General features: G+C 35.9%; 2 protein-coding genes across 3 annotated transcripts; both read right to left on the reverse strand.

Annotated features, from left to right (window-relative positions):
• Nucleotides 1-16,942: 16,942 nt before the first annotated feature.
• LOC131076684 (pentatricopeptide repeat-containing protein At1g12300, mitochondrial) lies at nucleotides 16,943-19,352 on the reverse strand. The gene has a single exon (XM_058013984.2). It carries the CDS (start codon nucleotides 19,200-19,202, stop codon nucleotides 17,373-17,375), a length of 1,830 nt encoding a protein of 609 aa, XP_057869967.2. The 5' UTR covers nucleotides 19,203-19,352; the 3' UTR covers nucleotides 16,943-17,372.
• Nucleotides 19,353-54,697: 35,345 nt separating this feature from the next.
• LOC131076685 (squalene monooxygenase SE1) lies at nucleotides 54,698-112,933 on the reverse strand. Of its 2 annotated transcripts, XM_058013985.2 has the most exons (9): nucleotides 112,482-112,933; nucleotides 110,954-111,065; nucleotides 110,423-110,597; nucleotides 109,349-109,517; nucleotides 108,992-109,036; nucleotides 101,017-101,235; nucleotides 100,555-100,830; nucleotides 100,031-100,309; nucleotides 54,698-55,149 (listed from the first exon to the last, which is right to left on the reverse strand). In XM_058013985.2, exons 1-9 carry the CDS (start codon nucleotides 112,704-112,706, stop codon nucleotides 55,021-55,023), a joined length of 1,629 nt encoding a protein of 542 aa, XP_057869968.2. In that variant the 5' UTR covers nucleotides 112,707-112,933; the 3' UTR covers nucleotides 54,698-55,020. The 2 variants fall into 2 exon arrangements, with proteins under 2 accessions (XP_057869968.2, XP_057869969.2); XM_058013986.2 differs by lacking the exon at nucleotides 108,992-109,036 and having other exon boundaries at nucleotides 112,482-112,930.
• Nucleotides 112,934-123,501: the final 10,568 nt, after the last annotated feature.

Consider the following 123,501-nt stretch of genomic DNA (forward strand, 5'->3'; position numbering starts at 1 on the left):
AAGAAGATGTTTAGAACATGTTCCCAAAAGTTTGGCCTAATTTTTTACGACCAGGTAGTACAGATTTGTCCTAGTCCTCCAAATTTCGCTCAATGGAAAGCTAAACTTGTTCGTCATTGTCAACTCCGTCGGAATCGTTGAGTACAACTCCTAAACTTGTTCTTGCACACAAAAAGAGAGGGAAAGATGTTGTGGATAGGGGTTTTCCTTAAGTCAAACATTGGTTTAGGAATTAACCTTGAAATTGAAATAGGAATTGAAATGGAAATTACTACAAAATACTTTCCTTTTGAGGAAAAGGCCAGCTTTAAGTAAAATGCTTGTAATTGAAATGTATACCTTGATGAAGTTTTATTTGATCCTCGACAAGGATTTTAGGATTTCTTGAAGAATATATTCAAATAAGGTTGATCATGGATGCCATCTTGAATGCATAAAGTTGACTTCACCTCTACTCCAATGCTTGATGAATGACTGATTGCTTGCTCACTTGAATTTTCTATAGTGTAATTGAGATCTTGATTGAGGTTAGGTTTCAAATGAGAGGGGTAGACCTCCTTTTATACTTGACTACATAAATATTAATTGAATTTTCAGAGTAGGCTGACACTTAGTCAAATTTCCTACTCATTTGAGATGATCGTTATGGGGACCAAAAATGGGCCCTAATTGAGAGGACTAGAGTGCTAGGCACCTTGGCCCTGTCAATCAAGACTCGGGCTTGGAGGAAAGGCAAAGAAAAATATGAAAATGTAGGTATGTAGATGGTATGAGCAAAATCAAAATATGCATTAGGCATCGAAAGTTGAAGCACCAAGGTGAGGTCTAGGCGAGGATCATGAAATTGTTTGTAGATACAATTTACGACCCTACATTTAGCCCCCGCTTTAGCGGGAGTATGAGACTAAGCATACTCATGGTAAAGTACAAAGTCAAATTGAAAAAATTTCACCAAGATATCAAAGAGACAAGATGCACCAAGCCCCCACAGACTTTATGATCTTACTACTCTAATATCAAAATAAAAAGGGCAACACGTGAAATGGAGAGAGTGAGAGAGAGCATTACTGCACTGGCCTAGTAATATTTTCTTACTATGAGTCATTAAAAAAACAAATTACAAAGAAAAAGGCTCAGTTTACAAAGTAACTTGAGTATCAAAAATATGTCATGGGGTGTGCATAAAGTGTAACATTGAGCGGAGTGTATGCAAATCAGGTTTATAAACCCGAAATGCACCTTGACAAGTGCAAATCGAGTTTGTAAACCTGATTTGCACTTATTTATGACACTAAGTGTTATTTATTTTCTCAATCTTTTAATTTGATTAGGGATCTTTTTATTTTAAATTCTTCTTCCTTGTGTTTTATTTTTATTCTTCTTGTGGAGCCGAGTTTGTGGGAGAGCAAGGATATTCTTCCAAATTTTCACGGATTTCATATCGGGTATGATTTATTTTCTTTGTTTTTCCCTTCTTGTTAGCAAGGTTTTCGAAACCCTTTCTTTTATTCCTTTGTTTCTTTAGATGAGTGTTCGGGTTTGTAGGCCCAAACCCCCATCAATTTTTTTGATAATTTAGGTTCTATAAACCCGAATACTAACCTCTATTTTATCAAAGTTCTTCCCCTTTGAAGGTGTGGTGAAGTTCGGTTTTGTGAACCCGAACTACACCAAGGCGTGGTGGAGTTCAGGTTTCACAAACTTGAGCTTTCTTTCCTTTATTTTCATTATTGTGTTTCCTTGGTGCGTGGTGGGATCGTAGGCCCTTCATGCACCTTAGGTCCCCATGATGCATGGCGACTCTACGACCCCGCCTTGCACCTCGCTTTGCACTATTCAATTGCTTTGACTTAGTTTCGTGAAGTGCGGTTTGCGAACCCAAACTACACAGAATTTTGGTGGAGTTCGGGTTCCCCAGCCCACACTCCACCATCCCTTCACATCATTTCATTTTTAGCAGGCGGTGCTCAATGGGGCTATAGGTTTGCAATGCACCAAAGCCTTTGCTTGGTGCATGGCAGGTCCATGACCCCGCCAAGAACCATGTTTTTAATTTGTCATCCCAAGGTGTAAGGTGGTTTTGTAAACCTACCCTACACCTTGTTTTGAGACTTTGCTTCCTCAAGTGTATAGCGGGGATATGAACCCGCCTTGCACTTCGTCCTTCCTTTTTAGATGTAAATTAGACTTATAAGTCCTAATTACACCTATTTTTTTAATTTTTGACCAATAAGTGTAATTCGGGTTTATAAACCTGACTTACACCTATTTTAGTACTTCCCAAACTGTAATTCGGGGTTATGAACCCAAATTACACGTGTGATCCACACTTTGTCATGAGTGTATTTCGAGCTTATAAACCCAAATTACACCTATTACACACACGTAAATAGTGTTTATAAGCCCAATTTAACTTTGAACTACCCAAATACAATGAGGGTATTTGGAAACCTTAATGGCGTCAAATGCATCATTTTCAAAAGATTGTTTGTCTCAAAATGGACAAAATGGTTGGTCAATTGCAGTTCTCGAGTACTGATGATTTTTCCTATCACAGTGTTGCCATTATACAAATGACAGAAGCTTCTCTGACCAAGAAGGCAGTGAAGTTCAAAAAGCAAGACCCCCATCTGGTCTTCCTGCCTTCTTTAATCACATCAAATATAAATCACGTAAGAGATACATAAATAGGTCATGTTGACCTATTTGAGTTTCTAAAAAGGGTCGAGCAGCTTTCTTCCTACAACAAAATGGAATCTATCATTAACTGTGGAATCCATCTAGTGGCGGCCTTCCCTATGTTTGCTCAAGACCCTGAGTTCATCATGATAGTTGCGAGTCACTTTGATCCAGTTAGCAAAAGTGTAAAACGTGAAACTGGAAAGAAGTTGATTAGGATAGATGAGGACTTCTTTGACACTATCTTTAAGTGTCCCAACATTGAAAAATACTCAGACATCACTATTCAATCAGCTCTATCCTACTATGATAGAAATTATGACAAATGTAGGAGGAACATGAATGATAATTGGTTGAAGACCTTGAGGCCTGCTAGATGGTCGAAAACTCTTCCTAGATGTGACTTCATTGAAGAAGTTAATTATTTGATAATTCTCCTAAGTAGGGTGAAGGGTCTTCCCACTTCCAACACCTACTATAAATGGATGTATCACTATATTCATGTTATCAGACAAAATAAGGAGAAGATATTTCGTAGAAAACAAACCAGTGATGCAATTTGCGAGCAACTTATCAAGGTGCCTACCACTCTTAAGTTCTACATAACCTCCTACTTGGTGTATGCAACAGCTTCAATGAAACATTTTCCAGGTCATTTCGCAATAAGTGATAGAAGGCAAGTTGTTGCGCATGAATATTACTCCCAGTTGATACTGAAGAATAGTCTCACTCATTTTCGAAGGGTGAATGATGCTTTCTTTGGATATCATGTGCATGTTAAATAAGAGTTTGTACAATAAAAGGGTATTTGATCATGCTTGGGAGGTGGTAAATCAATATTGATGCATGTTCCTACAATTCCCAACTTTCACATATCTTAGGGTTGGATGCTTCAATGGTGAGCCTTTCATGCTTCCTAGATATCCCTCAAACAAAATTGTGTTGATGGACTTGGCTTGTCAAATAATAGCGGTTCATGAGGCCCAATCAAGTTCTCACAAAATAGGTTTGAAGTCTGCTTTGACCAGTGGTATATATTCTATCAGGTCGATCTTCAAAGCCAGAGCAATGGAGGAAGAGATGAGAAGAGTAACCATGAGGTTATTCAAGGCAAAGAAAAACTTCAACTATAGGGGAATGAGGAATAAGTTGAAAAAAAATTATATTCATGTTCACCGTATTGAGGATGTGTGGGTTGATTACAGACACATTACAGAACCAAGCATGACATCAGAAAAATTGATTATTGACGATTGATAGTTGATCAAATCCAGGAGTTCGACCTTGCTGACATCCTAGATGATCTAGAAGAGGATGGTAATGTCTTGGACCTTACCTATGCTGAAAATAAGGTCTCCTCTACTCCTTTGCCTTTTATTCAATGGTTGCAAAAAGAATCAACTTCAATCAAAGGCAGGTTTCAAATTATTCTCATGAATACAAACATGTGACTTTCAAGCAAGGGCATTCCATTGAAACACTTTGCCTCTGTCTCAGATGATGACATTATTGTTCCAAATGGAAAGAGATCAAAAATCAGAACCAAGAACAAACATGATCCTTTCACTCCAGCAATGGCCCCCAAATTGAAGTTCACAATTGGAACCAAGAAAGGGAAAACTCAAGGGGAGCCATCGGCCTCTAATTTTCATGAGACATAAGAGTCTGAAGTACCAAATGAACAATTGGAAGGTGAGCACCCTAATGAGGAACCTATTGATGTTGATCAGTTGGGAGATGATCAAGAACAAGAAGAATATGATGAAGAACTACCACAAGTAGACTAGTCCTTACCCCAGGTATCCCTTCATCCATGATGCAAGTTATTGTTTCTACTTCTGAGTCAGAGCCTTCTATAGTCACTTGTATTTCTCCAAGCAATGTTATTCACGTTTTTTTTTCCATCAGTGCTAGTTAGTCTGCCCTAAATACTCCCCATGACAACATTGAGAATGTTGTCTCTTCTTTTTCCACGTTGTCTGAGGTGTCTGCCACCATGTTGGATGGTTTTGACAAGTTTATGACAAAGACTATTCCTAGGTCTAATGAGTCATACCTGGAAAATCCAACCAATGTTGTCACTATGATGTCTCCTATTGTAACTAACACTATTCAAGATTCAATCAATCCCTCCCAAGATGTAGTGGTAAGTGATGATGATGACTCAGCTTCACCACCATTGTTATTTTCCAATGCACCTAAGAGAAAGAAGCAAGCAGACTCACCTAAAGATTTTGATTTCGGTCAACTTGTTCCCGTCAAAACTAAGACTACCAAGAAAGCTAAAAATTTGTCAAGGGTAAAGGTTGACAAAGAAAGGAACAAGTATGTCAAGGTTTCTATTCCTCCTCCAAACACATATATTAATAAGATCCAGGAGTCAAACTATGTAATCCACAAGATTGAACTAGGTAAAAGACTCATCATTTTGTTGCACAAGATGCTCTGTTAGCTCTAGAGGCTCTTGTATTTAGGTATGATGAGGATAAAGCTAAAAAGGATCAAATCAAGGCACGGTTTGAGTAGCTCACCACAATACTCATCAAAGTAACTAAGTCCTCAGAAGCTATTGAACTAGTGGCTTCATCATTGGATGAACAAGTTGTGAAAAGAGTGGAGCAAGCAACATCATGGAGTAGAGTCGTAGGATAATGGATGGATAAGATGCAAAGTCAAGGTACACGGCTCCTAAGCTCAGTATTCACCATTGTAAATAATCTTGATGTTGTAAGAACGAGGTGGACAGCACCATATAATCCTTCTCCTAGGAACTTGAAACACAAGAGAAAGACATTGAAGCTTAGCTGAAATTTGAGGATTTTGATCCAGATGACCTCATCCAAAATGGTGTTATTCCTTCACAGCATATGTATATTGAGAAACGAGAAGCATTAGAGTATCAGATGAATATCCTAGAGCACCTTGTCAAAGCTATGAGGAAATCCCAAAAAGAATGTGTTAATAAGAAGAAAGAATTTGTTGATAAAATCTCTAAATTTTAATGTGCTTTCCTTGAAGAAAATGAAAAAGTTCTTGATGTTGATTCGGTCATCAAAGAATTTAGCTTGCTCATGACTGCTGAAATTGATAGAGACAACTTCTCTTTGTCCTCGACTGATAGGTTGCTTGATCTTCAATTCATCTTCAATTTTATGGATTCACTTCTGAAGAAACACAAGAAGTGTTGTATTGACTTAGAAGATTCCATCACCAAGGTCAAAATTATCACTAGTCATACCCAAGGATCCGATGGAGTTCAAATGAAGAATGTCTTGTAAAAGTTTGAAGAATTCTAGAAGCAAGAGTCAACTTGAGAAAAATGACACTTAGTCATTTTCATGTTTACCCAGTGGCATTTTGTTATGTCAATCAACACCTCATGTGTCATTTTGTATATGCTCATGTGCACATATTGAGTGCACAAGTCCTAAGGCAAATCAAACTCTTCTTTTGACTTAGTCTTAGAATTAGTTATAGTTTCCTATTTTCATGATGCACCCCTCTATATATGAGGGTTGTTATTGCAATGAGGATCTTTTTGTTTCCATCATTGTTTATGCAACAAAACTCTGCCAAAGTGAAAAGAAAATTGAGACTTGGTGTTCATTTTGTAAATTTGTAATTTAATCCAAGATAAGTTTGGCTTTGAAACTTTGTTTTGAGATCAATCTTGTGGATGGTATGAATGTTTTTATTATGCCATATTTTCTTGAAAGGTTAAAATCGAGTATAGTTCTTGATGCTAAATATTGAAAAGGTGTTTGAATTTCTTCAAGTGATCTTGAGTTACTTAGGAAATACAAAAATTGAAAATAGGTTGAGAAGATTATTTAAAGTCTTTGAGCTTTTGCAAGTTTTCTCTGAAGTTTGTATTGGAAAGATAAAAAGTAAAGTATTTGTGTTGTATAGATTATTTGGTTAGAGTAGAAAATCCTTCAATATATCTGTGTCTTTGAGCTTGCACTATATTTGGGTTACAATGGTTGATAGGAATTGGGTATTGAGAAAAATATTTGAGTTCTTGGTGTACACAAGCCCCATCCCGAGGACATTTTTTCAAGAAAAGGGAAGTAACATGAGACTTTGTTCTTTCATATACACTTTACTTCCTAGTTAGCTTAGTTTTCAATACTACTACAAGATTAGAGTTGTTTTGATTAAGGAAATATGTTCTTAAACGAGAATTAGATATATCTGGTTCAGAAAAAAGAGAACTGAGTTGTTTCATCCTGGAATAGTGGAAAGTTAGTAGGTAGATAGAATAGAAAGTAATTGTTGTAAAGAGGGGGAGCCTTCCCTTACAATTAGGACATATGATATCTTTCCTTCTGAGAGATATAATGTAATTTGTTGTCGTAAAACTCACATTTTGTAAACCTTCACCAATTTACAAATTTCTACCCAACATATTGTTATCAATGCATTCTTGGATCTTATTTCTCAACTTATATCACTTCTCAATATCATGGCCAGGTTGACGATGACATTGGCAAAAAGCTTTAGGATCATGGTAAGGTGGCAATGGTTTATAAGTGTCAAATGGCTTGATGGGAGGAAGTTGCAACACATTAACATTCATTAGCCTCAACATTATACTATGCAAAGACTCGGAAAGAGGAGTTAATTCTTTTCTAAAGTATTTGGATATAGGGGCCACACCTGATGTCGTGGCTGCCATTTGAGTGTTGACATTGTCATTTATCTTGATGAAGCCTTTGTTGGGTTTGAACTTCATAAACGATTGTTGAGCTCTCTTATTCTTATCAAAGCTATTGAAGAGGATTATTCAAATTAACTCACTTGAAGCTGATAATTATGAAGCACTGCACACAATTGTGTAAAAGAAGTAAACTCGAAAAATAGAATTTTATCTCTAATTTATTTTTTGTAAATTAGCAATGAAAATTCTTTGAACGTCATGATTAAGGACTTGATAAGCAACTTGAGAATGCAAATGTTTATATCTACCAATAAAATCAATCTTTTTTTTTTGAATTCCTTGCTTACAATGAATCAAATAAGTCAAAGTAATCTTAGGACCAATGTTACTTTGAAATATTTGAATGAAAGAATTAGCCAACTGTTGAAATGAAGTAATAGAATAAAGAGATAAAGAACAATTACATTGCAAAGCTTTATCTCTAAAGGTTTGAGTAAACAATTTAGCCATGAGCAAAATCACTACACAAAGTTCGAATTGTCTTCACATGAGTTTAGGGGTCACCTTTTTCATTATACAACACCAATTGAGGAACTTCCATATGTTCAGGGGAAACCACGGAGGAAATGTCATTGGATAGTGGACTCACTACATCAAATGTGTGAACATTGAACTTAGATTGAGTTATGGAAGCCAATTGATGTTGTAAGGATGTAATAGTTTGGGATAGGTTATTGATGGTTGCTTCGGTGGATGGATTGAAATTGGATATATTGGATTGTGATGGAGGAGTAACATTGTTGTATGTAGGTGGAGGTTGAGAATAAGGAGGTGGAACGTTGTGGTATGTTGGTATGGGAGATGATTGTGAAGCAAATGGAAGACTCATAGAAGGAGGTATGTATTGATTATGAGGATTTCCCCCATGACTAACATGTGTAAGATTAACATTTTGTGTGGAAGTAGTCATGATAGAAGATGTAAATGTAGCCACACTAGGCAAGGATGTAGGCATAGGAATGAAATGGTTAACTTGACTAATGGGTTGAGAGTAACCAAGGACTTCAACACAACTTTTGATTGGCATAATATTAGTATCAACAATATGGGCAAGGCCACACAAAAAATACACACCTATCGTGTCACTTTGCATCATTCTTTTTAATCCTTCAATCAAGGGGATTGCCTCACTTTCATGGTATTATGGACTCATCTATTGTTGAAGATTTTCAAATTCATTGTCAATCTTCTCCCATTGGTCAATAGTAACCCTAGTTAGTGATTCATCCACATCATGAGAATGTGAGGAGAATGGGGATAAGTGATGTCATGTGTTGGGTTAGAGGAAACACCAACATTCACATGGAATAAGTTATCCATATGTGATGTCATTTGTTGGGTTAGAGGAAACACCAACATTCACATGGAATAAGTTATCCTTGAACTAAGGCTCCATATCCTTAGTGTTTAAACCTTAGGAAGCCTTAAGTCTACAACTTCTTCTCACTAGAATATTGCATGTAGGACTAATGATAATAAAAATCGTGCATGCAAAAGAAAGAAAATTAGATGCAAAAATTAAAAACTATGATTAAACAATGTAATTTGTTTAAAAATGATTGATTAACAAATTAATTAAGCAATTTGAAGTACGATATTTGCATCTAAATCAAAACATAACATGTCATAATAATCAAATCTGCAAACACAATTGAAAAATTATGCAACCCACAAGTCAATTTTAGAGTAATAAATTAAGGTTTTTGTGAATTCAACTTCTAAATTTATGTAGTTCAATTGCAAATAAGATTTATGAGTGCGAATTTGAATGTTAAAGTGCATACAAATCATACTTGAAACAATAAATTACAAACAGGCATGAAAGAAGTCGGATTCACCAAAAATGTTCTAGTGGAAATTCGGAATCGGGGTTTCATTTAATAAAACCACTAACTAACCAAATCGGCCAAAACATTGAAAGAGGGGTGAACCCAATAGATCTAGCCACAATCAAAATAAGGAAAGGGTTGAAATTATGAATAGATTCATTGTTTATTTCTTTTTTACCCTCTTTCTTAGTTGAAATTGGAAGGTAATTAAGGAATTAGGGTAAAACAATGAATAATTGAAGTAGATTATCAAAAACAGATTGTTACATATATCCCACAGAGCCACAAACTAAGATTTGGTCAAAAGAAGAGGTTTAGAACCTGTTCCTAGAAATTTTGCCTAATTTTCAGGAACAAGTGGTATAGATTTTCCCCAATCCTCCAAATTTCACTCCATCGAAAAGTGAACCTATTCCTCGTTGTCGACTTTGTCGGAATCCGTAAGTGTAGCTCCTGAACCCTTTCCTACACACAAAAAGAGAGGGAAAGATGTTGTAGATAGGGGTTTGTCTTAGGCCAAACTTGAGTTTAGGAATTAACCTAGAAATTTAAATGAAAATTACTGCAAAATGCTTTCCTTTTAAGGAAAAGGTCAAATTTAAAGTAAAATACTTGTAATTGAAATGTATACTTTGATAATTTTTTGTTTGATCCTCATGCAAGGTTTTTAGGATATCTTGTAAAATGTCTTCAAAGAAGGTTGATCATGGATGCCATCTTGAATGCATAAACTTGATTTCACCTCTGCTCCAATGCTTGCTCACTTGAATTTGCTAGAATGTAATTTAGATCTTGAATGATGTTAGGTTTCAAATGAGAGGGGTAGACCTCTTTTTATACTTGACTGATCGGAAATTAATTGAATTTTCGAAGCAAGCTAACATGGGATCAGATTTCCCACTCATATGAGATGATTGTTATGTGGACCAAAAATGGGCCTAATTGAAAGGACCAAGTTTGGAGGAAAGGCAAAGAAAGAGATGAAAATGCAAGTTTGTGGATGGTGTGAGCAAAATCAGAACATGCATTAGGCATCAAAAGATGAAGCACCTATTGGAAGTTTGTGATTGCATGTTTTGTCATTGATGTCAAACTTGTTTTGGTTTTGTTTCAAAATGTTCGTGGTGTAGAGTTATCTTGTTGTGTTGATGATGTAGTTGTTTTATTGGTTGCTCTAAAAGTGTTCAAGTTCGAAAAGTGTTATTGATGTTGAGTATTATTGTAATCTTTATTGGTTATGGTTTTGGTTCCATGGATATGTTTGTTCTAAGGTCCGGAAACATCTTTGTGTTCTATGAGTATTGTGGTATTATTCTTTGTTGGTTGTGATATTTTATGGTTGACCTATTGTCAAGTCTGGATATGATCTATGGGAGCTTGTGTGATATATTATGGGTCTCATTGTAGCGTGTGGAGATCCATATTTGAGTAATTTGCATTGGAGAGTATGTTTTCATCGATGCATAGTATGTGGATATGTTGTCGGTTTGGTTACAGTGATTGTGGATTAGTGTATTGATCACTGGAAGATGTGTTCTGGTTCTCTCTTTCTCCTAGAGTGGATCAATGTGTGTATTTTTGGCTCGGAAGATATTTTGGTTCAAGCCAACTTGATTCAAGTTTTGATGTTCTATCTTGTATATAAGACATTTGTATGTTTGAGTTAATGTATGGAATGTGAGAGAGTGTAGATGATGAGGTAAAGAGTGAAGCAAAGAAGAGTTGTGTTTGAATGATATGCAAGTTGTGTTAAGACTGTAGCAAAGTTATGAGACAAAGTGTGGACAGTTGAAGATTGAGTTGTGTGTTGATGTTGGTCGCTTGATGCAGAGTTCAAGGACATCTTCATGATCAAGAGATTCTTTTTTTTTTCATATCATTTTTTGTATCTTGCCCTAAGTGCAATTCACTTCAAGTTTTGCAAGTCCTCTTTTGTATCTTGCTCCATGAGCAATTAGCCTTAGATAGAAAGTTCGAAGCAGTTAGCTCTTCCCTTTGCAATTTGATATTCATACTGGATATATTTTTGTGGGCAAGTACTCACCATGGTTTTTCCCTATTTGGGTTTTCCACATAGAAAATATTGTTGTTGATGTGTTGTTCATTAATTGTTTATGTGTTGCACTCCTCTAGACACTAGATTGTCCATGTTACCTCTCCTAATGGCATTAGAAAAAAATCCTCTTTGGGACATCTCTTCTTTCACAACTCCTTGTTAAAATATGTTGCTCTCACTATTAATTTCTAAATCTTTTCTCTCTACCTACCTTCTATAAGTGAACACCTTCGAAATTCATTCTTCTCCTCTAGTACTTGTAGAATAAAAACCCACTCTAATACCAACTATTAATCAAGGTTAGGGGATTGATTAATTATGGTATACCTATCATGGTAGTTATTGAAAACTCAAAACCACACACTCGTATCTAGAACAAGGTTGCTTGGTGTAAGCAATGATCATAAAATATTTTAGGAAAATATTTTTTAGTTGTGAGTAATCCTACTATTGATCAATACATTCTTTTAGACCCACACCTCACACTATAGGTATTGCAAGTGACCTTCTACACTTTATGTCATCTTTTTTCAATTGTTATGGGTTACTCAACTTGGACTTTGTGCTCAGCCATATTGTTGCAAGTAACAAATGCACACACATACATATACCTCCCAAAAGCACAAGTAGACAAGTATTAGAAAAATGGACAATGGAACCTTAAATTAAGCATCAACAATGACTCACAAACTTCACTTTAAGAGACAAATAAAATAACCATACAATCATTTACATGGTTCAAAATCCAACTTGCAAGAATTTGCATGTAACTACTATATTACAAAATAAAAGTGATTAAATCTTCACTGCCTCATCATAGCATATATGTACTCTTATTCACATGGAATGCCTCTCTCTCAACATGAAGCTCTTTTTGACAACCAATACATGGAGCTCCTTTGTTTATCAAGGGCTTACACCTTCCAAGACCAAAACTCTCAAATATCATCCATTGAAAATTTTGTCCCACTCTTTTATATGCTCACAAAAAGTCCAAGTGATGATCTAAAATTTTATCAAAACATTCATGAGTGTTCTATTGCATTCCTCCCTTGCTCATGCCCTACTTTGAGCTAATTTTTCTTCTCGTGTGTCTCTTTCCATCCAAATTTTCCCTTTGTATGTTTTCTTTGTTTCATGACCTCACTATGAATAAAGAATCAAACTATTGGAAATGTGGCCTCTTTTTCCAATCTTGTGCATTCTACTCTTTCCTTGGAATACTTTTGTACCAAGGATGTACCCCTTTCCATTGTTAACTTATCTCCTCACACTTCCTTTTCATCAATTCTTGTAGCATAAAGATAAACCACATCCTTTTGGATCGAAGGCCTACCTTGTTGAGATAAATTCTACCTTATTTCTTCGCATACATGACCTCTCATTTTCTCATCCTTTGTCTTTATATTTCATTTCATGCACCTTCCCTTATTTTTCTCTCACATGTGTTTCTCTCCTTTAATCTCATCTATTCGTCCACACTAATCTTTATTGTTTCTCCTTGTTTTTAAAACAAAAACTCAATATTTCTACAATGGTGATTATCTCTTCCCTCTCTCTTTTCTTGTGTCACTTCCTCTTCTCAAAAACTCTTTTCAAACATACAATCTTGCTAAGTGAGGAATTCCATATCCTTCCCCTAATGTGTACGAGTGCCAAAATCATGCCCAATCCTTGTCTGAGCACCAAAATGGATGCATTTATTGATAGGAGTGGCCTAGGTAGAATTTGAAAACACTTACTCTCATGCTCATTCTAGCTAGGTTTTAATGCAACAAATAGTTAGTTGAATGATTCCTAAAACATGTAAATATAATTTCAAATTATGACAGAAAATAGGGTTGCTCATAGTCCACGGGTAATGCCCCTATATCAATTAAACAACCTTTATATCGTAGACTTACGATCCGACTTAAATAATGAATTATAGCTACTATCTTATGATGATAAAAAAGACTATCGATGAAGCATTGACCTTCCATTAAACAACTTAATCTCCTTCAAATTTATTTTGGAATAAATAGTTTGCATAATCTCATATCTAGTAGAGAAGGCCATTTTTTTGGCAATAAGATGTACCTATAAACCTCTATCGAAGTTATTTTCTATCATTTGAAGGTTGAAAATTCATTAAAAAAATAGACTTCCAATATGTCTTCACTTTCTATTAAAATTGCTCGGAGTGTGTGTGTGTCTGTCTGTATATATGAATATGATTTCCCCAAAATGTGATGTGAAGATGATAGATTTGTTATAATTGATTAATAATATCAAGTGAAGAAATGTGATTATATGAGAGTTCGAGTGACTCCAACAAATGATTACAAGATCGTACTCTTCAATCAAGAAATTGATAAAGAAATAAATTGCTAGTACTTCCAAGTTTATTCAACTACGGAATTTTTTACTAATGGGCACTATTTTTGATGATGCAATATTACCTTCTACCAAAGATGCTTACACATCATGATGATAGTTAAAAAAAATTCATATATTGAAATTACATAAAGTTACCTTTGATGACTCCAACTTGACAGTTTAATAGAAATCTTGAGAGAAGAGTTTAATAGACAGCTAACAGTTCTGGATTGCTGCAACACATATTTTAGCTAAGTTACAAAATCTGGGTTGATTATGCGGGCGCCCTTTAGATGCCTCATTTTGAGATATCAGAAAAATAATTACCTAAACGTGACAGAAACCCTTACAGTTATATCTCTACAAGTTAACATTTGCTATGCTAACTTTAAAATATGTCATAATATCTATACAACTATAAAAGTGTTTAAGGTTGTTGATACAACACATTGGTTTATGCTAAGCGGAACCCTATATTGATTGAAACCTTAGGCGAAAAGCAGGTATCCGAGTGCTGTAGGAGATGCAGTGGGGTGGTCAAATTGTTCTTGTATAGTTCCAAGCTAAAATTTTGTATATTTTGGCAATGTTTAATAAAATGCAGACTGGCAGATATGTAATGTTTTAGGTGTATTGTTCGTTGTTGTATGTTAATGTATGTATTGGACAAAGATGACCATCGAACAAATGAGATAGAGCTGATATATATACCCATTACATGATAGAATCACGACATAATTTCATTAAACACAATGTACTCAGATTTACTAACATATATTGCATTAATACCACTGCTGGAATTGAATACCATGCATTCACAAATTAATATGGAGCAATTATAACCCCAAGATGCTGGAAAATAGAATGAAGTGCTGTTGAATGTCACTACAGACTAGATAGGCTTTAACTGCCCCCTTCTCAAACGTGCACACCCTCCATGATAATCCTGTAGATGCTCACAGAAATGATAGTGATTGCTACAGTCTTAAAATACATCAAATTTGAAACAGCTTGCAGCAGCCCACTTTGAATAGTTCGAATAAGGTGAGTTCATGACTCGGCTGAGTAATAGGGTCACTAAAACCCTAGTTGCAGGCAGAAATTCATCCTTAAACCCCTCATGCCCTGCTCCAGACTAGGTATATCAGGCTTCCCTTCATGTGTTGGCCAAGCAGGTGACAGAAGAGTATATGGTCGACCAAGGATAGATTTGTCAAAAAGCATAGGATGCAACCCTTTCACAGTCCTTTCACAAGTGCACATAATCACTTTAAAATTTCAGACACCACCACCCTCAGCAGTATAGCCCGATTATATACTCCTTCATAAGTATACGTTTGAAAGGTCAACAATATAAATTTAGCAAAGTTACCCTGAGTCCCCGGGACGGCAGGGGAGGGCGGGACACGTTTCCGGGACGGCAAATTTTTTTGCCAAATTTGGGGATGGCGGGGGACGGCAAAGGGGGACGGCTATATAAAATATAGGAAAATTTCAAAATTCTAAATGTTCATATGAAAACATGGATAAAGCATGCATACATACAATATATTCATATGAAAACAATAAAACATGGATATAGCATGTGTATGATACTATGAAAAGTTGAAAACATTTTAGAATGTAAATTCTGAACATACAACATTGTTAATACTCAATAGACAATATGCAATTATCCATTCATAAATCAGAATTTCAATTCATTCGCATTGTCAATATGCATATCAATAGACTCGGAGGTTAAATTTTCCCTACTTCTATCGACTTGCCAAGTTTGGAGATTTTTTAATCTGTGTCAAAATGCCCAAAGTCTACACTGCTGCCATATAGTTTCATTGTCAAAATTATGAATTAAATTAATAGATTTTAAATTTAATTAATCTTGTCTTTTAATTTTTTTTATTTTTAATAACAATTTGAATTAATAAGGGGCCTCTATTAGAAAATTTAAATAAAAAATTAAAAATAAAACTTTTTAAATTTTTTTAATATTTTTTAAGGGTCTTAGAATGGGGGACATCTGGCTGTCCCGGGGGCGGATTGGGGACGTCCCAGCTGTCCCCAGCTGTCCCCGGGACGTACGGACGTCCCCTAGAGCTAGGGCAGGCATCCCCCCATTTCGGGGACGTCCCCTCAAAAAACAGGGCAATTTGGGGACGGGGGGAAACGTCCCCTGACCGTCCCCAAGTCCCCGAAACGTCCCCGGGACAGAGACGGGGGTTTTCAGGTCGGGGATGCATCCCGGGGTAACTCTGAAATTTAGTATAGTATGGCCAGTTATGGCTCAACATACAAATTCCTCTCACAAATATTTTGATAATATTTGCACGCAAATGATTGATTTTGAAATAAAAAATGCAATAGATTAGCAAATAGCACTATATACAAATTAAGGAGGTTGAAGATTTCATTAACTCTCCAATTCTGCCTAGTGAGTGACCATGTACATGAATTTGTGAGAGCTCTTAGATTTTATCACTGGATTTCGTGGGGTAATAGATAAAACAATTGAAACATGCCATAGATTCTAGCAACACAGCACACACATTTCACAAGCATAACCTCACACAAATATACAGAGAAATTTCATCGAATCTTAGTTTATTCTAGATACGAAAATAAGAAATTCCACTTACCTGTATTGAGGCACTAAATTAAAAAAGATAAAGAGTTTGATAAATCAGAACAAAGAAACAAATATCTATTGGCATCACATAAAAGTTAAAACATACTGGCTATACCTAATTTCTGCACCCTTGACGTATCCTCATCTGAATAAAAAAGCATTACAAACTGTAAGAAGGGAGGGCATTAGATTTAAAGCAAACCTGTGTGAATTCTAAGAGTATACAAAACAACGAAGAACTTTATAATCTGAAGGATCTCATTGAAACCCTCACGTTTAACCGGCTTCTAAGCCACTCGTCAATGAATGCCCAGTTGGACACAAGAAAAGATATTTATTTGAAAAGAGTAAAAGGGCTTTGTTGTCTGCGGTGTTCTTTGTTCAGTCTCCCTCATTCATTATTCCCATTACTGTTGACAGATTTAAATGGACAGTGAGAGAAGGGAATGTGATGTTAGTGCTGAATTTATGTTTGGTTGTCAGACATTCTGTGCTTCTAGCCTAATAAAGTAAAGGGCTACAAGTAAAGAGTAAAGAGGAAGTGATGACCCAAATATAATGGAGTAAGGCTAATGTATTGATGATTCTGGAGATTGACTACCTTTCAAAATTTCCTTTTCAACTTTTCGGGTTAGAGTGCAGCAGGTACCTGTAGGGAGAGAAACAAGTTACAAAATTCAGCACAGCCAGATGAAAAGTAAAAGGAAGCTGTGAAAGAGACCACATCTACCAAGAAAATGCGATGATCAAACAACTTGTTACAGCTGTTAAACCACAGAGGAAAAGAAGAAATAGTGAATGAGGGCAAAAGAGTGTGAATTAGCAGGAGATTGGAAGCGAAAGGCATGAAAATGTAAACGTTTCAAGACAACAAACATTAGAGGTGCCAAGAGCACAAACATTCGATCCAATAAATCTTCTGATGCAGATAAAAACAGAGAAATTAAATCAGAAAAATAGATGAGAATCAATATAGAAATTACACAAATGGTGTAGCAACAAAGGCCTACCTACGCTGAAACGGGAGCTTTGTAATAATGTTAAAACAACTCTAATAGGGATGTATGAAAAACATGGAAGAGTAGAAAAGGCACGTAAACTATTTTACAAAATGCCACGTTGCACAGATTCTGTTGAACTAATAAAAGAATCATCATTTACAAAGTCTCTCAATGTTTTCTTTTGACCAACATCAAGCAGCCAGTCAAGTATTCTGACAATTGCATCACATGGGGCACAGCCTACTTTCTTCATTCGATCCATCAACAAAAGAGTTTTTTCAAGGTCCTGTCTTCTCCGGAAGGCGCGTAATAAAATATGGTATGTGATAACATCTGGAACCAAATCCTTTGATCTCATCTCATTAAGCATTGAGAAAGCCATATCAATTTCGTTTTCCTTGCAAAAATAATCAATCAATATGTTGTAGATTACGACAGTTGGAGTAATACCAATCACTTTCATGTTTGAAAAAAAATACTTCAAGGCCTTATCTATTTCACCAATTTTACAATGGGCATCAATCAGACAAGCGTAAGTGGTTGCATTAGGAGTCAAGCCTTCATCTGGCATCTTCTTCATGAGTGAAAGTGCTCTAGAAAGATCCCCTGCCTTGCACAGACCATCAATGACAATGTTGTATGTCACTTCATCAGGTTTCACATCCCTTGTTTCCATCTCCTCTAACATCTTTCCTACCATGTTCATGTCTCTTGTTCTACAGAATGCACGTATTAGCGTAGTATATGCTATTACATCAGGAACAAGTCCCCTGTTTTCCATCTCAGAAATAAGCGTAAATGCTTTTCTTTCTCTGTTACCCTGACATAAACCACCAATTAGAATGCTGTAGGTAACAACATCTGGGGAGCAACCTTCCCTTAGCATCTCATTGAACAACTTTTGAGCCTCTTCGACCTCATTTAATTCACATAGACCACGTATCAAAGAATTATAAGTAATTACATTTGGCTGTAAACCCTTTTTGGACATGTCATGGAAACAATCCCAAGCCTTGTCCATCCTACCATCTTTGCACAGTCCATTAATAACTGTACTAAATGTCACTTCATTGGGCAAAGGACCGAACTCCATCATTTGTACAAACAGATTGTAGGCTTTGTCCACTTTTCCAGCCTTGGAAAAGCCATTTATCATGATATTATAAATGTAGCTGCTAAAAAAATGACCATCTTCTACCATTTTAGCTATTAATCCTAGGGCTTCATCTACTCTTTCTACTTTGCAAAGACCATCAATCAGGGTGGCATATGTAACTATATTTGGAGAACAATAACTATATTTCATTCCAGCTACTAACCTCACAGCTTCATCTTCTCTCCCCGCATTGCAGAGACCATTAATTAGTGTATTGCGCACAATAATATTAGGGGAAATGCCAGCTTGTATCATCTCAGCAAATAAAACAAGTGCTTCATCTACTTTACCTCTTTTGCAGATCCTATCAATCAGAGTGCTGTATGTAACAATGTTAGGAAAACAACAAGCATGCCTCATTTTGTGCAAAATCCCAAGTGCTTCCTCAATTTGATCCCATTTACACAAAGCCTTTATGAGGGTGCTATAAGTGATAACATTTGGATTTATTTCCATCTCTTTCATTTCAACAAGAAGGTAGTTGATTCTAAAGAAATCACCAGAGTTTCCAAGCCCATCTAAAAGCGCGTTGAAGGTAACAACATTGAGAGGAAGGCGTTTAGTTATGGCTGAATGTAAAAGTTCCCATGCATTGTTTGTGTTTCCCAATTTACAGAGGGCAGTAATGGACTGAGCGAACGGCACAACATTAAATTTGTGAGGCAATTTCTCCTGTTTGAGTGTGTGTTGAGATGAGGTTTTATATTGTTTTGAAGAATGGGGAGGAGAAGCTACCTGTTTAAAGAGAGGGCGGATCCATTCCCAGTTGTGCATCATCTCATCTTCATGCTCGTTAACGAGCAGTGGGCAGAGCAGAATGAAACCCTAAAAAATTACTCGTCAGTTAACCTTGTTCCGTCAACAAATAAATAAACATAAAAGCAAATATAATCCCACCTCTCAGGATATAAAACTACCCCATCTTTTATAAAATTGGCAAAAGCGCCTAAGATTTAATTGCATCTTGGTGGGCAATGAGTACGTCGAAGAGTGTGGAAGGTTAATAATAATAATAACCTTTGTATCGTGAAGATAAATCCATGTGTCACATTATGTAGGGCGTCCATGAGGTGTACTTGATCCCATTTAGAGTCTACATATTTAAAGCATTCTTAATGACCAATGACTCTATCACTTAATGTATAAATTTTGTGTTACTAGTCTTTTATGTATTTAAACAAAAACTTCAAACTCTCATTTATCCATTTATTAGATTATTAATTGCATAGTAGTCCAATTAACTTAGGTATTTAATCATATTCTCATCATCCATTTGATTTTTTTCAAATAAATATATGAACACTACATTCAAGTATTTATTCTATCAAAATCAATTATCAATTAAATACAATTGTATGTTATTAAATTAATTCCACAATCCAAATTCATATAATAAACTTATTTTGAAATTCACATTGTAATTGATATATTTATTATTTTGAATTCTTTTTATAGTCTCAAATCTCTTTATTTCCTTTTTTTCAATTTTATTCCTTATAAATCCAACATATCGATTACATATTTTCTTATAATATATTAAACTTGATCAAAGATACCTCGATTTTGTAATTATCTCAATTATGACAAAATTTTAGAGATAATTATTCCCTTCTCTTCATATTTGATCACATAATTTAATACCATAGTTCTATATAGACCATGTTTTTATTACTTTCAAAACCTTAAAGTTCCTTTCTTGCTGGCTTAAAGAAAAAATCTCTTTTTAACACTAAATACTTTAATGAAATATATAATAACTACTATTTGCCTATGCAATTGTAGTTCACAACTTTTTAAAGTAAATAAATTATCTCATAATTTTCTTACCTTTTTCTTGAAGGCCACCTTATTATGTGAAAGGAAAGATTAGGGAAAAATTTGGTGGATTATATGTCTAATAGAGGCTAGCAATGAATATATAATGGAGAACATAGTATGTGTGAAATCTATGCAATCTTTAATTGATCAATAAAAAATTTAATAGATAAGATATTTCATTTCTTTTATGTACTAATGCAATTAGCCAATCTTTTCACCATCAATAATGCAGTAAGTTGGACACCAAGATGTTTAATGTGTCTTTTTGATATGAAATAAAATACAAAATACGTTTCCAACAATATTACAACATTCTTCTTGAAGTTCTTCACACTTTGCATGCACAACCAGCGAGGAGGAGTACGAACCAACAAATCAAACAGTTCTAATTGTGTGGCTTCAGTTTTGTGAACTTTGCACCATTGATCTAAAATAATAACTCATCCTTCTCAAATAATAAACACCTTCAAATAGAAAGGAGAAAGTATATACATATGTACATCAATTGAATAACATGGAATTTCATAACTCAATAAACTACCAAACCACGACAAATAGCTATAATATTAATTAATTTAAACAAAGAAACATTTTGTTGGTCATTCGATGAATGTGGTTCGATTTGGTGGTGATGATGTAATTATGGTTGTAAAAATTAGGTGATTGATCGAAATGCATTTAATAAGTTATATTAGATTTAATCAGTAATTTAACTTTAAACATATAAAAAACTTAGCGAATTAGATAGAATTATTTTATTCAAATACAATTGAATTGAATTTCAAGTCTTTGTCACTATCAATTGTAGAATGTGATAAAGTAATTATAAATGATAGCATTTTTTCTTTTTATGCATTAGTTTTTTCCCAAAACCAAAACCAAGTGAATAGTGATGCCCTCCTAAATGGCACAAGGTTAGTCTAAGATCAAACAACACAACACACACAAAGCATTAGTGTTAGTCAATCTAAAACTAAAACATATGAAGGCATTCCAAAAGAGACACTAAAAACATGCTAATGTATCTAACTAAAGAAGTAAAGATAATGAGACATCTCCAACTATCTCTTAGCATGATATTAGCTCCTTCTCCCTTGTTCCTCTCCTCTCCAAGTTCCAAAATAGTGTAGCTCTCAGCAGCTTTTTGCACTATGGATGCTTATGGAGGATTGAGATTTGTAGTATAGCTCCACATATGAAATGAAAAGCTATTTTTATGCTAAAATGATGTATTTTACCAAAAAGACAAGATTTTAATTATTCTATGCTAAATGCTCTCTAAAATGTCTATAGCTTAGATGCATACAAGTTTTCAGGATCTGGATTATGAAGGAATGGGCTCTATTTATAGGAAAAATGGAGCAATGGATGGCCAGGATTGAATGGTTTAATCAAGGGTCAAGCTTGAAAGTTGGGAATCCATGTGCACAAATGGCACCAATGAAATGGTGACAAATGTCAACATAGGGTTGGGTTGAAAGAAGAGGTTGGAGGCATTAAAGGCCTGAGAAGACCTCATGGTTATCTAAAGGCTAAGGGTCAAGCCTAAATTAGGATTACCCACTGGATTAGGAGTTAATCCAAGGATAAACCTTTGTGCAAATGATTAAGAGATAATCATGGTCAAAGCATTGAAGGCTTGATGAGACCCTTGGGTTTGGTAGAGGTTGAGTCAAAACAAATGTTTTAACCATGTGGGAGGGTTGAATTAACCATTAATGGTTATTGGAGACTTTGGGGATTAAGTAGTTGAAAGTTGGAAGCCTTTAATGGTTATCAAAGACTTTGAGGAATTAAGTGGTTGAAGGTTGAAAGCCTTTAATGGTTATCAAAGACTTTGGGGTCTTTGAGAAGTGACTCCATTTTACTTAGGAATGTGACAATATTTAGGGGATGGATTAGGCTAATTAGAAAAGGGGTTAGAAGAATCTAGAAGGGGATTAGATTTTTGCAAGTGGATTTGGTGGGTGAGGGAAAATAGGATTTTATTTAAAATAAAAATTCATTTATTTCAATAAATGTGTGCAAGTTGCATTTGTAGGAAAATGCAAGTGGGGAGGGTTTTTAAAATGATTTAAATAAATGTTAATTTATTTAAAAGAGGAAAAAGGGATTTTAATTAAATAAATTGATTTTATTTATTTAATTGATTGGATTTTGATTTTAATGAATTAATTAAAATAAATTGAATAATTTATTTAATTAATAGAAGAATGTTTGGGGATGAATTAATTAAATATTAATTTAATTAACTGATGGCTAGTGGATTTTTAATCAAATAAATACGAAATATTCATTTAATTAAAATGGACAGATTTGTGTGACTACAAATAGTATGGGTGATGGCTAAAGATAATTTCAAGTAAAATATGTAGTCAAGATGAATATATATTTTGAGATATGAATTCAAGATGAAAATAGGTAAGTATTCATAAGTTACATATAAATGTCATTTCTCAATAATTGGAAAACCACAATTAACTAAAGTATTTTTAATAGTCTATATGAAATATGGTATTATGGGTGTTGTAAATGTAGTTAATTCTTTGATATTGTTTTGACTATTTTTAAAAATGTTGATTGTTGTTTTCAATTGTGTATTTAAGTGTGTTACATGTTAATTGTTATAAATTTATGGAGTAGTATTTGAATCAAATAGATAGGTTGTCTTAAGATAACTTAAAAAATATTTGACATTTACAATATGGATTCATAAACAAACTTCTTAAATTATTGCAATATGTAGATATATTTAAAAAAAATCAAATATATAAAATTATTTGAAACAATAGCACAAATATCAAATGTGTCAAGTTGAATTTTGCAACACCTAATATGACATTGCATCATTATTGACAATGCGGTTATGTCCTAAACAAAAATCTCCATCAAAAGTTATACATTAAACTCCATTTGTATATTTGTACCATTTGTATATGTGTACATTCATCAAACACTTTACTAAAGAAATTTGCGAATTTAAATAATTTATTAAAATATTTATATTTTTCCTTCTCATATCCCTTTGATTTCAAAAGTGAATACTGAAGGCCAAAAAAATTACTTAAAATTTTTTAAATTGTCAAGAAAAAAAAATTAAAAATCTTCAAAATATGGAGGGCGTAGCTTGGCGCAGGAGACAGTGCTATGGTTGGAAAGTATGTACCAAATGGACTTGTTAAATTCTGGGAATTAGCATGTAGGTATGGAGGAGACTGTAGGAAAAGATGCAGAGGCTACATGTAAGAGACACAAATGTAACGTGTCAAAAAAATATACTTCTCAAGCCCACATGTTTGTTCATTGCTTTGCCATTTTGGCTAATTTCATTTTGTCCTTGGCTAAGTTTCAGATCATTGCCCATCTTTCCTTTATCATGTTTGAAAATAGATTTTGTTCTATGACTATCTAGGGTTTCACCCACGATGAGCTCAAATATCAGCCATGGGTTTATCTCAATGTTTCATAGGTCCGCACAGAGGGCTAATAACAGGTTGCAGCGGCCATGGCACTGAGGCAGAGGGGGATTTCAACTCTTTCTTGACTTGGGCGGATGCAAAACAATCTTTACTTTTTTCTTATTCCCTTTTTTTTGGGTCCATATTTATTTAGTTATTTATTTTATTTGATATGTCTGAGACTCACATTAGGCCAAACAGAGGACTGCAACTTTCTTCAAGACAATGCTACTATTTCCCAAAACTTCCTAACCGCTGTAGATTTTTAAATCTAGTGTCACAACCCTCCTTTATCACTTTTTGATTTGATGCAATTCTATTATGTTTTTTTTGGTTAAGCTATTAAAAATGATTGAATAAATGTTATAAAAGAATAAAAATAATTATAAACACACACGCACACACACACACTTGGAGAGTATAATTCAAAGGCATTATTTTTATTTTATTTATTTTCTCACTCCCAATTATGGCACATGTTGTAGGAAGAATTAGAAGCTTCTAGAGGAATCTCCACCACCTTGCATGTAACTCCCCCACTAAGTTTTTAATCAATTTGCATGAGTCCAATATTGGAAAAGAACCTATTTTTTAATTAATTTCTCTAGATAGTGGAATTGAGGGATTTTTTCTATATAATGTATTCGAGTTTTCAAAAATGGGAGATGGTTATTCTTTGAAGAAATTCTTTTCTCAAATAATTGTTTTGGTAGTCACATTTCATTTTGGAGGATAGTTAAGGTTGTTTTGGAGAAATTTTTCCAAGCTTGAAAGGATCAAGGGAGGCTCATTGAAGAATTCATAGGGGATTCTACATCAAGTTGCAAATATCCAGGTTCTTTTAATTTAGTTTATTTTATTTTATTGAATCATGCATCTTATTCTTGCTGAGAATTAGATTAGTAAAAATCTTGTTTCAATTCCTTGCTGAGAATTAGATTAGTAAAAATCTTGTTTCAATTCCTTGCTGAGAATTAGATTAGATCAATCTTGTTTTAATTCCTTGCTGTGAATTAGATTAATTTAATAAAATCTTGTTTAGATACATGTTGTGAATTAGATTTGATGAATAAAATCTTGTATCAATTCCTTGTTGTGAATTAGATTAGTTTAATAAAATCTTGTTTTAGATACAGACTGTGAATGAGATTTGATGAATAAAATCTTGTTCATATTCTTGCTGTGAAGGAATCAATTTCTCCTGTATGAGTAAGTTAACTTCTTTGTGAACAGGAAACGTCTGATAACAAAATATAAATCTCAGTGTATTCGTTATTCTCTGTGGAAGCGAAATATAAGTCTGACTCTGTGAATATTAGTTCTTGAAAATCTTTCTTTGGGAGCTTTGTTTATCAAGTATAATCATCTACTGTTCTTTTTTCATTGTTGTTATCTGTACCTTGCTAAAACAATCTATTCCATTAAATTCTTATTCTCACTCTTTTTTTATATACTCATCTCTCTTATGCTAGAAAGAACAAAAAAAAATATACATAAACCATATATATATATATATGATGCCCTCCTAAATGACACAAGGTTAGTCAATGATAAAATAACACAAAAGACATGAATCCGTTAGTGTTAGTCAATCAAAAACTAATCTAAAAAGGCAGACCAAGAGAGACACTAAAAACATGCTAATATATCTAACTAAAGAAACAAAGATAATGAGACATCTCCAACTGCCTCTTAGCATGGCCTTAGCTCCTTCTCCCTTGTTCCTCTCCTCTCCAAGTTCCAAAATAATGTAGCTCTCAGCAGCTTTTTGCACTATGGATGCTTATGGAGAATTGAGATTTAGTATTGTGCTCCAAATGAAACATAAAAAACTAAAATACTAGATGATATTAAGATGATTGATTTTAGCCCAAATGACAAGATTTTAGTTATGCTATGCTAAATGCTCTCTTAAAATGCCTATAGGTTAAATGCATACAAGTTTTCAGGATCTAGATTATGAAGGGATGAGCTCTATTTATAGGAAAAATGGAGCAATGGATGGTTGAGATTGAGCAATCTCAACAAGGGTCAGGATTGAATGATTTCAAATCCATGTGAAGGCTTTCAACCCAATCTCAGGATGACAAGTGTCAATGTGAGATAGGTTGAGAGGGGAGGGAATAAGCATTAAATGTTTGGCATGACTTTGGGAGTTAAAGTCAAAGTTGGTTGAATGAATAAACTCTTTATTCAAAGAATAAAGCTTTTATCCAATGGATAAACTCTTGTGCAAATGTGAAATGGATGAATATGGTCAAAACAATAAATGTTTAGGGGGACAAGTTTGAAATAACCATAAATGGTTATGTAAGAGCCATAAATGGTCATGTAAGAGCCATTAGTGGTCTTGGAAGACTTTGGGGATTAATTTATTGAACACACAAAGCATTAAATGCTTTTCAAAGACTTTGGAATCTTTGAGAAGTGACTACATTTTGCTTAGGAATGTGACAATAATTAGGGGATGGATTAGGCTAATTAGGAAGGGGTTAGAAGAATCTAGAAGGGGATTAGATTTTGCAAGTGGATTTGGTGGGTGAGAGAAAATAGGATTTTATTAAAATAAAAATTCATTTATTTCAATAAATGTGTGCAAGTTGCATTTGTAGGAAAATGCAAGTGGGGGGGGATAAATGATTTAAATAAATGTTTTATTTAATTTATTTAAAAGAGGAAAAGGGGGATTTAATTAAATAAATTGATTTTATTTATTTAATTGAATGGAATTTGATTTAATGAATTAATTAAAATAAATCAAGAATAATTTATTTAATTAATAGAAGAATGTTTGGGGATGAATTAATTAAATATTAATTTAATTAACTGATGGCTAGTGGATTTTTAATCAAATAAATAGCAAATATTTATTTAATTAAGCTGGACAGATTTGTGTGACTACAATATATATATATATATATATATATATATATATATATATATATATATATATATATATATATATATATATATATATATATATATATATATATAATAAAAAAATGTTTAATGTCCCTGCATTTACATCGGTCAATGTAGGGGGGGCGGTTTAATAAACCGTCGGGAGTACCCGCAAAGGGAGTGGAGGGGACCACGGCAGTCCCCTCACCCCTACGAACCTGTACCCGCAGGTCTGCAGTGGTGATGGGACCCGTGGGTCCCACTCCCACTTGGCTTTAAAAGCCACTACCAAAAGCATTCAAAAAACATGGGAACTCAAACTTTTGTAGTTTTTTTGTGTGTTTAATAAAAATTTAATTTAGGAAAAATTTCAATTTAGTAAATTTATAATTATAAATTAAATTATATTAAATTTAATATTTAGAATTTTATTTTTCAAACTATTAAGATTTATTGAATCACTTAGTTGACAATTTAGATTCATTAAAGCAATTAATTCACATTAATATGAATTGAATCAAATGTCTAAGCGAGCTGCTATTTTTGGGACTAGCGACTTTATAAGTGATTATTCTCATGGTAGAAACCAACACATTGCTCAACCTTGCATGTAACTTACACTATCCTTGCTTCATTAAATTGCAATTATTGATGTCAAGTTACATCTTCTTCATCTTCATATAAGTTACATGTTTAATTATTAATATGCAAGTTTCATAATTGTCATCATTACGCAAGTTATATTCCAATTTTGAATATTAATAATCTAGTTATGATTTGCATGATGTTTTTCATAGCTTCTTAGTTAAGAAAACTAAATAAAGGAAGTCGAAAAACCAAAACCTAGTAGCGTTCGGTATATACGATGCCTCTGGGTCACACTTACGGGTAATGTCATCGTGGTGAACTACTGCACTTAATGCCTAATAAAGCTGCATCAACGACGTCTATGTCATCGTCCCTATAAATCGTCGGGGAGTAATAAGGGACACTTGGAAGTTAAAATCCAAGGGGCGGGTAATCCCCCTTGGATCGATAATTTAATAAGATAATTCTAAAATGATCTTTCATCCATTGAGTTAAACCATAGTAAACTCCTATAGGGATGATGAGTGAAATGCTCTTATGAAATTGTTTTAATCTCGAAGAATTGTTGTCGATTGACAATTGGTCAAGGGTGATGCTTATGATAAGAATTAGGATCTAGTTGTTTTAGGCCACAAGCAATAGGCCATCTTGAGCCTTTGCTTAAGCGCTACCACCGTGGGTAGCAACTGCAGAGAAACTGTCTGGGACATTGACCTTAGAAAGGGTTGCGTACCCACTAATCAGTTTACATCAAACCATAGAGTAGAAAATAGAACTACATACTTTACACCTTGATCCCGTGCCGAAACAGGTATGTAGGCAGTCTTGGGACGGAGTTGTCCCTAGTACTCAGGAGTTCGTGGGTGGGGTCTAGACTTGGTATAGAAGGATTGAATAGAATCCTAATTTGAAAGATAAGTATAATAAAAAGGAAAAAGTAATTCAATGCATACTCGGAAGGAATCCCATATCGATTCGCTTGACTTCTCGAGGCTTTAAGCCAAATTCCGAGGCGGAATTCAAGCTTGTATAATGTTATTTATTTACTCCTAAGGATGGCGACCTCGGTGTACTTCTATTAGAAGAGTGTAGTACTTAGTGAGTGGCTTAGAACCCGAATGGTCCCAATGAGTCTAAGTCTCTGGCCAGAGCACCTCCTATCCCGATTGGATAGATGCCTACCTTGTATGGGTAGATGCCTAACCCGTATTGGATAGATGAAATCTTATGTCCCGTATGGACCGATGCCTGACCCGTATGGTTAGATGCTCATCCTGGATGGATGAATGCCTAATCCAAATGGATGGATGCCCAGAGTATGCAATTGAATCAAACACAATGATTAAATTAAGCAAAAAAAAAAAAAAAAAAAGAATGATCAATTTTGTTGGGTTAATAATGGTGGGTCTTTACATCTAGAGACTTATAGAAAATGGGTATTACTGGCATTCTCTTCTTTCGTAAATATTTCTCGTTTTGGATGTATATGCCCTGTTCCAAAGCTTTCATTTTGGCACATATCCTAACAAATAATTCGGCTTTACACCTGCCAATTTGATTCTCTTGAAAGTTTGTAAAGCCTTCTCAACAAATTCTTTGTTCACATATCCTACAATCTCTTGAAAGTTTCTAAAGCCTTCTCAACAAATTCATTGTTTACTTATCCTGCAGTCATTACATTGCATGAGATGACATCTCTTTGAGGCATTTTGTCAAACAGTCCACATGCCTTGTTGGTGCTTCCACATTTTGCTTACATGTCTACCAGAGCATTTCGAAGCAGACAAAAATCCACCTTCCATATTGCTTTGATGGATATAGATACCCTATTCCAAAGTTCCCATTTTATCGGGAGTAGGGAGGATGCTAGCAAATGTCGTGGAATCTGACTTCACACCTACTAATTGCATTTGCTTGGTTCAACAAGTCCATTTTGTGCAATTCCTATGATCATTGCAAGCCTTGAGGCCACATTTCGGGGATACCGGTGTGCCCTGTCTGCTTCCACATATTGCATACATGTGTACCAGAGCAATTGCAAATGCCACATTTGACAAAATCCCTCTATCATTCATGCTTTGATGGATGTCCATACCTTGTTTCAAAGCTACCATTTTGGCACGAACAAGGAGGATGCTAGCAAAGGTTGTGGAAATGTATGTACATATATACCTGCATACATAGGTTTGATCAAATTTTGCAAATGTTTAAGCTTTCTTGTGTCTGAAAATTATGGCATATGTAATGTTTGTTGCCTGATTCATTCATCTATGGCATGTTTTGCACTTCATATTAATGTGGGTTGGTTGGTTTAATGGAGTACCAGAATCCGTAGTTCAGGGCAAATACTACAGCCCTTCAAGGCCACATTCTAATCGTCGATGCTAAATGCAGTGTGTCGTTGGGCGCATGAAAGGAATGCGCTCAGCCATATTACCCATCAAATCGCAATGTGTGGAGCTAGAAAGTCATCCAATGGTCCAAACAGCTGCAATCGTCTTACATCCGTACTCAGGCGATATTGACCATCGATTACAAAAGTCAACCTGTTCACTTCAAATAAGGATCGCCTTCAACGAAATGAACTACTTGCCGGGAGATGACATAGGCAATGACATAGGTAATAATGGCACATTCAATGCATGTGATCCTGCAAAAGCATTTGGACGAATTAAAATTATAAAAAATGAATAGCGACGATTGATGCAATGGTCTTGCAACACCTCTAAGTAACTCTTCACCGTTGATTTGAAACTAGAGGTTGTTCACCTCAAATAAGGGAATGTCTTCGACGTATTAAATAATGATCAGTAATGTTTTTAATGTCTTAAGAATTTGATATTAATATAAATTTTTGGATAAGTTAATATAAAAATAGTATTAAGAAGACAAAAATTTAAAATATTCATAAGTATTAATTTAGAATTATTTTGTTTAATTTTGAGTAATTTTTATATAAAAGATGTTCTATAATAATAAGGGGTGGTGTGTAACATCTTGAATGTGTTAACCAAAATATTATATTCTATATTAAAAGTCATCTTTATTTATACATTAAAGTATTAATATTTAATAATAAAAATAATTATATTAAATATACAAATTAAAAAATAATAAAAATAAAAATAAAAATAATATATATTATATTAAAAGTAAAAGAAAAAATTAAGGTTTGTCATGAATTGAATGATAATAATTAAATGTATGAATTAAAGAATTTATGTACATAAGTTTTTGGAAAAAATTGTGTATATTTTTATGAATCAACATCATGTCATATTATTGTATGTCCCACACAATCTAGGACGCAGTAGGCATGAGCTTTCCATAGTTAATGTAGTTATGTGCTTGAGTTTCAGAATATATATATATATATATATATATATATATATATATATATATATATATATATATATATATATATATATATATATATATATATATATATATATATATATATATATATATATATGAATCAACATCATGCCATATTATTGCATGTTCCACACAACCTAGGACATAGTAGGCATGAGTTCTCCATAGTCCATGTAGTTATGTGCATGAGTTTTTGAAAAAATTGTGTATATTTTTGCAAATCAGCATTTCAAATTGCACTAGCAATCCATCATCAAGAAGAGGACCAATAAAGATATGGATTGCAAACAAAGACTAAAAAAAGGGCAGGTGAGGGTGAATTTGGAACATGAGGAACATGCATGAGGTTGAAGGCAAAGGATAAAAGAGAAAATAAAAAGAACACATACTATTTCTTCTTCTTTTTTCTCTTTTATCATTTCCCTTCCACCTCATGCATGTTCCTTGTGTTTCGTATCCATCTTCACCTGCCTTCTGAATGAACCTCCCTCTCATACAATGATCTATAATATAGTGCCTCCTACACTGACCTAGTGATCTCCACCATGGTTGCCTCAATAGATCCATGTGTTATATACCCCTTGCCTACTTATGGTTGTCTTCACCCTTCATTTCCCAACTACCTCTGTGTCTTTCTATCTCTAGATCGTATCTCTTAGTTGTCCTTTATAATACTTAAGTTTGTAGCTCATCTATATCCACATATAGCTCATCTCTTTCGGTGGTCCACTAAGTCAGTTATACCTATAGACTATCTTACTCATCTTGAGCATGGTCTTTGTCTCCAATAGCCTCATCTATCTCTCTTCGAGCCTTCTTTCGCTCTGGTAGTAGTATATCTAGCTATATCTACATGTCATCATCCCTACCATCTCCAACACTGCCCTTCTCACCAACATCCATAGCAACAACCTAGCCTACATCTATGGCTACAACCTCCTCGTAGCCTACACCCTCATTTAATCCTATTATCTTCTCTCCTTATGCATCCCCATCATCTCCTCCACCATCATCCTCAGGAACTACCTCCTACTCCACCCTCTACTATTATCTCTAGCATGTACCTATTGCTCCACATGGTTGTTAATTCCCAACACCTCCTAGACCAACTAGTCTAGTACCTACATATTTTCATCACATCATGCATCATAATTTGTTGTGCTCCCTACATGTTTCATATTTTCATGTAGGTCACATGGTACTATTGTCAATGAATTGAAAAATTTTTATTGGATGTGTTTGGAGATGTCATAGATCCCTATCTATAATCTCTTTGAGTTTAGGAAACATACCTCTCAAATAATTTATCCCTAGGCTTGTCCAAATTATCAACGTACATTCTCCAACATGTACCTCTCTATGATGTGAACATTTTTTTCAATCAAGTACCTAAAATATCATTAGTAGGATAGTTGATCATCACCATTTTCTCATACCTCACCTTCCCTAGATGACTTCCATATCATGGTGCTTAGGTCATCCAGTTGTCGTCTCCAATATATCATGTCTCCTACTTGTCTCTATGTGACTACCCCAAGATACATGTAGACATAGGGGAAGCCCACACCTTGAACCTTGTCAATAACAAGTTAATTAACTATTATGTGCTCCCAAGCCCATATGTGTAGCAATGTCAACCCATAAGGTAGGCTTTCTCCATACCTGTCCTCCACCTAAAACTTGTTATGAGATAAATGAGCTAATATGCATGGTCCCCATGCATAAGTCACTCCCTCCTTGGAGACATGAGTAGCATCCATATACTCTACTTTGATAGGGGATAAAACAATTACAAACTACCTCTTACTCATCCAACTCATTGCACCACCAAACAAAGTGACTACCTCTTACTCATTCAACTCATTGCACCACCAAACAAAGTAAGCACATAGTAATTAGTGGACCTCTAACTATCTAAATCATCAACCCAATATACGTCAACAAAATCTTATATGTATAATATATTATTCATAATTTTAGTATTAAGATAAATAAAAAAATAATCAAAAGTATAACAAAAATATCTTAACACACTATTCACATAATTTAAATACTCTTTATGAGGGTTAGACATAAATCCACTCAATATTCTCAATGCTTGGGCAATATCTAATCTAATGCAAACCATTTCATATATGAAACTTCATATTGTATTAGCATACGACATGTTAAACAATCCTTTAAATCATCTTCATAATTGGGACAAATATATAATGTAATCTTAGTGCCAACTAGTGAATAAATTTTAATTAGCTTATAGTCCTACATATTAAATATATACAAAATGATATTTATGTTTTTACTTTGTGACAACTAAAGATTTATTCTCAAGATCTCTCATAATTTATATTCCCAATATGTATCTAGTGGGCCCCCAAATCCTTCATCTCAAATGCACCTAAAGTTGAGCTCTCAACTCACTAATCATACCTTTGGTATTACCAAAAACCAACATTTCATCCACATACAAGGCAACAATTAGCATATATTTATCAAGACATCTAATATAAACATAGTAATCCAAACCCAATTTCAACATAAAAGAATCAAATTTTTGATACCATATATAGGGTGATTGTTTGAAACCATAAAGTGATATTTTTAATTTGCATACCTTTATATCCCTTTTACCTCAAATGTGGTTTGGTTGTTGCATATAAATCTCCTCTTCTAGATCTCCATGTGAAAATTGTTGGAGTTATTTGTTCAACCGCACAAGCCCATGAATCACCTACAAGCATAAAACCTATATCACAAATAGAGATCAAGCAAGATAAATTTTCTCAACAATCTAAGAATTATATTGATGCATAAAAGTTTATGATTAAAATGAATGAAGAATGAATTTGTATAGAAAGGATAAATGAAACCTTAGACTAAACCCTAGAGGAATATTAAATTAGTTGTTTTCACATTGCACGATCATAATGAATGAGACGACATAAGCTATTATTAGCCTAATCTAATAAAGTAATATAAAGGACTTAATCATAGAATTAATTAGATATTGTCCTAATTACTCCAAGACCCCCCTTAAGATTTATTCATGGATAATCCATACAACTAATTATAAATTCAAAATGAAAGTATGAATGGATGGGTCTCTATATCAAGACCTAATTAGGTACCCATGTAAAAACCAATTCAATCTCACACAACCTAAGTAAAGGAGGAAATCCCTATGGGAGAAACCCCTACCCAAAAGAGATAAATAAATGAAAAGGTTCAGTGTCCTAAATTGTAACCCCTTATAATTTTACACTTCTTTTTGTGTCATTTCCTTAGTGTGTCTCCTCTTGGCTCTTTTCCAATCCTATTTCTAGCTTCGTACTACAAAATTTATGTCATATGAAATATGGTGATCTGGGTCTTTGTCCTAAACTTGAGTGCAATTAAGCCTAAGTGCACCCAAGCCACCCTTGTTTCACCCCTATTTGGGTGCACAAGGGCACCTGGTGTCCTTGTCCTCCCAAACGGGGCCCATTTTTAAATATGTCGATGTACGAATTCTTGCCAATCGATTCTCAATCCTAATATTTTAATATGAGAATTGGAGGTTGGCCTAATTTTTTAAATACCTTGGGAACCCTATGTAAGAGCATCTTTCCTGATTCATGATCATCAATCCACATCGTGATCATACCACATCAAGCATACATTTCATCCCACCATATCCTTCAAATATTCTTTAGACTTGAGCATTATGGGGCAACAAGTTGCAACAATCTTCATGCAAGTGTGTTTTCATGATTGATTATCTTTATGTCTTGTCATGCCACATTGTTTCATCAACATTTGTGGGTCATATTCAAACAAAATTGCATCGTCATCAACATTAGAAAGCTAAAGGGATAATATGGTTGATCCCACATTTTACTTAGACTCTTTTCTTTCATTTATTTCACTAAGGGTTAATTCCAAACTAGGGGTTTGACCTAGCAAAACCCCTATCAACCCAACACCTTTTTTTCCCTCTTGCATGTGTTGGTGGCAGATAGAGAGAAAATATAGATCTAAAAGAGAAAAGTGAGATGCATAGAACCAGATTTGTAAGAAGCAAAAAGTATGGGTCAAGATCACCTAGCATCAGTGACTGACATTTTTTTGATGAAACTTTAGGGAGATACTCAGAGTGACATCCTAGTTCCAATTTTTTTTCTAATATCCACATTTGACACTTTTAGGTCAAGGTTGACTAGGATTGTTGAGCTACATTTTCAAGCCTAGATTTCAATAAGAAGTTCCTCTTTGCTTCCCATTTCTAGATCTGCACTTGATGTATGCATATTTGTTCTAAAACTCTTTGTTCATGTTGACCATTGCTCCTTTTTACACCATTAATCACAATTCATCTCCTTTCCATTATCAATTCAATTTCAACTCAAATAAGGAGAGTGAAGACAATCACCAATTTGTGCTCAAGCCTTTCCCATAGGTTCGAGGTTGAGCCTATTGAATCTCATTCTCCTTAATATAATATGGTAGAGAATGGGTTATGTTCCTAGTTCATATAGTTAGAATACTGAATTCCATTTTCACACCATCACATTTTGATGAACTCGGTGCTTCTATCGTTTTGCATATTTTTTATCATGTGTTTTCAAATTTAATTTCACTATGGAGTTTACAAAACTTGATTGGTTTGTTATTTCACATGTGATTGCATTAATTATCAGTTACATTTACCAAAATCATATGTCGGATAATAGCCTTTTTCAGTTCATGTTGATTGCATTCATTCATACCACTTTAATGTCTTGTGTTATAAGGGTTTCAAAGATTTTCCTACATATAATTCATTTCTTAAAGATTTTATACATGTTTCATGTTGTTATATGATGACACTTTAAAAGAAACTCATGGAATATTTCGATTTAATTAAAGATTTATTGGATGTTTCAAGTGGAACATTTGATAATCTTCCTAGAGATGATGTTGAAATGAATCATACTCGTACCTCTCCCAGAGTATCTTTTCTTCATGAGGAAAGAGTTAATACTCCTATTAATGATATGTCTAATGGAAATATAATAGTGAAGAGTAATAATGAAATATCTTCTCACAAAGGTTCTTTGGTGCAAGAGGGACAAGATAAGCATCTTAATCTTAGTACATTTATCACTCAAGATCCTCCTCATTCTCTAAGAGTTCATCTTAGCCATCAATATATTTTGAGACAAGATGATGTTATGCAATCTATTCATGGTACATCTCCTAACATAACATTGAATAAGATGAAGCTTTGGATGATGACATTACTTTCTACCAACTTAACAAAGTGGACATGAGTGATGATAGAAATAAGAATCTCCCTACAAAGATCCTTCCTCTTCATCTATTCATCATGTTAAGCCTTTAAAGTACACTTATACAACAAAGTTCAGTGAGATCAATAATGAAAGGCCTTCCCCTTCACAATTGCAAACACATTATGAGGTGGTTTCTAACATGATTTCTAAACAAGGTTATAGTGGGCAAGGTCTTGGAAAGATGGAACAAGGAATCAAAATCTCTATAGAATCTCCTTCACAATGCACTAGAGAAGGTGTGCTGATTTCCCAACTTTCTCATCACTGCAAAAGAATATTTTCTTCAACCTTCTTTAGAGAAAACTTGATTACATTTTCTTTAGAAAATCAAAGAAAGAAATTTAAATAAAATCAAGATAATCCTTCTTTTTGCACATATCATCAAATCCGTTGTCATTCAACTGATGAATGTCATGAGTTAGAATGTAAAATTCAGCAACTTATTGATATTGTTAATTTTCAAGTAACAGAATAATTCCCAAGGCCCTATTATGTTGCTCCTCACTATGTGACATTAGCAGCTTACCTTTTGGGGGCTCTTTCTCATTCATGATGATACAATTTCATGTGAAATCATACTTGGCTAGCAACTTAATAGCCTTGGTATTCTTGTCTCCATGCTTGGGGGCAAGAATAGTTTTCAAACTTCTCTCTTTCTTTTCTAAGAATTAATTTTTCTTTTGTGGACTTGTGTGTTTTAAAAGGACATACTTCTTTCATAGAATTGGTTGTCCTCAATGGGATTTTAACCTTGTTTGGAGGTGTGAATCCTTGATTAGGACCTCTTCCTTTCTTGAAAGTGTTTTTTATTATAAATGATTTCTCCTTGGTGTTGAAATTTTGCAACCCTTCATTAAGAATCCTCTTTCCTAGCAATAGGGAAGGTGTGTATTCTTTCTCTCCTTCCCCTCCCCCTTGGTTCAAGATGTTAATTTTATCAAAGATATCCTCTTGGAGGTAGATATCTTTGGACAAATATCTCTTCCTCCTTTCATCATGCACCCCTCAAAAGAGTCCATTTACACTTGCTGCAAGATATCTTTTTTTGCAACTATTTCTTCCTTGCCTAGAAGAATTGTGTTCTCTTTCTAGCTCAAAATGTATCTACTTTATTGTTTAAATGATATCTCCTTGGTGGTGAAGGTATATATCCTTGTTGTTGTTTTTTCCTTTCTAACTTAGGATATCAACATAGGGCTATGTTGGCATCTTCAAGGGGGAATATGTGTGGCCTCCCTAATCCTTGTTCAACTTTTGGATTTCCTTACATACATCAAACTTTGTTTGGATTATCCTTGTTCCACTTTGTGGATTTCCTCCAAACAATGGGCTCACTTGGTTATCCTTGTTCAATTTGTGAACTCTTCTCTTGGTGTCACTGCAACACCCATTTTGCAGTACAAACAACATGTTTTGTTTGGTTATCCTTATTCAATGTGTGGCCCCTTGTCTTAGTGTCACTACAACACCCATTTTGCAGTAGATTTCCTTGTGAACAAAAAGTTTTGTTTGGTAATATTTTTTTTAGGATGAGTCAACTAGCATAACACACCATGCTATATCTTTTCACGCTCCTTGTATTTTTCACACGGATCACACAACATAACACAACTTGTTATCCATTGGAATCCATTCTTTCATAGATCACCTAGCATAACATAACTTGCTATCCTATGGAATTCATGTTCTGTTCTTCAATAGATCACCCAACATAACACAACTTGCTAGCCTATTGAATCCATGTTCCTTTCTTGCATGGATCACCTATAGTAACACAACTTGCTAGCCTAGAGAATTCATGTTTCCTTTGTCTCTCTCTCCCATGAACCCATAACATAACACACCTTGTTAGTTGTTGGATCATGGATTCTTGTCTCATTAGGTGATGTATGCTCTTGCTATTTCCATAAGACCACTTGTGCACTTGCAATAGCATTCCAAGAATGATATTAGTGGTTGAGACATTTTGACTATTGAAGTCTTTTCAACTAGTTGACTTGGAGCCTTTATTTTTAGTAGTAACTCCTTTTGTGTGTCTTTTTGTTTGCCATTTTCCCCTTTTGTTTGGATCCTTTTGCTTAGTTTGATATACTTGTATGTGATTGTGTGAGTTAAGATCTTAATCTTGAGGGACTTGTTCCCTTGAATTTACATACATCTTATCTCTTTGTAATTTTGCTCTCTCTCTCTCTCTCTCTCTCTCTCTCTCTCTCTCTCTCTCTCTCTCTCTCTCTCTCTCTCTCTCTCTCTCTCTCTCTCTCTCTCTCTCTCTCTCTCTCTCTCTCTCTCTCTCTCTCTCTCTCTCTCTCTCTCTCTCTCTCCCTTGAGTATAAGAATAAGTTCATACTCTTGCTAAAGTGGGGGCTAAATGTAGTGTCATAAATTGTAACCCTTACAATTTCACACTCTTTTCATTCCCTTTCCCTAGTGTGTCTCCTCTTAGCTCTTTTCCAAACCTATTTATAGCTTTTCACTCCAAAACTAATGTTAGATGAATATATGGTGATCTGTGTATCTGTCTCGGGCCTAAGTTCACCTAAACCACTCTTGTCTCACCCCTTTTTGGGTGGACAAAGGTCATAGGTGCCCTTATCCACCCAAATTGGGCATATTTTTTAATATGTTGGTGTACAAGTTCCCACTAGTTGATTCTCAATCCTAATATTTTAATGACTTTTGGAGGTTGTCCTAGATTGTGAAATACCTTGGGACCCCTATATAAGAACATATTTCCTATTTCATAATCATCAATCCACATCATGGTAATACCACATCAAATCCCACCATATCCTTCAAATATGAGCATTATGGAGAAGCAAGTTGCAAAAATCTTCATGCAAGTGTGTTTTCATGATTGATCCTCTTTATGTCTTGTCATGTCATGTTGATGCATCAATACATTCATGCAAAAATCTTCATGCTAGTTTAATTTCATGATCGATGCTCTTTATCTCTTGTCATGTCATAATTGTGGGTTATATTCAAAGAGTATTGTATCATCATCAATATCAGGAACCTTGAGGTATAATATTGCAAATCCAATTACTTTAGAAGCTTTCCTTTCATTTATTTTACTAAGGATTAATTCTAAAATTGGGGCTTGACCTAGAAGAACCCCTATCAACCCAACACCTTTTTCTCCTCTTGTGTGTAGGTGACATTCTAGAGAAAGCGAATATATATCCAAAAAGAGCAGACTAAGATGCACATAACCAAATTTTGAAGAATCAAAACTTCTTGGTGGTCAAGATCGTCTAGCATTAGTGACTAACATTTTTCTTATGAAACTTTAGGAAGATACTCAAAGAGACATCCCAAATCTAGAACTATTTTTAATATTAGTATCTGACACTTTTGGGTCAAGGTTGCCTAGCATCATTAACCTGCATTTTTTAGCTCATATTTCAGCCACAACTTCCTTTCTACTTCCTATTTCTAAATTTGTACTTGATGTCTACAAATCTATTCTAACACTCTCTGTTCTTTCTGGTCATTGCTCATTTTTGTACCATTAATCCTAATTCATAACCATTCAATTATCAATTCAATTTCAACTCAAACAAGGAGAGTAAAGAAAATCACCAATTTGTGCTCAACCCTTTGGCATAACTTTGAGGTTGAGCCTATTGAATCTTATTCTCCTTGAAGTAATATTGTTGAGAATGAGTTTTGTTCATATAACTTGACTAGTGAACCCCATTTTCACACGTTCACAAAAGGTACATGTGACTAAGCATGAAGGAGTCCATATGTCTCCTAAGTACTGAATCAATCACATAAGTATGATCAATATCCTCCCCGTCATAGGAGAAAGGAAGAGACAATGTATTCCCCCATAATGAAGAAGCTCTAATGCCAAAGTTGAATGCTCGAAGATGAATTATAATGACAATCCAAGATCAACAAACTACAATGCTCCTCTTTGAAAGAAATAGATCCAACGATCAAGGTACAAGCAACTCTATGGAAGGAGATGGAAGGAATAGTCTCATGGTGTGTAAAATGGACATCTAATCAACTATCCACATGTCTAAATCAAGATGTGCCAAATGAAATGAAGCTAGATCAAATAGTTGTGAAGATCCCTGATGAAAAACCTAAGAAGGCAATAGTGAAGATGAGATGATAGGAATGATATATTTACCATCAACTGGGAATAAATTATCCTGTCACGTCTCCATTGTCTAGAGTGTGTGATGTAACAAATAACCCTGCAATATCTAACAAGTACTCATCCCATAATCTTGAAACTAGAAGGGAATAATGATTGTGTTGAACTAAACTATTCTCTAAATAAGGAAAAGATGCTCAAGGAGGTGACTCAACACAAGTTTTAGGAACCAAAGTGGATGATTGAAGCACACAAGCTCAAGTGACGAAACCTCTCCTCAAATATTTGATCCTCTTGATGCGTGAGAGTGAGGACAAGTTAATAGGACTGCAAAATGTGAGAACTCATATAATCAAGAGATGTTATCAACACTACCAACTACAACAAACTCTTTACTATGTAAATCCCTGATGAGCATTGAATCAGGGGCAAACGCTATTGTCTTGCTTGTCTCACTGTGAGTAATCCATATATGGATTGTAGGCTGGAGGATAATGAAGGGACATAAAGAATATCATTGAATGTGTCATCAACAATATCAATAGACCCACTCCCAATAACACTCATGTAAGTGTTATTGGCCATCAAAATGTGTGGAAAAGTATGATTCTTGAAAGAAGAGAATATACCGATGGATGATGCCATATGATGAGAGGCTCCTGAATCAAGAAGTCACTTGCTGGATTGAAGATGTGTCAATACAAATAGTGTGTGTTCCTTTATCTTGTCTTTGCCACATGCCATAAAAGAGGACCCAGAATGTGCAGACCATGAAGTGGAAAAAGAAGATGAACTAGTTGAAGGTGGCTCAACATTATGCTTCTAAAGAAGTTGTTATAGCCCATCAATATTATATGCATAATACTAATGTTCATCATATCCTAACTTAGTGCAATATGCACACTTCAGTTTATCCTTCTTAGATTAAGACCTCTTAGAAGTGGAAGAAGAATAAAAAGAACCATGTGATTGTGTGTCCTTGGGATGCTCATATGACTTGGAATCTGTATGTTTTGATTTCTTGCCTTTGACATTATGAGCTTATGATCTCTTGTGCCCTAGAATGCAAGAAGGGTCTATGATTTGGTAGACTACAATCTACCCATCTAAACTAACTTTTCTTGCTCTCAAGAAAGGGATGAAGAAAAATAATCAAGTGAAGGCATGGTGAACTATTGACTAAGTGCATCTCTAGCGGCATAAAGGTAGAAATAATATTGAATAATCAAGACAAAGTTTAGCCAGGATGGAAATAATCAACCGAACATCCTACTTCTAATTACCGGGTTGCTACAACTACAAGCTAAGAGACTTGAGTTTGGTGAAAATTTCTTGAAGGCTATCAAAATATTTAGGATTCAATCTAATAAGATAATTATCTAATTGAAATCCCCTCAATGCATCTTGCTTCCTAAACAAGGACTCATATGTAGTCCTAATCTGATTGGGAGTGGTGCAGGAGTCAACATGAAAGAGAAGATCTAGAGAGATAGACATGCATAATGTCCCAAAAGCCTCATCACACCTATTAAACCACTTTGTCTTCTCAACAAAACCTATAGGATCAACATTTGTACCCATGGTCACCCTGTGTAACCCCTATTTCTTCAGACTAATCTCCATTTCATGTTTTCAACTACAATAGCTGAATCAAGTGAGGGGAGTAACATGATATGGATCCATGAAAAATGAATAAGAAAATTATATAAATGGACTAATATAGTACTATAGACCCTCTCAATGCCAAAAAAAATCACTTGGGTCTTAAAACAATCACTTAATTTGTATGTTTTCCAAGAAAGGAGCCCAAAAAATAAAATTTGATATCTGATAGAAGTAATAGATACTTGGTAAAAATTCTAGAAAAATAGGCCTAATGTCTATATAGATAATTGAACTAGCTTTTCAATGCCACAAGAATCACAAAAAATAGAGTCCTAATGTGAAAGTTATGGTCCTCCAAGTGCAAACAACTAGATTTGACTTTAGAGGCCTATAGAAACTACTAGACAAAAAACATGAAAAAATTACCTTCACTAATAGATCAAGCTTCGAATGACCTTTCCAACGATATCTTGTTCGCAAAAAAAGGAATGTGAAAATTATGCCTAATTTAGAAAAACTTGTCTAATTTGTCCTAGAAATGCAACAAGGGGCTGAAACATAAGGGGTCAGGGGACTTTTTAGTACTATTCTACTCTCTTTTCTGAAAACTTTCCTTCGGCTGAGGATGAGGAGAATATGATCCTTTCTTTTACTCCCTCTTTAGTTAACAATATGATGAATGAGTCCCTCATGCAACCAATTTCTTTGTCTGAATTAGAAGAGGTTGTTTTTGGGATGCGAAAGGGTAAAGCCCCAAGTCCGGATGGGTTTCCTATTTAATTTTTTCAGGAATCTTGGGATATTATTAATTTGGATTTTCTAGAAGTGTTCCATGAATCTTATGGTAGTAAACAAATGATTCAGGGCTTGAATTTTACTTTCCTTGTTCTTATTCCTAAAATGGAAGGTGCTAACCAAATGGATTATTTTAGGCCCATTTCTCTGTGTAATGTGGTCTATAGAATTATTACAAAATTGATTGCTAAGAGGCTCAAGGTTTGGATTTCAACTTTGATCTTGGATGAGAAAGGGGGTTTTGTGGCAGGGAGACAAATTTTAGATGGGTTTTTGATTGCTTCTAAAGTCATTTACTCTTTGGCAGTGTCTAAGGAAAAGTCTATGTTTATCAAACTAGATATGGTCAAAGCTTATCATAGAGTTACATGGCACTTCTTGGAAAAACATCTCTTTGCATTTGGTTTCAGTTAGGAGTAGGTCAGGTGGAAGATAAACTATGTTACTTCATCTTCCTTCTTTTTTATTATCAATGGTGAGCTCTCTAAGTTATTTGGAGCTTCCAAAGGTCTTCGTCAAGGGAACCCTCTTTCTCCGTATTTGTTTATTCTTATGGTAGGGAGTCTGGAAAAATTTATTAAGTCTCGGGTTTCTCATGGCTTGATTCATGGTTGGACGTGGGGTCATGGGTTGCCTAGGCTTTCTCATCTTTAGTTTGTGGATGATATTGCTCTTATGGGGGTTGCATGTCTTCGGAAAGCTGAATCTTTTAAATAGACTTTAGATATTTATTTGGTTGCTTCAGGTCAGAAATTCAATGAGCATAAATCTTCTATCTATTTTTTCAGTACTCTCAAGGCTATTCAAAGAAGGATTGCCAATATTTTGAGCTTTCAGATTGGCTCTCTTCTCTCGGTCTACCTAGGTATCCCTCTTTCTTTTGGTAGGCTACCTAGACTATATTGGAAAGAATTGTTGGATAAGATACATCGCAAGGTTAATCACTAGACTCATAGATGGTTGTCCACTACTGCTAGGATGACTCTTCTTTAATCTGTGATTTAGGCTCTTCCTATCTACAAGTGCTTTGTTTTGATGGCCTCTGTGTATTTTCTTACACAATTTGATGCTCTTTCTCGCCAATTCTTGTGGAGTGGTAACTTGATTTTTTGCAAATGGAGCCTTGTTAAGTGGGATTCAGTGTGTAAGCCAAAGATGGAGGGGGGTCTTGGTCTGTGTTTTGCTACTCTGAATGGGCAAGCTCTGGTTGCCAAACTATACTAGCATTGGTGTACTTGTCAAAACCAGTTTTGGGCCTGTATTCTTACACATAAGTATCTTAAAGGAGTTAACTTTTTGGATGTTCCCTAATATGCTTTGGAAGGAAGGGGATCTTTGATTTGGCATACTCTGAAAAATTGGGGCTCATCTAATTAAGAGAGGTTTATTCTGGATATGTAATAAGGGCTTTGAAGCTCTCTTTTGGTTGGATTCTTGGGAAGGTAATCCTCCTATCCTTTCTATGTATCCGCACCTCCAACCTCTTTGTGATATTTTTTCTACTGCGGGTTAGGATAAAGCTAAGCACTACAAGGTTGTTCAAAATTTAGGGGTGGTTGTTGGTTATGTTTGGGAGGACCCCCATGAATGGCCACCAAGGGGATCAGGGGAGGCTCATAAGATGCTTGCTCAGATCCTTGCTTTGCGGGAGTGTAATTTTGTGGCAGGTTGTGTTATTCTTGCCTAGGGCAGTCACTCTTTTGGTAAGTATTCTAATCTTTTGGGAGGGGAGGAGGTTTCTTCGTGGAAACATGTGTGGAGTAAATTCTCTTGGCCTAAATGCAACTTTTTTATGTGGCTGGTTGTTCAAAATCGTTGTCTTACATGGGGTAATCTATGCAAACGTGGTTTCCAAGGTCCCTCTATGTGTACTCTTTGTTGTAATAGTGAGGAATGTGTTTCTCGTCCCTTTTTTCAGTGCTCCTTCTCCAAAGAAATTTAGCACCTCTAGTGGGGACTTTGGAATCAGGTCTGTTGGCATGTTTCTTCCTTGGCTAAATTTTGGGCCCGCTTGGGTTATTAGTTCCTCTTTTATTATTCGGCACATTTGGCTGGAAAGGAATCATAGGATTTTTCATGGTGTTAGGATGGTTGTTCAACATTTGTGGTGGAGAATTATTCATTCTCTTCGGGAGACTGTATTGGCTAAGTGTGACTTTGATGGGGGTATAGATCCTGGGAATGTTGATATTTATAATCAGTTCATTTTTTCTCTTCAGGGGGGTGCTCCTTCTTCTAGGGGCAGTATACTGTGCAAATCATGAGAAATAGACGTCGCCATCCTCTACAAAGAGTTAATAGGATTGGTCATTGGTACCCTCCTCCTCAAAGGGTCTTGAAACTTAACACTGATGGTTCTTCTCCTGGGAACCCTAGCCATGTAGGTATTGGTGGGGTTGGTTGTGATTACACTATAGATATTCAATTTATTTTCTCAATTTATTAGGGTTTCCATACCAATAATCTCATGGAGGCTCTTGCCATTTTGCATGCGGTGGAGCGTAGTTGTGTTATTCGCTGGAGTCGGATTATTTGTGAGTATGATTCTCAGGTGGTGGTAACTTTGTTGAATGAGAGTTGGTTAGATGAGGTTAGTTGTCATTTAGCTGTTGTGATTAGGCAGATTCTTTGCTTGTGCAACTCCTTGGAATCTGTTACTTTTTGTCATATTCCTAGGGAGTGGAATGGAGTTGCTGATTGTTTGGCCAAATGGGATTCTAATCATAAGCAAGGCTGGAATAAAGTGGATAAGGGGAAATTATCTTCAAAATTGTCTCATTTGTTGGATACTTTAGTAGATATTGACAAAGTTGTGTATTTTTTTCTCTATTGGGTGTGTGGCCCTTCTTGCTTTGTATCTATTTCTTTGATTGAATAAATTTTTACCCCTCTTTTAGTTAAAAAATCATAATGAATGAGATAAAATAAGCTATTATTAGCCTAATCTAATAAAAGAAAAAAGCACCGAAGTTTAGATTGAGTGAATAAAGTAATAAACCTGACCTTATTATAAAATTAATTAGATAATGTCCTAATTACTCCAACAACAATGTAGTATTAACATTTATTTGCTCCATTTTAAAATCAATAGTAGTAAATATGGATAAAAGAAATATAAGGTAATTTTGCAACATGAGAAAATTTCACCAAAATCAACTCCCACTCTCTAGAGTAATCATTGGCCACCAATCTACTAGCCTTCTACTTCTCCAATTATTTTTTCACTTCAAATTTATTCTTATAGAACTACTTACATCCTTGAATAGTCTTCCTACCTTTGAAAAAATGAACAAGATCCTAGGTGTCACAAAGGTCTAAAGCTATCATCTCCTCTTATATGGCCTCTTGTCAATATTTATTACTATTTACAAAAATAGCTTTTTTGTGGGATCTAGGTTGATTGTTGTTGAGACATGGACCAGCTAGGACTTGAACCTAGGACCTTCCATACGCTGTTGGAGTGCTCTACCATTGAGCTACTGGCCCCTCTTGGACCGGTCCATCATCGGTCCGGGTGTGGTTTATTTCCAACACCAACACCCCCCCTTAAGCCACACCTCTCGTGTGCTTGGGGCTCCTAGCCTGGACCTAGCTCTGATACCATGTTAAAGCTGATCAGATTTATTTATATAGGTAATTTTAAATTTTATTTGAGCTTTGATCACAATATGATATCAATGGATGATATATGATATTCGATCAGTCTGAATATACCTTTTCTCTATCAAAGAATAAATACGATCTACTACTGAATGAATTCAAACTTGCCACAAATGAATCCCGTCTGCAAAGTATGGTTATCGATCTGAGATAGTTGATCGACCTTGTTGTGTGTTTCTTTTCTCACTGCATATATGTGAATTGATTGAATAAGTTATCAATCTGTATGTTGTCTCTTTAATGGTCGATCTGCTTGATGTATTATCTTCCTATGTGTATCAACTGTGATTCTGACCGATTGCTAGCGATTCCTTCATGTCGTATTCTTTGCCTCTTAAACGACATGTTATATACTTGTCACAGTGACCCACAAAGGATTCACGACTCCTTTTGGGATCGACGTGATCCCACAAGGAGTCGTGACTCCTATGTGGAGTCACGTTAGTTATAAATGATGCTTAACAATCTCGTCAACACTAACCCGATACTAAGGAATCGTTAAATACAAGCAATTAATTTAACGGTAAGATAAACAATCGATATTATAATATTAACCATGAGATTAACCACTCATTAATTAACATAGATTATCTATGCGTGATTGGAATAGAAGGAGTAGATCTACAAAGCAAATATCTAAGGTCAAATAAATATGCAACCGACCGAAGCTATCTACTTTCAACACTCCCTCTTAGCAAGGGAGGATGTTCTTCTATTCTACAACACTCTGTTAGGATCACAATATATTCATCTATTAAAGAAAGATATCACCTCACTGTGATATCAGAAGATATGGCATTTTCACGAATATCATGTCTCATGGTATCCACCATGATCTTGTAATGTAATATCCACCATTATGGCATGTCCATGGATATCACATCTCATGATATCAACCTTAATGGCAAATTTAAGGATATTGATTCATGGCATGTCCACTGATATTACGTCACAGAATATCCACCATGAACATCTCTGTTAGTAACATCATATAGCATGGCATATCCACGAATATCATTTCTTATGACATCCACCATGAACATATATTACTTATAGATGACAACTATCATGACATGTCCATGGATATCACGTCTCATGATATCCATCATGATGGTAAGGTCAATATTGTTAGATCGTCATCTTATAATAAAGATTAGAAATACAAGTGTCCATCATTGAGTGATCATCACCTCCAGATAATGTTCACAAGGGCTCAACAAACACTAAACCAATGTAGTCATGGAGTCACACACATGACACTTAATCATGAACCATATCATATTAATAAAATGTTATTAATAAGAGTTTACACTTTAAACATCTTAAAGGAATACATTAGTATTATGAAACCAAATCAATGTAGCTTAGACTCAATCTCAGCTAAAGCTAAATTTTCTACCATACCAAGCTTACCTCAAAAGTATGCAAACTTTATTCTAGAGAGAGGCTTGGTGAGGGTATTTGTAGTTTGTTCATCTGTACTAATATATCTCAATTGAATAACATACCTTTCCGCTTGATCTCCGCATGCCTTGACCTTTCATGAAATGCAAGGTTCGAGTCTGCATCACTCTTGGTGTATTCCAAGCTCACCAAGTCTCCATCTATTCAGGAACCTCATGACCTAGGAGTCAGTGTAAAGGCTTTCCAACCTATATATATAAGGCTTCATCTCATGAAGCATAGTCTTCTGATTGATCACTAGAGAAATTAACTTGACATAGTCCACTCCCTCTGAATCAATATGATCAAGATCCTCAGATATCAATCAAAGCATATTCTCTTAACTACTCCCTCTGTCACGGAAGCATCCCCTACTCACATGGTCCCAATCATGGAAGATATCTTGCTTCAGGAGACATTCATCATCTAGTATGATCTTCATATAGTTGGAAGTTCTAGATCCACAACCACCATGGATCTACTATCATAAGATTGAGCTCTAGGTAGGAATATGACCATCCTAAGATTTAGAACAAAGTCTCCTTGCAGTATGCTCCCTCTCACTAGGAAAGACTTCTTGTCTCATCTTGCTTCGTAACCATAGATGTTATCATCACCTGCACAAATGCATATATGGCTTTCACAAGTGAATTGCACTTCTCAAGGTAAATATTTGTTTTGGAAATGTAAAATCTCAGAATCTCCACTAAAGTCCTCTGCATATTCTTCTTGTATTTCAATCTCTTCATCACAAATAGAACTTCAAAACTCTATAACCTGAAAAGCAACAGGTTGTGATTCTAAAGATGTCATGTATGTAAGGGACAAGTTTCTCATAGTAAATTGAAGAAATTAAAAAAAAACAAGATATCCAAATGCATCTTGTCGTAAGCGGACATCTACTGACAATGTTGTTTCACAAATAACATGCATAATGTAATTGCATGAATTAATAACTACATATGAAATTCATGAACATTAGTCAACCATAAAACTTATCTCTTTCAAATTAGAATATGAATCCATCTACATCCTTTTGTGGAAGAGTCTCACCAACATCCGCAATGGAAGCTTGAGGCATAGTCCTGGTTGGACATTGCATTGCATAGTGCCCATATTTGTCACATCTAAAACATTGGATTTATGAAATATCCTTCCTTCTTTTGAAAGTAGGAGCACCATTGGATTCCTCATCTTTCTTCCTTTTGAAATATCATTTCTTACCTTTCATCTTTGAAGAGTGTGAGGCAAGAAAATGAATATCTTCATTTGTGGAGCTTTGGCCAATGCCTCTTATCGCCAATCTAGACTCTTCTTGAATGCAATCTGTTTTTAGACGACCAAACTTAGGAAGTTTAGATCGTGAACTTATCCCTTGCATGAATGATTCCCAAGAAGAAGGGAGACCATTGAGGGCTAACATGGTTAACTCTTTACTTTCAATTGTGTGACCAATGGTGGAGAGTTGATCTCTTAGTTCGGTTATCCTCATGAAGTATGCGGTGATCGTTTTGCCCTTGATCATTTTAACATGGTGGAGTTGTTACTTTAATGCGAGAGATCTACTAGTGTTATTTATCTCGTACATACTTTCTAATGATTTGAACATATCATAGGTTGTTTCCAATTTTGAGATAATTGGTACAATGTGGTGTTTTACTGCATCCACTAACTTTTTCATGGCTTTATTATTCTTTTTCATTCATTGAGGCTTCTCACATTCATCATCTGGTTTAGGTACAACTTTCTTTACGAATTCATCTAATTCATTATCTCTTAAGGCAATCATAATCCTAAACTTCCAAGATACAAAGTTGGAAGCTCCTTCAAGGTGATCCTCGAATCTAACACCATTCACCATTGTGACTTACAGAAGAGAATGAGAAATCGAGGCTATATGAAGATTACTAAGTCTTGGGCCATGAGAAATTGAGGGCATATGAAGATTAGTAACACCATTCATCAAATTCAAGCTTGAGGCTTTGTCGATGTCACTTCACCATGTCGATGATGTCAAAGACGTTGTTATCAATATGAGATCATAGCATGAAATGGAGTTGTTGATGTCTGTTATCATATTGTTGGTGTTGGAAATAAGCCACACCCGGACCGACGATGGACTGGTCCAAGAGGGGCCAATAGCTCAGTGGTAGAGCACTCCAACAACGTATGGAAGGTCCTAGGTTCGAGTCCTAGCTGGTCCATGTCTCAACATGGTATCAGAGCCAGGTTCAGGCTAGGAGCCCCAAGCACACGAGAGGTGTGGCTTAAGGGGGGGTGTTGGTGTTGGAAATAAGCCACACCCGGACCAACGATGGACTGGTCCAAGAGGGGCGAGTAGCTCAGTGGTAGAGCACTCCAACATCGTATGGAAGGTTCGAGTCCTAGTTGGTTCATGTCTCAACATGCTATCAGAGCCAGGTTCAGGCTAGGAGCCCCAAGCACACGAGAGGTGTGGCTTAAGGGGGGGTGTTGGTGTTGGAAATAAGCCACACCCAGACCGACAATGGACTGATCTAAGAGGGGCCAATAGCTCAGTGGTAGAGCACTCCAACAGCGTATGGAAGGTCCTAGGTTCAAGTCCTCGCTGGTCCATCTCTCAACAATTGGCAATACTTAAATAAAGTACAAAACAAAAATATGGTAGGCTATACCTATCAACTATAGTGTGGATCTCCTGAAGAATGGAGTAAGGGATTCTATTACAAGTGCGGTTGTCATTGCACCAAAAGATTGACCTATCAATGCACGATACAACCATTAGACTTATAGAATCCACAGGAGGTGGTTAAGCCATGTCACAAACCCGAGCGCTGCACTGCACTGCACAACACAAGGAGACCAAGGGCGCACACCTTGCAATAGTCCCCCCCCCCAGCGCAAGCAAGTGGTTTGAACCTATGACCAAGCTCTAATACCACTTATTACAAGTGTTGTTGTCATTGCACCAAAAGATCGACCTATTAATGCACGATACAACCACTAGACTTATAGAATCCACATGAGGCAGTTAAGCCATGTCACAAACCCAAGCATTGCGCTACACAACACAAGGAGACCAAGGGCACACACCTTGCAACAGATTCTTCATCTTGTTCTTTTCCATGTTCAACCTCTTCAATGACTTTAGATTCATTGCACTCAAAACTCTCATTTGAGTCCTCTCCTTCCTCTTCCTCTGGTCTAGTATTTTGTTTTTTATTTGTGCATCTTCTTTCTTAATTTCAAAATGCATTATCTTTTTCCCTTATTAATGTTTTGGCTATTCAAGATTAGAAATGTCTCTAAGTTCCCTAAGAATCACCTCTCTATAATAGGCAACTTTCTTTGTAAAAGGATTTCAAATCTTATAATCTTTAACATTCTCACCACATGCAACGGACAAACTTAGAACACTTTATTCTTTTTACAAGGAATTTTATATCTACCTTTAGACTTGTCTTTTAACGCCATATTATTCTCGTTTAGATGCACCTCTTTCTTTGATCTTCTCTAATATGAACAACATCCATTGAGTTATTTGTAGCTTTCTTTCTCATTTTGGTGCCAAGAAAGTTGCAACAAGAGCATCGAACTTGGGATCTTCAAGATTAGCATTTATAGCAAAAATTAGATTATACCATTACTCGGATTAGACAAAAAAACATAATCCATTTGTCTTTATCAATATTAACATAAAAAAAAGGCTAATTAACTCAAAATCATATTAAAAGAATTCAAATGCTTGGTAACCAAATCACCTTCCTTCATTTTCAAAGAAAACGATTCTCTTTTTAAATATTTTTTATTTACCAAACTCTTGGCTTGGTAGATATCACCCAAATGTTTCCATAGAGAATATGTAGTAATTTTTTCAACTACATTTAAGATAACTAAATTTGCAAGACAAAGTCGTATTATCCCTATGTTTTCTTATCCGTTGTATTCCACTCATCTTGGTTTGATTTGTTGAATTTATTTTCCTTTGTTGCAACCAACCATTTATCCCTCACTTCAAGGAGATTATCCATTTTCAACTTTCATAGCTCATTAGTGGTTCTATTGAACTTCTTAAGATGTAGATGCACCCATGGCTTGTACAAGAAATAAATTAGCAAGATAAATTCAACCAAAACTCTCACTACAAAACAAAAAATCTTCACACTTGCACTTAAGAAGCAAAGTTTGCTAGGCTCTGATACCAAATGTTAGAAATGGAGGTAAATCATTATAATATGGAAATATGATAATTATCTATAAATCTAATTTTTAACATTAGAAAGTTTAATGAAAACATAATAAAGTAAAATCAACAACAATGAAAAGTCAACGACACATAGGTGACACTATTTATGTGGAGAAACCCTTTTGGGGAAAAACAACTCAACACAAGAAAGAGGACAAGTTCATTATTAATTCTCAAAGAAGACATACGTCAACACACTAACACTCTAAACTTTCACAACACCTATGTATAATGCATAAAAATACTATCATGCCTCCAAATTATAGGAAAATGGGAGAGAAAAACCGCAACAAATGGTTTTCCAAAACAATGTACCATCAAACCATTGGTAAAATGCAAAAAATCCTACCTCCAAAATGAAGAAGCTCCTTTGGAAGAATAGTAAATGAAACTCACAATGAGCCATGAATAGAAAAAATAATCTCTATGCTAATAATCGACAAAATATTTGACTTGTAACTCCTCCATAATAGCTCATATCCAAAGGTGGGCATCCAAAATCATCCCCTAACTCATATGGGATGCATCAATAGCATCCAAGATGCTCCAGTACTCAATTCTCGCATCCAAGCTGACCTATTTGCTTAACATAAATTTGTAACGTTCATGTCAACTCCACCTTCTCCAAGAATGCAATTACAAGTAATATCAAGGTTCTGAGAATCATTATAAAAGTATTACTCCAATTACACCTTATTTGTCTAACACTTTCCAAGAGTGTTGGAGACATATGAACATACATAGGATTGTAAGATAAATGACACTTTAATCTTAACAAGGGATATTGAGAAAGAGAACTCTAAAATCCTAACAAGGAAAGGGATGAGAGTGAAGAACAAAGAAAAGACATATTAGGATGAAAAAGTTTGATATTCTAACAAGTTCATCTTACAACCCTTTGATTATATACTTTTAATGTGTATCTATTTCCTATCACTTCTTATATTTATTTGATTATCACAAAACATTCTCATTGACATTAGTCTAAAATCCTAATAAGGAAAGGGATGAGAGCGAAGAATTAAACAAGACATATTACGATGAAAAAATTTGATATTCTGACAAATTCATCTTACAACCCTTTGATTATATACTTTTAAATGTGTATATATTTCCTATCACTTGTTATACTTATTTGATTATCACAAAACATTATCATTAACCTTGAATTACACATTGATATGCTTTACACGATGTTATCTTTTTCGCTTACCTACTATTACTTGCATCCTTTGCATGCAACCAATTAAAAGGGGTGTTTATAATCATTTAAATTCCTTGATATTTATGATTGCCGAAAGCTTTTTGTAGAGTCGGAATTCTTTTCCACCTAGTTGAAGGCCTTATTGAGCATTCTTCTTATAGGACATAGAACTAAGACAAACATCTTAGATAGTTTGATTACATTTTGATATGCTTTACACAATGTCACCTTTTTCCCTTACCTCCTATTCCTTGCATCCTGTGCACGCAACCAATTAAGAGGGGTGTTTATCATCATTTAAATTCCTTCATGTTTATGACTGCAGAAAACTTTTTGTAGAGTCAGAATTCCTTTCCACATAGTTCAAGCCCTTATTGAGCATTATTCCTATTGTACGTGCAACTAAGACAAACATGTTAGGTAATTTTAAGGAGAGTGTGGTGCTCTCTATAGAACATTCCTTAATATCCAAGCCTGATGAATCTCTGCTCTACGGTCTCCCTAACTCTTGGTCGTGGTTTTTGAGAGCGGGTCTTTTGTGTTAGTGTTTTCGCTTACCATCACAAATAGAACACGCATAAAAACATAATGTTTTATGGATTCTTGCCATAACCCAAAAATGTCACACAGTTGCTCTACTTGTATTGTTTGCCACGTTAAACCACACAATCAGACTTTGCCATGGTATTTTATACTCACGGAGCTTCTATGAATTCAAGAATATTTGAAACCACATAGGGCACAGTGTTCATCCTTGGTTGTCTATATTTTCAATAACTAGAGAACAAAAGAAAATCTATCAGCACAAAGTAACACGTAGGAAAAATTGTAGAACATCTTATGTTACAATTCCAGCAATGCATAGTGAGGTATATTTGGTTATGAAAACTCAGAAAATAAGTATGCTTGCCAGCATGATGTTTACATAACTGGTTAGGGCTGTTTGTCCACCTTTTGATACAAAATTGGAAATATCACTATACAATGTCATTTGCATTTACACAATAATGTGCTAAGGAAAAGTGAAAAAATACACTCTAGACATTGAACTTCCTCTATTTGTTCTTAAGAGTACATATTTTTAGTGTGTATAATTTTGAACTTCCTCTGAACAAAACAGAGTAGAGACGGTGAAATGTACCATCAGTTTATATTGCATCTCACAAATTGATGGGAGAAAAAACTTAGTATTTTTATTTTACAATTTTTTCTGTAACTTCATTTGCTTCTGTAGCACACTATGGTGGCAGGTAAGGTAGATTCAAAGGGCACTGGCAAGCAAGAAGTCGATTTCACATATGAGACCCACTTTATGTAACAACTTCACATGGAGATTGTTCTTCCATCTACCTTAGTATTTCTTTGAACCAAGTCACAGAGTTCACCAAATTTCGGCCATGAAGTTCGAAATCCGGCACACATTTTTTTTTAATAGCTTCAATCTAGAATTTTCCCTTTAGAATAGTAGGGGAAATCGTTGAAATTTGGCTTTAAAAGAAAACATATTTTCATGAGGGCATTTGATAGATTTATTCATAAATAATGCCCATTGTCAATCAAAACACAATAACAGTCGCAGTTGACAGCTAAGCAGTGGTAGCACAAATTCTAGAAGAGGTTGCAGTTCGACCAGAAGACATTTAAATTTAATATTAACAAATAATAAATTAAAATTTAATAATTTAAAACATTTATTTTGAATTTTAAATTATTAACATATAGAATTTAACAAATTTAAATATTTAAGACAAACACATTGCTTTCCCAACCAGAAAAAATAGATCAGCAAAATCTTAAAATCGGAAATACTAAACACCTAGTGCAATAGATGTGTGGCTTTTCCAATTTGGTAATTCATTGAAATCAAGCATCTGTTCTCATTGCAAATCAAATTAATTCAGGTCTATTGTGTTAATACACCTTCATATCACAAGATGAATCAACTTTGATATGTGAATTTAAACATTTCAAATGTTGAATCATCCATGCACATTTCGCATGGTGATCTGAATAGCATAAAAAAGTATGGTATGGATTTTTTCAATATGGATACACGAGGTACAATCAATTAATGATAGACATAGCATTCATTCCATATAATCGCTAGCCGTTGCTCCTCTCTTGGATGCTATGTGCAGGTGGTGCCCTGTAATATGCAGGAACTGTATTCGGAAAGAACATCTGTCTGACCCCTTCTGCCTTAATAATTGGAAAAATTATATTGGAGGCACCCTGTCAAAACCAACCAGGAACAAAAGTGCGATAATTAAACAATTGAAACAAACACGAAACAAAATATCAGAACATGTGTTCTGCAATTTTAAAAGTAATTGTGGTTGAAAATAAATCGGCATACTTCAACAAAGATCAGTTGCAACTGCATTTATTAATAGGTTTTCTTTTCAAATATATTTTCGAGCACAAATTGTATGTGAGAATTTGACCTGCTATCAATGTGACTCCAACAAGAATGCATCCACGAAAAATGTGATTGAAATACCAATTAGCGAATAGATACCATGGCTGAGATATTTGCAATGTCCATTCATTTGAAAAAAATTAGATATCCTCTTTACTGAGACTTTTCAAATGAAGAAAGGAAGCCAAAGTTTCACGTGTAGGAAACTTGCATTGCATAAAAAATATCTGACAGGAAAGCTTTGTATTTCTCTAAGATTGAATTTGATCTAAGAACCCTCCAGCAGTGGCCTTGTTGAAGGATGAATAAATAGGTAAACCACGAACCTCAAAAAGTTTTAAATTTCAAAATTTGTGTATTCAGGTGTGAGGTGGGTGTCTCTGCACGAGCAAACATGCTCAAATTTTAACTTCTGAAATGAAGAGGAACAATTAAAACTTATACTATGCCCTACATATGAGCAGGCAATGACAAGTGCCAGTAATAAAGTTGTACTCCAAAAGAATTATTCAGTACATCTGTGTCTTCTTTCCGTATGCTTCCAAATATTGACTGTTCTCAAGCACTCACCTGTGGCTGCATAGGCATAAAATCACACTACACCAACAATCAAAATCGGTAACCTTTACACGTAGTAACCAAGAGACTCGTACCCTGACTCTTAGTACTCACCTGCTGTACAGGAACCGTCTCAGAGACCTATATGGAGATGTCTCCAAATAGGAGACTTTGCATCTTCTAAAAATCGATAAGCATCACTTGAAAATGAGAAAACTTCCAATAGAGATTTCTCAGATTTATCACATAAATTAGATTGAATTTTCTAAGTGCTGATATGTGGTTGACCAAAGTTAAAAGAACTAAGCAAATGCACTATTGCACTTGTAATTTTCTATATTTTTCATAACAACTTTACGAGTTTTTCTGGGGTAGAAAATTTTCTTATTAAATCCAAGAAGAAAGAATACGAAGGAAAACAATAGTAAGGCTTAAGCTGTGTACATGCATTGAAGTTTTTATCAATTGATTGAAAATATACTCATTTCCAAACTTCCCCATCCTATGTTTTTTAATTAATAGTATTCCCCACTCCTAGTTTCTTTGTCATCTCTAGGTATTATGGTTTTTAATATTTTTTTCTGTAATGATGATGATTATCAGATATCAATATAGTTAATCTATTTCAGTACCTTCAAAATGTTAGTCTTATTTTTAATTGAGAATTTTAGTTTTTAACATGGCCTATATATATACCATCTGCAAGTACCCATTTCCAATCTTTAAAAGTGGCATACTATTACCCACCCTCATCTCCGTACCAGTATCAGCCAGTATCAGTACAGTAGCAGTAGCCGTCTCCTGATAACTATTATGCCTTAAGGCTTAAAGGCATAATTTGTATTGTCAAGAAATGAATTTTCCTTCACATGCATTTCCTTGAATTATTGTGGGAAAAGCAGTGACCACTAAGACCATCAGATGTATTCTCCTTATCCATTCACAAGCTTCTCAAGGCATTATCCATGAATCGGTAACAAGGAACTTCCTTGCATGACTCAAAAGTTGTAAATTCATATCAGATTCTCTACTTTCTTTGACCCAAGTCATTATCTGGTCACCTGTCTGGACATTTCAAATGATATAGTTTTGTCCTCCCAGATCAACAGACATGGGTTCATATATTGAGATCGCTTGAGAATGCACAATTATCTGAGTTGACATAACAATCAGCAGCACTAAGGTCTTTACCAAGAGGTGAAAACAGGGCCAACAGTCATGTTAGATGCCGAAAGAGTAGAGATGCATATAACTCTGCTTTATAGCCTGAAATTAAACGTGATTTAAGTTGGTCTCATATTTAGTAGATTCCTGAAGTTTCAATGTAATTCTGGACCTAAATTTGGTGCGTGTGTGTGTGTGTGTAAGCTAATGCAAAATTCAGCAGTTGAAAAATGACTAAGATCCTGTGCCCAGGCGGGAAGCTCTTAAAAAAGGAAGCCTCGACAAGGGATATTTGGAAGAAAATAGGAAAGGAAACAGGTTGCAAAGCAACAAAAAAGGCCAAGCAACCAATTGATGGAGAAAAAGAAAAGGTAGGTTCCAAAACAATTATCAGACGATGAGGGAAAAAATCGGGAGTTGTGTATTTGTGATACTGCAGCAAATAACAGGGAGTTGCAAATTTTCAAAAACCAAGGAGAAAGAATGGAACAAGCTGAAAAGGGCACATGCTACCATCTGTGAGGGTTCAGAGGGAAGGACAAGAATGTGGAGAGATGCCAGCTTCTCTGCAACATCATTTAGAGGTTAACGATCAGGTGGGAAAAGGTAAAGCAAGTTGCCTTCTTTCCCTTTTTAAAAATTTTCAAGGCTGGAAATGATTCAACTGGCCTTCTGCTGCAATCTGCCCTAAGGGCCTCAGATGCTCTTGTTTTAGAGATCCTGGGTTTCAGTTTTGCTTGGCCTCTAGTGCTAATGCATTCCCACTAGGGCATGATAGGGCTCAGAAAAAGCAAAACTCACGTTTTGAGGATTGGCCTAAGGTTTTCACTGTCAACAAATAAAGAGTTTTTGCTGTTTTGGCAGTGGAGGATGATTCAGAGATTTAGGGTCCAAGTAATATTGCAGTGATTGGCTCTTGCCTAGAGAAATGGCTTACATCTCTACATGCTCAAAACTGGGTCCAATTGTCTTGGTGCTTAGATGTGAAAATCTTTATTTTTCCCAAAGGTTTTTTTGGGTGCTTAAGTTTCACACCAAAAAAGAACAGCTTCAAATTTTGGCCACCTTTTCTTGGAAGATCGTAGATCACCAGGTGACTTTTTATCTCATGGAAATCTTGGTTTATCAGTTTGACTGGTTAATCTGCCTTCAGCTGTTTGAATTAGACCATACAACACCATTAGAGTTTCAGGGAAGCCCTGTTTGGAGAAGAATGAAGAATGTATGGGGAAGGTTGTGGAGATCCCAAACTGTTTTATCTGAAAAAGAACCAGATTCTTCTTCAGGCAGCCATTTTTGGCATATTCTATTTGAGGTGGCTATCTCAATTTATTTATTTTTTTGTTTTTTCTGTTTCTTTTCTTTTCTTTAACATTTTCTTTCTTTTTGCTATAATATTTAAATAAATCTAAATTCGTTTGCAAGATTGTTGGTCCTGAATCCCCTTGGTATCATGACATCTACACCTACTTGTATGACCAAACATTAACCCCAAACCTCTCATGCAACCAACAAAAATCCTTCATCAAATGCACCTCACGTTACACTCTCCTTGGAGATACGCTATGCCAGTGAGCTATGATGATTCCTTATTGTGATGTTTAAACATGGCGGATGCTAATCTCACAAAACAAGAGGTAAATGATGGTATATGTGGAACACATGCTAGTAGAATGATATTGGCAAAGAAGCTTCTCGAGAACAGGTATTATTGGCCTACAATGGAACATGATGCATATCAATATGTTAAACAATGCCTTGCATGTTAACAACATGGAGATCTCATTCACGCACCTTCGCAAGAATTACAACCCATCACCACCCCTTGGCCCTTTTCTCAATGGGATCTTGACTTAGTCGACAACATTCATCCCCCTTCATCCAATGGCCATAAAATCATTATCGTTGCCATTGAGTATCTTACAAAGTGGATTGAAGCTATTCCCCTCACTTTTATCAACGTACCCCAAATATCCAAATTTATCCTCTATCATATCATTTGCCTTTATGGCATTCCATCTGCCATCATTACAAATAATGGAAAACACTTCAAAAACCATAAAGTTTGCATCCTTTGCAAACATTTCCACATCCAACATTGTTGGTCCACTCCTACTGTCCTCAAGGTAACAAACATATCCTTCCCCATAATCCTTCAGAAAGTTGTCAATGATACTAGTCATGACTAGCACCTCCACCTTAATGCCACTTTGAACATATCATACTAACATCCACACACCTACCAACACCAGTCCATATTCCCTAATTCTTTCATACCAAAGATATCTTATCGATTGAAGAAATCCCATCATTGTGCATCTCTTTGAAGCACCTTATTGATGATAAGGAGTATCATTTTGCACAACCACGTTAGTTAGAGCTCCTCGATGAACGTTGCCTCGATGCCTTCAATCACTTACATGCCTATCAAAATCGACTCCACAAAAGCTACAATAAGAAAATCAGACCCACAATATTCCAAATTGGTGACCTTGCACTCAAGAGAGTAAAAAAAAAATTTACAACCAAGAAATGAAAGGAAAATTTGTGCCTAATTGGTTGGGTCCTTATGTCATCACAACTAAGTATGAGTTAGGTGCATATCAATTGGCCACTCTAGAAGAATAACTTTTGGATGAACCGCTTAACACAATCCATCTCAAATAGTTCCATGCCTAAATCCACAAAGTATCTTCTTCCAAAAATACAAAAAATATCAAAAATTTGAAAAATCTGAAAATCGAAAAAATGGTAAAAAGAAAAAATCCATCCTACAATGAAAACCACTCATTTAGGCATCTTGGACAAGTACTATGGTGAAAGCCTAGCAAACAAGTGCTTAGTAAAGTTAATTATTAAGCCCCCGAAACCAATGAAATCACATTGGTACAAATTATTGGAATCATCCATGATTTCTTTTGAATATCATAGTCCTTCGGGGTGAGTAGAGGGTAGAAGTATCACATCAAATCAAATTAACTTATCCTAGCCACCCATCTCCAACTACCCTTAATCCAAATTCAAAAAAAAATTTAGTCCCCACCATCCATCAAATCAAGTTAATACTAAGCCTCCATCCACCAACCATTAGCATTTAATCTTTGCTCCCTCCTAAATTCAAATTCAAATTCTCTCTCAAGCAATCCTAGACATCAATCCTAAACCCATTTCAATTATCTATTTATCCTCATCAAATGTGTAACCCTCAAGAGTCAAAAATTGCATACCCCTTTCCAAGTCCAACTACACTTTTGTAGCCACTTTATTGTCCATTCCCCTCGCATTTGAGGAGGCTCATTTCAGCGTTTGTATCAGCCTTTTCCCTCTCAAGATGCTCTAGGCACCTTTTCAACAGCTACCTTTCATTGACAATTTTGCATTAACTGTGTGATTCTCTAGTCGCTTGTCATGTTCGAGCGTATTTTGTCTAGACAATAAGGTGTTGCGGGGAAGTGTGTGCGCCACACAAATGTCCCGTGACCTCTTAACACTCAAATGTTAAGTCTAGACGTTTTTCCACTTGTCACCTGCCCAGGTCGATGGAAACAACTTGAAATCTTCCAAAATGGCTCAACAACCCTCTTTTTCCCTCCTATTCTCTCATTTTAAATCCATCCTTTCTTCTAGCAATCTCTTTGGCTCTCTCTTGGTTCTTTTAGCAATCTTTCTTGTTCTCTGGGCTCTCACAGCTTTTCGTTGCTCTCTCATTTGCTACAACAATATCATAAATTGCTACAACAGCCTTCACATCTCTCTTGGCTTCTCAAGCCTTGCTGGTAATATATTTCTCAAATCTTTGAGCATCTTGGGGATTTTTCACATCCCTTATCTAATTGATCATTTTATGATTCTGTCTATTTATCTTTTGATCTATCTATCTATCTAGCTAGCTGTCAATGGAGGGGCAAACACCAAAGCGGGCATTTGATTGAGGCAAACCTCTATACAGCCCCAACATTTTTCCTCTTCTTCTTGTTTGCAGGTTTCTTAGAAGCATTCAAACGCACAAGGATTTTCTTACGCTTTATTTATTTCATTTATATTCATTTTCTAGTATTCGCTGTCACATTTCTAACTTTTGTGTTTTGCGGGTTATCTGCAGGATAGAGTTGGGTTTTCGCACTTTCTGAGTTTTTTTGTTTTGGTCTGTACGAGACTACAGCACACCACACAAACGTTTGTGTGCCATACAAGCATCCTTGTGTAATGTCCCCTACTAGGTTTAAGCCTGTTTTAACTAGAATTAATCCATCCCAACATACTTATGACTTGAACTACATTGAATAGGAGACAAAACCATCTTAACCTGAATTCAATCAATGATAACATAATCTTCTTCCTGATATTGAATTGATAATTCAATCAAATTTATAATCTCACATTTATTTGTTCATTCAAATTATTGTTTCTGTATAAATATATATATTTAAGTTCAGATAGTATTACACTATATGTTAACTGTAGAGTAGTTCTTTATAAAATATTATTTGACTAATCAACCCTTGTATATATATAAATAAATCAGATTATATTCCCTATAATATAAATTACTAACACTGCCCATTACTAAGACACTAATCATTATTCCACTTAATAATTGTAGTGGCAGTATGCCACAGTATGTGAACTTAAGTATGAATGCCTTTATATTAGTATGACTATTATACATATTGTAGTTTATGTTAATATTATTAATATTAAATTCTGCATACAAACATTATTGGGCTACATATATTAAGCATTCATATTAGGCACATCACTACCCCCAAGAACAAATATGTTACTGCCTGTAACTTAATAACAGTTCTGAACTGATCTGATTTGTGGTAGTCCCAAATAGAATGATTACTTCAAATCAGAGATTGGTATGAAGTTAATACGGTGAAATAGATATTACCTGCAATTGTTATGATGCTGATTCCTTGTTTAATACTCACAAGAATATGTCCAATGGCTGTCTGGTATAGGCTGATTCAATGGGAATTGTTGATGAGATACTCGATGCTTAAGAATTTGCTTCCTTTTATTCAGATCGCACTTAATGCTCCCCCTGTTGGACAGTGCTTGATTCTCCCATTTATAACTTGCCAAACCATAGGATGACACCTCTTCATATGCGATGGGACACCATCCATACTCAGCTGTTTGTCTTCATAACTAATCAAGTTATTTGCTATCGATCAGCATAATCGCTGTTTTTAATGACTCATCATATCATTGCCATTAATGATGGGTTAGCATTAATCTTAATCATGTCCACTTATTAGATATTATCTACTGATATGTAGCAATACATTTATACGCTGCTATTCATAAGGGCTAACAACTATTATTAATGACTGATAGATATCCTTGGGTAGTAGTAATTATCGCCATTGATCTGCCTATCATATTGTGTCTCCGCTTGATAATGTCTGACCTTATTATGAGATCAGTCTGATAAGCAATGGAGACTTATGGTCATTATATCGATCGTCTTCATGAGCTGTTGATTCTCTTCATTATGTCGACCTCTTTGATAGGAGATAACTATGGTATCACATCCTCTTATCACCCAATTTAATTAGTGACTCTTAATTATGGTTCAGTCAAACATTAATATTTTGATGTCTTATTTATGATGACTCCTACCATTTATCTTTGCCAGCTACGTATTCTCCACGGTTCTTGGATGGCTTCAATCTTTCACTTATGTCCACATCCACAAAGTTTTTTTACTTTACGACAGTGCCTAAGTACGTAAATTTTACACTGTAACGGAAAACATATACATTGTTGGCAATATTATTTCACGGTGACTATGATGAACTGTTGATTGCTTATACCTGTGATAATTGATTTAGAACCTCCAATTGCATTTTGATGCCAAGTAAGAGCTATTATTAATTTATTTTATTTGAATATTTCAATAATATTATTAGTAATAAATATTAATTAAATAATAATATTTAATAAATGAATAAATTTCAAATAATCATTTTTGGTAATTATTATATTAATTAATAATAATAATTGCTTAATTCAGAATATATATAGCGATCAATTAGGGGACATGACAGTTCACCCTTCCCGAAATTGCTTGTCCTCAAGCAATTGACAGTTCACACTGAGTCATCTCTCAATAGAAATCAAGGTATACAATGGCACGAAGCATACATGAAGTATACGCACAATACATTTAATATGCATGAATACATGCAAGGAGTGAAGCATGAGGCATTAAAAGTATGTAAGACATGAGGGTACAAAGTAATACACAAGAAGTCATGTAAATATATGCAAAGGCTTGAAGTATACATGGAGGTCTTGAAGCATAGACATAAGTAATGCATGTAGCAATATTCACAAATACACATAAAATATGAAGCATACACGTCACATGGAGGTGCAAGGCACGTATATAAAAACATATACAGAGTAAACACTCTATGCACAAACCCAATACATCAAGCATACACATGAATACATAAGACATGAGTCATACATATGAATACACATAAGAAGTAAATCCAAAGCATACAAGGCAAGAAGCATCTACATAAAATATGGAGTATACACATGAATATTCAAGGTGTGATGTATATGTGTAATATAAGTGAATACAATTAAAGTGTAATACATATAACGCATGAATCATATAGTGCATAAGCACGAGTTTACTTAAATTATGAATGCACATAAATTCTCTTAAGCCATGAAATATATATGTGAGTGTATGTGGTTATGAGAGAGGCACTTATGTAGAACAAGCATACGCTAGATAGGAAGCCATCGCATGTAAAGCAGCAATCGCATGTAAAGAATACATGATACATACACTTAGAGAATGCACATGGGGTAAGCATTCTAAAAACACAACAGTCCAGAAACATTAGAGAAAGGCATATAAAATGCACATGGAATAACACATTGAAAAAATATCAATCATGATGCGAAGCAAATTCAAGACATACAGCATACGTTAGGAAGGTGTGTGTGACACAGTCATGCTGAAAATGTGACAAACATGGAGCAATCACATAATTATACATACAATACAAGTAAACGTGTACACGTATAAAACATACAATGGAGCACACGTATCGAAGACACAGCAGACACATAAATATCCACAAATTATGAAGTGTATATGCATTTAAGAGAAACATACATCAGTTATGTGAATACCCCTAAAGCATGAAGCAATTCACTTAAATGCATATCAGACAAAGCATAAGTATATACACAAAGTATAGCACACATGTAAACATGAAGTAATATACATAAGGCATGGAGCATAGATGGAGCATTCATGTAAAATACAAAGTAATATACCAACATACTGAGGCACAAAGGCACAGAAGACAAGTAAGGCCCGAAGCCATACATGAATATATGTAGGGTACAAAGCACATATGAGAAAGGCACTCATGGAGTGGACATGCTGAAGACACATTAGTCATGAAGCAACACATAAAGACGCAAGGTATACATGCTGAAAAAACATATTCGACATGAAGCAATCACATAAACACAAGTAGTATATATACAAAGAATACATGAAGCATACATTAGTAAAGTGTATGATGTAATTATGTCGAAAACATGACAGCATTAAGCAATCCCATAAGCATTCATACAAAACATACATATATAATGAAGCAATCAAGTTGAAGATACATCAGACATACAGTAAACACATGATCATAAGTCATTTACATATGCAGCAATTATTATTTACAAGATCATAAAGGTAATTCATTCTATTATAAGAATTTGAAACAAGAATACAATCAGGTTTGCCCAACTGTCCCATATTGAGCCCAAAAACAGTCACATGCCCTTTTGGCTCCCTATGGCATGGGTCTTATCCCCTAGCTCATTCCTTGTTCCTCAATTAATCATTACCTTGGCCAAAGAGCCAGTGGACGGTAGAGGTGGTTTTATCATTTAAGTTAGGGAGTCAAAGTATGACTAGGTTTGCCCAACCGTCCCATATTGAACCAAAAGCAGTCACATGCCCTTCTGGCCCCCCTATGGCATGGGTCTTGTCCCCTATCTCATACTTTGTTCCATAATTACAGTTTCCTTATGCCAGAGGGTCAGTGGATGGTGGTGGTGGCTGAATTCTGCCAAACCCAAGCCCAGAAGCAGTCAAGTGCCCTCCTGGCCTACTGCTTCATTAGCATTCAGTAGGTGACTCACTTGGGTGGGTGGTGTCTCCCCACTACAGATCCCTTTTACTTCCTTGGATAATATTAAGTGCAAACTAATAAGTTTATACATGTTACTGGCTACGATGGCCAATATCAACTATGTATTTTGAAATGTGGTTTCCATATAAGTGCGGGTTAGAACATATACCAGAAGATAATATGGGTGGTCATTTACCTTTCCTTGAGACTCGTGTGTATCCCTTTTCTTCCTTTTCTATGCATTAACTGATTCCTATAGGATGGCAGGAAAGTTGCTCTAATACCACTTGCAATGTCCCCTACTAGGTTTAGGCCTGTTTTAACCAGAATTAATCCATCCCAACATACTTATGACTTAAACTAGATTGACTAGGAGACAAAACCATCTTAACCTGAATTCAATCATTGATTACATAATCTTGTTCCTGATATTGAATTGATAATTCAATCAGATTTATAATCTCACATTTATTTGTTCATTCAAATTATTGTTTCTGTATAAATATGTATATTTAAGTTCAGATAGTATTACACTATAAGTTTTACTGCAGAGTAGTTCTTTATAAAATATTATTTGACTAATCAACCCTTGTATATATATAAATAAATCAGATTATATTCCCTATAATATAAATTACTAACACTGCCCATTTACTAAGACACTCATCATTATTCCACTTAATAATTGTAGTGGCAGTATGCCACACTATGTGAAATTAAGTATGAATGCCTTTATATTAGCATGACTATTATACATATTGTAGTTTAGGTTAATATTATTAATATTAAATTCTGCATACAAACATTATCGGGCTACATATATTAAGCATTCATATTAGGCACATCACTACCCCCAAGAACAAATATGTTACTGCCTGTAACTTAATAACAGTTCTGAACTGATCTGATTTGTGGTAGTCCCAAATAGAATGATTACTCCAAATCAGAGATTGGTATGAAGTTAATACAGTGAAATAGATATTACCTGCAATTGTTATGATGCTGATTCCTTGTTTAATACTCACAAGAATATGTCCAATGGCTATCTGGTATAGACTGATTCAATGGGAATTGTTGATGAGATGCTCGATGCTTAAGAATTTGCTTCCTTTTATTCAGATCGTATTTAATGCTCCCCCTGTTGGACAGTGCTTGATTCTCCCATTTATACCTTGCCAAACCATAGGATGGCACCTCTTCATATGCGATTGGACACCCATCCATACCCAGCGGTTTGTCTTCATAACTAATCAAGTTATTTGCTATCAATTAGCATAATCGCTGTTCTTAATGACTCATCAGATTGTCGATATTAATGATGGGTTAGCATTAATCTTAATCATGTACTCTTATTAGATATTATCTACCGATATGTGGCAATATATTTATTTGCTGTTATTCATAAGGGCTAACAACTATTATTGATGACTGATAGATATCCTTGGGTAATAGTAATTATCGCCATTGATCTGCCTATTATATTGTGTCTCCGCTTGATAATGTCTGACCTTATTATGAGATCGGTCTGATAAGCAATGGAGACTTATGGTCATTATATCGATCATCTTCATGAGCTGCCGATTCTGTTCATTATGTCGACCTCTTTGATAGGAGATAACTATGGTATCACATCCTCTTATCACCCAATTTAATTAGTGACTTTTAATTACGGTTCAGTCAAACATTAATATTCCGATGTCTTATTTATGATGACTCCTACCATTTATCTTTGCCAGCTACGTATTCTCCATGTTTCTTGGATGGCTTCAATCTTTCACTTATATCCACATCCACAAAGTCTTTTTACCACAGTGCCTAAGTACGTACATTTTACAGTGTAACAGAAAATATATACATCGTTGGCAATATTATTTCAAGGTGATTGTGATGGCTGTTGATTCCTTATACCTGTGACAATTGATTTAGAACCTCCAATTGTATTTTGATGCCAAGAGCGAGCTATTATTAATTTATTTTATTTGAATATGTCAATAATATTATTAGTAATAAAAATTAATTAAATAATAATATTTAATAAATGAATAAATTTCAAATAATCATTTTTTGGTAATTATTATATTAATTAATAATAATAATTGCTTAATTCAGAATATATAACGATCAGGGAGGGGACATGACACCTTGGCCGAGACACTCAGATTTGGACCGAAAACTCTCTGTCATCTGCTCTTTCCATTTCTGTACTCGAAACATTTATTTTTTTTATCTATAATAAAATATCTTCACCAGTTCAGCTGGTTGGACAAATCAGAATGTATGTTGTGAAGCTGTCACTCAATGGAACATAGTTTCCTTTCTGTAGGGTCAGATTTACACCATTACAAAACCAAACCATCCCAAGCCATTCTCAAGGGTGAAAATTGGAGGCTAAACAAGGTTAGGCTGTTGGAATCCCTTAGCATCTTCACTCGTCCTCTCCATCAACAAATCAAATACGTATCCATGACATCAAGAGGTTATTGGTAAGAGAGTTTCATTGTTCTCTCATGGTTTTGTTTGCATTCTCTTTCACTCTAATGGAATAGGTACTTGTTTCATGCATCATTCTAGCATTTTATTCTACATTTTTTCTTGCGCAATGAACATAGTTATTGCAATGATAACATTGAATATTAATCTTATCAAATCTACCTCTACCTGCCTTGTCCTTGATTGATTTTGTTGGTAGTGCTAACACTATCATTTTTTGTGATCTACATTTTTTAAACAAAACTTTTACCATTACTTTTTTTCAATTATGTCTATTAGTCAATGTTCATGAGACATAACAGATCCAACAATGCGATAAAACTCAAAAGTAGCCAAATCTATATTTTCCCCAATGATACCTCAACACCTATTTTAATTGTATAGGGTCTAGACAATCTTTCACCAATAGCATGTAGGCAATGAATGCCAAAACCTACCCATCTCGGGAGTTCAGAATTGCCATTAGTTTGTCAAAAGAAATGTGTGTGCCTCCTATGTTGTGTCTACTTGAGGTATGGTTTTCATGATTTTGGTTGTTAAGTCTAGGTGATTGTTAGTATAGGCACTAGTCTTGGGCCTACAGTAAGACCATAAGACATCCTAATTATGTAACTTATACAGTTGTATGATGACATAGATGATTAATGGGCTAAGGAAAACTTATGCATGGCCTTATAATGTGTGTTGTTAGGCTGACACCCTATCCATTGATGATTGCAAGTAATTGGATGCTTGCCCTTCATCACAATTGGTACAAAGAACCAAAGAGAAGGATAGGACCCACAATGTAGTATGGAATGCATTGATATTCCTTTTTTAGCTGAGATGCACAAAAAAGTTAAGAGTTAGTGAACCAAGTAATGGGAAGATACATGTAATAATGTCAGATCCACTTCCAATTCCTAGTTAGTTACTATGTATGTGTGAGTCAATCACTGTCCATCACACCTATTTTCTTCTTATACACACATTTGTAACCAATGGGTTTTCTTCCCTCAACAAATTACTAAGATCTCAAGTATCACAGCTATCTAGGGCCATCATCTCCCCTTAAATAACTAACATCCAAGACTTGCTATCTTTTTGGTGCAGGAGCACCTAATAGGTCTTCACGCCTTAATGAGGCCATGATGCAATATCATAAGGTTTTTGAGTTCATGTGATGTAATAAGGTCAATCATGACCATTCTTGATGTAATAAGTGTCTTTGAGATCATTAGATAGGGTTTTGAGTCACAATGAGCTCATATTGACAAGATTGTCAAAAATTGTCAAAAGTTGTCATTATGTTGAAAATGAGTGTCAATGGGTCAAATATGTTGTTTTATGATATGTATGTTGGTATTATGGATGACTTCGTCATGTGTTGCATTGGTTTTGTCATTGATGTCAACACTTATCTTTCTGGAGGTCTACATTGTTGATTTGGCACTATGGTTATATTGGTTTATTGTTGAACCGACACATTGTGGTCCCGACATGGATATTGGCTTATGCGCAGTCACCGGTATATGTTCACCAGCAGGATATATGGTTCACCGGCAGTGATGATGACTTGTTATCATTTGGAGATCACTTGGTTATGTCGAGGACATGGACTGGATGTTTGGATTTGGTATTTTTGCTTATTGGTCTAATTGGGTTGACATATTTGCCTTTACCGGCAAATAGGTCTAGGTTATGGACCGGTACAATTCCAAATCAGCACAGCACATTTTGGAAATGGTTTATTGATTGGATAATGTGTAAATGTATTGAGCCGACATATTGTATCGCATCAAGACTTATTTGTAATTGATTTAAATTGTAATATCTCTAGGGAGCCAACCTCATGTTAAGGTCTTAAGGCTTTGTATAAATAAATGTAAGATCTCATTTTGAGAGAAGTAACAGGAGTGTGTGCGAATATTGAAGAGCAAAGATAAGCAGATCCTTGTGCGAATCACGCAGACACTATCTAAAGGTTGAAGGAAAGGTTATGAAAGTATTTGGCACTCATGTTCAGAGCTTAAACCGGTACTAAATCCAACATTGCAGATGCTATTCTGAAGCAGTACATTGTCATTGGATTTAACCATCCAACTGTAGTCAGTGTGACTCCTATTTTGTGATTGAGCAGTGAGCTCTAGGCGGTTGGCCTTTCTGCATGTGCAGACCCCATTTGTATACACTTACTATCTACAGTAGTATCATCTGATTGTGGGTAAGGTTTCCCACCATGGTTTTTCCCCTTACAGAGTTTCCACGTCAAAATCTCTGTGTCATGTGTTGTGGATGTTGTTTCTCTTTCTATTTCATGCATTAAGTTATACCAGTGCTGCTATAACTGTTAATTTGTTTTACCGGCATTAAGTTTGTTTTACTGGCACTAAGGTTTAAAATGGAATAATTTGTTTTGGGTTATAATTTATTGTAAACTAGTTCACAACTGATTCACCCCCCCCTCTCAGTTGTCCTTCCCGGTTCCTCACAATTGGTATCAGAGCCAGGTCCTCTTTTTGCAAAAGCCTAACAACTTGAGGAGATCCTATGGCAGCAAATATTTTCAAGAAGGACAGTCCTAAACTTGATGGAACTAACTATGGTATATGGAAGATCAGAATGGAAACACATCTGAACTGCATTGGAAGAGATATATGGGATGTTACTAAGAATGGCTATGTTGGTCCTACTCCGAATATTCCTCATCCACCGACATTGGCTAAGGACTTGGAGAATGATTGCAAAGCAAGAGAAGCACTTCTGAGCGCATTATCAGATCAACAAATCGTGGGATTATCAGACCAATCTACTGCTAAAGCTATTTGGGATAAACTGGAAACATTGAATGAAGGAGATACCACTGTCAAAATTGCAAAACTGGAATGTTATCGGGTCAAGTATGAAAATTTAAAAATGGAAGATGAAAGAATTTCTGCATTTATGGAAAGAGTTAATGAAATCGTTTTAGGAATACAATGTTGTGGAGGATCTTTAAGTGAAGATGAAATTGTTTCTAAAGTTTTAAGAGCTTTGCCACCGGCTTACACGAATGAAAATAACTGCTATTAATGAGTTGAGAAAAATGCCTAATACATCAATATCTAGAGATACCTTGGTTGGAAAACTTTCAGCATTTGAGCTTGAAGAGTTTGGTCCTATTGCTACAATCAAAACTGATATAGCTTTCAAAGCATCATCATCAGCATCAGCATCATCATCATCTGACAAAACTGATTGGAAAGCACTTTATGCAAAAGAACTTGAAGATATGAGAAGAGAAAATGAAGAACTTGAAGAACTTGAAGCACTATTTGCAAGGAAGATGCCTAAAGGTCCAGTAGGAAGTAAGTATGAAGGTAAAGCACTTTTCAAATGTTTTAATTACAATAAAATTGGTCATATAGCGTCTAGGTGTCCTAATAGACATGCAAGACTAAGGGAGAAGAAAAAAGGACATATAAGCCTAACCCTGAATATCAAAGATACAGATTTAAGAAAAACATAGATAAGTCATGTTACTATGCAGATGAAGGTGTTACAGATGATTCAAATGAAGATCCAGCAGATAGTGGATGGGCTTTTGTTGCAATAAAAGATCAACCGGCACCTATTGTCAAACCGATAGAGCAGGCACTAGCAGCAAAAATTGAAGAAAATGATGAATGGATCATTGATAGTGGATGCTCGCATCATATGATGGGTGATAAAAGTAAATTATTATCATTACAGGAAATTCATGGAGGTCTAGTAAGATTTGGAGATGATAAAGCTTGTTTAATCAAAGGAAGAGGCACTATATCTTTGGATGGTAAGCATAATACTGACAATGTTTATTATGTGGAAGGTTTAAAGCATAATCTTTTGAGTGTTGGTCAGTTAGTGGAAAAAGGATTTCAGTTACAATTCAAGAATGGAAAATGCAAAATCATAAACAGAACTGGATTAGAGATTGCAACCGGTAATCAAACTAAAGGTAATATCTTTCATTTGAATACCAGCAATAAGACATGTTTCATTGCTCACATTGATAAAAGTTGGTTATGGCATAAGAGACTTTGTCATGTTAATTTTGATTGCATTGTAAAGATCAGTTCAACTAAGGCAGTAAGGGATTTACCTAAGATTGTGAAACCTCATAATCCGGTATGTAAGGAATGTCAAATGGGAAAGCAAGTTAGAACAACATTTAAGAGCATTTCTGAGAAATCCAATAATATTCTTGATTTAATTCATACTAATTTATGTGGTCCAGTAAGAACAAGAAGTCTTCAGGGAGATAGATTCTTTATGCTAATAATTGATGATTATTCTAGAATGTGTTGGGTTACTTTTCTCAGGGAGAAATCAGAAGCTTTTGGGAATTTCAAGCTATACAAGGCAATGGTAGAGAATGAAACCGGCAAGAAAATCAAATGTTTGAGATCTGATCAAGGAGGAGAATTTACATCTAGAGAATTTAATGCATTCTGTGAAGTGAATGGAATCAAAAGACAACTATCAGCACCTCGAACACCTCAGCAAAATGGAGTTGTGGAAAGGAAGAACAGAACCATGATGATGGAAGCAAATCTACCTCATGTATATTGGAGAGAAGCAGTGAATAGAGTCGTTTACACTTTCAATAGAGTTCACATCAAAAATGAAACCGGTAAGACCCCTTATGAACTATGATTTGGTCACACTCCTACTCTTAAATACTTTAGAATATTTGGAAGCAAATGTTATATTAGGAGAGATGAGTTTATTGGCAAATTTGATCCTAGAAGTGATGAAAGGATATTTTTTGGTTATTCATCTAGAAGCAAGGCATATAGATGTTATAATAAAAGATTGCAGAAAATCATTGACAGTACTAATGTGAAGATAGATGAACATTTTAGAGGAGATTCAAAATCTGTAGAACCGGCAGTTGAAATGATTATAAATGAACCGGCATAGATTGCACCGGTACAGAGTGAAAAACTAGTCACACCAGCATCATCAGAAAACTCAACTGTGACTGAAGAACAGCAGCTTGCAAGTGGAAATCAGAATAAACCCAGGTATGTAAGATTGAATCATTCAGAAAATCAGATAATTAGAAATAAAAATCAAGGTGTTATGACTAGAGGAAGATTGGCAAATGAAGAGGTATGTTTAATTTCTCAAGTTGAACCAGCATCAATTGTTGAAGCATGTCAAGATAAACATTGGATAAAAGCAATGGAAGAAGAATTAGAATAGATTGAAAAGAATAATACTTGGACATTAGTTCCCCGGCCTAAAGACAAAAATGTAATTGGAACTAAATGGGTATATAAAAATAAACTTAATGAGGATGGTGAAGTAATCAGAAACAAAGCAAGATTAGTTTGAAAAGGTTATTCTCAGAAAGAAGGAATTGATTATAATGAAACTTTTGCACCAGTAGCCAGAATTGAAGCAGTTAGACTATTTTTTGCATTTGCAGCTAAAAAGAACTATAAAGTTTATCAGATGGATGTAAAATGTGCATTTTTTAATGGAGATCTTGAAGAGGAAGTTTACATTGAACAACCTGATGGATTTTCTTTGACAGATGATAAGGATATGGTTTGCAGATTAAGGAAATCTTTATATGGATTGAAGCAAGCTCCCAGAGCTTGGTATGCTAGATTGGATAAATATCTTCTAAAGCTTGGATACACTAAAGGTAATGCTGACAGTAATTTGCACTACAAAGTCACCAATGATGACATTTTGGTCATTGAAGTATTTGTGGATGACATCATTTTTGGAGGTGAAGAGGAATTATGTAAAGACTTTGCTAACAAGATGCAGGAAGAATTTGAAATCTCTATGATTGGAGAGATAAAAAAATTTCTAGGTTTGCAGATTTCACAAACAGATAAAGATATATTCATATGTCAAACAAAATACTTGAAGGAACTTTTGAAGAAATTTGGTATGGAAAACTCGAAACTGGTAAGTACTCCTATGACTACAACTGATAAATTGACACTGAAGGATGCTTAAACTCCTATTGATCTGACAAGGTACAAATCTATGATTGGAGGATTGCTGTATTTGACACAAACCAGACCTGATATAATGAATGCAGTATGTATTGTTTCAAGATTTCAAAGCAATCCTAAAGAAAATCATGAATCAGTAGTGTTGTGACCTTTTTCACACATCGCCCCATTGCAAATGGGGACCCTCTCTTTTCCTGCTTTCTAGGGTTTTGTTAGTGTCCTATGACCTTTTGCTGCAGTTTCACCAAGCCTTGTCCAGTTCAGAGCATTTCAAGCCCTGATGATTGAAAGTTAGTTTTTTGCAAGTTATGAGATTCCGAAATGCGAACACCACCAGAGTGCTTAGAAAGGCCAAAGGATGAAGATCGCAATTGATTTGGACGAATTTGGACAACTTTCTATTTTTAGAAAGCTTGCTTTTTCCTATTTTTTAGGAAGTTTCATTTTTGGCATTTTTAGCCCGATCCCCGGTATGGCTATTTTTAGAAAGTTTTCCCTATTTTTCAGGGATGTCTGCTTTTTTGCTTTTTCGGGATGCAAACCTAGGGTTTACACTTGCACCACTGACCAGCTTCGATCGAAACTCGAAAATTCCAAGTTTTGACCTAAAAGGCTAAATCCCTAGATTTTAGGCTTTTTGCTTTTTCAGAATGAGAACCTAGGGTTTGCACTAATACCACTGACCAACTTCGACCAGAACTCAAAAATTCCAAGTTTTGACCTAAAAAGCCAAATCCCTAGATTTTAGGGGGCGTGATGCCTCAGAGGATCCACCTAGGCATGGATTTCAAATTTCAAGTTAATCCAGTTAAATTTGATTAAGCTGTGAAATTTTGAATTTTTTCTAAGAAATTTGACTAAGTTTGGAATGTCATCCTAATCCTGAAATTTGACTAAGTCTGAAAATTGGAGAATCCTCCAAAAACTAGATTTTGCATTATAAGTCCTAGAGACTTGAAACCACTCTCAAACATCCTGACAATATATATGAAATATAACTTAAAGTATAAGAAACTTATACTTAAATGTTATATTTCATATATAGTCCGCCCTCTTGAGAGCCTCCAAAAGTCCGCCTTGAAGAGCAAAGGTCTAGAAGTCCGCCCATGTTGGAGAGGTCTAGAAGTCCGTCTATGAGGAGCAACCTCCAAAGTCCGCCATAGGTTGGGAAGATTTTGAAGAGCAACCTCCAAAGTCCACCCAAGGTCTTCAAAGTGGTGGGAGCCTAGCCTAAAGTCCGCCACACATGTTAGGGAGAGCCATGAGGAGAGGCCTCCAAAGTCCGCCATGTCTTAGGACTCTCTAAACTCCGCCATGTGGGAACCAAGTCCAAAATCCGCCCAAGGTAAGGAGACTCACCAAAACTCCGCCCATGGTGCTGGTCATCCAAAACTCCGCCCAAGGTGCTGCTGAGTGAATGGTCTTGAAACTCCGCCCTATCCTAGCACCTTGGTGGCCAACACTTGAAATTCCACCCTATCCTACCATGTTGGTGGCCAACCCTTCAAAGTCCGCCATGTTTTGGAAGAGGCCATGATGGCCAACACTCTAAAGTTCGCCATGTGTGTGGGGTGCCCAAGGGGTGAAGTCCAAAGTCCGCCCTATGTTGGAGACCCATCAAAACTCCGCCCTACCCTAGCAAAATGATGCAAAGGTCTAGAAGTCCGCCCATGTTAGAGATGTCTTAGAAGTCCGCCTAGGGGGTGTGTTCAAAAGTCCGCCCTATGCCTTAGCCAAAAATTCGCCTTGATTGAGCTTTGCTCAAAGTCCACCCTCCATGTTGAAGGGACCCTTCAAAACTCCGCCCAAGGAAGTAGATGCTAAGTATGATGTTGAAGAGCCTTCTCAAACTCCGCCATGCCTTGGAGAGGTAAGGAAAGTCCGCCCAAGTTTGAGGAAGATGAAGGTAAGCCTCCAAAAGTCCGCCTACACATAAAAGTCAAACAGAATCAACGAAAATACAAAGTGATGTCATGAAAATCCTTCAAGATTTCGAACTTAAATCCAAAATAGAAAGTTTTCAAAAGGAGAATATTGGAAGATTGATAAGGATTTCAAACTTAAATCCAAAATGGAAAGTTTTTTTTAAAGAGAATATTGGAAGATTAATAAATATTTCGAACTTATAGCCAAATTGGAAACTTTTGGAAGATATTTTCTTCGAATTTGGAAACATGACAACACTTTCCAAAAGAATGAAGTTAAAATTGGAAACATGATTTGGAAGATTTTAAGGGTTTCTGATTGAGGATTTAACTTTATTTACAAATACTTAGTTGTAAACTTCATTTCTACACCAAGAAGTTCGAGGTACTAAGGAGAGCTTAGTAAAGTATTTTCAGTTTGAAGATCATCTGGAGAAAGTTTTGAACAGTGCTGGAGGTTGGATAAACTCTTTTGACAAAAGTTTCATAGATTTTTTTTTGAGAAAGACAACCAGCATAAGGAAGAGTTATTGAATCATTCTTAAATTTCCTGAGTGTTCTTGAGAAAAATTCCAGCGTTACTTCCATCCATTCAAAGGTGAAATGGAATTCATGACGCAGATTTATGAATTTTCTGAGTATTTTTCAGAGTTTAAGAAATGATTTTTAGTAAATTTATTCAAATTTCTAGAGAATGAAAATCATTTTTTTGGCTAAGTGTAAGGAATTTTCGGAGTTGTAACACTTGGTGTTGATTTACGATCACAACCACCCTTGAAGACTAAAGGGTTTTGAGGATGAAATTTCAGTTTTTATGGCTAAGTATGAAAATGAAGTGAAATTTTCCAAACACTTAGCCGTTCGCAGCCTCTATTTTCTTTAATCCAAGATAGATTTCTAACTTATTTTCCTTTGGTTTTACAAGTCGCAAGAGGAAATAGAAGTGGGATCATCATAGAGATCGCAGTTGGAGTTCACAGGCAAGGTTCATCCAGGCGTGAAGATAGCCAAAATTTGGCTAAGTATGGGAAATGTTGAAGGCATGTCAGGGTATCGAGAAGAAGGACATGATCACAGCGAATGCCTGAACAGCTTGATCCCATCATTTCATATTTGCAAGGGGTTACCCAGAGCTTTTTAACCCTCCTCCCACGCAACATAAATTGGCAGCTGAAGGCAAGATCGTCACAGAAAACACAAATGGAGTTTCAAGCCAAATTCAGAATTGAAGACAGGGACCATGAGCAAGGTTCGTCCGAGCATAGAGAGGGACAAAATTTGGCTGCCAAATTCAGAATTGAAGACAGGGACCATGAGCAAGGTTCGTCCGAGCATAGAGAGGGACAAAATTTGGCTAAGTATGAGAAATACTTTGCGAAGAGATTTCTTCTCCAAATTCGAGGCACTTGAAAGAATCTCAAGGCATCAAGAAAGAAAAGTTCTCAAACTTGGTGAAAATATGGAAAAGTTAAATAAACTTCCAACTTCTTGAAGGATTTCATCTCCGGAAGGAATTGAAAAAGACAAGCTCCCAAGCAGAATCAAATGGTGACAAGAAGGAATCAAATTTCCATACTGTTGTGACGTATTCACACATCGCCCCATTGCAAATGGGGACCCCTGCTTTTTGCTTCTTAGGGTTTGTTTTCTAAGTGTTTAGGGTTTTGTTTGTTAGCCTTTGCATTTTGAGTGGTGTCGCCAGGGGGATCACCTGGATAGCAGGTTCTGCTTGAGTTAGGTCAAGTTGACAAGTGATGAAGTCTGGAAAGTCCTGATCCTGAAATTTGGCTAAGTCTGGAAAGTCCTGTTGACGTGTATTTTGTACACTATCAAACACAGAATAAAATACCCAAGGGTACCTTATCCTCTCTCGAATAAAATCTCTGAATGCTGAAGATATCGCGAGAAAGGATCAATCAGGGTGACTTCAATGTTCTTCGTTGTAGGATCTCTAAGTGTGGATAAGCACCAGTGGTCGTTGTGAATGTTGTTTCTTCAAAGGGCCTTACGTTTTCGAACTGCAGGAACAGAATTTTCCTAAAACTAACAAGTTCTCAAAAAGATCAAAAGGTAGGGTTTGCAAGAGATGAATTCTAATCTAATCTTAAGAATGATTCAATGTAGGCTAGACTTGGTAAGATTCTACCAATCTCAGAATTGCCAAGCGGTTACAACTCAACTGAAATTGATGCAATCTTCTAAGGTGTTTAATGATTTTCAAATCATCAAGAATTATAGATACTATCATAAAGATACATATCAATAGTTCAATAATGATTGAAGGTTCAAGCAATCCAAATATCTCCAATTGACCACACAAGGCGTCCTTACAATCAGTAAGAAGCTAGTGGTTTGGAACATGAATCTCACCAAAGATCAAGCCCAACACTTAGTCCTTCAAACTTAAATACTACTTCAACCGAAAATGATTCAAGAAAGTAAACAACCATGAAAATAGCCACAAGAATTGCAATAAAACACCATAACTTCAATATTTTATTGATCTCAAAGCCAAAATAGGCAACAATTGCTTGAAATTCTTTCTTCAATGCTCAATCTTGCTACAAAATAACTTTCTTCTCTCCAAAAGCTCTAATCTTCTAACTTCCAACTATCCAATCTCTAATATCTAATGACAAAATGAAAATGAGTGAGGGTATATATAGCATCCTCAATTACAATGAACGGCCCAAATCAAAAGAAGATCAACGACTGAGATTCTGACACCTAAACCCTAATTAGGGTTTGTTACAAAAAGTCCCCTTTTTAGTTGAACATTATTAAATGCATAGCCAAATATTTAATTGGCACAAGAATCTAGGAAACATAGACCAATGATAATTAAGGTGCCACATCATCTACAACAACCTCTCTTCTAGAATCTTATTCCCTTTCCAATGCTCTTTCTTAGCATATGCAATGAATCTGGACACGATTCCTTCAATCTCAGCAATAGGAATCTCAGGAAGATTCCTCATTCGTTCCTCCAAGTGGATAACCTGATCAAAGGCCTTGAGAAGAGCAGTATCCCATCCAAGTTCGAGTTCTTTGGTCTTCTCAATCAGGAGCATAGTAGTAAACATTAGATCTCGTTGCTCATCTGTGATGATATTCTCATTTTTGCAAAAAATGACCTTGACTCTTTCTTCTAACTCTTGAAGATCCACATCTGTCTCAACTTCGATCCTCCTGCCGAGAATGGCACACAACACCTCAAACACCTTGTCCTGAATTGGATGGATGACGCCCTCAACTTGATTGCATTTGGTGCTGATGTCCTCGAAAAGAACTTCTTTCATCTGGAGTAGAGTTGACCACTGAAGTAAATTATGAGCTCCTCCATCCATTATCTTTTCTTGTGCTAGGATCTTCCTTGATGTTTGCCTGATCACTTGCAGGACAGGAATGATAACATCTCTAGTATGAGCGAAAGCGGCTACAGTTATCATTAGGTTGTGGATGATCTCAAGGACCTGGATAACTCGATGGATTGTTTGCATCATTCTTGTTGCAAATTCAACAGCTACTGTGTGGGATTTGTCAATCCAAGAGCTCATAAGCTGAACCAAGCTCTTGACTCTCTCTGCCTCGCCAACTGATTCAAGGGGAAGTGCTTGCACTGGAGACACTGCTGGATCTTGACGTCCCAAAGGCTGATTGAGATGGCTAAAGTAGCCTCTCCAAGCACCAACCTCTCTCTCAAGCTTTCTATTCTTTTCCATTTCTTCCTTAAGCTTGTCTTTAAGTACTTCAAATGAATCGGTTGCCTCATCCAGTGCATGTTCAGCAATGAGTGGACCAAGCTCAAATGTTTCTACATCATATTCTTCTGCAAGGATTTCACCTTCATACTTGTCCACTACTGGTGTAGCTATCTGCAATTTCATGGACCTTGTCTCGTCTCTGATCACCTTGGACATCTTGGTGGCCTTCTTTTTCTCTGTTGTCTCCTGAGAATTTCCTATAAGGCTCTCTAAGTCAATTACATCATCCTCATCATCAATCACAATCACCCTTGTCAGTCTCTCCTTCAACCAATCTGGAATGGCAGATCTTGTCTCTCTAACTTGTATTTCCTTAAGCAATGGTTCATCTTCTCGGAGAGGAGATGTCACTTCATCATCATTCTTTTCTTCATGTAGCTCATTGACTTGTGGAGATTGACTTGATGAATGTTGAGGTGCCTTCCCCTTTTCAGGTTTATCATTTTGTATTATTGACTCCATAGATTCATCAACTTCAGGTACTCTCTTCTCTTGTTCTTCGACTTGACTTGTCCTTTTCTCATGTCGAGAAGATGTGCCTGATGAGCGATCTCGATTGGCCTCTTGGTTCTTCTTGGAGGGTTCCCTTTTCTCAGGTCTTTCTTTCCTCTTCGCACCTCTAGGATGAGAATTGCCTTCACTTACGCTTGCTCCTCCTTCTGCTGGTCTTTCCTCCAAAGTAAAAGTCATCGGTATGTTTTGTTCTCTTAACTTTTGATGTTGTACATCCACCCATCTGCGAGTACATGACAAAACTGGGGCCATCAAAGCTCTCAAGTCTGAAATCTCAGGCTCGTTCCAATCTATCTTTACTGCTTTGTCTTCCCTGTCATAGGATGACTGGATATGTCTGCCACTGTCCTGAGCTTGATCGGCCACTTTGTAAACTTTGCACTTCCTTATGAAATCTAAAGGCAGTCTGGAATGCATCTTTCTTTTCACTTCTAAATCACTTGAGAGATTCATCCAAAAGTCTTCTACCTGAAATTCATGCTTGTATTTCCTACCATATGTCTCTTCTATATACCCATAAGGATCAAAATTCTCCCTTGAGGCAAAGAACGTGAATGAATATGAAGCCAACTCCCTCTCTGCATCATCCAAGGCTAGAGCATTAGGACATACCTCAACTGAATTCCCCAATATGATGGGCATGGGAATTCCATTTCTATGCCTGTGTCTGAATGCCTTTGTATAGTCTGCCAATTGCCTAGTCACTTTGAGTAGCACTATCCTGTCTGTCGGATACCTCGGCAACATGTAGGGAGGTGAAGGGCACCCATGAACTCTGATATATGTAAATTTTGGAAACTGGATGAACCAAGCACCATACCTCTTTACAAGCTCTTGTGCATCCTGAGATAGCCGATTGTGAACCCCACCTTGCAATATCCTGGTGATGTTCATCGTGAAGGTATCATTGACTAACTTTTAGTCACTCGCAGGTGGATGATGCAAATGAACATAAGAGTCACAAACTCTCACTTCTCCGGGTCCTCTTCCGATCACTCCTCTGTGAGGTAGTCTTGCATATTCAAAACTCCTGATCAAGGCATATATGACGTATGAGCTCATGTGGAATGACTTGGTAGGCTTTAGTCTTCTTAACTGCATGTCCAAGCAATGGCTAATAATTCTAGCCCAATGAATTGTTCCTTTTCCTTGAACTATCACTTGGATGAAGTAGAACATCCACTTCTCAAAATAGAAGGCTTGAGGGGCCCCTGTAACTCGATTGAGCAAAGTTATCAAATCTTTGTACTCTTCCTGGAAGTCAATCCTATGTGGTGTGTTGGGAATCTTGCTCAGGCGAGGACGACTTTTGAGTAACCAATTCTTATTGATGATTCTCAAGCAAGTGTCTGGATCATCTTTATACATTGATCTGGCTCCTTCTAAGCTTTTGTAAATCATATCTTTATGCTCTGGAAGATGGAGAGCTTCACTTATAGCCTCCTCTGATAGGTAAGCCAAAGTGTTTCCTTCTTTGGACACGATCGACCTTGATTGTGAGTCGTAATGGTGGGCACACTCGATCATCAGCTCATGGCATTGGACTGCTGGAGGGAAACCGGCCGCTTTGATGATGCCACTTTCAATTATTCTCTTTGCGATAGGTGATGGCTTTCCAATGTAAGGGACCTCTCGAAACTTCTTCACACTGAAGTTTCCCAAGTTGGTATCTCCAATGTTGCTCCATTTGGACACGACCTTAGTCTCCAATTCTTCACTCCTCTGATCTTCCTTCATGAGAGCTGGACGACTGGTGGATGCTCCTACCTTTGGGGTCGCCATCTTGACACCTACACAACATTTCATAATGAGTAATATATTTTGCAACGGAGAAAGGAAGATTGAAGATTTTAATTAGGAAACTTCATGATAAATCTTGAGTTATCATTTCCTAATTAACTACATTAAATTTAGGATTTTCAAAACAAAACGCAAAATTTAAATCTTCAAAAAAGGTGCCAAGGTGCTTACGCCATACCTCCACTTGGGAATTAATTCTAAAAAATGATGCAAAAATAGGAGAATTTTGGCTAGGCAAAATGTAGATCGAAGTCCTCCCTTTAGCAAAATTCGCCTCCTTGGGTCTTCACAAGCATCAACTTCACCACCTCTAGCCTTCAACACTTGAGGTAAATTTGCTCCAACTAGACCAGATTTCGCACTTTCTCCTTGTTCTCTAAATCGCACTTGAAATAATGAGTGAATGATTTGAATAATGAACAAACACACTCCAAATATATAGAGCGCTCACCACTTTACCTCTCCATAGGCCGACTTGGCAAAATAGGCTCCAAAATAAATAAAATTAAAAAAAGGAAGAGGCCGACTTGATAAAATATTAAAAATGATACCTCAAGCACTCTATTTTTTAATTTTAATTTAATAATAATTAATTTTAAATGCCTTAATAAAAAAATCGATTTTCTAAGGCTCAAAATTAATTATTAAATACCAATGCACCTTTATTAAATGCCAATTTAATTAATTTTTCAAATATCCCAAAGTTAGTGAATTTGGCATCTAATGCGATTTGGAAGATGTTAACGCCCAAGCATGGTAAAAAAAATGAATGCCAATAACTTCGCTCTGGTCCCTTGGAGAGGGACAGGAGCACTTTTGCATTTTAAAACTTGCATTCCTCACTTTTTACGTTCAAAACTTCATCTAGGCGTTTTAAAATGGCATTTTCAATAGGAGTCTTCAATTTAATTCACTTGATCTTTAGAAGGAACGTGCCTTAGGACATTTTCGCCCTGGTCCCTTGGAGAGGGAAAGGAGCACCTTTTCACTTTGTCCTCAATCCTTTATCTTTTAATTGCCAATTCACATTGTGGGGTTAGCAATGATCCCTTTCGTCCCTTCAATGCATGTTCAACTTGTTTTTTGCAAGGCAAAATTGATGTTCTAGAGATTTTCGCCCTGGTCCTTCAGTGAGGGACAGGAGCGCTTTTTGCATTTGGCCTAGGATCATCAAGTTTTTGGAGTCGAACCTTTGTTCATCATGATTTAGAAGACCTTTCCAATCTTGCTCAACTTTGCCTTAGCATAATCTCGGAGGGAAATTGTTGATTTTATAAAAATCGCCCTAGTCCTTCAGTGAGGGACAGGAGCACTTTTGAGTCCATTGCGCAAATTCTTGATCATATCAACCTCAAATTACCCTCAAGGCGTAGAACATCATTCCCCACTCCTTCTTGAGTCCTGGAAACAAAAATAGCATTTCAAAAATGTAAGGTAAATGGGCATATTTGGAAATTTCGCCTTGGTCCCTTGGAGAGGGACAGGAGCACTTTTTGAAAATCGCTATGGTCCCTTGGAGAGGGACAGGAGCACTTTTTGCAATTGTCATCAAAATTTGCAACTCTTGTATCTCAATTCCACCTCGAAGCATCTTAAACATCATTTCGAACTTTTGCCTTGGTCTAGATTTGTCCAAAATTGGTGAGAAAGACTAAATAACATGTTTTTCGCTCTGGTCCCTTGGAGAGGGACAGGAGCACTTTTGAAAATCGCTCTGGTCCTTCAGTGAGGGACAGGAGCACTTTTGGAATTCCAAGCCAATTTGTCCTTTGCTAGTCTTCCAAATTATCTTCAATAGATAAATCATGCCTTCTTTAATTCATTTCAATCACGAAACTTGCCTTGCCTTTGCAAGAAATTTGCATTTTTAGAAAATCGCTTTGGTCCCTTGGAGAGGGACAGGAGCGCTTTTTTGCATCTTGGAATATTTCTTTGTCTTTTAAACCTTCAATCACGTCTAAGGCATAAAACATCCTTCGTCCTTCTCATCCAAGCCAAGTTTTGCTTTAAAATCTCAAACAAAGAAGAGAATTTTGAAAAAACGCCATGGTCCTTCAGTGAGGGACAGGAGCACTTTTTGTCATTTGGGTTGATTTCCTCGTTTGTTGACCATTCAAATTATATTCAATGGACAAAACATGCTTCCCTTGATCTCTTCAAATCATAAAATCATCTTGATCTTGCAAAAATAATGCAAATTTGAAATTCGAGCTCCAGTCCTTCAGTGAGGGATGGGAGCACTTTTTGCCCTCTAGACCAAAACGCTTCATCTTTCATCATGAAATTCTTTTGCTAGGGAAGATTTCACCTTGTCACACGCCATGAATAAGAATTCAAGTCCAAAGAAGGTCTAAAAATGTGTATATGAAGAAAATCGCTCTGGTCCCTTGGAGAGGGACAGGGGCACTTTTTGTCTTCCTAGACAAAAACTCCATCATTTCGTCGTCTTCGATCGAGTCTGGACGCATTTTCATGTTCATTTCATCCTTCACCATGTCTTTGATGTTTCAATTTGACCAAACAAGGCCAGGAATGACTCAAATAAGCCTTTTCGCCCTAGTCCCTTGGAGAGGGACAAGAGCGCTTTTCTCTTAATCCTTCAAATTTCATCATTTTCGTGCCTTCAAAACCCTTGAAAGTATCAAATCACGCCCAATTATCTCTCCTGGAGACCCTACACAAAACAAAATTAGAAAAGTCAGTGACAAATATGCACTAAATAACATTTTCGCCCTGGTTCCTTGGAGAGGGACAGGAGTGCTTTTATCCTTTCTGGCTAATCCATCCAAAATTTAGGTCTCCAATCACTTCACCAGGCAGAGTTAGATCATCTTCAAGGCCAGGAACCAGTCGGTTTTAGGCATCATTTTGCCTCCAAAAATTGATCAAAATTTACCTAGGCAAAACACAATTTCATCTTCAAAAAACTAACATTTAGACAAATTTGGATTTTATCCCAAAAAAATCCTGAATCTAGACCTAACCTGAGACCTATCTGACCTTCCTGACAGGCTTACCTTACTGTCTCAATCCCAATCCTCGAGAGGATGCTTAATAACTTTCAAAATTTGACTGGACTCGGCTTAAAAAACATTCAAAAGGAACCCCTAGGGTTTAGCCCTAGCCCAGACAAACAACTCACTCACTCAAAACCCTAAAAGCTAAGAGAAAAACAGGCAAAACAAAAAGCGAAAAGAGGGGGTCCCCATTCTAATGGGGCGATGTGTGAAATGGTCACAACAAGTCCTGATCCTGAAATTTGACTAAGTCTGAAAGTCCTGATCCTGAAATTTGGCTAAGTCTGGAATGTCCTGATCCTGAAATTTGACTAAGTCTAAAAACTAAAAATCCTCCAAAAACTAGATTTTGCAATATAGCTCCTAGAGGTCTGAAACCACTCTCAAACATCCTGAAAGTTATATCACTTATACTTAAATTTTATATTCCATAAAATTATCCTGACGGAGAGTTCAAAAAGTCAAATTTCGCTCTTGACCCTTGCTAAGGGTCCAAAGAGAAATTCATTATAAACTTCGTTTGCCACCTTGATTGAACTTGAAACCTTTTTTCTGGCCTTGAAAACGATCTTACCTTGCCTTGTGAAGTGATTTGAAACTTGAAGATTGAGCAGTTTAGCCTAGATTGTGAAATTCGCTCCTGACCCTTGCTGAGGGTCCAGAGCGAAAATTTTATTTGAGCCTATTGTCACTAATTTTGGCTAAATTTTTATGTGCAGGGTCTCCTGGAAGGAAGGTTGAACATCATTCAAAGGTTTGGACGCTTGCAAATTGATGAATTTTGGGCAATAAAAGCAAAATCGCTCCTGACCCTTGCTAAGGGCCCAGGGCGAGATTTTGATTTCCTTCATTTTGCAATGGAAAGAGACCAAGTTTTGATCATGAATGGAAAATAAATGACTTTCTCCACCCCCCTGAAGAAGTTTTGACTTGAAATGATGAAGGACCTTGTTGAAAACAGAAAAATCACTCCTGACCTTCAAAGAGGGCCCAGGGCGAAAATCTTATGGAGGTCATTGCTAGCCTTATTTGGTCGATTCGAGATGTCAAAGGCATGGTGGAGGATGAAATGAGCATGATAAAGTATCCAAATTCAATTAAAGAAGATGAGATGAAGGAGTTTTGCCCAAGAAAGGTAAAATCGCTCCTAACCCTTAGAGAGGGTCCAGAGCGATTTTCTTTATGTGCACATTTTTTGACCTTTCTTGGACATGAGAACTTATTCATAGCATGAAGCAAGGCGACATCTTCCTTGGCAAAGAAATTTCGAGATGAAAAGTGAGGCATTTTGGTCCAAGTAGCAAAAATCGCTCCTGACCCTCAGAGAGGGTCCAGAGCGAGATTTTCGAAAGTGCACTATTCTTGCAAGATCAAAATGATTTTTATGATTGGAAGGGATGAGGGAAAGCATGTTCTACCCGTTGAATATAATTTGGATGATCAACAAAAGAGGAAATCAACCCAAAATCAAAAAATCGCTCCTGACCCTCAGAGAGGGCCCAAGGCGAAAAACTTAATATAGGAACTTTTCATCCAAATTTGAGGAAAGCCAAGGTTAGGCATGGGTTTGAAATAATGTTTAAATTGCCTTAAAGTGAAAAGAGATTGTTGAGAGTTAGTATTTTGAAGGCAATTACAAAAATCGCTCCTGACCCTCAAAGAGGGCCCATAGCGATTTTCCAGGATTCTCTCCTTTGTTTGAGGAATTGAGACAAAATCTTGTGTGGATAGGAAGAGGAGATGATGTTTTATGCCTTGGAAGCAATTTGGAATCCAAAAGATGAAGGAATATGCCTAGAATCAAAAAATCGCTCCTGACCCTTGCTGAGGGTCCAGGGCGAAAATCACAAAAAATTGCATGTTTTCCTCAAAATTGTGCTAAGGCAAGGATAGGGTAAGGCAAAGAGACCTCCAAAAGCATGATGAATGATGTTTTGCCTTTGAAACTTGATGATTTTTGTCAGAAAATGAAAAATCGCTACTGACCCTCAAAGAGGGCCCAGAGCGAAAAGGATGAAAATTCTCATTTTTCCTAACAACAATGAAGCAAATTTGGGTAGAGTGCTAAAGCAAGGTCATTGCCTAGTGGCGAATAAGGTTTTAGTGAAAAAGGATGGAGAATTAAGCCCAATATGCAAAAATCGCTCTTGACCCTTGCTGAGGGTCCAGGGCGAAAAACATCAAACTTGCACTTTTTCCCCCAAATTGGATAGAGCAAAGTCTGGAGGTCAGTGAGGAAGCCTATTTAAAATGTCTTGAAGAGATTTTTGAACATTGAAAATGCTAATTTTGAGCAAAAAATGGAAAATCGCTCCTGACCCTCAGAGAGGGTCCAGGGCGAAATCATCATGGAGTTTAATCAAGCCTTGTTTTGAAAATTAATATTCTCCAAATTGCATTTGATCGCCAGAATTGCTAATTTTGAGGCATTTGGAAAATTAAAATTAAATTAGCATTAAATTAAAGCATTTTGGCATTTAGTAAATTGATTTTAAGCCTTAGAAAATCGAAATTTATTTTGGAGGCATTTAAAATTAATTTTTAATAAAGCGCTCAAGGCCTTATTTTGTTTTTATTAGCCAAGTCGGCCCCTTTTTTGAGATTTTACTTATTTTTTACCTCCTTTTTGCCAAGTCGGCCTAGAGGGAGCAAAGGGGTGAGCACTCTATATATTGGAGGAGTTTGTTTCACATTTCAAATCATTCAATCATTTCCTTAAGTGCGAAATTGGAGAACTAATTGGAGGAGCGAAATCTGGCTTGCTTGGAGCGAATTTCTTTCAAGTATTGAAAGCTAGAAGGAAGTGGAGTTTATTCTTTTCCAAGCTAGAGGAGGCACAATTCGTTCAAGAGAGGGCTTTGATCTACACTTTGCCTAGCGAAATTCATCTATTTTTACATCATTTCTTAGAGTTTAATACTCAAGAGGAGGTATGGCAAAATCATCTTGACACCCTTGTTTAAGGTTTGATTTTTAGACATTTTTTTTAGGAAAGTCTAAGTATTGCATGGTTAACTAGGAAATGATAACTCAAAGATTTATCATGAAGTTTCCTAATTAAAATCTTAAATCTTCCTTTTAAGTCTAAATTCTACACTTCAAGATATATTACTAATTGTGAAATGTTGTGTAGGTGTCAAGATGGCGACTCCAAAGGCAGGAGCATCTACTAGTCGCCCGGCTCTCACCAAAGAAGATCAAGCAAGGATAAGGGCGACCTCTTCCAATCCAGCATTCCAAGGCGAGGTACATCATCATCCTGCACATCAAAGACGAAAAAAGTTAGAGCAAGGGTTCGTTGAAGAAGCAGATAGTTTCAGAAGAGTTAATTAAAGCTAGCTTCTCAGCAACATCAAATTGGCATCAACCAAGTGTTAGACGAGGTGGCATCCTAGTCATCACTCCTCCAGTCGAATAGGTCCACCTCAGCGTGTCCAGATTCAATGTACCTAACTCATGGGAGGTGGCACAAACTTCGATGTACCTACCCCAGCTATCCATTGGTCGATTTTTCCAGAGAAAACATGTGTCCTAAAGATGTAATTTTATCATGGGTCAAGCATTAAATGTTATGTAATGGTTGTAACAAACCCTAATTAGGGTTTTCATTATTGAATCTTGGCCATTGATCTCAAATTGATCTTAGCCATCGAATTGTATTGTGGGCACTATATAAGCCCCAGCTCTTCATTTGTAAAGGCTAATAGAAAAGAGAGAGAATAATAGAAGATAGATAGAGAGTAGTTAGAAGGTGAATAGTCAGTTGATAGAGTAGCAATTAGAGTAGAATAGGAGGACAAGGCAAGAAATTGTTGCCATTGATTGTAAACAAACTCCATTTTCATTGAAGTAATGGTGAAGTGTGTCGTTTCTTGCAATATGCATAGTTTCTTGTTGAATCTTCAATTCTAGATGGTAGATGATTAGATCGAATGAAGGAAATTGTTGAATGCACCTGTGTGGGATCCGTCTAATCCAAACCACTAGCCTCTTGCTGATGGTAAGTGCACCTTGCGTGGTCAACTGGAACAAATGAGCTTAATCATAAGTCGTTACATGTCTATTGTTTCATGCATTTTCTTGAATGGTGATCGTCAGATGGTGTATGATTTAAACATATTAGAAGCATCCCTTAGAAGATCGCACTGAGTTGGTGTTGAATTGTTTAGCCTGATGGTGAGACCCAGCCCAGTAGGAATCCACCTAGTCATTCATCCATCTTCTCGCATTCTAGGTAGTAGAGTAGACTTCCTAAACCTTGTATCTTTTGCCATTTATTTGTCTTCCAATTAGTTAGTAGGACTTGTGATTCTAGCAAATCAGACGTTCAGGTCATTGAGTGTAAGTCCCCTTGTGATTCCAACAAATCACATCATACCACAGAGAGCTTATCCACACGTAGAGATCCTACAAAAAATAACCTTGAAGTCATCCCGATTGATCCTTTTTGCGACATCTTCAGCATTCGAAGACTTTACTCAAGAGAGGATAAGATACTTCGGTATTTTATTCTGTGTTTGCATGTGCATAAAAAACACATCAACACATACTTAGACAATTTCTTGACACAAATTGGAAAATTCAAGGAAGACATTCAACACGTTGAGGTGGCGCCTCGTCACCTTCCAACCAATCAGATTACTCCAAGTCAGCATGTCCAGGTTCGATGAACCTGACTTACCCAGAGGCTTCTAGAAGGGCACACTTCACAATGCAACAACCTTCTATTTTCATTGATGGTTCACATTTAGCAAGAAGGACAAGTGTCCCAAATGTAATTGGTCGAGGGTAGTTAGTTTTGGAAAACCCTAATTAGGGTTTATAGCTTTCAATCTAGGCCCTTGATCACTATTTGGTCTCGGCCGTTCATTTATTCTTGAAAACTATATAAGCCTACCTCCTCTCATTTGGAGGGGGTGAGGTTTTTGATGTATTGTTGCTTAAGGTCATTTCCAGATAATATATTGCATGTGCGTCGCTTTGTAATCTCTATTATTTGAATGGTTTCAATTGCCTCAACACTTAGTTAGAATTAATCTAGATTTGCTTTCATTGTTGTTAATTTGAATGAAGGATTTGGCAAGTGTCAATTGATGGTGTATCTCCGCTCATACTTTTGGTAAATGGATGATTTCCATCCTACCGTGTAAAGTTAGTCTGAGCCCATCCCCTATGCATGCCAATATCTCTATCATAAGCACAACCCATTGAAGATTGCACCGGCCTTGTGTAGTTGTCCCTAGTGTGGTGAAGCAAGGTTTGGTTTCTCGAGAACACCCAATTGATACCGTCTCCAGAATTCGTAGGATTAGATTAGCCTTCCTAAACCCTATCTCTTTTCCCCTTTCTTTCGAAAGTCTAAATCCCAGAAAATCCCAAAAAAAAAAAAGAAGAGGAGCCTAAAATTGCTAAATCCATCGAAGTCCAACAGTTCAAGATACTTGTCAAACGTATGTCCCCCTTGAAATTTCAGCATACACTACCCAAGAAGCTACTCCACTAAAGTCGCTTGTCCGCACATATAGACCTTGGAATCAGTAATGATTTTTCAGGAGAGGATAGAATACCTTCGGGTATCCTATCCTAATGTTTGGTAGATGATAAAACAAACAGCAACAAGTAGTAAAAAAGATTTTCCGGTACCTTCAAGGCACAACAAATCTTGGTTTATGGTATCTTAAGGATGACAATTTTGAGTTATGTACATATACAGATTCAAATTGGGCAGGAAATGTAGATGACAAAAAGATTACCACTGGCGGTGCATTCTTTTTTGGCAAAAGGTTAATTTCATGGATAAGCAAGAAGCAGACTTGTACATCATTATCTACAGCAAAAGCAAAATATGTTGCAGCAGCAACTAATTGCACTCAGGTATTATGGATCAAGCAAATGTTGAAGGATATCAAGTGATCAGAAATAAGTCAGAGAATTAAATATTTTAATCTTTAATTAATTTTTGTTCTCATATAAATGTAATAACCTTTCAATATTGGATTGTCTTTTCGACTTCCGATGTAAACATAAATGTGGTGACTGTTCAACTTCTTTGAAAGCTTATAAAGAAGCCCAATTCGAATCCAATTGCAAGGAGTTGGAGAGTTATGGAGTTACAGAGTTATAGGCATACGCTCCTTCACGAGATTGCCTAAATTGTACAGGCTCAGGCATACAACTCTCTTTTACAGAGTTTGCCCAAATTGGATACATTCCAGGCATACAACTCTCTTTTACAGAGTTCGCCCAAATGGGATAAATTCAAGGGCACACAACTCTCTTTCACAGAGTTTGCCAAAAAAAATTGTATGGTTCTTACATATTTTCAGTGAAATGAAATTTTATATGATTTGTTATGTGTTTACAATACCACAAATTCTGCTTTGGGTATTGTCCTCTGAATTGACAAAATAATTCAAATCATCAAGGTAAAATGCAAAGAACCGATAATTATTCATTGTGATAATTCAGCAGCAATTGATATATCAAAGAATCCGGTATTTCACTCTTAGACAAAGCATGTTTCTATTAAGTACAATTTTTTGAAAGAGAATGTTGAAGCAAATAAAGTGAGATTGGTTTATGTGAATACTAAAGAGCAAATTGCAGATATCTTTACAAAGCCTTTGCCTAAGGAAACATTTGAATATCTTAGAGAGCAGCTTGGGGTAATTTCCCCACCGGCAGAGACTTGAATGATGAAGTTTGGCATCAAACCGGCAAGAACTAACAGAAAAATATTTTTCCAGTCTTGATGAAGGAGAGCTACTTCTCAGGGGGAGTAGTTAGTTGTATGTTAAGTTCTGATTTTTTATTCTTAACTGCTTTGGCATTTGGTGTCAAAGGGGGAGAGATATCTATGGAAAAACTTTGTACTTTGGGGAGAGATGAACATTCTACTTGGAGAGATGTATTTTGGTTTTGATTTCTGGTATTGATCTATTTTGGGAGATTGTTGGTTTGTTAGTATTTGGCATTCTATTTTTGGCACTTAGATGTTTTTCCATCTAGTGTTGCCATCAATGCCAAAGGGGGAGATTGTTGGTATTATGGATGACTTCGTCATGTGTTGCATTGGTTTTGTCATTGATGTCAACACTTATCTTTCTGGAGGTCTACATTGTTGATTTGGCACTCTGGTTATATTGGTTTATTGTTGAACCGGCACATTGTGGTCCTGGCATGGATATTGGCTTATGCACAGTCATCGGTATATGTTCATCAGCAAGATATATGGTTCACCGGCAGTGATGATGACTTGTTATCATCTAGAGATCACTTGGTTATGTCGAAGACATGGATTGGATGTTTGGATTTGGTGTTTTTGCTTATCGGTCTAATCGGGTTGACATATTTGCCTTTACCGCCAGATAGGTCTAGGTTATGGACCGGTACAATTCCAGATCAGCCAAGCACGTTTTGGAAATGGCTTATTGATTGGATAATGTGTAAATGTATTGAGTCGACATATTGTATCGCATCAAGACTTATTTGTAATTGATTTAAATTGAAATATGTCTAGGGAGCCAACCTCATGTTAAGGTCTTAAGGTTTTTTATAAATAAATGTAAGATCTCATTTTGAAAGATGTAACAGGAGTGTGTGTGAATATTGAAGAGCGAAAATAAGCAGATCCTTGTGCGAATCGCGTAGACATTATCTAAAGGTTGAAGGAAAGGTTATGAAGATATTTGGCACTCATGATCAGAGCTTAAACCGGTACTGAATCCAGCATTGCATATGCTATTCTGAAGCAGTACATTGTCATTGGATATAACCATCCAACTATAGACAGTGTGACTCCTATTTTGTGATTGAGCGCTGAGCTCTAGGCAGTTGGCCTTTCTGCATGTGCAGACCTCATTTGTATACACTTACTATCTGCAGTAGTATCATCTGATTGTGGGTAAGGTTTCCCACCGTGGTTTTTCCCCTTACAGGGTTTCTATGTCAAAATCTTTGTGTCATGTGTTGTGGATGTTGTTTCTCTTTTTGTTTCATGCATTAAGTTATACCGGTACTGCTATAACTATTAATCTATTTTACAGGCATTAAGTTTGTTTTACCAGCACTAAGGTTTAAGTTGGAATAATTTGTTTTGGGTTATAATTTATTGTAAACTGGTTCACAACTGATTCACCCCCTCCCCCCCTCTCAGTTGTCCTTCCCGGTTCCTAACAATGTAAGGGTCTTTGTGACCTATTTGGACCTATTTGGAGCATGGGAGTCATAGATTAGGTTTATGTTCAATTTGGAGCAAAATTGTCAAAGTTGACAAAAGAGTTGTCCAGCAACTTTTAAGTTTGTAAGGGTAATTATGTGTTTGTTGTTAAAATGAGTTATAAAGGTGGTAATAACCATGTGGAGGCTTGGAAGGCATTATAAAAGTCTTCTACACGTTTGGATATGGCTGGTTGATGGATGTAATGAGCAAAATATCAATAAAGTTGTGAATTTTCTGCACTTTCTTGCATTTCTCAGACGTGACAGTCTGAAAACAAGTGTTTTTCTTATCCAAAACTCATCTATCTGCATTCTAAAGAATTTGGCAATGATAGAGGGGTGAATACTGAGTATTCCTGTTTTTGTTTCATTTCTTTTCATCAAGTTTTGAGGGAGTTCCTCTTAATTTTTGTAAAAACAGTCAAAACCCTGCCCTAGGGTTTGTTGAGACATTATAAAATGTAAATAGCCTCCATTCCATGTGATCAAGGGCCAAAACTTTGTGGAATGGAGGGCAAATATATGTATTTTAGTTTCCTTTTTGTTGCAAGGATTCATACATGATTTTGGGATGTGCAAACAAAGAGAAAGTTGACTGAAATTGTGTCTCAGTCTAGGACTGTGTTGGAGGAGTTTTGGTTGGACAAAGTACATTGTGAGACCTTGGAAGGTCAAGTGAGGGTTGTGGAGAATGTGTTAGGGTTCCCTTGATGTGGAACAAGGGTTGTCAAGTTGGGAAAACAATCCAAATGCACAAACTCATTGACTATCCTAAAATTGCTAGTGGCTGTCCTAGTTTGACAATTTAACAAGAACTTGTGTTTATGAGTTTGAATGCTGGTTGGTTTTGTAGTTGGAGTTGGTGAGTGTTTGGGCAGACCCTATTGAGTATTTAGAAGCCTTTGGAGGCACTGAGAAGTGGAAAAGAAACCTTAATATATGGCTGTCCTAAACATGTTGTTGACTGTCCTAAAAACAGGGAGTTCTCAATGAACATTCTTTTGTCATTTTGGGAGGTTGGGTGGGTAGAGAGAATCCAAAGTGAACCTGTCGATAAGCCTTTTAGGATTGACAAGGGAGTTATGTGTTTGTGAGGAATACTTGTGGCAAGTTGTGAAGTTTGGAACTAGTGGAAAGTGGGAGTCCTAGTTGGGGCAGCCTTGGTTGTGTGAGTACCAAGGAGACTAATGGTGTTTAAATGCTATGAAGCATGGTTTGGGGTTTAAGAGAGTTGAGTATGCATGGAGGAATGTGTGTGAGTGGTTGGATAAGGGATTGAGAAGCTTGGGTGAGTTTTGGGCTATTGTAGCCTTGTGAGTGGAACAAGAGCTTTGTGAGTGGATTTGTGAAGTTATAGAAGACTTAGTACCTATTGGTTAGGTAAGTTGAGAGAAAGAAATCTCCCTAATGTGGTTTTGGTGAAGATGCTCTGCATCACTTTTGAAGATATAGCCTCCTACTTTAAATTCATCATCAATACTCAGTAAAGAAAATATACAACAAAAGTCAAGCAGGTTATACCTATCCAATAAATTTTGTTATCTCATGGACCTCCCTCAAGGTAGGAGCAAGATGCTATGCCTATTCTTTTATATGTTCATTTTGTGCATCCTCATTGAAACCCTTTTCTTCCTTGCCAACCTTTGCTACATCAATATATGTGCATCTTCTTGCTTTATGACTTAGTCTCAAAATGCACAGTTTATTATTGGATCTTTACTCTTTACTCTTCCTTGGGGCTTTTGACCATCCTAATTCCGATCTTTCTTTTTTTCCCTTCAAACTTCTTGTGACCTAATCACACATCACCCCATTCCAAATGGGGACCCCCTACATTTTTGTCCACTTGGTCTTTTGGTTGTGGTTTTTTGGGTAGTCTGGCAACAATTTCTTCAATCTCCTTGAGTCCCCAAGTGGTTTGGTAAATTTGACTAAGTCTAGAAGTGTTTTTGGTGAAATTTGGCTGTCTAGAAGCATTTATTGTCTATTTTAGGGTTTTTATCCTTCAGACTTAGAAATGAAGTCAATAATCTAGGGCATAATGAAATTTGAGTTGAGCATAGAAAAGAGAATCCTTCGAGGAAGCTACCAATTAAATTTGAGCGATTTTTGAGGACGTAAGTTTCATTGTGGCTTAGATTGGCAATGGGCAAAGCACTTTTTGAGTTTAAACAAACTTACTATTTTTAGCAGTGTCAATTTTTAGTAAGTCTCACTATGTCCCGGTTTGCCTTAATTTGGTGTTTGGAAGAACTTACTATTTTGAGTAAGTCTATTTTTGGAAAGTTTGTGTTTCTGAATATCTAGTTCTAAATTCGGAAAAGTAGAAAAAAAAGCAAGTTATCAAATTTCGTCAGTTTGGAAATACTCCTCATATAAACAAGGCATGAAAAAATCTATCCTGGGCGCATTTCCCAAGGATGGAAGGATTATTCCAAAATTCATACATTCCTTCACCAGGCCCCAGAGTGCTCAGTCAACTTCCTTGGGCACATTTCCCAAGGACAGGAGGATTATTTCAAAATTCTAAAATTCCCCCCTCACCCAAAGTGTGCCAAGACTCCCTCCTTGGGCGCAAATCCCAAGGCAAGGAGGATTTTTCCTTGAGGAAGAAATTATTCCCTAACCCCTCAAATGTGCCTAGACATTATGGATTTTTCATTAATGAAGCGTAACTCAAGACATTATGGAAGTTCCTATTTTTGAAGTCAAATATGACGAGCGTGGTCCACCGAAATGACAAGTCATCTCCCCCTCATTAAGGAAACATGAAGTGTGATTGAAATGGAGTTAATGTAGTTGCTAAAATTGTCTCATTGCCAACTTAGCAACTTGGTGAACAAATTTTCTATTTAAGCAAGGCTTAAGATTTCATTCTTCACATCACCTTTTGAGAATTCAACCAAGAGCAAGACGTGAAGAATAGCTAGGGCGTGGTTTTTCATCATCTAGAAGTTCTTATTTTCAGAGTTTTTTTTAATTTATTCCAAGTCTAGAATATGCCGCATGGAATACTTCCATTAGTGGGTTTTCAAAATTTCCTTATCATGAATTTAATGTTAATTATTTTGTTTTGCAGGAATGGCAGAGTCAAGCAAGGTGGCAAACACTTCAAGGCAGACGCAGATCAAGAATGAATAGAAAGTATTCCTCCTCAAGTCAAAGATTATTTCAAAGTGGAGGGAAGTAAGTGACACCAACTTAGGAACATTCATATTGGAAGAATTCAAAAAAAGGATATTTGGTTACAATGGACATCCTCCGTCAACTATTGCCGAGAAGATAGTTAGAAGCACAATCACTTGTACAACACTACTTCTTTCAAGAAAGTGACACCTTCACCATGCACATTGTCAGATCCTTACAAGGAGGTATTCAGACAAGGTTATCAGGAATAGAGGAAGTTGGTAAAGAAGTATGGGGCTTGGTACATTCAGTTTCCAAGATTTACTTACATTCGGGTCCATGGATTCTATGCTTTGCCCTATAGGCTCCCAAGATACCCAACAAATAGAATGGTGCTATTGGACAAGATAGCTAACTGCATATGACAAGATTTAAAAAAAGAAGGGCAGGCTCGAATTTTCGATTGTCATGGGAGATTATGACAATTTATGCCCATTGTTGGCAGCAGCGGAGAAGTCAACGGATGAACTCCTATACTACCCACTTACACCCCACAACGCAAGATCGGATTTCAATCTCTATGATAAGATAAGAATGGTGGTTGGCACAAAACACAAGTACAAGATAGATCTAGAAGATTATTGGGCTAACGCCAAGGATGATTATGAGATCAAGAAAAGAATGTTTTCCAAATTGCCTCTTAAGTTGATAAGAATATGTGAAATCATCCAAATGCCAGATCAGATAGAAGATGTGAACACTGCCCACCCTGATTATGAAAAAGAAAAAGATAAGCCAATTCAAGCACCTAATTGGTCAAAATCAGAAGTTATTGATCTGGAAGTACTAAGGCAGCCAGTTATGAAATTCACGAGGCACTGGGTTAAACGTCACATCAATAAGTTGAAAGCAAAGAACGCCCACCTAACTTACAATTTGATGGGAGACTTGGAATCCCAAGATCAGGCCAAAGAAGAAGCAATTCCACAAGAAAGGACAGAACATGGAAAGAAGAAAAGTATTCTCGGGAATTCGCAAACGAGGAAAAGGCGAGAGGTTCCAAGGGAGGAACCACAATAGAAGAGGCAAAGGTTAGAACAAGCACAATCACCTAACAACTCTTCAAGTGTGCAAGAAGTTGACATCTCTACAAGGTAAGTAACAAGAGATCAGCCATAGGAAGAGGACCAAGTCATTTCGCAAGCACAGGATATTCTTAGTGTCAATGCTTTCTGAAGGCCCATTCAATAAAGAAATGAAGGACAAGAATTTCGTCCAGATACAAAACAACATGTTCAAGATTGTTACAGAGAAACAAAAATGGGAGACTTAGGACCCCTTCAAGAGTTGTCACATCCCACTTGTGCACTAACTATGTTTAAGATTCTTTCATGTTATGTAAATGTCATTTTGATTATGAATGAGTAGATTTAGATGCATATGTTAGGTTAAATTATATACATGTTATGGATGAATGTTATTAATACAAGATTATTGGCTAACTATAGGTGTTTGGTAGTTGATGCAGGACCGTCATCCTCCGAGGAGGAGGAAAAGCATCATCAGGTATGGGATACCAAAGAGCTGTGAATCACATTGCCATTTGAACCTAGAAGGTGATGACTTGGTAAGGTAAGTCAAGGGATTTTACCTAGTCTTGTGTGAGCGAGTCTAAGCTAGTAAGGTCAGCCTAATAGATGAGTAGGTTTGGTCTCGTTCGTCTTTAATCACCTTGGTATTAATCTCTTAAATTTAGAAATGTATGCTTGTTGTGGATAATGGTATTAAGAACAAAGTATAAGAGCATATGTTCTTTTTAAAAAAAAATTAATTATGAACACGCAAATATAATATATAGATATATATATATATGGTTGGGAATATAAAATACGTAGATAAGTAGGTGTGTATTTTTACACACATACTTACCTACCTATTAGTGAAACCCAACATATATATATATATATATATGCACTGTCATCAAAGACAGAAAGAAAGCCAGCACAAATCCACACATAGCAAAATAAGTGAAACAAGGATTCATTATACTGTCAGGTTAATCAATAGGAATGATTGCATTGGCCCCTTGGGCCAGGGATACAACAAAGTTAAATTATACAGTCTAGCATCAATTATTGATGATTCAAACTTAGTGTATCTACCTCTTCCCACCTAGTCTTGTGGGAAGTTACATTCACATGGCCTCCCACTTGTCCAAACCCTATCTGCAAGAATCCAATGATTCTTTGCACACTGTCTCTTGCAACTCTGTCTTTTCTCTGTTGTCATCCAAATCCCCATGCCCTTTGTTTATAGGCATCCCTTATGACTGAGGTTCTACCACCAACATAGCAATTCAGCTGAAAAATAGAAATGGGGTGAAGACTTAGAGGAAGTCGAAAGCAATTATAGGTAATACTCTCTGATTGTGAAGTTCTTTTCATGCATCTCCAATTTAATATGTTCATTAAGAGTTGGCAGATTACACAAGGTTTGCAATATGTAGGTTTAAAATTACCAAATAGATAAATGTCAAGAGAGATAAAATAAAGTGATTATGTATTGGTGGTAACAGATGTAGCATCTGGTGGTGTTGTGAATATAGCATCCAGTGGTTGTGAATATAGATAATATCAAGCTGTGATAGAGATGCCACATTTTCCCCTCTTTGATGATCTCTTCTACTCCCTTAATAAAAAACATAAATCAACTATCAAACAGGCTCAACAAAATCAGCTAAAAATTTTACATTAGCACAAGAACACTCTTCAAGATCAATTTTCTCACTTCAACTCCAATCACAAGATGAAGATTGTCTCCAAGATGCATGGATCACTAATTTTAAGAGACTAAAATGTGTTCGGTCACCCTTGATACATAATAGAGATCAGATGGGCCTGTGTCCCTTCATTCAAGAGTTGACTCAAAATACGACAGGTTTCTCAATAGGGTTCCTACTCACAGGTCTTACTGTCCTCTCATCACATCATCTTTTTATAGCATACAAGAGACAGTCTGTATCATCATCATAATCAATTCTATCACTATCATTCGGTTAAAAAGGACGCCATACAGGAACAAAACTAGAGCAACATAACAATTGTCCTGAACAGTTTTTCTTTAACCTTTTGAATATTATAGGTAGATAACATTGTCCCGGCCTGGCTGCCACTTTCACTAGCCCTCCTCCAAAGGCTTAATTTCCATTTCGAGAGTTCAACAAACAATGTGGAGCTCCAATTTTAATCTCTCTTTGGGCAATTCTTGCATCTTCCTATGCTTATTGTACCTGGGGTCCTATTGTACTAAAATTGTGCACAGCATTCAATTGTTCTTCCCACCAATATATTTTGTCTATACTCTGAGTACTTATTAGTTACCAAAGCACATTGATAAGCAATTCATTTCATTTCAAAATGACATTAAGCATGCAGGAAAAATGTATGAAAGAATGGCTACAGCGAATTGAAAAAAGCTCCTTATGAAAGGTTTGCTAATCAACATTACAAGATAATAAGCAAAAGCAGGTATTGAACTCTGGACAAATAAGCAGAATATATATTGAGCCAAGCACGTATACAATAGTAAATAATACTCACAAGCAGCTCTTCTGGGGAACATCACTAGTTTTTTCTTGCATCATTGACAGGTAAGATTCCATCTCCAATCAAAAAAGGGCACAAAGATAAATCTTAATTAAAAAGATTAGCTAGATTTCTAGTTTGATTCTTTTAGTGAGGGAACTAAATTTGACAAACTTAAACCAATAAATAACCTTCAGCTATTCTCTTTCATCCCGATAATGGTTCATGGAGCGTGACCAAAACATTGATGAAAAAATTCTTACACAATTGAATCCAGAAATATATTACAATCAATGAATAACCTTTCTTTGGTCAGAAAATACATGCTCAAAAGATCAGCATTAATGAGTTCATAACATCATGACAAAGGAATCATGCACTTACCAAAAGCAGGCGGGCTCCTAGCCAGAATTGTTTTGGTGAAGGAAAAGGGTACAGTAGACGACCAACACCATATACAGCCACTGCAAAGAAATGTACAACCAAACTCAGTGGCCTTGGATTAAGGCCAGAAAGCAAGGCTACAGGTCCAGAGGAAAACACGCCTCCCAAACTTAAATAGTCAAAACATGCTTGTTGCATCTCTTTCATCGCCTGATCAGGTGAAGCACAGAAGACCTTATACAGAGCACCTGCCAATGTATTTATGGTTGATGCAACAGGCTGCATAAGATGTAATGAAAACTCCCTGGAATTAGTACCAAATAACAGAAAAAAAAAAGAATATTTATATAAAGAATAAAGCTAGCTACAGAAGTACTTTAATGACGAGCTCATGGTCTAGGAGGATACTGTAAGCATTAACAGGCTTTTTGTATCTATAAAATTGCAACAGCATTTTTTTGCACAAAATAATTCTTCACATTATTTGTACAGAAAAAAATTGTCCAGCCATGACAAGTACATACCTTGCGTAGAGTGTAAAATGATTCCACATATTCACAGAGTGCTGAAGCATCATGAAGATTACAAAGAGGTTTAAAAAGCCTTTCAAGAACCACAATGTCAGACAATGCAACGGTCATTCCTCCACCAGTTAACGGATGCCTCATATTGAAAGCATCCCCCAGTAGAAGAGCTCCAGGCCTAGGCAATGGTGAGGCTGGCATGATCTTGTTTGGCATAGTTCGTATGTTCCCACTTTCTATAGCAGCTAAGAATGGTGTTTGTAGTTGCTCTGGAAGCTGAGAGATTGCATGACAAATTTAGAGAATTCTCATACAACAGCTCTCACCATATTAAGAAAGAATACTTAATAAAAATAGGATCTGTCAATTCTTTTGTCCACTTTTTAGCATCCACTGCATACAAATAAATACAAAGCCAAGCTTAAAAGACAAAAATAAATGTGTCCAACTTCTATCTGATACCTGAGGAGCCACCACAGTTCGTAAATATTTTGCCATTTCTCCGCTGGCAACAGATGGAACCTTTTGTCCCGGTACATCAACTAAGCAACGAACCTCTGTGCTGCTAATTGGATAGAATAAAATAGGAGAAGGGTCTGCTAATATGACATGTCCATGATTAGGGTACGGAAGCTCACAGTTTTCCAGCACAAGACCCACAAAACATGAAGGAACATCTACCTGCATATAAATTCAGCAAAAATATCAGTTGTGATAAGTGCATGGCCTGTTTTTGTGATAGAAAAAACAGTCCTACTTTTCCTCAGAAGGAAAAAGGGATTTAGAATAAAATTGTCTTATATCAGGCATATGTTCTCATTGTAAAATAAGATTTTGCTTCTGGTACCTATATGGAAGCTTTTCATTGAGTCCAACATAGTCATCTACAGAGAATGCAACTCTAATATTTAACAAGTTTTTAGACCTCTTCCTCCCACTCTCTACCCTCTGATTAAGAAAGGGTAGCCCTAGCACAATTATTGTGCCAAATGCTTCAGCCAAGTTTAAGGATATTGTTTGCATTTTAAGTTGTCAGTTTGGGTATGCCTCTATGGCATTTTATTTCCCTGGGTTCGGTACTGATGTACTATATATATAGTAAAAATTATTTAGTACTGGAAACACATTTGACACTTGACTTTTCTAGTCGATACATTTAACAAACAATGTCTCTAAACATTTGTTAAAAACTTTTATTAATTTAATTATAATATGGATAAAAGAAGAGCCCTCTGGATTTAAAAAATTTTATAATTATAATAAAATAAATTAATCTAGTCTCTGAAAAGAAAAAGAAAATTGTATTTACCAATGTTCCATGGCATCGCATGACGGGGGAGCATGGGAACTGGTCTTGGGGATGGGGGGACCAAGGGCCTAGACTTGGGGAAGGCAGGGCTATGGCAGGGGGATGGTGGCAAGGGGTAGACATCCCGGAATCTCCTAACAATCTCAAAGGACATGAAATCATTCCAATGGAAATGATGAACAGTGAAATAAAGAAAGGAGGAAATTATCCATATGTTCATGTTCTTTAAAATAAATCTTTTGTCTGTACCCTAAATGACTAAAAAGTATCTGATGTTGAATTTGATGAAGACAAGTGCCTTATTAGAGATAAAACCGAAGATTACCAAACTGCAGGAGTGGCATGAGGAGAACGATCTGTATAAATCCATGGCCATTCCTGCTGTACGATCTCTATTTGTAACTAAATTTGTTGATATCAAATTTCAATAAAATATGGTGTTTCAAAATAAATCTGTTTGTATTTTTTTTTTTAACTTTATTACTGAAGTGACATGAGAGACACCTGGGTGTCTCTAGTTTGCTCAGGAAACTCAACAGCATCCTTTGAGCATCCCAGGGATGTACTCAAGTCTCTGTGGAGTCTCCAAAAAGGGAAAATCCCAAAAAACGTTCCCTCTTTGAGATAAACATCTAGGAAACATCCCAAAAAAAAGTGGCCGCAATGGCAGGACAGCAGAGAACATTTTCCCAGAGTATCCATGTGCTGGGGATGTCCCCAACCTGAAAACATCTAGTTTTTGAGGGAAATGCATCCTCATGGAACGCACTATTTACAAATAAATAAATTTACTTCCTAAAAAATTTTAAGATAGCTGATATATAAATATATTAGAATCATGCATATGTGAATGTGATGTAACTACAAACAGTCCTAATTAAGACACTTTAAATGCTATACTTGAATTGCATTCACTAAAGCAGCACAACTTTCCAAACATGAAAGGTGCAGATTCAATCCAAGGAGCCCACAGTGCATTCCATAGAGCCCAGAGTAAATGAAGTGCATTGCATAACGCCCAAGGTGCATGAATACCACCACTTGCAAAAATTCTCTTTCATGTTTGGAAATTTGCACAATTTTAGCAAACATCCAAGATAAATGTCTTAACTCAAGAAGCTGTAAAAATAAATGGTTGGACCCTCTAGCACATAACATGAAAGAAGAAGCTTCTAAGAGATGAAGCAAGTACGACAAATGCTCTACTTGATCTGGGTCAGATGCCTATGTGGGTGTAGTCAGGGCATCAAACTCCACATCTAAAAGGGTAATTTTAAAATATTGTCTTTTATAGTTTGGACGCTTTTTTCCCTGCATGTATAGAGTTCATCCAAGGCAAGATCCTGCTGCCCCAGCTACCCTTTGGGTGCATTTTCAGGGTAATTGAGCTAGCAAAGCAAGGCCATGCCATAAACATCCCGCTTCCATTTGGTTTGTCGATGGGGGCCCAAATAGAAGAATTTGGTAGCATAGAGAAACATGGGATGTCACATCTTCTTGCTCCAAATTTGAAGGTTGTTATCATCAATGGAGACAAAGTCGAGGGCTGAAATCACCAATGAGAAAATTTGTTAAGTAACTTAAAACCCTAAAATACAACAAACAGTTTAATCTGCATGTCTTCCAGCAAAATAAAAAGCTTCTCAGTTTTACCACTTTGAGTTAGGCTGCCAAACCTTCCTTTGCATAGTTGGCTCCCTTCTTGTCTGAAGAGTATTGGTGAATCACTCCGTAAGTTATTTTTATATCTTCTGAAACACCTAAACTATCTTATAAAACGTTTGGAAGTAGCAACAAAATTTTGAAATGATGGGTTTTGGATGCCATAATTATTTTGGTTTCAGACACTTGTTGGATCCATGTTCTGGTAAGAAAAAGAAAGCTCCTAGTTTGGCTTCTTGGTGGGAAGAAGCAATACCTTATCATCAGATTGTTGATGGCCTATCCCCTGGCTGATGCTCCTATTTCAAAAGATACAACTTCCTTAGGGAAGCCTCTTGAGGGTATCTTCCCTTCTCCTGCTGGAGATTCAACTTTGGACCTGAATTATTCATCTCCCAAAATGCATGTATCTCAGGCTGAGGAGCTTTTGATGCCATTGGCTGATCAGTTGAAGTCTAAAAGTGTAGCTCGGTCTATACCCCTTTGTGTGCTTCCTACAGAGAAAATTCCTAGTTCCCCTGTGCCTGTCTCAAAGGTTGTGCTTTGCTTTGGTGGTAGATTTTCCCATTGCTGAACTGGATGGGGATTTAGATATGGTTCAACAACTATCTTCTACAAGAAATCATTTTCAAGAAAGCAAGCCTCATTTCAGATGATTCTGAGATCTCAAAAGAAAACAAGGTTGGAAGCATGTCTAGTGTTGTGTAGCTTTTAAACAATTGTTATGTTTTCTTTGTTCCCCATTTGAAAGTGTCTAAGCATTTAGCATTGTTATATTTTCAACTTTTTAGGCTCTTCTATACATCTAGGCCTATTTGTAATAATTTTTATGCAATGGAGTCGACTCCAATAGACCCACAGGAATAAAATACAAGTTTTTAACTGAAGATGTGGAGTAAGGTTAGACAAACCTAAGTAATGCCCAATGCAGAAAAAGAACAATTGCAGCCTCTCAAAAAGGTTCCCTTGATGGAACATATGGTGTGAATCTGTCCTTAGCAGCTAACCATTTAAGTCCATGGACTAGTAAATTTACAGGTATTGATATGATGATTAGCAACAGGCTGCAAATGACTCTGAGATTGGAACATCACTTATGTGAACAGAGCTTGTGAGGTGACAGGAGAGGAGCGGCAATTCATGTTTTCTAGTAAAGTACACAACTGTTTTCTCAATAGCTGCATTGAAAACATGCCCTCTATCAGAACCTTGTAAAAATCCTTTGCAGACTAATCAGAAAAATAAATGTGACAGTTCATAAATGATAATGAATCTCTGCAGATTGCTCCAATGTGACTCATCAGCAAAGAGAAATTGATTTTGGAAGGTTTTAAGTTTTTTCTAAACTTTGTTTTTATGGTAATAAACTACATAAAGGTCCTTCTAGAAGCTCTTACAAAGCCCTCAGTTTTGTTCTATGTTTCCGGGTCCTTCACCTAAAGGCCCGATGTGGGTGCAGGTGCAGTGTGTGTCTGGGTGCGATGCCAATTTGGCACCAGGTTCACCCAAGGTGCCACCCAGGTGCCCATGCGATACCCTAGGTGAACCTGGGACATACCCAAGCACATAGATGAACTACTCGCAGAAAACTCACCAAGTTTTTCTCTGAGGCAGGTATTTACGCCATTAACTCGCCGAGATTTTGACAAAAACTCGGACGCTCAGTTTCATATGCAGAAAGCGTAAAAAAAAAAAGGTTCATTTCATCATTTTCTGTTTGTTATTTTTCTGCTAAGGGGAAAAACGCCCTCCCAAGCATTTGCAAACTGATTTTCATCGATTCTTGTCAATTATAAGCGGATTTGAAGCAGATTTGAAGTGGTTTTTGAAGCAAAATCAGATTCCAAGGTAGGTTTTCTGATTTTTTCCTATGTTTTTTTAAAACATTTTATTTATTTTTTGTTGCATCTAGATTAATAGAAAATAATTCCTAAATAGTCAAAATTGATTTAGAGTCATTGGAACAAGATTTAACACCATTTTTGACAAATTTTGTTGATTTTTTCACCGTTTTTTGAAGAATCTCTAGTTTTTCAAAAACATTCAAACCCTAACAATTTTTTTTTATTTTTTTAACTTTCAATGATGTCTAAAATTAATTAAACTACTTTGGATAGTTTGCTAAAAATTTTAACTAGAATATAAAAAAAAAATTCACTTTGTATGTGTAGGTTAACAACCATTAATTTATAATGGCAAATATAGGTGGCTCCGCTTCAGCTTCAGGGTCTACCCCGCCAGTAGATGCATGCCCATCTGGATATGTAGGCACCTGTCCTAGAGGTGCTAGAGATAGGGCTTGGAAGTATGCATTTAAAGGACCGGAACCTAGGTTGGTGATACGCATTAAATGTGAAAGAATATTTCATGGAGGCATAAACGGCCTCAAATACCACCTTGCAGGATCGAGAAGCATGATGCTAGGGTATGTTTTGGGGCAACAGAAGAAATAAAAAGAGAAGCTAATGCCATACTTGCAGCTAGAGAAGAGAAAAAGTCGCAAAGGGAGAGGACAAAACTAGCCATGAGAGTGGCCATAGCTGAATCTCAAGGTGCTTCAATTGACGTTGAAGAAGAAGAAGAAGAAGAAGCACTTCGAGGCATAATGGGCTCTCGTCGTGGCCCATGTATCCCCAAACCCAACACCACCTTGGCCACCATTTCTGCTTCTTCTAGTAGAGCACCTGCTGCATCACCATAAGTGGCACAGTCTATAGGTAATTATTTTGTACCCAGGAACACACCTAGAGCACAATCATTAGAGGCAACTAGATGGAATAGGGAGGTGCATGACAAAACAGACATTGCATGTGTCGATTTTTGGTACTTCAACAACATCCCGTTCAATGTGGCAAACAATCTTTATTGGCTTAATTTGGTTACCGCGTTGACATTTTCGGGAAAAGGATACAAGGCCCCTTCTCACAAGGACTTTGGTGGGAGGTTAGTACATAGTCCACTTGATTTCATTTTTAAATGCTTTTCTTGTTTATTAAATCAAAATTGTGTACTAAGACCTAATTTCACTTTGTTCTTGTAGGTTGCTCACAAATGTAGTTGATAGGGCAAAAGAAGTGGTGGAGGACCAAAGAAAAGAATGGAGAAAATATGGCCGCACAATTCTTTCCGATGGGTGGACAGAGGGCAAAAACCAAACCATAATTAATTTTTTAGTTGCTTGCAAGAGCAATGTGGTGTTCTTGAAATAGGTGGATGCCTCCAACAAGGTGAAAAATGCTGAAACTTTGGCTCTAATGTTGGAGCAAATTGTCATGGAGGTGGGAGTTGAGAATGTGGTGCAAATAATCACGGATAATGCAGCAGCATATGTGACAACAAGTAGAATCCTCCAAGATAGGCACCCCACTCTTTTTTGGACACCTTGTGCAACACATATCCTTGACCTTCTTTTGGAGGACATAGGAAAACTTGATTGGGTGACTCTAATTGTGGAACATGCAAGGAGGATCACAAAATATATTTACAATCACCCTTGGGTTCTTCACTTGATGAGAGAGCACACCCAAGGAAGAGATTTGGTAAAAGCGGGTGTCACAACAATTTTCTTCGCGTTGCAAACCTTTCTTGGTGCATTGACTTAATTGAAACAAATGTTTGTGAGTCAAGCATGGCTAGACTCGCTTTATTCAAAAAAGCCTGAAAGAGAGGGTGTTGCATACATAGTCTTCGACAACCTATTTGCACAAAGAGCTGCAAAGATTGTGAAGGTAACTTCAAAACTTGAATATTTAATTATTCTTGATGCAAGTCTCTCATTATCAATTTGTAACTTCGATAATTAACCTTTTTGTAATTTGTATTTTTCAATTGTACGTGTCGGAGCCCTTGGTTAGAGTTCTCCACTTGGTGGATGGGGATCAAACCCCAATGGGGTATGTTTATGAGGCCATGGATACAGCCAAGGAGTTTTTCAAAAATTACTACAAGACTCAAATTTGATCCCATCTGGGAAATTATTGATAAGAGGTGGAACAATTAGCTCCACCAACCCATTCATGCAACAGGGTACTACCTCAACCCTTGTTTTAAGTTTGAGGATTCTTACTCAGATCCTAATGGAGAGGTCATGGAGGGCCTCACTACATGCATTCAAAGGATGATACCTGAGGTTGACATGAGAGACTTCATTGTGGCCAAACTCTAAAACTATGAGGAAGTAAGGGGTAAGATATTCTCTTCAGAGCTAGCCAAGAGAGGAAGAACCACTCAAACCTCAGATATAATATTTGCCATTTGGATTTTGGGGTCTAAAGTAATTGATAATTTGATAAAATATGTTTTCACTTTTCACTTTGCTTTCTAACTTTTCAATATTTTATTTTGCAGATGCTTGGTGGCAAAGTTGGGATGGAAATACCCCAAATCTCAAAAAAATTGCCCTCAAAATCTTATGTCAGCCTTGTAGTTCATCCAATTGTAAGCGCAATTGGAGCTTGTTTGAGGCCATACACACGAAGAAGAGAAGCAAGTTAACTCAATGACCTTGTCTTTGTGCAATATAATCTTCGATTGCGCATAAGGAAAGTAGAGGAAGCACCAGCTAGTCCAATTGATTTGGTTGATATAGATCCTTAACAATGATTGGACATCGCAGGAGCAGCCTCCATTGTTTACTGAGGATGACATCTATGATTTGGAGAGGCAGGCTATGGAGGAGGGGGGTGGATTTGGAATCACACTGGATGACATTGAGGAGGATGAGGAGTCATTGTTAGTACCAATAGCAAATAGAGGCAGTGCTACATCCAGGATGGAGGTCAAGCCATAGCCTGAGCCAATCATACCGAGCGAGGAGGTACAGCCACAACAGACTTCTAGGACTAGACCCTCTAGTTCTACCTCTCACCTAGTTTTTACTAGAGCTGGGAAGAGGAAGATGTAATTGTATTGATGTATTTACTTTTAGTTTTACAAAAACTATTTACTATTTTGCTTCCAGCCATTAGCATTCCTCATGAGGATGCAATTTTGTACCCACTTTGCATTTAAATCAATTAAATATATCTAGAGTCAGCTTGTTTCTTTTTTGTTCTCATTTATTGACTCATTGGATGCATCTCCTCGTTGAATTTTGCAGAGAAAATACATTTCTAATCAAATTTATGCAATTTTTTAAGTTCCCGAATTTTTTGCCGAGTTTTTTTTTTCGGGCCTTGGAAAGTTTTGGGTTTTGGCAAGTAGTTCAACAGCAACTGTGCCTAGGCGAATCCAAGAGTACCCAAGGCGTGGGTGACCAAAAAAACCATCTTTTCAACAAACAAAAAAATGAAAAAAGTTGAAGCAGGAGATGCATAACCAGATATTGCTTGAGATGTTATGCACATGCTCGGTTCCAGATAAAAGAGCTCTAAATTTCTAGTTTTTGAAATCATACAAGTGAATATGAATTGGAAATTGTAATGAACTCTGAATTCCTTATAAGATTTAATATTCCTGTACCCATACCCAAGGAAAAAAAAATTGCCATTCCGCCATACCGGGTTCCAGTTCCTGTACGCAAATCAGCAACTTAGGTTTTGTTGTTAGTGAGATTTGACAAACAATTTGATTATTAAATCCTATATATCAATCAGGAATTATGGAAAAAAATATTTTCTGGTTTGAATTTCTACAGTCCTTATAAATAGACATACAAATAATTAATTTGCCTATTAGTATAACCTACACCAACTGATGCCTTTGTCAATCTTAATATCAAAAAATGTCATGTACCTGAAAATGAATAACTGCCAATATTCTAAATTTTACTCTATGGTAAGAAATAACAAACGAATCTAAATAACAAAAAAATGTGGTTGGCACCTTTGGATTACAAAGGGAACGTCTTAAATTTGAAAAGCATCCATCACAAACAATAGTAAGAGGGGCTAATGCTTCACGTTCCTCCCCAGATGTAGACCTGTACCTCACACCCTTCACAATTCCATTCGTTTCAATCAATGAAAGTACAGTTCCTTGCTCCAATCGAACCCTGCAATCATATATATTTTGAATTGATATGAGTTTCACCTTCCATTTTTCTCATGTAAGAAACTTGAAAGTAGTATATATTTATGTTAATGCTTCTCACTTCAATGTTGATTGGCAGAAATTTTCCAAATCAAAACAAGGAAAAAAGGCTTGGAATAGTAAAGTGTTGACCAAATACAGATTCTAATAAACTGAATAAAAGGAGGGATTTGGAAGGGGGGACACATCCTCATGGAACACTGATTATCATTATATATTAATATACTATTAATAATTGTATAATTATATATATTAAAATATATAATTGAATAGAGAGAGACTTTTTTTGTATTGACTAAATTAAACCCAATTTTTTTTGTCAGATCTGCAAACTGAAATTGTAAACCCGAACCAGGACCTCAACTAACTTCAGCAACATAGCTCTATACAAAGAGGCATGCTTCGGCCTCATCTCCAGCACCTAAGGTGGATATACAACTAGGCCTGTATCATCAATTACAAGGTTCAATTTCAAATTGTTTTCAGGATCCTGCCTAGTACTGTAACATCTTGTAATTTAAACATCTATAGAAAACAGAATTGCAAATGTGCAACTTATTTTATTGAATGTTGTAGATCACACTATAACCATATAGGAGCATCCAGTTCTAGGATGATGCCATGCTATCACTCTGGTGTTATGAAAGCATAATGTAAATAATATTTGTTTTATATTATGACTTCGAACTGGAATTAAATCACATGATCTTAGTTGAGAAAGAAGATATATATCAATGGAAGAATTTAGCCATGCATATAACTTTCATGTACCTTCTGCAACTTCCAATAAATAGACCAGGTTCAGATCAAACAACAAAAAGATACCAAGACATTCCATAATGAAAATACAAAGGACACTGTATGTACGTTGGCAGAGAAGAAGCCTTTTCTCGTAGGCGCTGAATGAAGCGTCCATTGTGGAAACTACGGCCAGCCACGTCTGCATTGTGTCCTTCCAATGGATAAGAGACTTTAGTATGTTTTCCTTCCTTAAACAACCCATAGCCCAGCACACGTTGGGCATCAATTCCTTTAACACAATCTGCACATGAGAGAAATTATAAGAATGATATTACATAATTATAGAATCCAAACAATGCATAGTTCATACCAAGCCTGTGTAGCAGATAGAAATACCAGCATCAGATGCATGCCATAGGGAAAACCACATTTCATAAAGGCCTATACAAAATCTTGAGAATATTCATTTAGGGCGAATAAAAAATTTCCTTGATAATATATAGTCTCATCAAAAAGGTCCCAATACCATAGAAATGAAATCAAATGCTCAAAACAGAAAAAAAAAGGGATCCTCTTTCATTTACAACAACCTGCTGCCAAGCTAAAACATAGAGAGAAAACACGACCTCTATGAAATAATAGATCCAAAAGACATACCTTCAAGACCAAGCTCAACAAGTTTCAAGTAACCGCCTGGCTGTAAAAGCTCCCCTACAATTCTGTCAGGTTCAGTCAAATCTCTCTCAAGAAGATGAATACGTCTTCCATCCTGCATTTCATTGGATTTCAAAAAATGAGAAAGCAACACACAAACCATCACTCCATCAGTATCTGTATCAGTGCTGTCAACTAATTCAACCCTTCCAAAAATGTTTCAGAGTTTTACATTGCTCTGTCATAAAAATGCAAAATCCCCACCTTTCTTGAACTTTGCTTCAATGCATTCTTCTAGCTAGGGATGCCAAAGATAGAATCAATCCATAGAAAGCTCATGTACATGGAAATAATCATACAGCAATTAATTTAAGAAAGAAAATTCAAATTGGCTGCATCATGCAACAGATATAACAAGGATATATAGCAAATCTATGGCATAGCTCACTACATAGATACAGCAATTAATTTAAAAGCTCTTTATCCGGCACAGTTTCTCGCTTCAGCAAAACATGACCTGTATAGCAAAGAATGTTCCATGAAGCAAACTCTGTTTCCCTGAAAGATAGATGAGAAGGGCATTTTTTATGGGGTAATTTTCATCTATTGGCTATTTTCCACAGATATTTCAAAACTTCTATTTTAAATTCAAATCATTTTTTCAAAAAACCCCAAAATTTTATGTAAAATGTTCATACATTTACTAGTTTTGATAAAATTTTAAGCATATATGCATGCTTATTATTCTACAGTTGTGAGAACTTTTATTCAGAAAATTTTCAGAATGAAACGTGGCATAAAATCTTCAAAACTTCTGCACAGTTAATTCAGAAAAGCCTCAAGAATAGACCTGACTGTCAAGGTCAATAATGTCAGATATTTAGCAGAAAGTGCAAACACCAAGCACCCGCATTGTCTGCTGCGCGGTTGTTTAAAGGACATTTTTGTATATAAAGGATGGAAAAACTTTGCTTAGATCCAAGGCAAACTTCATAACTCTCTAGTTTCTACTTGTACAATTATTAGAAGCGCTTATTACATCATCAAGATTTACAAATATAGTAGAGTTCAGAAACCTCGAAAACAAAGATATATATGTATAGTAAAGCCTGTTGAAAGTGCCATTCAGATTTGGTGTTGAATGATATATATCTATAGCAAATGCCAGCCGAACTACAACAAAATTTGGTGTTTAAAAACTTCTTTCTTCCCCCTTAATCTTACAGGCCCTCTTGCGAACCTAAATAAACTATTTCAATTTCAAATAAATTCTTTATTTCTGGTTCAACTTGTAAATCACTGTGCGCTTGTATATTGCAGTGTCTGGAACTCCTCGTAGCATCTAAATGGGACTTATCCATGAGGAGATTTTATAAATTAACATTTAATAATAATGAACATCATTATTTTCAATTATGTTAAAAGTACTAATACAAGCACTCGGACCCAAACACTAAAGGTAATTTAAATCAGGGCCAAAAAAATATACAAAAAGTTTTTCAATAAAATTATTGGAAAAGAGAAGAATTGCCTTGCCAAGAGTGTAAGCGAGAGCTGAACCCGCAACGCCTGCTCCAACAACAATAACGTCTGTTTCTTCCTTCCCTTCACTATCATTCTCATTAAGTAGGGCGCTCTGAGCATGCATTGTCAAAGATGTTGCACTTGAATTCTTCTTCCTGCGCATTGTGAGCAACAAAGAAAGAATTGTTCCAAAAAGCAAAGCAAACACCACTGGAAATCCCAAATACTCCATTGAAAATGAAAAGCCAGGATATCCAAATCAGCTTCCAGCTTCCTGAGAACAAATTATTAAAACCATGGATTGTCCCGGTTCTTTTGTGCACGGCCACAGAATTGCTGTGTGGCTGTTATTGACCAAAAGTTCAAAATCTTCTGTACGTAGGTATGGAATTAAATGAAACAGGTGAGCTTGCAACTCGTTGGCTTTCTCTTGAGAAATGTCAAAAATGAAAAATATGAATAAATTTTAACCGTTAATTACAAACTAAGTCTTTGAGGATAGGCATGTGCTTTGTTGGTCCCTCGTCTTATTATTTTTCCCTCTTGGAAGTATCGAATATAAAGTTTAAAATAAAATTAAAAAATTAAAAATTCATCCATTCTTATGGCTAAGATTGTATAACTTCTTTTTCTTTCTCTTTTTTTTTTTTCGAGTCACTTTAATTTGATTTTTTTGGGCAAAGTGTAACAATTGACATATTTTTGTAAATATTTATCTTATAATTTTATATCATAAAAGAACATTTAAATTTATAATAAAAAATTTATCCGTTCTAATGACTAAGATTGTATATCCATTCTTATTATTTTTCCCTCATGGAAGTATCGAATATAAAGTTTAAAATAAAATTAAAAAATAAAAAATTCATCCATTCTAATGGCTAAGATTGTATACCCATTTTTTTTATTTTTTTTAGTCACTTTAATTTGATTTTTTTTGGGCAAAGTGTAACAATTGGCATATTCTTGTAAATATTTATCTTATAATTTTATATCATAAAAGAGCATTTAAATCTATAATAAAAAATTTATCCATTCTAATGACTAAGATTGTATATCCATTTTTTTCTTTTTTTCTTTTTTGAATCACTTTAATTTGATTTTTGCAAAGTGTAACAATTGGCATATTTTTGTAAATATTTATCTTATAATTTTATATTATAAAGGAGCATTTAAATCTATGGATAATTTGATGCTACTTAGAAGTAAAATAAAGAATAATTTAAAAGATTTTGATTTTTGTGAACATTTATTTTTTAGAAATGGCAGGTTTGAATGCATCATGAAGGTCAAAAAAATGCTAGTTAACTTTGTAGTAATGAAAAAATATAATTGTATCTTTGACGATGGCATATTTCATCTTTACCACAAGTGAATTATCTTCAATAACACTATCATCTTTAGCGATAGTTTGTTACATATTTTGATAGTATTGTCATATTCAACAACTTTATGTTTTTAACAACTTATGACAACTTTGACAATAATTGTGACTTTGGCAGCATCTACAACTTCAACAACAATACAAAAATGATAGCTAGCATTTATGGCACATGATGGTATTAACTCCAAGGGATGTTTAGCATCAATTACCTTTTGTCCAAAACAACTTGTTATATGTCCAACATATAACAAATTTATGTTTTTAACGATTTATGACAACTTTTGACAATAATTGTGACTTTGTCAACATCTACAACTTCAACAACTAGATAAAAATGATAGCTAGCATTTATGACACATGATGGTATTAACTCCAAGGGATGTTTAACATCCATTACCTTTTGTCCAAAATAACTTGTTATATGTCTCCAACATGTTAGGTTTTGAAATAGCTCTCCAAATCCTACAGCTTTTTCTTTTTTCCACCTTAAAGGTTGGGGGTTTGTCAGTAAATAGAGGCTCATCAAAAAACTCAAAATAAAAGAAAGGATAACAACAAGTTTGGGTGATATCTCCTACTCTTTGAGCTCACATTAAACTTAAGAGGGTGTTCCTAGATGCGTGTCTTGACAAGAGTGACCCTTATAATTGTCAACCAAAATAACAAATAGTTGTTTCACTCAAACTACACATGTGACCCTATAATTGTCAAGTCAGGAGTGACTAGCTGCAATGGCCTCTATATAGATAATCATACACTTAAGGAGTTTGTATTTGTCATCACATTCACAATGGCAACTTGCAAACATACTAGTAACAGTTCTTTTATTTAATAGCTTTTGTTTTCTTAAAATAGTTCCTTGATTTTACTATAATGAACCACAAAGATGTGTAAATCTAATCTACTCTCATAGCTGACTAGAACAAAGATGTTGTAAATGAAAATAATAAATATCTAGAACCAATAAGGACTGGTACATAATCTATTAGACAACTAAGTCATAAACAACAAAGGGGGGAAGAAGTGCAACCATGTATATTATCAACAAAACTAGATATGTATTCATATACAAATCAAAAACAACATTTTATTGCAACAAATATATTTAATGATCTATAACCCTGATTATAAAGACCTACATGGAACAAAGGAATGGTTATTATAAATCATTTGTAATATGTTGGGTGTTTTCACGACTAACATGAAGGGTCCCTAACCTTAATATCTCAAAAATTAAACTAAATGAAAGTAATAAATATCTTGAACCAATGAGGATTGGTACGTACTCTATTAGACAACTAAGTCGTAAACAACTAAGGGGGAAAGAAGTGCAACCATGTAGATGATCAACAAAAGTAGATATTTATTCATATACAAATCAAAAATAACATTTTATTACAACAAATATATTTAATGGTCTATAACCACAATTATAAAGACTCACATGGAACAAAGGAATGATTATTCTAAATCATCTATAATGTGTTGGGTGTTTTCACACGCTAACATGTAAGGGTACCTAACCTGAATATCTTGATAAATAAATTAATTGCTCATTTAACAAGTCATCAAATCAACAATTTGAGCAACATCTTTATAAATTAATAAATAATAAAATGTAATTTAGATCTCTAGTGCTTAGTCCAAGTAAAAGCACACACACGTATGATATACATAGTGGAATTAAATGATTACAATGATGAATCTGTCGCTGAGAGAATATCAATACAATAACAATAAATACAAATGTAACAATCATCCTTGCTCGCCATCAACCACGTGATATCAGCAAGTTGATGAGGGGAACATGGCCAGTCACTAAATTTTGCCCAACCACAAAGCAATTATTCTTTCCTAGAGTTCTTCATGACACGAAGAACCGTCAAACCTGCACGAAGAGCCTAGCTACCTAGAAACAATGATAGAATGGAAATATTGGTGCAACTTAATACATCTACATGCACATTTAATATATGATGATGCAATGTCCTATTATCAAGAAATATCATAGAAACATATTAAGAAATTTGCTAGGCAATTCATCTATTTCAATGAACAAGGATTTGGCCAAAAAACTTTTAAATCATAGATTTTCCTGAAAAGAAGATCATCCTTCTCTATTTACCCATATTCAGCACTCTTTCTCAAAAAAATGGCTTAACATACACATAATGCAAACAATCTTATATATACCAACAAATCTATCATACGCATTCTTCCATTATGCCAATGCATATTTCCCTATGATGAGATCATATTGCGATTGTGCAAGATATTAACACATTTCACTACATGTTTGTTATGAATTTTTAAAAATGATACATTTCACTACATGATTGTTTATATGCAAATAATTGACACATCTAACTACATGGTTGTTTATATGCAATTATTGATACATTTCATTGCATGGTTGTTTATATGAAAATACTGATACATTTAACTACATGATTGTTTATGTGCAATTACTAATACATTTCATTACACCACTGTTTATATGCAAATACTAATACATTTCACTACATGGTTATTTATATGCATGATAAGACATATTGTAGATTTCATTTTAAGAATAATGCAATTAGGAAGGCACGACACATGTATGCATTTATGTAATGTGTGTGTGTGTGTGTGTGTGCATACATTCTCAATAAAAAAAGAAGTAAGTTTAGCAATGGTAACAATCACAAAACAAATTAGATTTAGGTATATACGTTCTTAACAACTTTGGCACTATAAGTGAAGTATCATCCTACTAAACTTTGACTTGGTTTTGGAAGAAGCGAGAAGTGGAGGGGGAAGCCCAACTCAAATATTAGGAACAAAGGTGGATGATGGAAGTAAACATAAGTTCAAACTTGATGAAACATCTCCTCAAATATTTGATCCTCTATTGATGCATAAGAGTGATGACTAGTCAATGGAACTACAAGCTCATTAGTCCAAGAAAAATGAGATAACTCATACAATTAAGATGCACGATCAATAGTCCCAACTACAATAATATCTCTACAATGCAACTCTTTGATAAGCATTGGATTTGGCAAATATTATTTTCTTACTTTGCCCATTATGAGTAATTTGGTAGATGGAAAAGAGATTGGTTCAGATAATTGAGGGACACAAAGTACATTGTGAAATGTACCATAATCAATCTCTATAGAAGCTCCCTCAATAACACTCATATAAGTGTTATCCATCAAAATAATGGTAAAGTTGATCCAGAGGCTTATGAGGATGATCCAGAAGAAGCTGAAGGTGATAAAATTGAAAAATACAGAAAATCTAATTTTGTGATACTTTGTACATTTTAGTAAATCACATTTTTGGAGATCATAGGAGCATAATTTGGGGTTGAAAGTGTTTTTGGTCCCTTAGTTCTCTTCGAGACCTTTCCAATAGTGTAAGCGGTTTCAAATTTTGAGTTAGGAGCTTAAAGTTATGGCCCCGCTAAGTTGGAGTACCTAAATTCCTAGATTTTTTCAAAATTTGTAATTTCTTGTTATCTTATTTTGCAAAGACTCTTCATTTCAAATCTATTCGATTCCAGAGACTATTGGAATTTCATGTTGATGTTTAAAACTCAATTTTGAATAAGTTAATGTGACTTTTGATGCATACAACTTTGGCTTTTTGAGTTCTTGCCATTGTCCATCTTGTTGAACAAAACTTGTCGATTTTTCGCTTACCTTGTATTGTTACAAATTCATTACTCAATTCAGATCAAAAGTGCATGGCTTGAATGAAGAGAACATACCCGTATATGAAGCGATATGATAATCTACACACTTGAATCAAGAAGCCAACAATTGGATTGAAGATGTGTAATGGCAAAGAGAGCACGACCTTTCATCTTTTCTTCTCCACATGCCACAAATATTGACCTAGATTGTGCGGGTACTGAAGTGGAAGAAAAGGATGAACTAGATGAAGGGTGTTCAGTATGATTCTTCTACAAAAATTTGATGCAACCATGACCCGAGGGATCCTTAAAGAGAGCAATTTGGATCATGCAGCAAGAGTAACACAATAGAAGCATCAACAACACATAGAGAGATGTGAAATCATAAATTTGCAGTATCATAGATTCATTAAAATCAAACTGACAACATGTGGGTAACATGCAAGCCCACAGGCCTTGTTATAACTTACATTCTAGTAAATGTTCCATCCGGACCTCCTGAGAGGTTTAAATTACAAATCATTAATCTCAATAATCATCTATCTTCACTTGTCCTAGAAAGGATCAATTACAACAATATAAATAGCATCCAAAACGCATCTGGGTCGGCCACAAAAGATCACATTCTCCAAAACTAGAAAATGAAATGTGTAAAATAGGTCAAACCCAAAACATGAAGATATCCTTCACCAAAGACAATAATGAAGTGTAGACCACCAAGGAAGGTCGGCCAAGGGTCCAAGAACATTGAGCATGGAACCAAATAGATCCGCAAGCCAAGAAATCGCTCCACAAGAGAATAAATCTCCAACTAGCCATTAAGCTCAAAAACTGCTCTGGGAACCAAGAATATCCAATCTAGAAGCAATAACTTGTCGGAAAAGAGTCCAAAAGAACTGAAAATATCAAACAGGAACAAGAACCAGTCTAGAAGCCAAGAGTTTAATCCGCAATGAAAAAGGAATAACTACTAGAAAATTTTGGAAGTAGCACAAAAACTACAACAGAAAACAAGAACAACTGAAAAGCAAAATATATTTTTGGTCGATGCAAGATTTCTCATCGACTGGGGATTCTCCTACATCAAACACCCCAGGTAGAAAAAGATGTTCCATGAGAGGCAACTCATGAGCATAGAAAAGGATTCAGAATATAGACCCCATATGCTCATTTCTGACCCAAATGTCCTCTTTATCTGCAAAGTTCTTCCTCCTTACCCCTTCTGGTAACTCTATTGAATTCTTCAACTTCTTTTCCACTTCTCTTCTTTTTCCTCGCTTCACATTTGCACATTGTCTCTTATTACCGCTCTCTTTCTTTTGAAAATTTGATCTAGTTCTTCCATTGGAATTCATCTTGTCTGCTACAATAACTCTAATCTTATTGTCATCTAGTACTATCCTGCTAACAGTCTCATCCACAAGACCCTTCTTCAAATCCATACCATCATTCAGTACAACCTTTGCAACCTGCTTCTTAGCACTGCAACTCTTCACAAGACTCAAATTCTTCACTTCCTTCTCCTCCTTCAAAGAAGTCAAAGTGAACTTCTACCCATCCTCCTCAATAGTGACCAAGTTTCTTCTATAATCATAGATAGCTCCTTTATCATATTGCCAAGTTCTACCCCAAAAAACATGACAAGCACTCATAAGCACACCATCACACAAGACTTCATCTTTGTAAGGCCCAATATTAGAATTTATCAAGCATTTCTCTCTCACCTCTACAACATGATCATCTTGTAACCAACTCACCTTGTAAGGACAAGGATGCTCAAGCTTCTTCAAACCAAGTTTCTCTACCATCTCCTCTGATACAAAATTTTCAGTACTTCCACTATCTACAATAACTTTACAACACTTACCTCCTGATTTGCAAACAATCCGAAAAAGATTCTTTCTCTGAGTAGGTCTGGTTTCTTCTCTACTCTACTCCATCATGACTCTTTTGAATATTAGGGATTCTCCTTGCTTCGATACTATCATGCTCTCACCTGCAACTCCAGTTTTTTAAACTTCACATGCTAAGCAATTCCTTTCCTTTCCCTTGTTACCAGTTCCCTGAGAACATTCATAAGCTTTATGTTCGGTTTTTCCACACTTGGAACATGTACCCAAGAACTCCTTACTGCTACCTTCTTTCCTTGTGTCTTTTGCTCTAGTTCTTTACTTCATTTAGATCTTGGTTCTTCAGTAGTCAACTTCTCCATACAGCCACTCATCTACCCTCTATCCATTGCATGTCTCTCTCTTCCCTTAGGGTTATTCTTCTATCTCCTCTTCAATTCATCTTCTACCTTCAACGCATATTGATAAGCCTCCTCAACTATAGAAATCTTCAGCATACTCATCTTATCCTAGATGTTAAATTAGAGTCAATTTATGTATCTAGTCACCTTCCCCCTATCTATCTCTTGATGTCTAGATCTAATCATCACCTCGTAGAATTCTTTAGTATACTTCTTCACACTCATGTCCTTCTGCTTCAAGTTCTGCAACCTGTTGAACAATTCCAACTCATAGTCTCCTGGAATAATTTTAGCCTTCAATCTCGCAACCATCTACCTCCACCAAGTGATTTTCATCTCACCATTCTCCACTCTATCTCTCTGCAACTCTTTCTACCATAAAGTGGCATGCCCTTTCAACTTAGTTCGTGTTAATCAGACTCTATGCGGGTCCTTAACATCTTCAAACTCTAAGTAGTCCTCCAATTCTCTGATCCAGTCTATCAAGTCTTCCAAATTCAACAAACCCAAAAAGTTAGAAACCTCAACTTTATGAAATTTTCTCGTTTGCACCACCGCTCTAAGAAATATTTCCTCTCCGTCATCTGTTGGTCCTTCAACCTCTTCATACTCATCCATGGATTCCATATTCCTCTGCAAACCAGCCAACATGTTTTGGATCTCATTCCTCATCTCATTCTTGAAATCCTCCATCATCTGCTCTACCTTCCTAAGGTTCATCCTTCTTGGAGACATCTCCTCCCTTGATTTGGTGTAACTACCTCAACTCAGTGATCTAAGTACAAGGTTTCAATCACCTCTCCATCTGCGATCTATTGAACACACTTGCAACCTACCTCAAATCGATGATTTGTTCACCCAAAGGAATTCCTCAAGGTTCACAACTAGCTCTAATACCATCTGATGCAACCATGACCTGGAGGATCCTCAAAAAGAGAAATCTGGATCATGCAACAAGAGTAAAACAATGGAAGCAACAACACATAAAGAGAATGCGAAATTAGACATTCGTGTTATCATAGATTCATTAAAATCAAACCGGTAACATGCCTGTATCTTGCAGGCCTATATACCTTATTACAACTTACATTCCAAAAAATGTTCCATCTGAATCTCCTGAGAGGTTCAAATTACCAATCATTAATCTTAATCATCACTTGTCCTCGAAAGGATCAATTACAACAATATAAATAGCATTCGGAACACATTTGGGTCAGCCACAAAAGATCACATTCTCCAAAATAGGAAAATGAAACGTGTAAAATAGGTCAGACCCAAAACGTGAAGGTATCCTCCGCCAAAGACAATAACGAAGTGCTAACCACAAAGGAAGGTTGGACAGGGGCCCAAGAACATTGAGCATGGCACCAAATAGATCCACAAGCCAAGAAATTGCTTTGCAAGAGAAGAAATCTCCAACTAGCCGTTAAGCTCAAAAACTACTCTGAGAACTAAGAACAACCAATCCGGAAGCAATAACTTGCTGGAAAAGAGTCCAAATGAATTGAAAATCCAAGACAAGAACTAAGAACTAGTCTGGAAGCTAACAATCTGAGCTACAATGAAAAAGGAACAACTACCAGAAAATTTTGAAAGTAGCACAAAAACTGCAACAGAAAACAACAACTAAAAAGAAAATATATTTTTGGTTGATGCAAGATTGCTCATCGACCGGGGATGCTCCCACATCAAAGGTGCTTCAACTCATCCATATACTTTTCCTAAAACCTATGCTCATTATTTTTTAACTTAGTGCAATATGTACACTACATGGCCTTTCATCTTTTCTTCTCCACATGCCATGGAAATTGACCTAGATTGTGTGGGTACTAAAGTGGAAGAAAAGGATGAACTAGATGAAGGGTGTTGAATATGATTCTTCTACATAAGGTGCTTCAACTCATCAATCTACTTTGCATAAAATATATGCTTATCATGTCTTGACTTAGTGTAATGTGCACACTTCAGTTTGTCTTCTTAGAAGAATCCCTCTTAGAAGAGGAAGAAGAATCCATAGCATCTTGAGAATGTGATTCCTTGTCTTGATCACGTGACTTGGAATCCTTGTGTTTCTATTTCTTGCATTTTTCGTTTGAATCCTTATGATATTTGGTGCCTTGGGATGAAATAAGAGCTTATGATTTAGAATATTGCAATCTACCCATTTGTACCAACTTTGCTTTCTCCAAGCTAGTGAGGGATGAAGCAAAATCATCAAGTGAAGAAATGGTGAAACTAGTACCAAGGGAATTCCTAGGAGCATAAAAGGTAGAGATGAAAAATAAAATAATCAAGACCAAGTTTTGCAAATATGGAGAGAATCAATTGAGGGAGAAAATCAATTGAGACTCCTCTTTCTAAATAATACACTACCATAATTGCAATCTAAGAGACTTGAGTTTTGTGAAGAAGTCTTTTATATTGTTAAATTTATAGGATTCAAGACAATAAGCTTATTTTCCAACTAAAATCCTCTTAAAGTGTTGTACTTCTCAAACAAGGACTCCAATTGAGTAGAAATCTGACAGGGAGTGGTGTAAGATTCAACATGAATAAGAAGATCTAGAGACATATACATGCATAATGTCCCAAAAGCCTAATCACATATATTAAATCACTTTCTCTTCTCAGTAGAACATTTAGACTCAAGTTTCCTATCCATGGTCACTCTATACAACCCCTATTTCTTTAGATGAATTTTCATTTATTTTTCCAATCATAGTAGTTGAATAGAGTGAGGAGAGTAATATGGATTGGATCCATGATATAACAATGAGAATGTATATAAATTAATTAATACAATAGCATAAACTCTCACAAGGAAAAACAAATTCCCTTCAAATTAAAAAAATCACTTAATTTGAAAGTTTTCCAAGAAAGGAACCCAAAATATAAAATTTGAGATCGAATGCAAATAATAGATATTGCTAAATATCAAGGAAAAACAATCCTAGGATCTATCTAAAGGATGGAACCATCTTTTTGATGTCCCAACAATTGTGAAAAATGGAGTTTGAATGTGAAAATTATGGCCCTTGAAGCATAAACAACTAGATATGAATTTAGGGGCCTCCATAATGCATTGGGAGAAAAATCTTTAAGAATCACCTCCATCGCTGAATCAAGCTCGAAACCAAATTTCCAATCATGTCTTGTATGTAAAAAATGGAGATTATGTGCTCAAGTTATACTTAATTTCACAAAAATTGTCCAATCTAGATTAGAAGCAAAATAGGATGCGAAAAACCTTTGGCCCCTAGTCACATGCATGCCTAGCTACTAGGCACTGAATAGCTAGTCATTGGCATTAGGTCCTAAATAGGATCACCAATTAGCGATTAGGGGCTCTAGAAAAAAGGGCTTGCTCACACTCACTAATAAGTCCTTAAGGGAAGGCAAAGTAACCAATGCATTAGAGAAATATGGGAATATTCCTAAATAATATTCCATGGCCCAAATAAAAATTACAATCATAAGGAAATGATATCACCACATTGGTTGATTGCATCAGTGATGCCAAATTTGAAACACTGTTAGATTTTTAAAAGAATTTTCCACTACACTGTACCACTCATCAAAATTTTGCACATGGAGGTCAAGTTGTAATGTAGGAATTTCATATGATGTATGATTGTACGAATCCATAAAATTGTATAGATTTTGACCTCAAGGTGCGTGCAACCATAAAACATTTGCTCAGATTTTTTGTT

This window comes from Cryptomeria japonica, chromosome 4 (assembly GCF_030272615.1).
Source record: "Cryptomeria japonica chromosome 4, Sugi_1.0, whole genome shotgun sequence".
Lineage (NCBI taxonomy): Eukaryota > Viridiplantae > Streptophyta > Pinopsida > Cupressales > Cupressaceae > Cryptomeria > Cryptomeria japonica.

Bases quoted from the DNA above. Each gene is read 5' to 3' on its own strand.
- LOC131076684 (XM_058013984.2), bottom strand. From the start codon at position 19,202: ATGATGCACAACTGGGAATGGATCCGCCCTCTCTTTAAACAGGTAGCT.
- LOC131076685 (XM_058013985.2), bottom strand. From the start codon at position 112,706: ATGGAGTATTTGGGATTTCCAGTGGTGTTTGCTTTGCTTTTTGGAACA. The intron at 109,037-109,348 runs GTGCCAACCACA...ATTTGCGTACAG, and splicing joins GTTCCCTTTGTAATCCAAAG to GAACTGGAACCCGGTATGGC. The intron at 100,310-100,554 runs GTATGTACTTGT...CATCTTATGCAG, and splicing joins CATTTTACACTCTACGCAAG to CCTGTTGCATCAACCATAAA.